This window comes from Plecotus auritus, assembly GCF_963455305.1.
Source record: "Plecotus auritus genome assembly, chromosome: 3".
Taxonomy (NCBI): domain Eukaryota; kingdom Metazoa; phylum Chordata; class Mammalia; order Chiroptera; family Vespertilionidae; genus Plecotus; species Plecotus auritus.
In genome coordinates this window covers 43,732,549-43,876,727 of record NC_137772.1, presented here as the reverse complement: position 1 = coordinate 43,876,727, position 144,179 = coordinate 43,732,549, and the positions used below count along the sequence as shown (strand labels likewise).

The 144,179-nt window shown below is 40.8% G+C and overlaps 1 protein-coding gene, 1 long non-coding RNA gene and 1 pseudogene across 3 annotated transcripts; 2 read left to right on the top strand and 1 right to left on the bottom strand.

The window, feature by feature from the left end:
• Positions 1-53,101: 53,101 nt before the first annotated feature.
• Positions 53,102-58,487, bottom strand: LOC308244915. The gene is made up of 4 exons (XR_013960185.1): positions 58,295-58,487; positions 56,285-56,368; positions 53,828-53,948; positions 53,102-53,307 (listed from the first exon to the last, which is right to left on the bottom strand). It is a non-coding gene; the product is annotated as an uncharacterized lncRNA (long non-coding RNA).
• Positions 58,023-115,285, top strand: IPO5 (importin 5). The gene is made up of 26 exons (XM_080661280.1): positions 58,023-58,348; positions 65,977-66,057; positions 69,808-70,000; positions 74,429-74,531; positions 76,738-76,834; positions 77,447-77,551; positions 78,841-78,963; positions 79,049-79,169; positions 82,807-82,894; positions 84,723-84,829; positions 88,290-88,414; positions 88,507-88,596; positions 88,681-88,854; positions 91,614-91,832; positions 93,680-93,763; positions 95,187-95,319; positions 95,405-95,526; positions 96,516-96,612; positions 97,711-97,883; positions 99,023-99,134; positions 99,224-99,279; positions 100,294-100,416; positions 101,106-101,325; positions 109,709-109,937; positions 112,083-112,224; positions 113,070-115,285. The coding sequence occupies exons 1-26, from the start codon at positions 58,259-58,261 to the stop codon at positions 113,154-113,156; spliced, it is 3,294 nt and encodes a 1,097-aa protein (XP_080517406.1). The 5' UTR covers positions 58,023-58,258; the 3' UTR covers positions 113,157-115,285.
• A 24,972-nt stretch (positions 115,286-140,257) lies between these two features.
• LOC308244030 (E3 ubiquitin-protein ligase RING2-like) lies at positions 140,258-141,230 on the top strand (annotated as a pseudogene). The gene has a single exon. The product of its transcript is annotated as an E3 ubiquitin-protein ligase RING2-like (transcript).
• Positions 141,231-144,179: the final 2,949 nt, after the last annotated feature.

The window sequence follows — 144,179 nt, the reverse complement described above, 5'->3', positions numbered from 1 at the left end:
ATCAAAGCTGAAAAGATGGACCCATTTCATCACTATTGCACCAACACTTAAACATTTTAATTTTATACAGAAATCTTTCCCAGATCACTAGCTTAAAGATCATCCTTGAACATGATCTCACTCATATGTGGAATCTAATGAATAAAATAAACTGATGAACAAAATAGATCCAGAGACACAGAAGCATGGAACAAACTACAGAATCCCAGAGGGAAGGTGGGGGTGGGGGGTTGGGGGGGTGGGAAGCAATCAACCAGAGAACTTGAATGCATATATGCATAACCCATGGACATAGACAATAGGGTTGTGAAGGCCTGGATGGGGAGTAGAAGGGGCCAATGGGGGGGGGGGGGGGGAGACATATGTAATACTTTCAACAATAAAGATTTCATTTTTTAAAAAATAATATAAAAAGGAAAAAAAAAGAAAGATCATCCTTGAAATGGTAGATGAAAATAGTCATTTCCCATGTGAAAAATAATCAGATTCTTTAAAAAAAAATTCCTTTGGGATCAAAATAATATAAAAAATAGTCAGAAAAGTTTTATATCTATTAACAAATGCATTTATCTTATTTATATACATACAACAATCATTTTGTTATAGCCCTTTCCTTAGTTCATTTCAGTAGAAAAAAATAATAGCAAAGCTCTATAAGTAATACTTTTATAACATATTTTGGATGACTTCTTAAAGGCTGTGACAGAAAAATTGTTTTAAAAATTACGTTGATGTTTTTCCAATATTAGAAAAGTTTTAAAATGCAAAGGTAGCCCGGCCAGTGTAGCTCAGTGGTTGAGCATCGACCTATGAACCAGGAAGTCACTGTTCAATTCCTGGTCAAGGCACATGCTTGGGTTGTAGGCTTGATCCCCTGAGTGGGGCATGCAGGAGGCAGCCAATCAATGATTCTCTCTCTCATCATTGATGTTTCTATCTCTCCCTCTCCCTTCCTCTCTGAAATCAATAAAAATATTTTTAAAATAATAATAATAAAATGCAAAGGAAAAAACATAATCCCAAAACAGCATGTAGTCAATTCTCCTTCCTCTTTTTATTTCCCCCTGAAGGTGTAAATGGAACTTTTATTCTTCTACAATCTCTCCCGTGTGTTTTATGATGGTATCACATTCAAATCACAGAACTAGAGCTGGGAGAAGCCTGCAACTGGCAAAAGACACCCAAAAGAAATATTTTTACAGTCACTAACATTGAGAAATGGTCACCTGAAATCATAACTAGGTGAAAACATACACACAACACACACACACACACACACACACACACACAGACATATGAATACACTTACTTAACAACATGTATACCCTAGAAAAGTGACTATGTGGTTTCTTGCCTTTTATAGGATTCAATCACTGTATTAGTTCAGATGCTTTGGGGTGTGAATTGGAGAAAACAGAACCCATATAGTCTTAAACAACAGGGAAATTAATTGACTCAACGTAATTATTGAGCTCCGAGTAATGCTTCTCAGACTACTGTGGTGAAGGACTGTTGCTGTTGTTGCATTGTGCTTGTTTTTTCCAATCCAGTTCAGATTGCTACATGGCCCTAATGCACAAGACTTGTACACAGTTGGCACCACTTTCAATTCATCCCTTTGCTGAGCAATATCCATACTGGTCTACAGCCTATTCAACACAAGTCCACGGGTCACACACTAAGATGTCCCAGCAATGTCAAATCACTATAAAATTTTCTAAACACTTACTCTCAATGTCTGTGTTTATTTCACCGCAGAATGGTAGCAAACAGTTCACCCTACGTTTTGAGCAGGCTGGTGGAGAGATAGGGTGTGCCTCAGCATGATTCTTGCTCCATCTCCCACATTCTCTAGGTTGCCCTCCTCTACGTCCCAGCTGCCTCAATGGACTGGTATGGTGATGTGTGCAATGGTTCCAGTCTATATATGACAACATCCAGAGGGAGAGAGGGTCCCTCTAAAGCTATACCAAAAAGAGCAAAGAACTCTCCAGGAGGCCTTAGCCAACTTTCCACACATCTCACTGTTCCTGAGCCTATCACAGGCAAGAAAGAATGGATTAAGCTTGGAGCAATTAGGCTCACTCTGGGAGCTGGGAGAAGGATTCCTTGGGGCATATGGGCTGCATAGCAGAAATAGTCTATTAAAAATAAAGTTGGGACCGAACAAGATGGCTGAGGAGCCCGAGGCCATGCTGCCGCTCCCTCCTTCATGTGTGGACAGCGAAGGGCCTACTATGGATGTCTCCCCAGGAACAGCCACACTGGAGCCCTCTTCCACTTTAGTCTTCCTGAGAACAGAGGAACCTGATGGCGACACCAAGAAAAAAAATTGATATCCTGCTAAAGGCCGTGGGAGACACCCTATAATGAAAACAAAGAAGTGGGCTGTAGAGAAAACCCGAACCATTCAAGGACTCATTGACTTCATCAAAAAGTTCCTTAAACTTGTGGCTTCAGAACAATTGTTTATTTATGTGAATCAGTCCTTTGCCCCTTTCCCTGACCAGGAAGTTGGAACCTCTATGAGTGTTTGGCAGTGATGGTAAACTGGGCCTACATTACTGCAAATCTCAGGCATGGGGATGAACGACAGAGAAAAAGATCTTGATAACTAAAATGAATCTTCACAAAGGACACAGCTCTGAAAAGTTTGATGCTTATGGCAAGATAATTGTGGATATGATCTCCTCAGTGTGTTATCTGCTAAGGCCCATGTTTAAGCATTTTAAAAATCCAAATAGTAGACTCACAAAAATGTGATTTGCATTAATACAGGAAAAAGATTGACATTAGAGTATACTCAGTACTACAACTATTGTTCCAGATATGCCTCCAGGATATTGAAAAGGAGATGAAGATTGTACAAAGCCTCTTTTTTGTTTGTTTGTTTAATTTATCTTTATTGTTGAAAGTATTACAGATGTCTCCTTTTTTTCCCCATTTACCGCTCCTAGGCCACACCTGCCCCAGGCCTTCACCACACTATTGTCTGTGTCCATGGGTTATACATATCCTAATATATAAGAAGACAGGGGCCGTCACGACCAGACCAATGACCAGACTGACGACCAAACAGCAGGCTGCATGGGGTGACCAGGCTGGCAGGGGGGTTAGTGAGGGATGACCAAACAACTGAACAGCAGGCTGCATGGAGCAACCAGGCCAACGGGGGGGGGGGGGGGGGGGGGTGCAAAGGGAGTTGGGGGTGACCAGGCCAGCGGGGGGGGGGGGGGGGGAGTTAGGGCTGATCAGGCAGGCAGGCAGGTGAGCAGTTAGGAGCCAGTGGTCCCAGATTGTGAGAGGGATGTCCGGCAGTTGGACATCCCTCAAGGAGTCCCAGATTGGAGAGGGTGCAGGCTGGCCTGAGGGGACCTCCTTCCAATGCACAAATTTTGTGCACCAGGCCTCTAGTATGTATATAAATTCTTTGGTTAATTTCTTCCCACCCACCCCCACCTTCCCTCTGAGATTTGACTATCTGTTCCATGCTTCTATGTCTCTGGAGCTATTTTGTTCATCAGTTTATTTTTTTCTTTAGATTCCACATATGAATGAGATCATGTGATAAAAAAATAAAAATAAAATCATGTGAGCTAGTCAGATGCCACAGAAGTGTATCCTGCAATAATTTAAAAATTAACTTCAGCCCTAGCTGGTTTGCTCAGTGGATAGAGCATTGGCCTGTGGACTGAAGGGTCCTGGGTTTAATTCCAGTCAAGGGAACATGCCCAGGGTGCAGGTTTGATCCTCAGTAGGGGGCATGCAGGAGGCAGCCGATCAATGATTCTCTGTCATCATTGATGTTTCTCTCTCTGTCTCCCGCTCCCTTTCTCTCTGAAATAAATTAATTAATTTTTTTAAAAAGAACATATCCTCAGGTAAGGATTTAAAAAAAAAACATGGTGTGGTTTAAATGTTTAAATAAATAAATTAACTTCATAATTCACCGTTCCTTAATTTCCTTCCAAAAAAGAACAGTAAGGAAAAAGAAAAATAAAAGAAAAACTTTACAGTAAAAAACCTTCATCCACATAAGTAAGGTCAGCATCAATAGTCACAAATCATATTGATTAGTAGGTACCCTTGATATGATGTGATGAAAATGGTGCATTATCTCTGTGGTCTTCTTCCCAAGACACCAGACTCCAGTATAATCATAAGGAAAATATCAGATAAATTCCAATAAAGAAGTGTTAATGTATGAAAACATTCAAACCTGTAAAGAATTTTTGTGAGCTTATTTTTTTAAATATATTTGTATTTATTTCAGGGAGGAAGGGAAAGGGAGAAAGAGATAGAAATATCAATGACGAGAGAGAATCATTGATCAGCTGCCTCCTGCACACCCTACATAGGGGATTGAGCCACAATCCAGACATATGCCCTGACTGGGAATCAAACTGTGACCTCCTAGTTCATAAGTCAACACTCAACCACTGAGCCACACTGGCTGGACTGTGCGTTTATTTGAGCCAAACTGTCAACAATTGCCAGGAAGCAGAAACTCAACATATTGGGATAATGATCCAGTAGAGAACTTCACTTTTCTACCTTATTTTACATTACAATCAAAGGAGGAGATGTAAGTGGGTTATATGAAACCCATTGGTGATAGATTAGGGAGGTGGGAGAAAGCAAAGTGAGGAAACATCTGGGATTGGATAAAAATTGAAATGCTAGACCCATATTTCTTTTACATAGGTGGGTACAGGATAGTTAACCGTCAACAGTTAACAAGATAACAAAAACCCTAACCCCATCCTGGGTTCAATTCTTGTCAAGGACATGTACTTTGGTTGTGTGCTCAATCCCCAGTAGGGGGCATGCAGGAGGCAGCTGATAGATGTTTCTCTCTCATCGATGTTTCTGGCTCTCTATCCCTCTCCCTTCCTCTCTGTAAAATCAATAAAAATATATTTTTAAAATAAAATTTAATTAAAAAAAAACACACACACAAGATAACAATAACAATGAGGAAATTTGTGGTCTCTGCCTTGGCGCCCTTGCTCACTGGTTGTGCCCCGAGGGATCTGGAAAAAGGGAAGTTACAAGTCACCCTGACATTTCACAGGTATGTTATCTTAGATGCAAAAAGACAATAGGCTCAGTAAAGATCAAAGTTGATCTTTGTCTGGGAAGATACTGGCCTAAGACATGACTACCTACTATAAACTGCTTTTTAATTAAAGGCTTTAATTTCAGACCATCCTTTGTGGTTAATTTAGGTCTCTTGAGTTTGCAAGAGCATCATGCAGGCTTTCCCTGAATTAGTCAGGTTAGCATATAATCCTTTTTTGTCCACAGAAGCATCCTACAAAATATCATTACTCAGAAAAAAAAAATCATTCCTCGTCGAAACTGTCAAGGTCATCGAAAGCAATAAAAGTCTAAGAAACTGCCACAACCAAGAGGCACCTAAGGAGACATGACAAGTAAATGGTACTGTGGTATTCTGGATGTGATCCTGGAGCAGAAAAGGATCAGTAGATAAAAAGTGGGGAAATCTGAATAAAGTACAGACTTTAGTTCATTATAATTTATCAACATTGTTCATAAATTGTAATGGATGTGCCATACAAATGTAAGATGTTAACAACAGGAGGAGATGGCCAGGAGAGAAGGGTACTTTACTGTCTGCTCAAGTTTTCTATAAATCTAAACCATTTTAAAAATAAAGTCTATTAAATTTTTAAGTGACTGCTACTAAATAAATGGCTTTAAAATAACTTTAACAGGAAGACCACAAAAGAACATATCTAAAATAGCCAATAAAGATATAAAAGATATTCAACATTGTTAGTCATCAAGGAAATGCAAATAAAACCACATGAAACATGGCTCACCCAAATAATTAAAATTTAAAAGGCTGTCGATTTCAAGTGTTGGTGAATATATGGGGAAACCAGAATTCTTCTTCTTTTTTTTTTAAATATATTTTATTGATATTTTACAGAGAGGAAGGGAGAGGGATAGAGAGCTAGAAACATAGATGAGAGAGAAACATCGATCAGCTGCCTCCTGCACACCTCCCACTGGGGATGTGCCCGCAACCAAGGTACATGCCCTTGACCGGAATCGAACCCGGGACCCTTCAGTCCGCAGGCCGACGCTCTATCCACTGAGCCAAACCGGTTTCGGTGGGGAAACCAGAATTCTTATATGCTGCTGATGGAAATATACTAATAAAATGGAAACTCCTTGTCAGTATTTATTAAGCCTGAACTTATACATTCCCCAGGATCCTGAAATTCTACTCCTAAGTGTGTGTGGTTTTGCTTTGTTTGGTGTTGGGGTGGGGGATTGGGGGTAGTATTGAATTGCTAATATGTGTATACGCAACAGAAATACAAACAGGTATACATCAAAAGCCAGGTACAAAGTGTTTGTAACCATATTATTCTATCTAAACCAACTAGAAATAACCCAAAAGTCCAACAGTAGAATATATATATATATATATATATATATATATATATATATATATATATAAGGCTAAGCAACCAACCAACTGGCTGACTGGCCAATCGGCCGGAAGGTATGACTCACACTGACCACTAGGGGGCAGAGGCTCAACAGCAGGAGCTGCCCAGCAATAGCAATAGCAACTCTCACACTTCAGGACCCCTCAGGGGATGTCGGAGAGACAGTTTCAGCCTGATCCCCTCAGGTCAGGCTGAGGGATGCGACCTGCCAGAGGGACACCACTCACTCCCCAGACACCCTTCGAGCCGTGGCGCCACCCAGCATACAGCAATGAAATAACGATATAAATAAACAAACTACTGCTACACACACAACATGGCTACATCTAATAAATGTAATGTTGAGCAAAAGAAGTCAAAGGATTTCACACTGTAAATTCAAAAGCAGGAGAAAGTAATGGATGGAGACAGAGGTCGGGGCAGTGATTAGGTTTCAGTAGTGACTGAGAGGGACTCAAAGGGGGCTTCTAGGCTGCTGATAATGTTCTGTTTCCCAATCTGAGTGGTAAGTACATGGTTTTGTTTACTTTATGAAAATTCACCAAGTTGCATACTTTGGGACACTTTTCTATTTGTTTGTTATACTTTAACTAGAGGTCCGGTGCACAGAAATCTGTACACTGAGGGGGGTCCCTCAGCCCGGCCTGATCCCTCTCACAGTCCAGGAGCCCTCAGGGGATGTCCTACTCTGCAGGAGGCAACCGGGTTAATCAGGGGAAGGCGCCGCCCCCAACACCCCACTGCTGCTGCCACTGCCGGCCACCAGCCCCCGCAGCTGCCAAGGTGTTTTCATCAACACAGACTCCAGTCCCTTCACCATGAAAAAATGACAGCTTTCTTTAGGCATTTTCAAGATGTCTCTTTCATAGGATATGACATGTCTTTCTTTTTCTTTCTTTCTTTCTTTCTTCCTTCCTTTCTTTCTTTCTTTCTTTCTTTCTTTCTTTCTTTCTTTCTTTCTTCTTTCTTTCTTCCTTCCTTTCTTTTTATTCTCACCTGAGGATATGTTTCCATTGATTTTTATTTAAGAATTTTTTTTTTTTTTTTTACAACATACCTCCATTGATTTTTAGAGAGCATGGAAGAGAGAGGGAAACACAGAGAGAAACATCAATGTGAGAGGGACACATCAATTGGTTGCCTCCTGCATGAGCCCTGACCTGGGCCCTGGCCAGGGAGGAGCCTGCCACCTAGGTACGTGCCCTTGACAGGAATCGAACCAGGACCCTGTGGTCAGCAGGCTGAGGCTCTATCCACTGAGCCAAACCGGCTAGGGCAGGATATGACATTTCTTAGCCCCTCCAACAGTGGACCTCCGTTTTTTCCTCCAGGAGTGACATGGAAAAACCCTAGATCACCTTCTTGGATTCTTATTACCCAAGTTACCAAGAACGCCGTGAGTGGTGTACTGGGAGCTTAGCCAATGAGCGGTCAGAAAAGGTGTTTCCTGTGCAGCTCATGTGCAGAGGCAGGACTTCTGCCGCGGCTGCCAGGGCCTCGCAGTCTCCCAGAAGGATGTCCAGAAGACGTCCAGTCTAATTAGCATATTACCCTTTTATTAGTATAGATAAGGAAGGTTGTCTTAAAAAATAATCTTAATAAAATGTCGATCAGTAGATGAATAAACAAAAGGTGGTATATCAATACAAAGGAATATCACTCAGCCTTTAAGAAAAAGGAAATTCTGCCCTAGCTGGTTTGGCTCAGTGGATAGAGCGTTGGCCTGCAGACTGAAGGGTCCCAGGTTCGATTTTGGTCAAGGACATGTACCTCGGTTGCAGGTTCCTCCCCAGCCCGGGACCTGGTCAGGGCTCGTGCAGTAGAAAACCAATTGATGTGTTTCTCTTCCATCAATGTTTCTCTGTCTTTCCCTCTCTCTTACCCTAAAAATCTATGGAAAAATATCCTCCAGTGAGGATTAATACAAAAAAGGGGGGAAATTCTGACACATGCTACAACATGGATAAACTTTGATGACATTATGCTAAGTAAAATAAGACAGACACAAGAGGACAAATATTGATTCCACTTATATGAGTTACTTAGCATAGTCAAATTCATAGTTAGAAAGTAAAATAGACAGTAGTAAATTAGTAGCAAGAGGGAGCCAGAAAAGGGGTGTTAGTGTTTAATAGGTACAGAGTTTCAATTTGGGAGGATGACAAAGTTCTGGAGATAGATGGTAATGATGGTTGCATAACAATATGAATGAATGTACTTAATGTCACTGAACTACACACTTAAAATGGTTAAAATGATAAATTTTATATTATGCATATTTTGCCACAATAATAGTAATTACACTGAAGTATGATATATGTCATAATTATGGTATTACTCAGCTAAATGATAGGTTGTATAACTACCAGGTGTGTGCTCTCTTCCCAAGAACTCCAATATATGTCAAACATTCATGACTTCATGACAATATAGTGTAACTCAAAGTGAAGGTTTAAGAAGTGTTGGTTAGTTAACAGGGAAACTTTCCAGAAAAGGATAAATTGAAATCCTTCTAGAAGAAAGAGAAGAACTTGACTGAGAAGAGGTGTGGGTGACATTTGATCCAATAACACTCCAGGAAGAACTAGGCACCTACCTGATTTTGGATTTGAATCTGCTTGAGTTAGATTCAGGCAGAGAATCTGGTTGGCTAACTTGCTGACTAACCTTGTGGTTGCCACCACTCTGCCCACACCTTTGTAAGAAAACTTCCCTGAACTACTCAAAATTGAGTAAGCCATCTGTGTCTTGTTGGGACCCTGACTGACACATGGAATCAAATTATAAGTAACCAAATTTGGATTTAGGCAAAAAAAATTAAAAGAAAACTACAGATAGCATAATATTTGACAATAAGCCTCAAATATCAAATATTTGGAGGGGAAAAATGTTGGCATAATTTGCAAACTCAAAAAGATAGTTGATATAGGTCAGCCTTTCACAGCAGAAAGCAGGATGGGAAAGAGTGGAAGATGAATCTGGAAGAGTAAAGGGAAACTATCCAGCATATTCCACATGAAAAACACTACAGAAAGAGGTGTGTCAATTGTGATACGTTTAGCTACAAGGAGTAGACGCAACTAATAGAAGTTTAAATAAGGGATTTATTATTTTACAGTAAATCCAGAGAAAGTCCATTTCAAAGCTAGGTAAATCTATGATTCTGATAGGAGGACTTATAATCAGATAGATAGAGCACCTGAATTAATCTGAAAAATAATCATATTATTTTAAACATTAGAACACATATACTTATGTGACTAGGGGGTTAAGTTTTTCTTAAGTTTCCTTTTCAAGGCCTGTGCAAAGCGATTGAGGAGGTGATTCATCTGTGAATCCAGCTAGCAGAACCGATAAGCTTGGTCAGACCAACCATGGAGTCAAAACATCATCTCATCGCCTGATGACTAAGGACAATAGCTGATGTCTGCAGACCTCCGGGCCTGCATGTAGCTGCATTCCTTTCCCAGCCTCACCCTAGCCCATTCCCCTTTATAATCCTGTCTGCTGCATCTTGCTATAAGACATGATTTGGCTGGCTGGACTTCTCAATAAATGCCTTATATGATTCAACCGTGCCTTCATTATTGGACACAGCGACAGGCAGCCCGAGCCCACCCAGGCGATTTCCTGGTAACAATTCCACCATGTCCCCAATGCTGTCCATCTCACTGGCATATAAACAGGTCTTATCTCTGAGCCACAAGATAGCTGTAGATATTCCTGTCATCAATGGAATTTATGGATTTTATGATGAATGTAAAAGAAAATATAACATTAAACTATGGAAAACTTTCACAGACTGCTTTAACTGTTTACCAATAGCAACCATCATGGATGAGAAAATATTTAGCCATCATGGAGGTTTATCACCAGATCTTCAATTTATGGAGCAGATTCAGCGAATTACTCAACCAACTGATGTACCATGTTTTCTTTGTGATTTTTTGTGGTCTGACCCCAATAAAGATGACTTAGACTGGGGTGAAAATGACAGAGGAGTGTACTTCACATGTAGTGCAGAAGTGGTTGCAAAATTTCTCCATAAGCATGATTTGGAATTCAGCAGTCGCCAACCTTTCAGACCTCATGGACCACCAGTTGTCCACAGACCACTGGTTGGTGACCGCTGTTTGGATCATCAACCCAACAGCATCTTGTCAAGAATAAGAGTATTTTGCCCTCATGGTTTTCTTTGTTAAAGTGAGCAAAATCTTTCCCAAATTCTCCAAATAGGGTAAACTCAGATCTCATTAGCCAGAATTCTGGCCTAAGGTATTTCTAGCAATATAATTGAGACTGTCACTTAAATTCATCATGATTTACCTCTGGGACTGGGTGAGGACCACATATTCAGGGCTCTGTCAACAAAGAAGAGGGTGGGAATTTCTTTTTTTTTTTTTTTAAGACTTTTTATTGTTTTTTTAACAATATTTTTATTGATTTCAGAGAGGAAAGGAGAGGGAGAGAGAGATAGAAACATCAATAATGAGAGAGAATCATTGATCTGTTGCCTCCTGCACACTCCCCACTGGGGATTGAGCCAGCAACCCAGAGATGTGCCCTGACAGGGAATTGAACCGTGACCTCTTGGTTCATAGGTTAATGCTCAACCACTGAGCCACTCTGTCCAGGCAAGATTTTTATTGATTTTTAGAGACAGTAGGAGAGAGAGGGGAAAACATCTATGTGAGAGTGAAACATTGATCAGCTGCCTCCCGCACATCCTCCATTGGGGATCAAGCCCAGAACCGGGGCATGTGCCCTGACTGAGAATCAAGCCGGCAACCCTTCTATGCATGGGACAATGCCCAACCGAGCCTGGGAATTTCTGGTAATATCCAACATGCCATTCTCAAGAGAGCATAATATAACACTCTTTCCTCAAAAAAAAATGGGGGGGGGGCTTTCTCATAGCTTCTCTCTTCTTCCCCCAAGTTGGAGAGATCCTCAAGGTCAAGGAAAAAAAATTTTAATCCAAGGATATGTTTATTGATTTAGAGAACAGAGCATAAGGGAGGGAGGAAGAGAAAGAGAGAGAGAGAAGAGGGAAGCATTGACCCATTGCCTCCTGTACAAACTCCTACTGGGGAATGAACCCACAATGTAGGTATGTCCTCTGACAGGGGATTGAACCCACAACCTTTGGGTGTATGGCACGACGCTCCAACCAGCTGAGCCACCCAGACAGGGCAAGGCAAAACTTTTTAGTGAGAGAAAAATTGCAATTTTCTCTTCCTCTCTGCATCCTTAACTTTAAGAAAGTGCATTTGGGCTTTTTAAATTAATCTTCTCTTTATTTTACTCATTCATTCAACAAATATATGTTAAGAACTTAGTATGTGTCCCACTTTGGGGACATAACAAAAATAAGGCAATGCCACTGAATTCTAAGAGCTCTCAAGCAATGTCAAGAAAGGGCAGTGGAAAACACTCAGAGGAGGGGTAGGACTTAGAGAGTGGGCAAAGGTGGTCAGGGGCTACTTTGCACATGGAGAGTTGGGTGAGGTGTTGGTTGTGAACAAAAGGAAACCCAGAAGACAGTTGCTTAAGATGTAATTCAGACTCCAACTTTAGAAGGGAGAATCCAAGACCTTACTTAGATATGAAAGTGGCAAGGAAGTAGGTCAAACCTTATTTAGGCAAAGTTTGTGTAGTTGACAGAAGCCCTGCCTGAGCTGTATCTTAGGAATCTGAATGGAGTGGTGGTGATTCACACAGGACACCCCCTAAAACCAAAGTGTATGTGAGGGAGTGGGGAGGGGAGGGGGAGTTATAGGACCTCCCAGGCAGAAACACCACAGGAGCAATGATGATGACGATGACAATGATAATCCGGATGGATGACTGTGGTCACTTTTATAAGGCTGCTATGTCAATGTCCCTTGATTACTCTGACAGGGCCACCTACAGGTAAACTTGGGAAAGACCTGACCCTTTTAATCTTGACACATAAACCCCCAAAAACCTGTTTGATGCTTTTGGAGCAAGATATTGTTAATATTTCGCTAAGGATTTGCAGTTGGATTTTCACCCATACCAACATGAGCACTACCATGTTTGAAATGTTCCCCCTTCAAAAGCTTGCACAACCCCACACATTAATGAGCTTTTCTATACATAGTTTCTTCCAGTGTATAATTACTGGCCTGACTTTATATTATTTTAGGATAGTGTCAGCAACTAATTGTGGTACAGTCTGAATGCTCTGAAATGAGCTCAGCTGAGTATGAGAGTATCTCAGCAAATGTAAGGCTGTGTGTGCATCATATTTAATGTCTGTGGTTTAGCAGGACACTGAATATGGCAGATTCATGGTGGAGTCCAATTCAAAGGGCAATTGACTGTGGAGTCTTCCCTGCCTCACATTTCACTTTGAACTTCCTAAACGGCTCATTCCTTAGTACCTACTTGCCTCACTCAACTACCATTAGACTTTGAATGGGTCTAAGTGTACAGTGAAGCCTCAGGTCCTGGCATTGCTGAGTCCCTATAAGTGCTGCAGGCTCGGATATAAGAGGGAGCATAGGAAGACTACTATGGCCTCTTCTTTAATTGCTATTCTTTATACACTAGGGTATAGAAGTAAAAGGTATGATGGAAGAGTTTGGGGACAGGAATGAGCATTACTGACTCAGCCACTTTCATTCACTCTATCCATTTATTTCCTTATCTTATTTTTCTTCTGTTGTCAGCAGCTTCCAGAATGGTTCCCAATATCTTCGCCTGCTGGTATTCATTCCCTTGTACAATTCCTTCCTCTTGTAAAACTTGTGACTTGCTTCTAGTGAGAAGAATATGGCAAAATTATGGGATATCACATACAAACTGATATTATAACAACCCATGTCCACCATCTTGCTTATACTCTTTCTTGCTTTCTTGGCTTGCTGATTTCAATGAAGCAAGTTGCTGTGTTGGAGAGGTCCCTATGTCAAGGAACTGAGGGCAGCCTCTAGCCAACAGCCCATAAGGAACTGAATCCTGCCAACAACAACATGAGTGAGTTTGGAAGGGAATCTTTCTCCAGTGGATCTTGAGATAACTACAGCCTCGACTAACACTTGACTTGCACCTGGTAAGAAGTCCTGAGGCAGAGAACCAGGCTATGCCTTTCCAGATTCCTGACCCACAGAATCCGTGAGACCATATGTGTGAAGTGACTAGCTGTGGGGTAATTTACTACACAGTGATTGTTAAGTAATATTCTTCCTTGGCCTGTTTGTTTGTTAATCCTCACCCAAGGATATTTTTTCCACTGATATTTTTTTAGAGAGAGTGGAAGGGAAGGAGGGAGGGAGACAGAGAGAGAAAAAGATAGAGAGAAGCAGAGAGAGAGAAGAGAGAGAGAGAGAGAGAGAGAGAGAGAGAGAGAGAGAGAGAGAGAGAGAGATGGATGTGAGAAACATCACCTGACCGACTGAGGCTGGGGATCTAACCTGTAACTCTTTGGTAGGCAGGCTGATGCTCTAACCACTGAGGCTCCTCCTTGGCCTGGGTTGTGGGTTCTATCCCTGGTAGGAGGTGTGCAGAAGGTAGCCAATCAATGTTTCGCTCTCACATCGATGTTTCTTTTTCTCCTTCTACCTTTCTTTTTCTAGAAGCAAGTCACAAATCAATTCAAAAAAAAAAAAGAATGAACTAGATCTACCTGTGTGAACATGGATATGTTTGGAAAATGTAGGGAGCAGTTATAGAGTTAAGCCTTGGACTGACCTGCTGGCAAAGCCGCAAACAAGTCCCAGCTTAGAGAGCACAGCCCTCTTAGCATAATTAAGCTTGACCTTATGACACTCCCTAGATCCTTCCTAGGTAGCTAATGGGCTGTGAGAGGTGCAGCAAGTGCTGCCAAAACAAGTGAAACTCACAAGAACATTGTAACTATGGTTACCACTACCTTGTTTACCTCTGACTATAAAATAAAGGCTCAGCTTGCCTTCTGGATCTCTTCTGTGGCCTCAGCCAAGCACAGAAGATCCACCTAGACCCAGCTTATTCTCTTTGTCTGTCTTTTCTTCATCCTTTGCCGGCCCTCCCTCAGGCTTGCCAAACCCTTGACTGTGCTGGCGTGGCACAGGAAAACAATGTTGAATAGAAAAATCAACATGTAGGTCAATATGTATGACATTATGTATATAAATTGAAAACAGTTACCCACTCACAAAATAGTATTATATACTAGAGGCCTGGTGCACCGTATTCATGCACTGGTGGAGGACATGGCCTGCAGGGATCGGCCCACCATGGGAGCACCGCTCATCCCAGTCAGCCAAGCAGGAGCAGCTGCTCATCCCGGTCAGCTGAGCGGCACTCACACTGTGGGAGCACACTGACCAGCAGGGGGCAGGTCCTGCATTGAGCGTCTGCCTCCTGCTGGTCAGGGTGCATCATAGCGACTGGTCTTTCCGCCGTTCAGTCTATTTACATATTAGCTTCTTATTATATAGGATTATTTTATTTTATAATGTCATTTATATTTTTAAATATATTATCTATATATATAAAAGGCTAATATGCAAAGTTTCCCCTCAGGAGTTTGACCGGGAGTCCAATCACTCGCTATGATGTGCACTGACCACCAGGGGGTGGTGCGGAATGAAGGAAGGCCCCGGCCGGCAGCCGGAAGGCCCCAATTGGCCCTGATTGTCAGCCAGGCCTAGGGACCCTACCCGCGCACGAATTTTATGCACCGAGCCTCTAGTTATTTATAATTCTATTAACACTGTTGTAATTAACCTAGTTATTAATAACAGGAAAAAAGTAAAGGGAAATCCAAGTAGTACAGGCATGTCATTTGTGCAACTTTGCCAGGAAGCTGCAGTTTAACACTCCCCAGGAAGCCACAGGTCTATTCCCCAAAGACAGATTGCTGGGGGAAAGGACTGAACAGGTCAGAGAATAGCTGCGTACTATAGACATAGTATCTTCTCTATGTCACCAGGAAAGTCTGGTGACATAGAGAAGGTACTAGTCTGTCAGTCACACCGGGGAACAGGTCATTGGCTGGAGGAGAAGTGGCCACTGAAAGCGAGGGAAGATTTGAGATATTTAATCCCCTACCCAAAGAAGTTTTCTCTCTTGGTCGCTCTTGTGCTCTTGGCTCTTGGCGTGTTGAGCTTGACTCCTTGCCTGCGGGATTCTCATGCTCCTGCTCACCCACACGACGGATTAATGGACTGCAACTAGCCTAATGCTAAACTGGACCCAATGCCAACATGGAAGGAAACTCTGGACGTGACTTTACCTTTAGCCCTACTAAATCCTCAACTGCACTTCTTCCAGGACTGGATTAAGGGACTTGGGACTTTGGAAATCCAAGAATGTAATTCCACACAAATACAAATCACTCATCCCCCTATTCGAGTCTCAGAAAATTCACTTTCTCAAGATATCTTAAGGACACCACTTGCACACTCAGTAAGGAAAGGGACACCCCAAGCCCCCCAGTAACACTCTAATAATATTATACTATTCTTTTTGCCTTTCTATCATGTAAGAAATAACTCAACTATTCTACAACAATTAATTGGAGCAAAAGGAAAGTAGTTTGCATATTTATGACCATATGAAATTATTTTCCCTTGAGGAGAGAACATCCGATCTCCTTTTTGGACTCAAGAAGAAGATTAAAATGTTTTTACTGCCTTTGTGCGAGTAAAATAGGCCTCTCATTATTCATGTGAGGCCTCTGTGGCTTTGGGCCATTGAAGTCTCCTGTTAACACTCTTCAGAACCTCAGAGCCAGGGTCAATATTGCTTTCATTATTTTATACGAAGAGCTCTGTTCACACAATCCTTAAGCCTACATCGAATCAATTAATTTAAAAGACACAAAATCTCTCCATCCCTGGGATGAAGTCCAAGGACTGAGATATCCTATGGGCGGAGAGTGTTTAAACCAAAATACAGATTTAAGCTTTTAATCCATTGATTTTATTCAGCTAGGAGACATAGATCAAAACAAGTCTCACCCTAGCTGGTTTGGCTCAGTAGATAGAGTGTTGGCCTGCAGACCAAAGGGTCCCTGGTTCAATTCCAGTCAAGGGCAAATATCTCAGTTGAGTTGCAGGCTCCTCTCCAGCCCAGGCCCTGGTCAGGGCATATGCAGGAAGCAACCAGTCAATGTGTTTCTCTCACATCAATATTTCTCTCTGTCTTTCCCTCTCTTTTACCCTCTCTCTAAGACAAATATCCTCAAGTGAGGATTAAAAACAACAACAGTCTCATTGGTTGTGAAAACTAGTAATAAATAAATTTAATTACATGTTTGCCACAAAGCAACCATCAGGTACATTATGCTGATGCCTAAGGGAGAGGTGTGGGGAGAAGGGAAGGGAGATCCATTTCTTCCTCCTAGGCATTTTTTAACACATATTTTTATTGGATTTCAGAGAGGGAGAGGAAGATAAAAACATCAATGATGGTGAGAATCATTGACCAGCTGTCTCCTGTACTCCCCATAATGTGGATTGAGCTCACAACCCAGGCACATTCTCCGACCAGGAATCGAACCATGACCTCCTGGTTCATAAGTCAATGCTCAACCAATGAGCCATGCCGGTTGGGCCCTCCTAGGTATTTTTGCAAAACTTAGAGTTCATTTTTGTAGAGCCTCCTGAACACTTACACAACTTCAACTTACACTGATGTTACAAAATCTGGCTTCACATCCGTTTAGCTTACCTTAGCCACATTTCTACCAGGTCTTACATGTCCCAAGGCTAAGATTTCAATCACCGGGCCTGCCCTCTATGGGCAAGTTGATCTCCATCACCCCCACACTTAAGCCCTTCCCTCTAGTCCAGTGGTCGGCAAACTGCAGCTCGCGAGCCTCAGTTTGCCGCTCTGTTGAGTAATGAGTTTGCTGACCACTGCCTTAGGGAAAAACACTTAAAAAACATTTTAATAATGTACTAATGTCTTTAACCTGAAGTCAAAAGTTCTGGGTAAGGGTAATGCCTTACGCAGTGGTAGGCAAACTCATTAGTCACAGAGCGGCAAACGGCGGTGGCTCGCGAGCCGCAGTTTGCCGACCACTGCTCTAGTCTAAGAAATAAAAAGAAAAAGTTTTCTTCCTCTTCTCTGTGGCAAATGAGATATTTACTCCTCTCCACTCAAATATGAGAAGCTTGATATTTCTCTCTTTTTCTAAATCAGGTGAGTCATCTTGAGCCTCACCAGCCCACCCCCTAAACAAGCCTGGTGATCCTGGTCAGAAGAGGATCTGGCCCACTTTTCATGGAATTATATAAGAATCCTAGTGCCAGTAGAGGGGTTCAGGACAGGCCTCTCCAAAACGTGCCACTTTGACTTGTGAATTATTTTGAGCTGAAAGCAATCAGGACCCTGCTGGCTCAGAAGAAACTTTTACCTCCCAAAGAATTTAAATTAGGAGTCCTTGCCCATAGTAAGAGTTATCACCAGAAATAACTGCTTATGACCTCACCTCATCCTTAGTTCAGAATGCCATATACCTATTTTCTCTTTCTGTCTCTGAACCTCTCATGTATGGGGCCAGCGGGGGCGGGGGGTTGGGGGGGCGTGCAGGTCTCTGACTTTCCCATGTACTAGTATGTGGGGTTCTTATGCATATGTGTATTCGGTTGTTTGGTGATTTTCTCTCGTTAGTGTCGCCTGCTGATGTGATTATTAGACCAACAGCCGAAAGAGCCTTGAAGATAGAGGAAAGCTTCTTCCTGCCTCACCCCAGAAAACCTCCTCATCTTCCATCTCTCCATTCCGTTCAGGCCGAGGGAGAGAGCTTTTGTTTCTCATGCTCTTTGGGGCTAAGGAAAAACAAAATAAACATAGATGATCAAATCACACCCAAAAGCTGAATTTTATTTTTTACATCTCTTGACTCTTTTTTTTCCAGACTTCCACACAAAATGTGATAAATTAAACAGATATAAAGTATTCAACATGTATGCATAAATGAAGCTAATTTTTAAACAAGATGTCATGTATTTTTCTGATTCTAACATGTTATATCTATCTTTCCTTTTTTCCTTCTTATGACAGCAACTCCCAGCTTTCCCAATCATCCCAGGTGTCTCCCCCAAACAAGTAAGAGTGCCCCAGTTAGGAGGCTTTCCTAGAATAGGGTAGATTGTGTAACTATTAAGGAAACCATTATCAAATGCCAGCACTTCATAGAAATGTAAGCAGTCTGTGGCATGTCTGATGGACACACTGCAGTTGAGAACTCAATTCTACTGCATTTTTGCTTCAATATGATTTCATCCTTGCCCTGCCTCTAAACTCAGCCCAAACCTGTCTCCTGCCACATTGCCCACTGCCCTCACCTGCCCCTATTTCCTGCTGGGATAGAATCCATCCCTTCTTGTCTCTCTCTAAGATGCCAATCTGACCCAGTCCCTCTGGTGGCCCCTTTCTCCCTTTAGAATAAAACTCAGGATGCAGCCCACCCCGTGAGTATGGTATGTGGTGCCTACCTCTCCCTCCCCAAAACACAAGCCCAAGCCCCAGCCAGCAAAGACCCTCCACAGTGACCTCTGCTGTCTAACAGCACCTGTCCTCCCCATGCTATGATTCTGTCTGGATTACCACTTCCTCTTCCTTCTGGCTTCCCTCTTCTCTCCCTACCCCTAGCCCTGCCTTTGCCAAGTCATGTGGTGTTGGCACAGGTGGGCTCTCAGATCAAACTGCTTGGATTTAAGCCCACCTACACCTATGTGGGACCTTGGGCAAGACACTTAATCTCTCTTTGTCTTGGTCTCCTTGCCGGTAAAATGGAGATATAATAATCTATAATAATAAAAGTGTAACATGCTAATTAGATTGGACAGCCAGACGATCTTCTGGACGAAGCCGGGGCTGCGAGGGCTGAGGGCAGCCGCCACAGCTGTGAGGGCTGAGCCCCTTGCACGGATTTCATGCATCGGGCCTCTAGTATATTAATAAAACAACTTAAGAATGACAAATCAATTATAAATAATAATCATAGCACCTAGTCATAGGATGGTGATACCCATTAAATTAGCTAGTACTAATAAGTGTTTGGAATAATGGCCCAGCACTTGGGAAAACCATACTAACAGCTCAGCTCAAGCTTGCTCCTCTCTGAGGAGTTTGCTCTCCCTCCTCCAAGCTGTCTCCAGCATCTCCTCTGTCTGTATGTGATGGTTTGCTTAGCATTAGGTAGTGGGTTCCCTGGATCAGATATTCCTTTGTCATTAGCCCTGTGCCATAGCAGCTCATATTACAGTGAAATAGCACAAATGTTGGAGTTCAACCAAACCATGGTTTCCCAGCACCAGCTGCACATTGGAATCACCTGGGGAGACTTTATTATGCTGCCTGGGCCCCAAGCCAGGCCAACTGCATCTGGATGTCAGAGGATGGGGCTCAGACTTCAGTATCGTTTAAAACCTCCACCAGGTGATAGTAACACCCAGCCAGGATTAAGAACCACTGAACTGAACCCACATTTAAATCTCAACTCCTCCACCTTCTAGCTCTAGGACCTTGGAAAAGTTATGAAAAGTCCCTGAGTCTATTACCCTGTCTGTAAGATGTAGATAAAAATGTCTGACTGCAGTAGTCACATCCAGAGTGTGTTCTTACTGTTCCCACTCTGTTCACAAAAACCAATTCACTGGTCAAGAGGCTTTGCTGCTTTTTATAGCAATTAGGCACACACTTCTGAACTAAGGGTAATCTCCCCAAATGCACTATTGCTACTCAAAGGAGAGGAGTATGGTTTGGAGAGGTAACCATAATATCCACTGGGGTAGCTGTAGGGAATAACACTAGAGTATAAGAGTTAGCCCAGATTATAGAGAACCTTAATAACAACTGAGGAATTTGAGTTTCACATAATTAATAGGGAGCGAGAAAGTAACCTGGTGGAAATTATGAGTGTAGTCTTGAGAAAAGGGCATTTATTGCATTTGATGTTCACAATTCCTAAGCCGGGTTTTGCTGCTTGTTAGCTGCATGAGTCTTGACATAGTCTTCAACTTTTGACAACTCAGAGCCACCATTCCTTATCAGTAAAGAAAGAATAATAATGAACAGTTTTAAATATATCATTATAAAAATTGTAAAATAAAAATGATATATTTTTATCATTTGTTCAACCTGCATTTATTAAGAGTTCATTAAATACCTGCAACAAAATGTAATAATATCCTATATAATAAAAAGGTAATATGCAAATTGGCCATCACACCCTCGTACAAAGATGGCCACTCCCATATGGACACAAGATGGCCACCACAAGATGGCCGGCAGGGGAGGGCAGTTGTGGGTGACCAGGACAACAGGGGAGGGCAGTTGGGGGAAACCAGGCCGACAGGGGAGGGCAGTTGGGGGCAAATGGGCCTGCAGGAGAAGGAAGGCAGTTGGGGGGGGGACCAGGCCTGCAGGGGAGGGCAGTTGGGGGCAACCAGGCCTGCAAGGGACGGCAGTTGGAGGCAACTGGGCCAGCAGGGGAGCAGTTAGGCATCAATCAGGCTGGCAGGGGAGTGGTTAGGGGGTTATCAGGCTGGCAGGTAGAAGTAGTTAGGGGCAATCAGGCAGGCAGGCAGGTGAGTGGTTGGGAGCCAGCAGTCCTGGATTGTGAGAGGGATGTCCGACTGACGGTTTAGGCTCGATCCCACAAGGATCGGGCCTAAACTGACAGTCAGACATCACCCAAGGGGTCCCAGATTGGAGAGGGTGCAGGCTAGGTTGAGGGACACCCCCCCCCCCCCAGTGCACAAATTTCATGCACTGGGCCTCTAGTAATAGTAATAAATAAAAATAAGTGGTTCTAAGAGCATGAGACCATTCAGTGAGTCACTGTTAAGCTCCTTACCATTGGCATTCTTCTCTGAAAGTAATTTCTGGCTGAGCAACTCTACTTTTACTAAGCTGAAAGCCAGCAATGCAAGTTTTCTGCATCCTTGAAAGAGGCATTTATTTATGCCTTCATTCACTCAACAAATATATTATGGGGGAGCATAAAAGGTTGTTCTATCATTACTTACTCCAGCTTCTTGCTTTCATAGTGTGCCAGACAACTTGATCCTCACTCTTATACCAGAAATTGTGCAGAGCAGCCCAGCACTCCTCCGTAGTCACTTTTATGTTCCTAGATGACGTAGAATGTCTCGTTAGGTCCATGGAAAGAAGAGAATCACATCTGCTCTTTGCTATTTTCAGAATCTCATTAGAAAAGAACATTTGAATGGCAAGCTTGTGTAGTTTTCCTTTAGGATACTATACCCTCCAAAGTTGTGATTATAATGAAAAAAAAATTAGCTATTTCTTTTCGATGCTTAAAATGTTTATTGATGGATTTTGTTATATATATATATATATATATATATATATATATATATATATATATATATACTGTGTACACTGAGTGGCCAGATTATTATGAGCTCTGAACACATAATAATCTGGCCACTCAGTGTACTTCTCTTGAGTACCTCATTTATTTGATATCAAAGATACTGTATATCGTGTACCTGATCAGTTTTCCCCTTTTCACTGGCTGATAGAAAGCTCAGGGCAAATAGGTGGTTGGTCTCCAGCAAAAGTCTAGAATACTTTTGGTACCAATTTGAGATACAAATATACTGAGTGGCCAGATTATGATGCGTTCAGAGATCACAATAATCTGGCCACTCAGAAGCCAAGTGCACAAAATTCATGCACTGAAAGGGTCCCTAGTGTCTGCCAACTGCCAGCCAGGTACTCCCTCCCTTCCCCCAGCCGGCCCTGCCCACTGGTCAAACTCCCGGACAAACTCCCGGTTGAGGGGATGATTTGCATACTACGCTTTTATTATATAAGATATATATATGTATATATGTGTGTGTGTGTGTGTGTATATATATATATGTATATGTTTTTGTGTGTGTGTGTGTGTATATATATATATGTATATATATATATATATATATATATATATATATATACACACATATATATATATAATTTTTACTGTATAAGGGATTGAAGAAAATTAGCTGAAGAGGATATAATCAAGACTTACAAATGACCAATACATATACAAAAAATTTCCAGGTCTCTTGTAATTGAGAAAATCCAAATTAATCAATAATAAAGCATCCTTTTTTACCAAGTAAAATTACAAAGATGACAAAGAATGGTAACACTGTGTGAGGCAAGTTTCAAATAAAGAAAGTATTTCTTCATATTTTTCCACTTTCAAAACTATAGCTTTTCTAGTTGAGCTATAGCATTGGTACAAACTTTTTGGAAGGCCATTTGGCAGTGGGTATCCAAGTTAAAAATATGCATCTACTTTGTCCCAGCAATTCCATTTCCAGAACTGTATAATAAGGAAATAATCAGTGATGTAAATATATTTGCATGTACAAAGTTATTCATTGCAATACTATTTATAAGTGAAAAAATTATAAACAGTCTAAATGCCCAATAATAAAGTATTATAATATGCAGTCATTGAAAAATCATATTTTAGAAGAGTATGTACTAGTAACATTGGGAAATACATATATATATATACAACATAATAAGTTAAAAATACACGCCACAGCCCTGGCTGGTGTGACTCAGTTAGTTGGGCATCGTCCTATGCACCAAAAGTTGCTGGTTGGATTCCCTATCAGGGCACATGCCTCAGTTGTGGCTTGACCCCCAAGTAGAGGGTCTGCAGGAGATAGCAGATTGAGGTTTATCTCTCTCTCTCTCTCTCTCTCTCTCTCTCTATCTATCTATCTATCTATCTCTCTCCCTCCCTCCCTCTCCCTTTCTCTCTCTAAAAAAAATCAATAAACTATTCTTTTAAAAAAATTCCAAGGCACAAAATTGTGTATAGTATGACCTTTCTACAAAATATGCATGTGTGTGAGGGAGAGAGCGTAATGGTGGGATATGTACAAAATGTAACCCTGGCTAGCTTACAGTATTACAATTAAGAAATTTTTCTTTTATTCTTCTCTCTCTCTCTCTCTCTCTCTCTCTCTCTCTCTCTCTCTCTCTCGGCATATTTTTCAACTTTTCAGCTTTGAATATTTGTTTCCTAATAATGGAAGAGCAGAAAAACTTGTTTTTTTAAACTATATTTTCATTGATTACAGAGAGGAAGAGAGAAAGAGAGATAGACCCATCAATGATGAGAAAAAATAATTGATTGGCTGACTCCTGCACGCCCCACACTGGGGATGGAGCCCACAACCCAGGCATGTGCCCTGACCAGAATTGAACCATGACCTCCTGGTTTATAGGTCGACTCCCAACCACTAGACCATACCAGCCAGGCAAAACTTTTTTTAGAAGAATCTTGTTTTTTAAGACTTTTGTCAAATTCTCCTTTATCTTAATCCAAAAGTACAAAATAAATAAAGTTTAAAATAAGACAACAACATATTATTAATTATATCTAACAGTTTATTAGAGTAAAATCCAATTCTTACTACTTCCCCCACCCTCCAGCTTGATCCTTTCAAATTTAACCTACTCTAACTAGGTATACCTAGTCTTGTCTCAAGCCTCATTTATATCCTTAAATTCGTAGTCCACATTGTCCTCAACATTATCTTCTTTTTTTAAAACATGTATTTTTTTTATTGATTTCAGAGAGGAAGGGGGTGGGAGAGATAGAAACATCAGTGACTGGCTGCCTCCTGCTCGTCCTACACTGGAGATCAAGCCAAGCCCACAACCCAGGTATATGCCCTGACAGGGAATCAAACCATGACCTCCTGGTTCATAAGTCCACGCTCAACCACTGAGCCATGCCGGCCGGGCTGTTTATCTTCTTTTAAAAATAAGTTATTTGCTTGCTCTTTAGAATGAGTGATACATGCACCTAGTACAAAAATCCAAAATGTAAGGCAGGTAGTTATGCATATTAAATATTTATATAGATATTATTTTCTTACCTTTTGATACAAATGGTAGCAAATGTATTTTTGTTACATGGATGTAGTCTTCTATTGGTTGATACTAGGTTGTTGCAATTGCATGTTTTTATATCCCCAAATTTCTGCTTCACTTAGTTTTAGATCTGTTTCTTGTATACAGCAGACAGTGGGTTTTGTGTAGTAATTGCTTTATTTTTTTGTTATTAAAAATAACCCACCTATATTTATTGACATGAGATATATTTGGTCTTAGTTCTGTCTGTCTACTTTATATTATTAACATTTTCGTTATCTTTAAAAATATTCTTATTTTATGGGTTGTGATTTCTTTACACTTTTTTTTTTATATTTTATTGATTTTTTACAGAGAGGAAAGGAGAGGGATAGAGAGTTAGAAACATCGATGAGAGAGAAACATCGATCAGCTGCCTCCTGCACACCCCCCACTGGGGACATGCCCGCAACCAAGGTACATGCCCTTGACCGGAATCGAACCTGGGACCTTTCAGTCCGCAGGCCGACGCTCTATCCACTGAGCCAAACCAGTTTCGGCTACACTTTTATTATATGTGTTTTTGGTAATTATTGGAAAATCTGGTGTTTTTATTCAATGCTCACATTCATGACTATAACTTTGCTTTTTCATTATTCTGTATTTTTCTATTCTTTTCATTTTTTAGTAGCTAACATGAACTTGAAACAAAATTCAAAAGATATAAAAGAATATACAATAAAAAAAAATGTCTCCTATCTACCCAGGTACCCATTTTCCATCCTAGAGGCAATTATTGTTAAAAATTCTTTAAAGCTATAATCCTATGCAACTTACTTAACTGTCTGTTTTTAGACAGTGACATTACTCTTGTTATGAGCAACAATAAAATTAATATATTTTTCTTACCATATCCCCACCATCACTTCATTTTTGTTAATCATGTATTTTTCTTAGTGTTTACCCTTACCTGTTAAGTATGTTTATACATCTATGCATTGACATACAAGATTTCAATGATTTTTTGTACCTCTGTCATTAAATGTTGAAATTACATCACCTCATGCCTTTTACTATCTCACTCTCCCAAATTTTGGTAGCTACATCATTTCTACATTGTCAAAGTTTATAGCTCTTATTTTTCATCTCTCAACCATTAAATGAAATCGGTTTTAGTCTTACCCCTATGTGTAGGATTCATATTCATAAGGTAGTTTTTACATTGAACTTTATTTGGCTGAAATTTGTTTTACAGTAGTTTCTTTAAGAAGAGCTCATTGGGTTTGAGGGAAGGTAGAAGAGGGCAAAGGGGGATAAATGGTGATGGAAGAGATAACTTGAGTTGGTGAACACACAATATAAAATACATATGATGTATTGTATAATTGTACACCTGAAACCTATATAATTTTATTAACCAATGTCACCCCAATAAATTAAATTTTTTAAAAAAGAAGGGCTCATTAAAGCTACAACTCCTACATTCTTTTTTTTTTTTTTTTTTTTTTTAAGGACATTTGTTAAAGCTTGGGACAGTGAAACAAGGAAGGACCTAGGATGACAGAAAGACTAGGTGGGAAATGAGCCTAGGTGAGACAGCTTTGGCTCTCTAAGAAGTCAGAGAAAAGGGGGCCTTGGGAACCGGTTCAGGGGGTTTTCCTGGGACGAACTGTTGCTGCCCATTGCTCCCTGGTTACAAGCCTCAGGGGTCCCTTAGAGTTTAGGAGATGCATGTCTGTGGGGGATAAAGGGGTGGAAAGGTGCGGGTGTGCTCCTGGGAGGGAGAGTACATCCCTGCATTCTTGATTATTCAAAAATATTTGCGGTTTGCCTTTATATTTGAAAATTATAGCTAGGTAAAAAAAAAATGTTTAGTCACACTTTCGTTCTCTGGGGCTTTGTGAACAAAGCTCCATTATCTTCTAAGATTTTTCTGTGGAATAATCAGAGCCCAACCTATCTTTTTCCTCTTATAAGTGGCTTAAAGTCCTCCCCTCCCCACCCACAAAATGCCAAGGATTCTGTTTGTTTGTTTGTTTGTTTGTTGACAGTATTACAGATGTCCTCCATTTTCCCTCCCTTTATTTCCTTCCACCCAACCCCAGCCCCACCCCAGGTCTTCATCACATTATTGTCTACTAGAGGCCCAGTGCACAAATTCGTGCACCAGTGGGTCCCTCGGCCTGGACTGTGGGATAGGGCCAAAACCGGCTCTCCGACATCCCCCAAGGGGTCCCGATTGCAAGAGGGTGCAGGCCAGGCTGAGGGACCCCACCAGTTCATGATCAGGGCCAGGGAGGGACTCGGGAGGTTGGCCAGCTGGGAGGGACTCCAGGAGGGCTCCAGGGTGTGTCTGGCCCATCTTGCTCAGTCCCGATCAGCTGGACCCCAGCAGCAAACTAACCTACCCGTCAGAGCATCTGCCCTCTGGTGGTCAGTGCACATCATAGTGAGCGATTGAGCAGCCTTACCATATCATTAGCATATTACATTTTGATTGGTTGAACGACCAACCAGACAACTGGACACTTAGAATATTAGACTTTTATTATATAGGATGTCCATGGGCTATATACATATATGCATACACGTTCTTTAGTTAATCTCCTTCTGTCCCCCCTCACCCCCCCTCCCCTCTGAGATCTGTCAGTCTGTTCCATGCATCCATGTCTCTGGACCTATTTTGTTCATTAGATTTGCTTCATCCTTGTAGACCAGTAACTTTACCAGGATGTGTACTGCTGTTGATTAGTCTATGTCAAATAAATAGGTTCTTTTAAACAGCAGATTCAAGACTTCTACTTCTAAATAAATAAATATCCTGAATGTGTTTTTTCTCCTTTTCTAGGACAACTGAACATTCAAATCTGCCTTTACTTCTTAAAATGTTTCTTAAATACATCTTTAAATATTTTTCCAGTTCCATTATTTTAATTATCTTTTTTATGTAATCAGTTATGCATATGTTAACTATCCTTTGTCTTCCATAGCTCTCAATTTCTCACTAATCCTTCTTAAATTTGCTCACTTATATTACACTAGAGGCCCGGTGCATGACATTCATGCAAGAGGAGGGGGGCCGGGGCATACCTCAGCCCAGCCTGCACCCTCTCACAGTCTGGGACCCCTCAGGGAATATCCGCCTGCTGCAGGAGCCACTGTGCTCACCAGCTGTGAGCCCGGCTTCTGGCTGAGCAGCGCTCCCATAGGAGCACACTGACAGCCAGGGGGCAGCTCCTGCGTTGAGCGTCTGCCCCCTGGTGGTCAGTGCACGTCATGGCGACCAGTTGTTCTGCTGTTCAGTCAATTTGCATATTACGCTTTTATTATATAGGATTTTATTTGCTTTTCTCAATGTTATCCATATGTTCCTTTGAGCTACTTTTAATAAGACTTTTATTTTTATAATAGTAAATATTCAGTTTCCTCTTCTTCCCTAAAGTGTGTTAGCCTATGTTGTCTATTATTTTACAAAAATGTATTTGAGCCAAACAGAGGCTACACCTGTAAGTAAGATCTCAACAGATTCAGAGACTAACAGTTTGTATTTCCTTTTAAGCATTTGAAAATGAAACCGGACCACACATGGGTCTGGGCTGCCTGTCACTACTTGAGCCAATTAAGCAGAGACAGGGTTGAATTGTGTATGAGCATTTATTCCAATACTGCTGGAAGGATTTTATGCCTATGGTAAATTTGCATCAAGAGCTATGTATCATGCCCAGTCAGCATTGCTCAGTGGTTGAGCATCAACCTATGAACCAGGAGGTCATGGTTCGATTCCCGGTCAGGGCATATGCCCAGATTGTGGGTTCCATCCCCAGTGTGGGGGGTGCAGGAGGCAGCCAATCAATGATTCTCTCTCATTATTATGTTTCTATCTCTCTCTCCCTTTTTCTTCCTCTCTGAAATCAATAAAAGCAAATACAATTTTTTTAAAGAGCTATGTATCAGTTATTTTTGGAGCCATAACAAACCATATGAAAACTGCTTAAAACAATTAGTTTGCTTTGTTATTCATGATTCTGTAGGCCAATACTTTCGATGGCTAAGCCAATCGGGTTTTCTGCTAGGGCCACTCATGTGGCTGCAATTATCTAGCAGCTCAAGTAGGGTCAAGTGGGGTAAATGTCCTCACTTATGTCTTGGCTGAGACACATGTCTCCAGTAGGCCAATTTGGGCTTTTCACACAGGGCAGCTTTCGAAAAGGGATGAGAGCTAAAGCTGTAATACTGCCTGAGTCTTAGGCCAAGCAAGTCACAAGGCCAGTTTACATTCAAGAGGGGAACAATATACTCCACTTCTTGATGGGAAAGCCAGTAAAATATTATCCCCATTTTTTTTCATGCTACCATTCATTCATTATCTTCCATCTGCCCACAGTTTTTTATTTTCCTTTCACATGCAAAATACGGTCACACCCATCCCAGAAACCTCACATGTCTCATCCATTTATGACATCATGTTCAAAATCTAAGATCTCATCATCTGTACCAGGTCCAAATGAGGCTGTCTGGGTACCTGTCCAGATTGAGAGGTGCAGTTCCTCTCAATCTGGACACCTACATAATAAAAAGGCAAGTTTTCCACCCCTTACATACCCAAAATATACTAGTAAGGCAGGATAACCACAGTAGATACTCTTATTCCACAGGAGAGGTTGGGACTGACATAGAAGTCACTGTTCCATGGCTATTGTGAAATGCAGTTGGGTTCATATTGCCCCTTCCCCCTAGACCAGAAGCAGGGAAGGTTTCTTGATTAGGGTCCATTGCTGCTCCCTGGCTAAACCAAATTAATTTCTCTAGGAGGCTCTTGGCTCTGCACCCAGGGTTCTTGGCTCAGCCTCTGAGACAACCTTTCTTTTCCATCAGAAATGGCCCATTTTGCAGCTGTGTAGTTTTCTCCATTGACCACCTACCTATACAGAGCTGGCAATGCTTTTCCCAGCAACACTCTCTTTAAAAGACTATGGATTTCCTATTAATCTGGTACAGGTCTACTCAATGGGACAAAAATTACATTTATAATTCTTTTTTGAGAAAGGTCTCTTTCTATCTTGGGTTATAAGTCAGGCAGCAGTGGGCCAGTGCTATTTTGTCTACTGAGAGAGCCTAGTTGGCACTGCCTTAAATCTTTCAATGAACTTAGGCATCTATACTAATAAAAGCCTAGGTTGTCCTCGCGCCCTCGCACGACACCCTCACATCGCCACAAGATAGCCACCCTCACATTGTCACAAGATGGCCGGCAGGGGAGGGCAGTTGGGGGCGATTGGGCCAGCAGGGGAGCAGTTAGGCGTTAATCAGGCTGGCAGGGGAGCAGTTAGGGGGCAATCAGGCTGGCAGGCAGAAGCGCTTAGGGGCAATCAGGCAGGCAGGCAAGCAGTTAGAAGCCAGCAGTTTCAGATTGTGAGAGGGATGTCTGACTGCCAGTTTAGGCCCCATCCTATAGGGGTCCCAGATTGGCCAGGCTGAGGGAAGACCCCCCCCCCATGCTCTGATGGGTGAATTTCATGCACCGAGCCTCTAGTAATGTTATAACCATACACTTAATTTGGACTGTGGCCCTTGGCCTCATTTCATTTTGAGAATCTTTTATTGGCTGTGGACACTGGGGATAATAAACAATTTTATTTTCCAGCCCAGCAAATCTTTGATCCTTTATGTTTTCTCTAACTACTGCTTGCAAATTAAACAGTTGAATTTTGACCTTATCTGTCTCTTCCTATACCTTATCATATGCATTTGGGACCAACAAACTGACACATTGAACATTTTGCGTCATGATTTCTTTAGCCAGCAGATCCAAAAGTTTATTAGTAGCATTTCCTTCCTTCCAAGTTATTATAGAAAACAGTTTTGCAAATTGTTATGCCACTGCTCAATGTTGCCCGCATTTCCTCACTGCTTTTCCAGTCTCCACTCACAGCTGGTCGGACACTAATCCAGACTTTATGAAAAGTTCTCTCATCACTATCTGCTCTTTTTCTGGGCCAGGGTTGTTTACTCAGCTGGTAATCTTGAGAGATGAGGTAATATCTCCTGGAGGACAAGGAGCAGGTTTGCTTACTTGCTTGCTCTCAAAGAGGTGGATTCCCCAAGCTCAGTGTTTCTCAGCTGTGTCTCAAACATACTGCATGGATAGCAGTCAACTGGACCACATCGCATTATCCCAATAGGACTTCGGGCAAAGAAAACTGAAGCAAATATGATGATGCTCATGCTGCTTGCTCTGCAATGAATAATAGAGTCCTTTATCTCAGCCCAGGAATCATTGCCTATTGCCAGCACTCATGAAACATTAACAAGCTCACTTATTAGCTTGCAAGTAGGGAAAAATTAAATCCCAGATCTGGCAGTCTCCATCTCCAGAAGGCAATCTCAGTGTAATTTTTAATAAAACATCAATTAAAATGAACAAAATCTGGCCATGAGCTGGAAAAAAATCTCACTTTCAAAAGATTAATGAGGGGAGGGGCCAAATTTTTTCCCCAAAATTCAAAACTATATCAGAATTCAGAAATTGAAGCAAATTCTGTTGACATTCTTATGCTCATATTACTACTGCATGTCTCCAGAGTTGGTCTGCCCTCAGATCAAGTGAAATATTGCAACATTGTTGAAAATTGTGTATTTTCTTTAAGAACATTTTATCTTTGGGACATTTATCAATCTAGCAACAGAAAAATTTCAACAATAGGCCAACTTCAATGGTTTACATAATTTCTAAACAAACAGTAATTTTTAAGTCTGTTATTCCCAAATATGTTTGTCTTGGAAAATAATATGTTAAAGGAAGAACAGGAATGTTAAGAGGTTTTCAAAAAAGGATAAATAACACTCATACAAGTAAGACAAATACTGTATGATCTCAATTATATGTAGAATCTAAAAAACTTGAATTCATAGAAACAGAGTAAATTGATGGTGCCAAGAGCTTGGGAGGTTGGGGATAAAGGGGAGATGTCAATCAAAGGCTACAAACTTCTAGTTATAAGATGAATAAGTTCTGGGGATCTAATGTGCAACTTGATGATTAAAGTTAACAATTCTGTATTGTCTACTTGAAAGTTGCTAAGAGAATAGATCTTAAGTGTTCTCACCACAAGAAAAAGATGTTAACTATGTGAAGTGATGGACATGTTAACTAACCCCATTGTGATAATCATTTCTTACTATATACATATAGCAAGTCATCACATTGCACACCTTAAACTTATGCAATGTTGTCGATTATATCTCAACTAGAGGTCCGGTGCACAAAATTTGTGCATGGGGTGGGGGGTCCCCTCAGCCCAGCCTGCATCCTCTCCAATCCAGAACCCCTCGGGGGATGTCCCTGCCGGTTTAGACCCGATCTCCAGGATCAGGCTTAAACCAGCAGTCGGACATCCCTCTCACAATCCTGAATCACTGGCTCCTAATTGTTCACCTGCCTGCCTGCCTGGTTGCCCCTAACTGCTCCCCCCCTTGCTGGCCTGATCGCCCCTTGTTGCCTCTGCATGCTGGCCTGATCACCCCTAACTGTTCCCCCTGCAGGCACGGTCACCCCTAACTGCCCCACACTGCTGGCCAGGTCACCTCCAACTGCCCTTCTCTGCCGGCCTGGTTGCACCTAACTGCCCCCCCCCCCACTGACCTGGTTGCCCCTCACTGGCCCCCTGCCAGCCTAATCACTCCCAACTGCACGCCCCCCCTCCGCTGGCCTGGTTGCCCCCAACTGCCCGCCCCCGCCTCTTACTGCCCTTCCTGCTGACCTGGTTGCTCCCAACTGCCCCCCTGCTGGCCTGGTTAGCCCTCACGGTCCCCAATCCCCCATGCAGCCTGGTCACCCCATGCAGCCTGCTGTTCAGTCATTTGGTCATCCCTCACTAAACCCCCTGCCGTCCTGGTCTTAGGCAGCTATCTTGTGAGGGTGTGAGGGTCAATTTGCATATTACCTCTTTATTATACAGGATAAAACTGGGAGTGGGGGGAATACATTCTTACAACCTCTGCCATATGCCAAGGAACTGTAAAAAGTACTTTGCTGACATTTATGGGAAGCCTTATCATGATTGTTGTTTTTTTAATGTTCTAAGAAATAGCACCTAAGTGCTATTTAGTGCCTAAGAACACAGGCTCTAGAACCAGACGGCCTGGATTCACAGCTTAGCCTGCTGGTAATTAGCTCTGAAACTGTGGTAGGCAGTTAGACATAAGCAGAGCAAGGACATGGGCCAGGTATAGAAGGTCATCTGGGTGGAAAGCCCCAGATGCCTAGCAAAAGTCTCATCCACAGGATGACCTTTCCTCCCTTAGCATATCACTGGTCATGTGGTTTGGACTCCCTGACCTTTCCTCCCTAGAGATAACATCAAGGCCTCAGTTGTGCTTCAGCTCCAGGCCTAGAAAAGCAGCAAAGGCAGATAAGCATGCCACAGTTGACCTCAGGACCAGGTGCCTTGGATAATGACTCCCTGCCCTGGTGCTGGCCAGCCAATCAGTGGAGGCCTAGACCCTGAAAGAACACACCTGGAAAGCTACTGAATATTATATTGACATCTTCCCCTGGGACCTCCCCTAAACTCTCCACCCTTAAAACCCTTAGCACAGAGGACCCAGTGCCTCTCCCTTCAGGAACCCTCAACTTCCCCTTCCTTCTCCCTTCCCCTCACCATCCCCCCAGGAGTTTTACCATTACCTTCCTCACTTCTAAGCTCCAAGGGCCCTTCCTTTACCTCTATAACTTGTTTCCTAAACTGGTAGTCGGCAAACTGGGGCTCGCGAGCCACATGCGGCTCTTTGGCCCCTTGAGTGTGGCTCTTCCACAAAATACCACGGCCTGGGTGAGTCTATTTTGAAGAAGTGGTTTTAGAAGAAGTTTAAGTTTAAAAAATTTGGCTCTCAAAAGAAATTTCAATCGTTGTACTGTTGATATTTGGCTCTGTTGACTAATGAGTTCGCCGACCACTGTCCTAAACCCTTTCCTTCTACGAATTACTTCTTCTACCTCTGTGATTTTTCAAATAAATGTTCATTTATAGTTTGAGTCTTGGCTCTGAATTCTCTGCTAGCCGGAACTCAAGTGCTAGTACTGAGGTTGCTGAACCCAGATCGGGTCTGACCCCACCAGTCTAACACTTGGTGCTATTCTCACAGCCTGCAACAAAACGAGGGGTAAGTTACTCAGCCTCTCCATGCCTTGGTTCCTCATCTGTAAAATGGGAATATTGGCTCCTGCTTCATTGGGTTGTTGTGTTATTTAAGTTAAAAGGGTTAACCCACGTAAACTGCTTATGACAGTGCTGTTTAATTTCAATGGGTAGTATCTAGGTCAAAGACAGTAGGTGAGTGAAAAGGATAAAAGAAAAAACTGTTATAAACTACAGAAAGAATGACCATGTTCAGTTCACTCTTAAAATTCCAGGAGACTGGGATGAGGAAGTAACATACCTTGAATACCTGAGTTTGTGGATAACTATAAATTGACTCCAAAAACTTTTTGTTTGTTTGTGTTAACATCTTTCTAAAATATAGGAATCTAATTTCTTTGATCTTGGACTTCTGGCCTACAGAACTGGGAGTCAATACATTTCCATTGTATCAGCTGCTCAGTCTGTGGTACTTTGTTATGGCAGCTCTAGAAAATGAATACAAGAGGCTATGCCAAATTTCCTCTTTCCTATCCTGTCCTTTTCTGATCAAAGTAAGACATAGTACCAAAGAGCTTATAATGACAAATAACAACTTCCTGCCTCATCCCTCCCCTTTCCTAATCACACCCTAAAGAGCCTTTTAAGGGACATTAATTTCCACTTCTTCAAAGCCCTTCCCAACTACCTGAAAATGAGGTGCTAGTCTCTCTTTTTTTACTCAAATTATTCTGATATGAATGTTCCTCTTTGCAGTACATGAAACTCCTAGGCCGTGCATATGCATAATAACATTTTTTCCTGTGTTTGAATGACTCCATGTCCATGTGCTTTGGAAGGGAGTCTGTTTTTTGGAAGCCTGTTTAACACAGAGGTCAGCTGAAAATAGCACAGGATTCCCACTTGGGAACACCTGGTTCCCTATCTTGCCTGCCACTGGTCAGGTTACTTCAGTGCCTTACCCTTGGTCGCTCTATTTTTAAAAAATGGGTGAAGGAAAATAATACCTTAAAATATGGAACTCAGCTCTTCCTTCCTTCTTCTTTTCTTAATTGTTGTCTTGTGAAATATGAAACAACTACAGAGCTGAGTATTAAGGATATATGCCATTCTAAAGTAACCCCTCCCTAAGTTAGACGAAAGAACATCTCCCGGTCAGTGATGTTCATTATCACTAGCCACTAAAGAAATGCAAATTAAGACCCTGGCAATCTATCAGAACAGCTCTTATTAAAAATAGTGGCAATACCAAATGCCAGCAAGGATGCAGAGAAATTGGATTCTCACACATTGTTGGTGGGAATATAAAATGGTACAGCTACTCTGGAAAACACTTTGGTAGTTTCTCATAAACCTACAATTACCATGCAAGCCAGCAATTACACTCCTAGGCATTATCATAGAGAAGTGAAGACTTATGCACACACACACACACACACAAATGTCCTTGAATAGGTGAATGGTCAAACAAACTGTGGTACATCCTAAAGTGAAATACTACTAAGCAATAAAAAGGCACAAACTATGTTTTTTTAATCCTCACCCGAAGATATTTTTTCCATTGATTTTTAGAGAGTGGAAGTGATGGGGTGGAGGGGGAGGGGAGAAAGAGAAAGATACATTGATTGGTGGCCTCCCTCACGTGCCCCAACCAGGGTCAGGGTTTGAGCTGGCAACCAAGGTACGTGCCCTTGACCGAAAATCAAACCCGAGACCCTTTGATCCATGGGCCAATGCTCTAATCACCGCTCGGACAAACAAACTATTGATACGCACAACCTGGATAGATAGATCTCAAGGGCATTATGCTTGAATAAAGCCGATCTCAAAATATCACATATTGCACAATTCCATTTATGTGAATTATTTAAATGATGAAATTATATAGGTGGAAAATAAATTTATGGTTGCCAGGGGCTTTGAAGGTAGAAGAGGATGTGGGTGGTGACTACAAATGGGTACCACAAAGGAGATCTTTGTAGTGATAGATTCATTCTGTGTGAAGTTGTAGGTGATGGATATGCCAAACTACACATGTGATAAAATGACAGAGAACTATATACATATGTGTACCAACTCAATTTTTACTATAATTATGTAAGATGTAACTATTAAGAGAAACATGGTAGCCCGGCCATCGTGTCTCAGTGGTTGAGCATCAACCCATGCACCAAGAGGTCACCAGTTCCAATCCTAAACAGGACACATGCCTGGATTGAGGGCTTGATCCCCTACAGGGGCCATGCAGGAGGCAGCCTATCGATGTTGATGTTTCTCCCTCATCAATGTTTCTAGCTCTCCCTCCCTCTCTAAAAGTTAATAAAAACATTTTTTAAAAATAGGAACATAGTAAAGGGTATTCAGCATTCCATACTATCTGTGCATTTGCTGTGAATCTATAATTACAGTATTTTGAAATAATCTTTTAAATTCTGCCCTAACTGGTTTGGCTCAGTGGATAGAGCGTCTGCCTGCAGACTGAAGGGTCCCAGGTTCAATTCTGGTCAAGGACATGTACCTTGGTTGCAGGCACGTCCCCAGAAGGGGGTGTCCAGGAGGCAGCTGATCGATATTTCTCTCTCATCGATGTTTCTAACTCTTTATCCCTTTCCCTTCCTCTCTGTAAAAAATCAATAAAATATATATTTTTAAAAAATTCTAAAGTACTCACCACCTATCCTAAGATAGGATAGTGCTTCCACTCCAGAAGCCCCCAACCCCACACACTCTTCTCTACTCATAACATCCACATTGACCTTGTGGTAGTCAATTCTTGCTTTTGCTTATATATTTGCCATTTATACATGCTTCCTTAAAAATAGAGTATATTTTTACCTAATTTATATGTTATGCAAATGGAAGCAATTATATGACATCTTTTGAATCTGGTTTTTTTCACTGAACATCAAGTTGGTAAGTTTCATCCATAATGTGTGTGGCTGTACTCCCGTGTTTCATCAAACAAATGTGCTACAATTTATTTGTCCATTTTATTGCAGATGACTTTTTAGGGTTGTTTCTAGTTTAGGGATATATGAGCAATGCTGTCATGAACATTACTGTACCCGGGAGCACATGGGCATGCATTTTTCTACAGACTATACACAGGAAAGAAACTTCTAGGTCATGGGTATATTTATTTTCAACTTTGCAAGAGAGTGGTAAACTATTTTCCAAAGGGTTGTATCACTCTTCACTTTTATCAGCTGTATGAGTTCTTGTTGCTCTTTTTGAGTACTAAAAGACAGATTTTAGGAGCAAAGTCAGCCTCAGAACTGCCTGACCCCTGTCCAGGTGAACACCTTAGTGAACCAAAGCTAGCAACCAGCACTGCTATTCGTGAGCACTTCTAGTTGCTGTGTTAAGAAAAAAGCTAGCAACCAGCACTGCTGTTCGCGAGCACTTCTAGTTGCTGTGTCCCCAGAGGGCCTCCCAGTAACAGCAAACAATGTGCCAAGTGATCCCCAGCAGGAGGAACACCTGTCAGCAGCTTCAGACTTTGCACAGCCCACTAGAACTTATCCAGGGCCCAGGACAAATGTATATGTTCCTGAATCAACAACCCTGATTTTTCAGCAAAGAACCACCTATCTCTAAGAGCTGTTATAAGGATGCAATAACACACTGAAAGCATCCAGAACAATGTCAGTCTTCATTCAATGGATGTTCATTTTCCTTCTTAGGGAGACCCATCCCTAACTCCAATTATTCAGTAATTGGCTCAGTACTGGAGTCACAAAACATCCTATGTGCTGATAATTCAGTAGCTCTCAAGAGAGAGAAAAAGAGACACCATTAACCACATTGTATGACTGTAAGTAATGTGGTTGATTCTCCTGAAAGATAACAGTTGGGCCTGGCCAATGTGGCTCAGTGGTTGAGCCTCAACCTATGAACCAGGAGGTCATGGTTTGATTCCTGGTCAGGGCACATGCCTGGGTTGCAGGCTCGATCCTCAGTGCAAGAGGCAGCTGATCAATGATTCTCTCTCATCATTGATGTTTCTATCTCTCTCCCTCTCCCTTCCTCTCTGAAATCAATAAAAATATATTTTTAAAAAGAAAAGAAAAGAAAGGGGTGACACTTGGACTTTCCACAGAATTCCCAACACAGGAATTTCCATATCATTTTGAGCAGTGGTGTGGTGCTGTCATTGGAAAAAGCAGTCTCCCTACTTTAATGATCAGTATTCATTTAGGTGTGTAAATTCTTATGTCTGTTGTTCAGTTTTCTATCTCCTTATTATGTAGTTGACCTCATGAATATCATGTGATATTATGCAATTGACCTCATAAATATCATGAGATATTTGCCCAAGATGCTTTTAATTAGTTTTATGGTTCTCGGGAATCATTAGGCCCATACAAAATATCCATCTGAATGGCAAAATTTTCACTGTCATGTTTACATTTAGCACTTTAACCTCTTCCATTACCAGGCAACAAGTAACATCAGTATTTACAGAGTAATACCAGGTACATTCATTGTTATAGGCATTGAGGCATTACAAAGGAGAAATTGTATATGGTCCCTTGACTTCTGGTTTCTGAGATCTGACCAGAAAGATAAGACAAGTTAACAGTGAAATCAGTAAAAATGTAAGGGAAGGGTCAAATGGAAATATGCTTAACAGTTTTATACTTAACATAGGCTTTACAGGGCCAAATTTGAAAGGAATCTATTTTTTAATATATTTTTATTGATTTCAGAGAGGAAGAGAGCGGGATAGAGAGATAGAAACATCAATGATGAGAGAATTATTGACCAGCTGCCTCCTGCACGCCCCTTACTGGGGATAGAGCCTGCAACCCCAGGCATGTGCCCTTGACCAGAATCAAACCTGGGACCCTTCAGTCCGCAGCCCGATGTTCTATCCACTGAGCCAAACCAGCTAGGGTTCATATTCATTTTTAAAGAGATGATGAGACCAAAGTGAAATGGCTGAAAAAGAAATTAGGTGATTTGAGTTTTCTTCTCTAAGAAAAGAAGCCTTTCAACAACAGGGTTTTTATTTTGAATTATATGTAAACCATTGTTAAAATCTTTGTGTTACAATATTTTCTTCTTTAATCATTCAATGGGAGCACTTCTTAGAGAAAGGTAGGTAGATTATATGACACCCATTTTATATCAAAGAAGATGTATACATGAGAGGTCATATGACTTCAAAATCTCACCTTGAGTCATAAAAGCAGAAATCAAGTCTCCTTGGCCTTTTGCTGTGTCCACTTCATGCTGTGTTCACTGATTTTATTTTATTTTTTAAATGTTTTTATTGATTTTAGAGAGAGGAAGGAAGAGGGAGAGAGAGATAAAACATTGATGAGAGAAACATCAATCAGCTGCCTCCTGCATGACCCCGACTGGGGAATGGCTGCCACCTCTTTTTTTTTTTTTTTTAATATATTTTATTGATATTTTACAGAGAGGAAGGGAGAGGGATAGAGAGTTAGAAACATCGATGAGAGAGAAACATCGATCAGCTGCCTCCTGCACACCCCCTACTGGGGATGTGCCCGCAACCAAGGTACATGCCCTTGACCGGAATCGAACCTGGGACCTTTCAGTCCGCAGGCCAACGCTCTATCCACTGAGCCAAACCGGTTTCGGCTGGCTGCCACCTCTTGATGCATGGATCGACACTCAACCACTGAGGCACACCAGCTGGGATTCATTCTTTTAATGTTCTTCATACATCTATAATCACTCAGTCACTGGTTCTTAACCTGCATAATTTCTGGCTTTGGTCCCTTGAGCCATGAGGACACCTCACTGCCATCATCCCTGCCCATGAGCCAAAACATCAGAACAAACTACACAGAAGTGAGGATAAAGAAGCAAGGAATGGTGTTGAAGGAAGAGCTTTCAAGGCATTTTACCAAGAAATAAAAAATATGACCCATCCAAAGGGGTTTGTACATGTCTTCTAAAACAATTTTTTTTTTTTTTTTTTTTACTTTTTGGTTTGAAAATTTTCTTTTTTTTTCAGTTTTTTTATTTCAAGAAAAATGATTTTAAATATAATAATGTTACATGCAAGAAAAATGATCTTAAATACAATAATGCTACATGCAATAAACATTAATATCTCAAGAAAAACGATTTTAAATATGATAATGTTACATGCAATAAACACCAATTATTCAAGAAAAATGATCTTACATATAATAATATTACATGCAATATACATTAATATTTCAAGAATAAAAGGATTTTAAGTATAATAATATTACCAAAACTGTACTAACACAGTATGATATCACAAAAGTTGTAGGAAATATTAAAAATTTGCAAATAACAGGATTACTTCTATTAGTTTCTAGAATATTTTCCCCCCCTCTGGCTCTATTCTTGTTCATCAGTTTATGTTGTTCATTATATTCCACAAATGAGTGAGATCATATGATATTTATCTTTCTCTGACTTACTTATTTCGCTTAGCATGATGATTTTAAAGTCTATTTTGTCAGATATGAGTATTACTACTCTAGCTTGTTTTTCTTTTCCATTTGCATGGAAAATTTTTTCCCATCCCTTCACTTTCATCCTGTGTGTGTCTTTTGTTTTGAGGTGGGTCTCTTGTAGACAGCATATAGTTGGGTCATGTTTTTGTATCCATTCAGCTACCCTACACCTTTTGATTGGAGCATTTAATCTATTTACATTTAGGGTTATTATTGAGAGGTACTTATTTATAGCCTTTTTTTAAAAATATATTTTATTGATATTTTACAGAGAGGAAGGGAGAGGGATAGAGAGTTAGAAACATCGATGAGAGAGAAACATCGATCAGCTGCCTCCTGCACACCTCCTACTGGAGATGTGCCCGCAACCAAGGTACGTGCCCTTGACCGGAATCGAACCCGGGACCCTTCAGTCCGAAGACCGACGCTCTATCCACTGAGCCAAACCGGTTTCGGCTATTTATAGCCATTTTAATTCTGTATGGCTATGTTTCTCTGTTTCTTCTTCTCAGCAATCCCTTACAGCAATCCCTTTAGCATTTCTTGTAATGCTGGCTTGGTGGTGATGAACTCATTTAGCCTTTTTTTTTTTTTTTTTTTTTGTCTGGGAAGCTCTTTATTTGACCGTCTATTTTGAATGATAGCCTTGCTGGATATAGCAATCTTGGTCTCAGATCCTTGCTTTCCATTACCTTGAGTACTTCATGCCATTGCCTTCTGGCCTGTAGAGTTTCTGATGTGAAATCAGGTGTCAGCCTTATGGGAACTCCTTTGTAGGTAACATTTTCTCTTGCTGCCTTTAAGATTCTCTCTTTGTCTTTAATTTTTGGCATTTTAATTATGATGTGTCTGGGCATGGATCTGTTTGGGTTCTTCTTGTTTGGGGTTCTCTGTGCCTCCTGAACTTGTGTGACTTTTTCCTTTACTAGGTTAGGGAAGTTTTCTACCATTATTTCTTCAAACACCTTCTCTATTCCTTTATCCCTTTCTGCCACTTCTGGCACACCTACTATTCTAATATTGTTACATTTCACATTGGCCCACAGTTCCCTTAAGATGTTCTCTTGTTTTTTTAATTGTTTTTTTCTTGTTGGTTCTCTAATTGAGTGATATTTTCAACTCTGTCTTCTAATTCACTGATTCGATCCTCAGCTTCCCCTAATCTGCTGTCTATTCCTTCCAATGTGTTCTTTATTTGTGTTATGTCATTCTTTATCTCAGACTGTTCTTTTTTCATAGTTACTATATCTTTTTTCATACTGTTGAGCATTTTTAACATCATTACTCTTGAACTCTGTTTCATATAAATTTCTTATCTCTGCTTCATTTATCTCTGCTTCTGGAGAATTTGATAGTTCTTTCATTTGGGGGTTGTTTCTTTGTTTCCTCATTTTGTCCATTTGGGTTTGTGACTAAATTTTAGGTAGGTCCTCTATACCTCTCAATCTCTAGTGTAGGACAGTGTTAAAGGCTGTTTCTGACTAATTGGATCAGGCAAAGACTCAAAGCCTCCAGAGACCACCTCTGTCTACAGACTAATAGGATTCTGACTTAAACTGCCCCCAGGCAATTGTCCTCAGGTGTGGTGAGAGTTTTTTCAACAGGGTGGGGCAGTTGCTTCTACCTTGAGGCTAATTGTTACTTTTAATCTCTTAAGTGGCCTCAGGGCAAGATGTTTTCCAATAGGGTGTGTCGACTGTCTTCCCCCAGGCAAGGCAGATGTCTATGTGGGAAAGACATCCTCCGCTGTGTGAGGGAATGACTCAGCACAGAAAACTTGGGCTGTCTGCTTTCTGAGCTCTATCCCCCAAGTCCCCTGTCCTGGGTTCTGCTCTCACAGCTCCAGTCTACTTCACCCTTCCTCTGCCAGAGCACAAGGTGGGTGGCTCCACAGGGAATTTTTGTGCATTGGCCCTTTAAGAGGGTGCCCAAACTTTCAGCTGCCACTCCCTGGCAGACAGTACTCCTCTGCTTTTCACAGCTAGATGTTATGTGGGTACCCTCCTCAGTTTGGTGCTCTCTGCTGGAGAGCCCAGCTTCGGTATTAGATCCCAGAGTTCTCAGTGGCACCTCCCCCCACCAGCCCCCCTCCACAGCTGAGATATCCCTCCAGGACTTCAGTTGCCCTTTGGTGCCTCCACCCCTCCTACCAGTCTCTATGCAGTCTCCACCTTCTGCCCTTGGGTATCAGGGTTCTCTCCTGTGAGTTTTCCATTGATTATTCAGGAAGCCTTTCCATATTTCAATCGTAATTCCGTCTTGTGTCTGGAAGCATGTCCCTGCAGCAGCCTCCTACACTGTTACCATCTGAAAATTTTCAAGACTATAGTTAGTTGAATTTGTGTCTGATCCTGTACATTGACTTGTTAGTACACATCTCAATGTAGGTATAGGTAGGAAGTATTCCAAAATGATTCCTGAGTATTCTGAAATGATTCCTCTGAAACAATTCTAAAAACCAAGAAGTTTGGTTTTAATTCATTATCTACGAAAATTAATAAATAGAATGATGGAATTCTAAGTGTAGTGAAACTAGGTCATCAAGGACTAGGACAATCTAGGCCAAACCTGCTAAGGTAATATGTCACATAAAAATTAAACTACAAAATGCCATAAACTCATTTAATAGGGAATTTTCTTTTGCTTCCATACAAATTTTTCTGTGTCTCCATGAGAGATCAGTTTCTCTTTTCAGTACTGAGTTGGAGAACAGAATTGAAATCCATAGGTAAAGAAACTACTGTTTCAAACTGAAGTTATTTGTTTCCAAACTGAGCAGCCCTCAACATCATGAAGTTTATTTTGAGTTCTCAAAGGCCAGAGCTCCCTTTCGCTTCCATGGCTTTGGGGACAGTTGGTTTAGCCCATAATATCTGAATGCCTGAATGGCCCATAGAAGTTGTCTGGCGGACGAACTGAAATGTGCCAACAGTGCAGCACTGCTCACCTGCAGCGGGTCACAATTGCAGTCAGATGTCTCCATGGTGACGTCTCTGAGCCAGGAGGCCAGAACAGTGGGCTTCATGACATGCCACCACTGGAGCGACCATAGTGCCGAGAACAGCTTTGACTACTGTAAGCCATCCCCACACCTCAAATTCAGATGAAAAAGTTTAAGAACTTAATCCACACTGAGGGATCATTGAGGGTGATTCTGGAGGAAAGTCTCTCTGTGAGATCCAGGGGGCCCTTTCAACACTATCACCTTCTGGAGTCCCAGTAGTAGTACCTAAGAAGAAGGCAAGGCCAGAAAAAAGGATTCTGAGTACTTACTAGACAGAAACCAAGAATGAAAGAATGAGAATTTCATGATTGCTCATTATTCTTGGATACTGTGTCTTAAATGGCCTGGTGACTACCTCCGTGTACTTAAGAAAGTAGCATTTTTTTTATTAGAGTTGCCCAGAAGAATATAAACTATTGTCCTAATTACCTGTGTAACCATCCTGAAACAGTAAAAATGAGTTTTTATTTCATTTAGGTGGTTCCGGGGAGAAACCTTTCCAGGACCCATGTATGGGCAGAGCTGTTTTCCCTGATCAGGATCCTTGCAGCACCCAAGTAAGACTGTAACTATCAAATGTATTTTTGTTCTGTCTCTGGCCACTGCTAATTGTGTTCTTTATTTCCTTTCTAACAGAAAGCTCTTACTATTTTCTCCTACAATTGTGATATTTACTTCTTTTTATTTAATTTTTATTTACTGATTTGCGAGAGACAGAGAGAGAGGAGATGGGGGAAAGAGCGAGAGAGAAACATTGATTTTTGTTGTTCCACTTATTTATGCATTAATTGGTTGATTCTCATATGTTCCCTGACCGGGGATCAAGCCTGCAACCGTAGCATATTGGGATGATGTTCTAATCAATTGAGCTACCCAGCCAGAGCATGTTATTTATTACCTTCTATTCACCAATTAATCAAAATCCAATCCACCAGGATATTTTACCTAAATTTCCTGTAGAAGAAAAGTACTTAAAAGCAGTCTGACACTTAGAGGCTTAAATTTCTCAAGTGTTTCAAAGTAAGTTCTGTTTAAAATGTTTGGAGAACCCATCTTAGGCCTCTATACATAATGTTCTCTCAGAGGCTGAGTACATTTTATTTTCTGTATGTATGTATGTATGTATGTTAATCCTCACCCAAAGATATTTTTCCCATTGAGTTTTAGAGACAGTGAAAAGGAGGGAGGGAGGCAGGGAGGAGAGAGAGCACTTGAGTGAGACATCGATTGATCAGTTGCCTCCCCCTCGACCAGGGCCAGGAATTGAACCTGCAACCCAGGTATGTGCCCTTGACCAGGAATCAAATCTGTGACCCTTCAGTGCTCTAATCACTGAGACACACTGGCCAGGGCTAGACCACCTTATTTAACTGCTTCTCCTAAAATGTTATCACCTAACTAAGTATAAAAAAGCCAAAATGTCATCTTACAAAGAAAATTAGATAGAGAGGACTTGTCAATGGCAATGCCTTTTTTGAAATAGATTTTTTTATTGGTTTTTAAAGAGAGAGGAAGGGAGAGAGAGAGAGAGAGAGAGAGAGAGATCAATGTGAGAGCGAAACATCGATCAGCTGCCTCCTGCAGGCCCCTAATGGGGATCAAGCCCCAACCCAGGCATTACCCTGACCAGGAATTGAACAGGCAACCTTTCAGTGCATGGGAGGATGCCCAAGCACTGAGCCACTCTGGCCAGAGTGGCGATGTCTTTATTATATAACTAGAGGCCTGGTGCACAAAATTCATGCACTTGGGGGTGTCCCTCAGCCTGGCCTGTGCCCTCTCACTGTCCAGGAGCCCTCAGGGGATGTCCAACTGATGGTTTAGGCCTGCTCTCTGTGGGGAGCGGGCCTAAGCCGTCAGTCAGACATCCTTAGCGCTGTCACAGAGGCGGGAGAGGCTCCTGCCACCACCGCTGCGCTCACCAGCAGTGAGCCCAGCTCAGGGCTTCTGGCTGAGCAGTGCTCCCCCTGTGTGAGCACACTGACCACCAGGGGGCAGCTCCTGTGTCATTCCACAATTCAGTCGATTAGCATATTACCCTTTTATTATATAAGAAGTTTAATTTAGACCTCCCTAAATTTCTGTCACTTAAGTGTGTATATATATTTTTTTCCATAATACCAGTAGTGAGAGGTTTGTGTTAGCATTCTAGTAGAGTTACACCTCTAGAACAAAGTTATGAATCCCAAAATGAAAACTACCTGAGTGGCCAACTAATTGTCAAGCTCATGCATGGTACTCTATGTGAAATAGACTCAGCTCTCTACTTCATATTCCATCTAATGCACTCGGGTACCTGGTTTCCAAAGCACACAGCAAACCAGATGATGAGAACAGCTGACAAGCAGAGACAGCTGTCATTTTATGTTGTCAGCTATAGTAAGTGGCAGCTGGCTGACAGGGAAAATGGGGGGCAGGGCGGGCGGGGGGGGCAGGAATCTTCCAAAATGCAAGCAGAGATATAAGACCTCAGGTCCCAGAGATCCAGAGCAATTTGGTTTCCGGAACAGCAGCTCTAAGTGGCCTCTGCAATCATCACTCTATTTCAACACAGTGAGATAATTGATTTAATGATGCTCAAATGTTGTAGCTGAAAAGATACCCTGGGGATCTAGTCCAACTCTCCCAATTTCCAGATGAGGAAATGGAGGCCTAGGGAAGCATTGAGAGCCCAGTTCAGGGTCAGAGTGGGTTAGCAGTGAAGCTGCGAATGGAGCCAGGACCTCCTGACCCCAATAAATGTTTTCATGACAAAATCGTTGAAGCCTTGTTGGTTAAATATGAGGATTCACTGAGATAAAGTATAGAAAGTTAGCACTCACAGAAAATGATTTCAATCTTATTAGGTTTTATTATGAATTAAAAAACCTGCTATTTAAAAAAAGATTTGAGTATTTTTAACATTAATTTTTAAATAACTTCACATTTCCACAAAATTAAGTTCCGAGAAGCAATTTATTCTCAGATGCTAAAATGTCACCTCTTCAGAAAAGTTTCCCCTGACTACCCTATTAAAAATAGTACCTCTTAGCTCTGGCCCAGTACCTCAGTTGGCTAAGCATTGTCCCCATACACACAGGTGGGGTTTCTTTCATTTTTTTTTTTTTAAATCACAGGTGGGGTTTCGATCCTCGGTCAGGGCACACAGAAGAATCAACCAATGAATGCATAAATAAATGGAACAACATCGATGTTTCTCTTTCTCTCTCTCTCCCTTCTTTCTCCCTCTCTAAAATCAATACATAAAACCATAGTACCTCTGTAACTTTATCCTTACATTGTTTTTATGCTTTGTAAGCTATCAACATACGAAGTTGGATACATATATATTTTACCCATAAAGCTTCTTTTAAAGTTAATAGCTTAAATATTATGACTTTCTTCTAGTTTTTAAATAGAAGAGTCCTCTTCTTTCCTTAGAAAAGATTTAGCCCTTATTCTCAATCTCATAACCATGAAATGATCAATTCATAAGGGCAGAGCCCCTGGAAGAGTAGGAGTCTCTGCACACGGAGTCTAACCAGCCTGATTAATAATGTAATGGGGTCCCTTTCAAATGATGGCGCTTAGCTATAAGGATGCATATTCCATTTTTAAGCTGCACTCTATCAATATTTTCTACATGTAGTTACGTTTTAAGAGAAAATATTTGGCCTGTGGTATAGCTGAATTCCTATAACGCAAGCATTTTTATAACATGGCTCCAATATTATTCTTATTTTACATAGCAGATAGAACTTAAAACACATACCTGCTTTTCCCATCCCTTTTCTGCATTCTTTAAAATATTAGGTATAGCCCAGCCAGGTGTGGCTCCGTGGATGAGCATCAATGATGTACCAGGAGGTCATGGCTCGATTCCCAGTCAGGGCACATGCCTGGGTTGTGGGCTCAGTCCCCAGCAGGGGGCATGCAGAAGGCAGCCCATCAATGATTCTCTCTCATCATTAATGTTTCTATCTCTCTCCTTCTGCCTTCCTCTCTGAAATCAATAAAAATATTTTAAAGGTAAATAAATAAAGTAATAGGTATATATAGTAGGCATTTTGCGAGTATGTTTATTAAAGCTGGGAACAGTGAAACAAGGAAGGGCGGAGGACAGAAGAAGCAAGAGGAGGGAGCCTAGGTGGGAGCGTTGGCTTACTGAGAAATTAGTCATAGTGACAGAAATGAGCTTACTGAGAAGGCAGAGAAAAGGGAGCCTTGGAGATAGGTTCAGGGGGTCAGCCGAAGGGGAGCTACGGCTGCCACCGCTCCCCTGGCCACAAGTCTCCTGGGTCCCTTAGAGTTTAAGAGATGCACGCATGTGCAGGAAGAAGAGGGGGAAGGGAAAGCAGGCATGCTCCTGGGAGAGAGGGTGCACCTAAAATAGCAGGTATATTATTTCTGATAATCAAGCACAAACTTAAGCATCAATAAAACTAATTAGATATGTCTTAGACTGAGATGGGAAGACAGCATTTGACATCTTAGTATTAGTTTGATCTAATTTCTTTGTAAAACATTCTTTGTAAATAAGAGGTGGAGAAGTGGATTAGATGGTTGAAGAAAACTTAGAGAAGCACCAAGAAAATACCACTTCTCCCGAAGTATCAAACAATAAAAGTAATCCCTTAAAATTGTTATATTGTAAATCATCGAATGAGATACAAGACGCCTTAATGAGCCAATTAATTAGGAGTCATTTATTGCTCGAGGCCCAGAGGGAGGTGTCTCTTCCAAATCTCCGAGCCCCACATTCAGGAAGTTTCCCCATATTTAAACCCTTTGAGCCTCTTTGTTTGCAGATATTACAAAGAGCTCTGTGTGAGTTATTGTTACAGACAGTTGTAACCTTGAATACATAATGAGTTTGTAAGAATATGGGAATTGTTATTGGTATTAGTCTATTTTAATCTGTCACATTGGATGGCTAGCTTGCAAAGTCAGACAGTTAAGTTTATCTTTTTCTATTATTTGAACTAAAAACAAAGTCATTTTATAGACTAAGAGACTGTCTTAAAGTGACAGAGTTTACAATGACAGAGTTCACAGTGACAGAGTTTACAGGTATAGGGACTATCTAACAATAGCAGAGAATTCAAACAGCAGTTTTATACAAGATGGAGGTTACTATGCTTCAGAATAAAGTGTTGTGTAATTTACTTTAACATTTGTGCCTACTTGGTATTCCAACTATCTTTACATTTTAGTGGACTCCTCGGTGTTAAAGAAACGCTCATCATCAGCAATCAAAAGGGAATTAGAATTTAAGGTGACATAGTGAATGTACTGCCACTAGCTCCCTCTTATGATATCTGTATTATGAATTAAAAAACTCCTCTGCTGACCTCTAAGTGTTTGGATGTCTCAAAGCTGAGTCCTTCGTCCTCTTTTCTCTTCCCCAGGTGATGTCATCTACTTCTAGAGCTTTAGATGCTATAAATATGATAAATTAAATAGGTATTTCCAACTCTGCCCTCTTCCTGAGCTCCTGGTTCTTCTGTTCAACTGCTTCCTGAACATTGCCTCTTATTTGTCTATGAGGCATCTCAAAGTTCCTATGAAGGAAACCTGACTCTTATTTTCTCCTTTCTAGACCGTACCCCAAACATTCTCATCTTAATGGATGCCACTGCTAAGCCTCAAAACCTAGGCATCCTTGCTATATCCATCTCACCCCTGACAGAGGTGGAGCCCCCACAAAGCTCATGAAGTTTAGCTGCAGGCCCTTCACTTGCACAGAACCCTTTCAAGGCACTTCATTTTGTGTTCAGTTTATTTTTCTTAGAGAGGGCCCTCAAATTATGTAAGTTTAAGGTCCCACAAAACTTGGATCTGCCTCTGCACCCTACATCCGGCTCTATTTCCAAAAGAAAAGTATCTAAATCTGACCACTTTGGACATGGTGGATGGCTATAGTCCAAGCCACTATCTTCTTTGACCTGGAGTCCTACGATGACCTCCTAATGCTCTTCCCCACTCCCTCCTACAGTGCATTTCCTATGTAGTAGCCAGAATGATCTTTTAAAGCTGATTTCCAGGTCATACCTCTTACTTAACCATCAAATGGTTTCTCATTCCACTTAGAAAATCATACAACTAAACTATCAAAATGCCTAGGTCAGTGGTCGGCAAACCGCGGCTCGCGAGCCACATGCGGCACTTTGGCCCCTTGAGTGTGGCTCTTCCACAAAATACCACGTGCGGGTGCGCACGTACAGTGCGATTGAAGGAGTACCCTAATTAAGTTAATAACAATGTACCTACCTATATTAGTTTAAGTTTAAAAAATTTGGCTCTCAAAAGAAATTTCAATCGTTATACTGCTGATACTTGGCTCTGTTGACTAATGAGTTTGCCGACCACTGCCTTAGGTGATCTGGCCACTGCTTACCCCCCAGCCCCTTCCCTCAGAGCTTACTCCCCTCTCGCTATAGTCTTTCCTTGTTGGAATACACCAGACTCATTTTTGCCTCAGGATTTTTGTACCTGTCTCCTTTTGTTTGGGGGAATTTCCCTCATTTCTTCACTTGTCTCCCCATCTTTCAAGTCTCAGCTCAAATATCACCTCCCCTCAAAAGACTATGTCCCTAAAGTAGTACCCAACTCTGCCCCAGTCATTCTTGATCTCATTTTCCTTTTCTACAGTGGTCACTATATAAAATTATCTTATCTACCCAGTTTACTTGTTCATTGCCTGATATCTTTGAAAAGATTACGAGCTCCATGGAGGTGGGAACCCAGTCTACTTGCTCACTACTGAATCACAACAGCCTGTGAGTGCCTACTGCAGAGAAGGTGCCCAATAAATATTTGCTAAAAAGAATTGTTTGTTGAATAAATACTAACAATAAAATGTGGCATGAAATATTACTACATAGAGTGGGCAGAATTGAAGAATATGAATATTATAAAATTCCTTTTGTTTCTTCCTCAAGAACTTTAGACCATTAAAAAATCTATCCTGCGCCGAAACCGGTTTGGCTCAGTGGATAGAGCGCCAGCCTGCGGACTAAAGGGTCCTGGGTTCGATTCCAGTCAAGGGCATGTACCTTGGTTGCGGGCACATCCCCAGTGGGAGGTGTGCAGGAGGCAGCTGATCGATGTTTCTCTCTCATCAATGTTTCTAACTCTCTATCCCTCTCCCTTCCTCTCTGTGAAATATCAATAAAATATATTAAAAAAAAAAATCTATCCTGCCAGGGGACGCTAATTTGAGATGTGGATTGATGTCACAATTAATATTCCACTATGTATGCCATCATAATGCATGAGGTAAAATGTGTATGTCATTGTGTCTAAACTCTAAGATACTTGCTATAAATAGCAAATAGACAGAGAGGAAAATATATAAACTAAATCATATCTGAATCTCCCCCCCCCCCCATAATGGTTTAGGAATGTTCAGAAGGTTTGAGGGTTATGAATGTTATCATCCATGTATTTTGAACTGAGTTAAGAATATTGTGAAAATAGAAAAACAGTAATTGAAATCTGGATCCATTTCCTTCAGATCTCTAAGGAAAAACATTTTTAAAAAATAATAGCTTTTTTTGAGAAATAATTCACATACCATAAAGTTCACCCTTTTATTTTTTTTTTTAATATATTTCTTTATTGATTTCAGAGAGGAAGGAAGAGGGAGAGAGAGATAGAAACATCAATGATGAGAGAGAATCATTGATTGGCTGCCTCCTGTATGTCCCCCACCGGGGATGGAGCCTGAAACCCAGGCATTTGCCCTTGGCTGGAATCTAACCTAGGACCCGTCAGTCCACAGGCTGACGCTCTATCCACTGAGCCAAACTGGCCAGGGCTCACCCTCTTATTTTTTTTAAGAGAAGTTTATTTAGGAAGTCACAGAGGTAGAAGTGAGTCATAGAAGAAATGGGCTCAGGAAAGAAGTTACAGCAAAAGAAGGGCCCCTGGAGCTTAGGTGAGGAGAGAGAGAGAGAGAGAGAGAGAGAGAGAGAGAGAGAGAGAGAGAGAGAGAGAGAGAGAGAGAGAGAGAGAGAGACTCCTTGAGAGACAAAAGAGGAAAGAGAGGTTCCAGTGTGCTTGGGGTGGAATGTCCTGGGAAAGAAGGAGGTGGGGAAAGGCTGGAGAGCTCCAAGCCACACAGTTCACCCTTTTTTAAAGTATACAGTGGAGTGTTTCATATATTCAGAGTTGTGCATTCATCACCACTATCAGATTCCAGAACATTTTTATCACCTCAAAAAGAATCTCCATATCCATTAGCAGTCACTCCTCATTCCCTCCCCTCCTCTCTTGCTCCCTCCTCCCCGCCCACCCCCCCACCCCCAATCCCCAGGCTCCTGACAACCACTATTCTACTTTCTGTCTCTATGGATTTGCTGATTCTAGACATTTCACATAAATGAAACCACTTTTTATGTCTGGTTTCTTTAACTTATCATGTTTTTAAAGTTGATCCATGTTCTAGTATGTATCAGTGCTTCATTTCTTTTTATTGCCAAATAATAGCCCATTGTATGGCCACACCACATTTTGTTTACCTGTTCATCAGTTGATGTACATTTGGCTGGTTTCCACTTTGTGGCTATTATGAATAATTTTATGAACATTCATGTACAAGTTTTTTTTTTGAGTAGACATGTTACCATTTCTCTTGAGCATATTCTCAGGAGTAGAATTGCCGCATCATATAGTAACTCTGTATAACTTTTAAAGAATTACCAAATTGTTTTCTAAATTGAATACACCATTTTATATTCCCATAGACAATGTATGAGGGTTCCAGTATGAGGGTTTCAATTTCTCCACATCCTTACCAACACTTGCTATTGTCTTTATTATAGCCATTCTAGTGGAAATGAAGTGATATTTCATTGTGGTTTTGATTTGCATGTCTGTAATGACTAATGATGTTGATCATCTTTTATTGTATTTATTAGCTATTTGTTTTCTTGTATCTTCTTTGGGGAAATGTCTATTCAAATGTTTTACCCACTTTTGAATTGGGTTGCCTCTTTATTATTGGATGTAACAGTTCTTTATATATTCTGGATAAAAGTCCCTTAAAATATATGATTTACAAATTTTTTTGTCCAGTCTATGGGTTGTCTTTTCACTTTCTTGATGAAAAGACAACCCATTAAAGCACAGAAGTTTTTAACTTTAATAAAGTTTATCTATTTTTTCCTTTTGTCTTTTGTGATTTGGTGTTACATCTAAAAAAAAAATGATTGCTTAGTCCAAGTCCATGAAGATTTGCTCTGCTACCTTCTAAGAATTTTGTAGTTTTAGCTCCTATATTTAGGTCTAGGCTCTGTTTTGAGGTTCATATATGGTGTGAAGTAGTAGTCCAGCTTCATTCTTTTGCATGTAGATATCCAGTTGTACCATAACATCTGTTGCAAAGACTGTTCCAACACTAAATGGTCTTGGCACCTGTATCCATCAGTGTTCTCCAGAGAAATAAGATCAATAGTGTATATATATATATATATATATATATATATATATATATATATAGAGAGAGAGAGAGAGAGAGAGAGAGAGAGAGAGAGAGGGATTTATTTTAAGAAATTAGCTTACATTATTGTGGAGCTGGTATGACTGAAATCTATAGGTGCAGACCAGCAAGTGAATTTCATGTAAAAGTTGATGTTGAATTCTGAAATTTGCAGAGCAAGCCAGCAGGTTTGTGTTGCAAACTTGAAGCAGAATTGCTTCTTCTCTGGAAAACTCAGTCTGCTTTCCATGAGACCCACTCCCCTGGTGGAGTTTAATCTGCTCTACTTAAAATCAACTGATTTTATTTATTTATTATTCATTCATTCATTCATTCATTCAATCCTCACCCCAAGACACTTTCTCCACTGATTCCTCAGGGAGAGTGGAAGGGAGGGCAGAGACAGAGACAGAGAGAGACAAACATTGACATGAGAGACACATGTGCCCAACCAGAACCTGGGATCAAGCCCAAAACTGGGGCATGTGCCCCTGCCTGGAATAGTACCTTCGGCCCTTCAGTCTGAGGGTCGACACTCTAACCACTCAGCAAAACCAGCCAAGGCTCAACTGATTTTAAATATTAATCACATCCATAAATCTAGTGTTTGACCCAACAACTGGTAATAGCCTCACCAAGTTGAAACATTACCCATCACAGCATTCTTGTAAAAAATCAATTGACCACAAATATAAGGTTTCCTTCTGGATTCTCTATTTAATTCCATTGATCCATATGTCTATCCTTAAGCCAGTACCACAGTGTCTTCATTATTGTAGTTTTGTAGTAAGCTTTAAAATCAAGGTGTGAGTCTTCCAACTTCTGTTGGGTTCAAGATTGTTTTGGTTATTTGTAGTCTCTTGCAATTAATGTAAATTTTAGATCAGCTTGTCCATTTCTGGGGGGAAAAAAGCAGTTGAAATTTTAACAGTTATTACCTTAATTCCTGTATGCCAACTTGGGGAGTATTGCCATCTTGATATTAAGTCTTTCAATCCATGCATATGTAATGAGTTTTCATTTGTTTAGATCTTCCTAAATTTCATAATAAAATGTCTTCCTTTGTCTCTGATAACAATTTTATCATAAAATCTATTTTGTCTGATATTATTATAACTTTTCAGGTCTCTTTTGGATACTTTTTTCATGATATATCTTTTTCCATCCTTTTTCTTTAAACCTATCTGTGTTCTAAAGAAAAATATTGAACTTAATAACTTAAATTCTTCTAAGTATATTTTTATTTCAGGTGGGTGTTAAAATGCAGCAAATAGGGTTTTTAAATTCGTTTACTACATTTAAGGGAAAATAATCAACATCAAAAAATAAAAGGTATTCTTCCTTCCCCCAACTCTTAATCAGTCCTTGATTTAAGTTATCAGTATTTATTCTACAAGATCAAATCTGGAGTCACTTACCTTCTAAAGGTTCACAAATCTGTTTAATGTCAAACCAGCAGGGAAAAGAAATTCCTCAGCAAGGAATTGCTCAGAAAGTACTGTACCATGTCTCCAAATTCCTGAGAATCAAGTCGGAAAACTGGAAGCAACAGAAAGCACTATAAGGTAGGTGATGTTCACTTTGTGACAAGTCACTTCCTAAATCTAATGAACAAAGTATGGAGGACACCTATGTACAGCTAGATGGTTATTTTATTCTCTAGTAAAGCACTGTCCAATAAAAATATAATGTGACTCACAAATGTAAATTACATATGTAATTTTAAAGTTTCTAGTAGTTATATTTTAAAAAGTAAAAAATAGGCAAAATTGTTAATATAGTTAATTATAGTTTATTAGTAAATATAATTAACATATTTTATTTAAACCAGTATATTATCATTTCTACATGTGATCAATGTTAAATTGTTATTCTTAATTTCCTACTAAGTCTTTGAAATTTAGTGTGTATTTTAATTTAAAGCACATCTGAATTCGATTGAAAAGCACACATTTCAAGCAATCAAGAGCCATAATGGCTAGTAGTTACTATATTGGACAATGCAGCTATGGCATTTAATGTTGAAAATGGCCTTAAAATGCTCTATGATGATCATATCAAACTGAAATTTTTTTCTTAACCACAATTATTATGCATTGCCATAATAAGACTTATGTAATAGGATTATAAAAACATAAGGATGCCCGGTGTGGCTCACCAGTTTAGTGTGGAACTGTGAACCAGGAGGTCATGGTTTGATTCCCAGTCATGGCACATGCCTGGGTTGTGGGCTAAATCCCCAGTGGAGGGCATGCAAGGGGCAGCCAATCAACGATTCTCTCCCATCGTTGATGTTTCTCTCTCTCTCTCCCCACTTCCTTCCTCTCTGAAATCAATAAAAAATATTTTTAAAAACTAAAAAAACACACGTAATAATCTAACAGGTAGATGTGCAAGAGGTTTCAATCTGCATTAGTAATGATAGCTAACATTTAAGCATTTACTCTGTACCAGGCACTATGCCAAGTATTTTAACGCATGATGAAAGGTACTTCTATCTCCACTTCATAGAAGAAAAACATCGATCAGTTGTACACCACACATACATACACACATGCATCGCAACCAGGGATCAAACCCATAACTTGGGTATGTGCCCTGACCAGGGTGACCCTTCTGTGCATGGGATGATACTCCAACAGAACCACACTGGCCAGGGCTGTAATAGTTCATTTATATTATCTAAACTGACCCTCATAAGTTGTGACATAGAGAGCACATGTAGTTACAACTATCAGGACAAGTAGTTGTAGTTCTTTTAGAGTCCTGGGACAACTTTAAACAAATTACAGATTGTTCATTTGGTAGAATCTTCTTTTATTTTTATTTTTTAAAATATATTTTATTGATTTTTTACAGAGAGAAAGGGAGAGGGATAGAGAGTTAGAAACATCGATGAGAGAGAAACATCGATCAGCTGCCTCCTGCACACTCCCTACTGGGTATGTGCCCGCAACCAAGGTACATGCCCTTGACCAGAATCGAACCTGGGACCCTTGAGTCTGCAGGCTGATGCTCTAGCCACTGAGCCAAACCAGTTAGGGCTAGAATCTTCTTTTATTGACATTCAGCACCCAATAAGCCAGAAATGTTAAGGTAAGGCGTTATTAAGGCAAGACCAAATTCTACCACAGTTGAGAGAAGCTTTCTCAGAGGTGTTATAAGCCTAACTTCTCCAGCCACCTCCCATGTCTAGAACACTCCCATAAACATGGAAGTCCATACAACCAAGAAGAGTAACTGGAGAAGATTCGCATGTTCTCTTTCTAAGGATTTAGGACCAGACTGTGCAGAGAATTTTAACAAACATAAAAAAATCCAAAATTACCTAGGTTTCATAAAACAGTTGAAACTTCCAGTCTTTCATTTTCCCAACCTCACCCTTTTTCACAAGGGGTTCTAAACGCTCTAAGCAAATATGCTCCAGAACTTAACAGAGGTCGTGTCAGGTCTAATAAGCTAACGGGAAAGGCATCAGGAGTCAGCCATTCACAGTTAATCAGCCCAAAGCAGTGGCAGCTAATCAGGAGTAAGCTAGACAAATTTTTTACCCTTCCATTTGATTTCCAAGTATAATGTATTGTTAGGACTTTTGTGATTAATAACACCATATCCTAACAGCCATTATTATTCCATTTCATAGGTGAGAAATTGAGGCTTAGAGACATTATGTGCTCACCCAAGTTTACATAACTACTTAGAAACTAAAGACCCAAATCCACTCATGTTCACCGTTCATTACCTTTGATCATCTATTCTTGGGAAATAAGCTCCCTATTTTGAAATCTATAGACTTATGTTGGAATTTCCATTATTTAACAATTATTGAACAAATATATGCACTCTCCAGAGTCACTGCCAATAAAAACACTTACCACAGCAGGTGTTAAAAAATAGCTGAAGATCAGGCCGTCCTCTTGAGTAAGCCTCTAGACAATTTATCTTATTTCACTGGTAACCTAGTAATTAAAAATGGTTTATAGTATGTGATTCCCAAAATCTTAGTAACGATAGGAGAGGAAAAAGCCTCCTTAGAATCCAGACTTTACCACGGCTGGCAAGACCAAAAAAAAAAAAAACCCCCCAAAAAACCCACAAAAAAACCTGTAAACCTTTCATAGAGAAGCTTATCATTGTCACAGCTAAAACTTTCTAAGGGAGTTTTCTCCACAAATCAGTTAGAATCCTTTAACGTACCTTGGCTGACAATCACAATTGCATGGGGATCCCAGGGCCTCTGCCCAGAGATCCTGGACACAGTGGCCCAGATTCTAATATACAGCCAAGGTTTTAAATTCACCAAAAGGCAAATGTTTTTGTTTTGTTTGTTTTTTTATATATATTTTTTTTCATTGATTTTAGAGAGAAAGGGAGATGGAAACATCAATGATAAGAGAGGATCATTGATTGGCTGCCTCCTTCACGCCCCCTACTGGGGATGGAGCCCACAACCCGGGCATGTGCCCTTGACCAGAATCGAACCCTGGACGCTCTTCCCTCTGCAGGCCGCCGCTCTATCCATCCACGGAGCCAAACCGGTTAGGGCAAGGCAAATGTTTTAAGTCAGCTTCCAAAGAGCAGAACTTCAGCAAAATAGTCAACAGGAAATTAAATTTCCTAAATTAAATACTATGGACTGCCAGAGGTGGAGTACTCTCTACCTCAACCAATGTGTAATCTCATTAGAAATGTGGTGTCCTTTTGAAGCAAAAATGAATTGTGTTCTTTTTTCCAGTCAACCTTAGCCCAATGCAGTGGGCAGAGTAGGAGCTCAACAGAGGTGCCCTTTGATTTCAACATTGCTCTCAGCCTTTGGCAGTTCCTGTAGTAAAGGAAGATTGGGTGTATTATCTATGCATTAGTGTGCTGCCACTTAAATAAGGTCTCTGAGCCCCCAGTACCTGTGGGGATCAATAAACACGAGAGATCAACCCTACAAACGAGTGCTGCTCAACTTCTAGCAACCAAAGAACAGGACCCCCAAACCCGGAATTCAGGGAAATGGTCACGGATCCTGGGGTGGGGAGGAGTGGAGGCGTGTGTGCTACATAGGCGTGCCAGGACGGCCGAGGGCCGGGGAGAGGCCTGGCGGGAGAGCCCAGGGCTGAGTAACCCCTCTTCCGGGCCAGCCCAGGGCGTGAGTCACGAGGAGCGCAGGCTGCGTTAAGGGGCGGCCAAGAGGGTCTCACAGATGGAAGGTCGGTGGGGGGAGAATGGATGTGGAATTTAGTGGGAAATGGGTTTCAAAGGAGCTCTCTCGCTAGGGAGTGGGGGTTTGGGACCGCAGGAGCCAAAGGTGCAGGAGCTGGGGGCGCTCCTGGGGCTGCGGGGATGGGGCCGGCCAGCCAGAGGCGCCGAAATCTCCCGCGCTCTGAGCTGGCCCCTCCTCCCCGGCCGGGCCTCGAGGCCCTCGCCGCGGCCAGCCCCGCCAGCTGGCTCTTCCAGCCTCCCCCGCGACGCCGCAAGGGCCCCAGTTAAGTTGCTAAGTCCGGACCAGCCTGACCCACTCCTAACCCAGCGGCACGCCACGCGCCGCCAGTGACGGCACCGCAGGGTGCGTGGCCAATCGGCGTGGCTCCCGAGGAGGCGGCTTCGACCCCGCCCCTCGCGCCCAGGGCCAATGAGGCGCCGACGCCGGCGACCGCGGCGGGGTGAGGGGTCGCAAGGCCCCACCCCATCCTCCCCTTTCTCCTTTGCCCCGCCCTTTCCCGCCCGGCCCAGCTAGTCCCGCGCGCACAGCTGGTGCCGGTCCCCGCGCTGGGCCCGCCCCCCGCCACTCCCGCCGGCCCGCCAGCGCGCCTCACGGCTCCTGTCTCCCCTCCCTCCTTCTCTCTCTCACGCCTAGCGCAATGGCGGCGGCCGCGGCGGAGCAGCAACAGTTCTACCTGCTCCTGGGAAACCTGCTCAGCCCCGACAATGTGGTCCGGAAACAGGCAGAGGTAAGCGAGCTCGTCGCCCAGACGCCTTGACCCAGCCGGCGCGCCGATCCTCCCCGCGACACCGCCACACCGGGCCTCGGCCGCTCAGCCGCGGCGGCGCAGGCCGGGCCGGCGGGCGGCGGCAGCTCAGCCCACGTGTGAGGCGGCGCACGGCCCCCGGCGGTGCCCGGGGCCCTCCCGACTCTTTCAGCCGCGGGGCCCGGCTCCAGTTTCCTCCCGCCGCCCCTCGCACACACGTGCGGCCGCTCCTGACATACTGCCCCCGCCCAGATGGGAAAGCCGGGCGGCGGGGAGGGATGTGGGGTGTGGGGCGGACCCCGGGGTTCCCCTCATCCCTTTCCCGCTTTCTCCTAGTGTGAACCTCCCTCGCTCTTCTCCATGGTATCCACCCTGCCCGACCTTTTTGGTCTCCCAAACCCTGGCTGCTACCTGACCCATCACCTCTGCTTCTCTGCTGCCCCCTCACTCTAAGCTACCATCTGCCCCTCTATTCCCAACCTCTGCTTTTGAAATGTATGTCTAGCCCTTTTGCCTTCTTTCCACTTATTTCCACGTAGCCCTCTTTCTCTTTCCTAGTTCCTAATATCAGAAGCTGGATTTCCCACCTCTCCCAAGGTCTTGTGAAGTTACCTTTAGGGTTTCTTTCTAAGCAGCTTCCACCTTACTTTGCTCTTCCTTCGGAGAAGTCTTTGATCTCTAGAGATTTGTGGTCTCATAACGTAAATGGGATGTCCTGGGACTCCCGTTGTTTCACTGGGCCAGTGCCATATGTTTAAGTCTTGCATTTTCATTAAATCTAACCTGAATCATTCATTTTTTTAACTACCTCGAGCTCCTGGCCTCCGAAATGTGGAGCTGTGATATAGTTTCAAAAGACAGTATTGCAAGTTCATTTACAAAGTAGCAGTAAGACACCCTTGGTTCAATATAAGACTGGTGGTATACTGTCAGTGTTGAGAGCACAATTTATTTGAGACACTTCAAGGGAAGGGCAGAAACTTTCTTTTAAGTGCATTGTCAGAAGCTATCTTCAAACTTGATTATATATGGAGTTCTTTGCTACCTTGTGATTGAAGATTTCGATGATGCAGTGAAGGATGTTCAGCCAGATCTTTTTACAGAGTAAATAAACATTGATATTACATATAGCTAATGAAATCAGGGGACAGGTCCTGTGGACTCACAAGATTTATAGTTGTCTTTAAAATCAGTGTTGTTAATAGACTTTTAATAGATTTAAGAATGCTGGTTACACTTAGTGGTTTTTAAATGTGTGTGTGTGTTTTTTAATTGATTTCAAAGAGAGAAACTTCAGTGATAACAGAGAATCGTCAATCAGTTGCCTCTTGCATACCCCCTGCTGGGGATTAAGCCTGCAACCCTGGCATGTGCCCTAACCCTGACGGCAATCTAACCTCACCCTCCTGGTTCCTAGGTCGATGCTCAACCACTGAGCGACACCAGCCAGGCCTCTTAGTGCTTTTATAACTAGCAAAGTAAATACATTGAAAGTTCAGTTCTTTAAACAACTACTTTAAGCAACTACTAACTTTATCCTGATGACTTTTTATTTATTTATTATACATTTGAATACCTGTTCAGGGTAAAATTTCAAGTGGTGCAAATAGTTTCTTCTCATTCTCTAAAGGTAACCACTTTTAAATGTCTTGTGAATCACCCCTGAAAGAGCTTTACTAGTATGTATATGTTCATTTTTGCATTAATGGGCTTTTAATACACATTATTGTGCAGCTTGAATATTTCACATTGTCACATAAGAGGTTTTGTTAAAGCAGCAATGTAGAATTCCATCCTATGGATGTATTATTTATGCAACCAGTCCTCTGTGAATGAACATTGAGATTTCCAGTGTCCTGCTCTTGAAAACAGTGCTGTACGTAGAAGTAAATGTATCCCTATCTTTTCAGACTTTGCCAGGTTTATTTGTAGAATACTTAAAAGTATTTGTCCTTAAAAGTAATATGCATTTATTAGTTGCATCAACTTGTACTCTTGTGACGATGCCTATTAAAACATTGTAATGCTTTCTGCTAACTCTAGAAGTAATTTTTCACAGAAATAAGTTCTTAATCCCAACACATAATAGAAATTTCCATGTGTTGCAAAGCAGAACAGCATTGTAATTAGTAAGCTAATTTAATTCTGCCTCTTCTTGCTTAAGTCTCTATTGTCAAGCCTAGCGGGGAATCTCTCTTCTGTAGAACAAAAATATGTGTCTGGTTCAGTTTGAATTCCAATTGGTGCCTGTTGTAAATTTTTTATCACTTCCATCACTTGGGGATAGTTAGCGGCACTCAGTAAATTTTCTCATATAGAACAATTGAAAATAAGTACTGTTATTTTCTTAGTCTCTTTATTCCTAGTGAAAACATTCAAATAATATATTTTTACTTTTTTAGTATATGTGAAATATTATAATACAGGATTTTCTTAATTTGACACAGGAAAAAGTAAGTGTTAGAGGGCCAGCTCCTTGGAACCATATAACTTAGTAATATGCTAATCTGTAATGAAAGCAAAATATTATTTGAAAAAAGAAATACCTGCACATGATGATACCCAATACTCCCTTTTTTGCGTTATAAAATGAGCCCTTTATCACAGCCTGATACAAATACAGAATTTTTTTTTAACTAAGGGCTTGGTCAGGGTTCAGGAAATACCTTTGTAATTTACTCAATCAAAATAGAAATACTTAGTTGACACATAAATATCAAACTGTTGACTAAGGTGACTTTTTTTATATTCAAATAGGAAGTTAAGTACAGTAAAAGATTCTTTGTTTGTAATTATTTAAATCATTGAAGAACTTCAAAACTTCAAAAAGTTTAAGTTTTTTTCATTGTATAAATCATTTGATAGTCTCTATATCTTCTATTTAAAAATCTTAAAGGATTTTTCTCTTTAACTTTACAAAAATGTTTACACTATTTGAAGAAATTATTTAAATGTCCTTGTTTCAAAATATAATTCACATGAATGAACAATTGAGTAAATAATTGACAGGTAATCCAGAGTTAAATATCCATGATGACTTTTTTTTGTTATTAATCCTCATCCGATGACATTTTTTCCATTGATTTTTACAGAGAGTGGAGGCGGGTGAGGGGAGAGAGAGAGAAAAACATTGATGTGAGAAGAGGTACATCGATTGGTTGCCTCTCACATGTGCCCGGGCTAGGATTGAGCTTGCCACCAAAATATGTGCCCTTGACCAGAATTGAACCCAGGATCCTTCAGTCCACCGGCCAACACTATCCCCTGAGCCAAACCAGCTAAGGCCATGATGACATTTTTATATGAAATAAATATTTTATCAATCATATACATAGATTGTATATTTTTATTAATTTTTTAAATCCTCACCTGAGGATTTTTTTAAATTGATTTTTGAGAGAGAGAGAAAGAGAAACTGATCAGTTTCCTCCCATATGTGCCCCAACTGGGTTCGAACCCATAACCTAGGTATGTACCCTGTCTGGGAATTGAACCCACAACCTTTTGGTGTGCGGGATGATGCTCCAACGAACTGAGCTACCTGGCCAGGGCTAATTAATTTTTCCCATTGACTTTATACCTCATTGATTCTAATATAGAACTTTAAATTGAAGGAGGGCAACATTGCAATATTGATTTGAATTGAAGGAGGGTAACATTGAAAACTACATCTGATTTTTGAGAAACCCAGGTGTTTACTGGGTAAAAGTTGTCTCTTTTATGTATCCATTCACAAGATAGGCCCTCTAAATATTTATGGAATGAGTGAGATAAGTATGTTAGCATTTCTCCTTTGTGGCAGGGAAGGTGGGAGGTGAAATTTCCTTATATTGTGCGATTGTGCATGTAGAACAAATGGAATTGAAATTTCATTTGCCACAACACTGGTGACATTTATTGAATTTGCCTGGGCTAGTGCTAGGAATAGTCCTAGAAGTTTTCTTTATATTTGCTTAGAAATATTCTTTATACTCTAATGTGCTAGGGTCTAGGAATACAAAGAGGAAAAGATACCATACCTGCCTTTGTGGGACTCGGCCTGTTTAGACTAAGAAAAAGTTATTATTTGTTTATTTATTTACTTAGAGGATTGGGCCTAAGCCAGCAGTCAGACATCCCTCTTGCAGTCTAGGGCTCTCACAGTCCAGGACCCCTTGCTCGCTACTTACCGCCTGCCTGCAGTGGAGGCAGGAGAGGCTCCTGCCACCACCGCTGCACTCACCAGCTGTGAGCCTGGCTTCTGGCTGAGTGGTGCTCCCCCTGTGGGAGTGCACTGACCACCAGGGGGCAGCTCCTGCATTGAGTGTCTGCCCCCTGGTGGTCAGCACGCATCATAGCGACCAGTTGTTCTGCCATTCGGTCGATTTACATATTAGCCTTTTATTATATAGGATTTTTAAATAATTTTTAAAGCCTCCCCTGAGGGCACTTTTTAAAATTTGTTTTTATTTGAGAGAGAGAGAGAGAAACATTTATGTGAGACAGAAATATCAATCAGTTGCCTCTCAAATGCACCCTGAACAGGGATCAAACCCAAAACCTGGGTACATGCCCTGACTGGGAATCAAGCCACCATATTTTGGTGTACGGGATGATGCTCCAACCAACTGAGCCACCTAACCAAGGTGAAAAAGTTACACCAGATTTTAAAGCTATTTTCTTTTTATCAAACTATTATCCTTTCTTTTCAAACTATTGTCCTGACCCATGTTTTGTAATACTATATCTGAATTGCTACAGTGGAACAGATCAAATGGGAGAAAACTCTCAGGAGTCAGATGTCACTCATGCTAAACTGTTCCTCCTTGATTTCTAATTTATAATGAAACTAGAGGCCCGGTGCACAAAATTCATGCGTGGGGGTCCCTCAGCCCAACCTGTACCCTCTCCAATCCAGGAGTTGTCAGGGGATGTCCTACTGATGGCTTAGGCCCACTCCCCGTGGTTCTCTGCTCTCTGCGGGACTTGAGAGCTTCGCCACAGCCATGGAAACAAAGTCCCCCATGCTCTGCTGTCCGCTCTCTGTCTGCTGGGCCTGGGGCTTCCCCGCCATCATCCTGCGAATGAAGCCCCCATGCCCTGCTATCTAGGCTCTGTCTGCCGGGCCTGGGGGCTTCCCCGCCACTGCCGCGCTAAGAAAGCCCCCATGCCCTGCTGTCTGCCTGGCCTCGGGGCTTCCCCACCTCTGCCCTGCAAAAGAAGCCCCCATGCCCTGCTATCCAGGCTCTGTCAGTGACAGGCCTGGACACTCCAGCAGCGGCGGAGTGGCAAGACTGGATCTGCCCCCTCTGGCGGCAGATCCAGCCTCACCGCTTGGTCCCCGCAACCCCCAGCCGGGCCGCCAGGCCCAGACACTCCAGCGGCAGGGCTGAGGGGACTGGGCATTGCCATCTTGTGGCTATGGGTGCCGCCATCTTTGCGACGGTTAATTTGCATATTACTCTTTTATTAGATAGGATAGAGTTTAATATTTGACTTAATCCTTATAAGTCTCTGTTAGAATTAGCATAGGCTAATTCACACTAATAGTCTCAATGTGGCCAAGGTTAGAGATCATCAAAATTTATAACAGGATTTCTGAGAGTGATATACTAATAAAGACTTGATTTAGCCATTGGAGATTTAATGGTTAAACATTTATAGCATCTACAGTACACCAGGGGCTCAGCCAAGGTACAAGGAATAAAAAGACATTTTTAGTGTACTGTGAGAGATTATGTATAAATGAAAAGGCTATATTGGTTTTTGAGTTGCTTTGATAAAGATTAAGTGAAAAATCTCAAAGTATATCTATTTTTGCAATCTTTTGAATATTTTTACATAAATTACATCATTTCTGGGTAAATAAATTCAAGCCATCTTCTCTCAGCTGTGACTACTTTGTGCTACAGTTTTCAGCATTGTTATGTTGTATGTGCTTGTATACTTGAGAGAAACGTGAGGTTATCAGAAGATTTTGAATTCTCCTTTCTACCAAATTTGTTCTTCTGTAGATTGAGATAATGTTTGAGAAATTTGAAAACTATGTAGTGCTGTATAAATAGAACTGGTTGTTTGGTGGAGTCATCCCCCAAGGGTGAAACCCGCAGAGCATTTAGTGCCAAGGAGATTTTGAGTGCAGTTAGCCTCAGAAGACCAAGGTCTACTTTGGGCGAGTCATTTAATTTCTAGCCTTATTTCCTTACTAGAGGCTTGGTGCACGAGATTCGTGCACTCGGGGGTCCCTCAGCCTGGCCTGCGCCCTCTCGCCTTTCAGGAGCCCTCAGGGGACATCCTTAGCGCTGCCGCAGAGGCAGGAGAGGCTCCCACCACTGCTGTGCTCGCCAGCTGTGAGCCCGGCTTCTGGCTGAGCAGCACTCCCCCTGTGGGAGCACACTGACCATCAGGGGGCAGCTCCTGCATTGAGCGTCTGCCCCCTGGTGGTCAGTGCACATCGTAGTAACTGGTCGTTCAGCTGTTTGGTCAATTTGCATGTTAGCCTTTATTATGTAGGCTAGGATATGTCAGTATCTCCAGGATGCCATGGAGCAATCACTTAATAAAAAGTGTAACGTAGATGTGGATTCAGAGACACCCTGTTTTCCCTTTTTTGTCCTTATCACTCTGTCCAGAGAAATCAGGTAAATTTTATGGGGTGGTAGCTAGTAGACAGCAGGCAAGCTCTTTGAACTTAGACTGCTACAAAATTAACATGTTATCTACATTATACCCTTGAAGTGGATAGATCAGAATGGACTATCTATACTTATTGCCAATTCTAGTCGATCAGTTTAAAGAGGTTTCTTGGGGAAAATTAATGATTTCTTTTCCATAGTAAAAGACTACTATTGTTAGAATTTTTATACGTGCACATGGATAATACTTTCACTTAATTTTGTAGACATTATATACTTAGGTCTTGTGTTTTGATCCACTCTGACCATCTGTCTTTTGGTGTCAACTTTGTTTTTATTGTTAACCAGTTTGTTCTCATTTGACATTATTAATAGAAAAGGAGAGAAGTGTCCTGAGTCTCAAAACCTACATTTCAAAATCTAATAAAGTCTTCTGGCCAAATTTCTTCTGACTGTATGTATTTTTGTGTATAATATGGTTTTAGTATAATCCTTGCTTGAAAAAAAAAGGTAGCATAAAAAATTTGAACACTTTCCCTTTCTCTGACTTGCCTCATCTGATAGTTGTAAGTAATGCTCATTTGAACCAGTTCCATATCTTCTGATCTAAAAATGTTGACAAGATAAGCAGTTTTCCATGATCTAAGGAGATAGTGAGTACTTATTTTGCAGCATGGTAGCTCAAGTCACACTTAATACCTTCATAGGCCTTGAGTTTTGTTTATCAGGGGATCAAAAGTTCGGGAAATGTGTACACGTCAAAAAAATCTAAGAGATAATGGTAGAAAGGAATTTAATAAGTAACTCCTTGAACATCTTTTTTTCCCTAACCTATCTGAAGTATATTTTATGGTACAGGAGGAAATTTTAACACCAGGCCTAGATTATATGACTTCGCATGCATGGATCTTTCCCAGCCTTCATTTCTTTTCACTGGTGTACTCATGATGTTTTCTAACTATATTCTAACCTTTCATGTTTTTCTTTTTCATGTAGGAAACCTATGAGAATATCCCAGGCCAGTCAAAGATCACATTCCTCTTACAGGCCATCAGAAATACTACAGCTGCTGAGGAGGTACTATAATATTTGAGAATATATTCTTTATTGTTGTTGTTGTTGTTGAGGAGGTACTATAATATTTGAGAATATATCTTTATTGTTGTTGTTGTTATTATTATTATTATTATTATTATTATTATTATTTCAGAGAAAAAGGGAGAGGGAGAGATGGAGACATCAATAATGAGAGAAAATCACTGATTGGCTGCCTCCTGCACGCCCGCTACTGGGGATTGAGCCTGCCAACTAGGCATGTGCCCTTGACCAGAATCTAACCTGGGACCCTTCAGTCCGCAGGTCGATGTTCTAACCACTGAGCAAAACCAGCTAGGGCGAGAATATATTCTTATAAGTTAAGTTGGGTGTTAGATGGTGGTCAAAGTGAATAGTGAGGACTACTGTTACTGTATAGACATTACCAGAACTTTGAACTTATTTGCTAGAAGCTATTTTGGAGTTAAAAACATTTTTAAGTGCTCGTATTAAAAATGACGATGATGTATCCCCCATGTCAAATGATGTGTTCCAGGATATTTAAGTTAATATTTTAAAAATAATTACATTAAAATTATTAAATACAAGTGATTTCTGTGGCTATAAAAAATTTTCTAGCTCAAGACAGTTCATTCTAAAGGAAGAAATTTAATTCAGTATTTTAATGTGTTGCTAAATGATTCTGAAAAAATACTTTTTATCTCTTTTAAAATGTTATCCTTATAGCTATCTCTAAATGGAGAGAAATATCTACTATAAAGATGTTTGGGAATAAAGGACATTTTGTAGAGTCCTTTTAAAATCATGGCTTTTAGCAAATTAACTAGTTACCAAATCAAATTTGTAGTTTCTTCCTGCTTTTCTATGAATTTATAGCTAATTTCTTTCTTCCCAAAAGTAATATCTGTGTATAACATTGAATGTGACTTGAATATCCTGTTTATTTTGGAAAAATCATTAAAATGCCCAAATCGAGAAAACGTATGTCTATTCTTTAATTCAAAATGAATGTCAAATATGAACAATAAACTTAAGTCTCTAAAAAGTTGGCTATTTTAATTCTTGAAGATAGATGCAAGTTAGCTACAAGATAATTATTTTTTCAAATTATGAGAGAAAATTTATTTGAAAAGTTACAGAGGTAGTAGAAGTGAGCCATGTGGGCTGTGTAGGCTCAGGAAACATTACAGAAACAAAAGAAGGGCCCTTGGAGCTTAGGGGCAAGAAAGGCAAAGGTTAGGACACCTAGGAAGAAGAAGAAGAAGGGGAGGGAAAAGGCCAGAGCATGCTTCCCACAGGGAGGATGCACAGCTACAAAACAAATTTTAAAACAATAAAATAAAAATTGTTGAATTTTACTTTTAAAAACCCATATTGAGCTCTGGGCAGGTGGCTCAGTTGATTGGAGCATCATCCCCTACCAGGGGTGGGCAAACTTTTTGACTCGAGGGCCACAATGGGTTCTTAAACTGGACCGGAGGGCCGGAACAAAAGCATGGATGGAGTGTTTGTGTGAACTAATATAAATTCAAAGTAAAGGAGCGGAGGGGAGAGCAAGAGAACTGGATAGAACAGCCGGATCCAGCCCACGGGCCGTAGTTTACCCACGGCTGCCCTACACCAAAAGGTTGTGGGTTTGATCCCCAGTCTGGGCATATGTGGGAGACAACTGATCTGTTTCTCTCTTACATCCATGTTTCTCCCTTCCTCTTTCTCTAAAAATCAATAGAAACAATCCTCAGGTAAAGATTTTTAAAAATACCTATATTGAATCCCATTTAAATCTTGATTTGATTTAGGAATTAGATGATTGTGAACTGGCCTCAGCATTTTTATTGTGGCTTCATTGTTTTCAGTATATGTATGAGAATAGAAATATTTTAGCCACTTTTATAGGAATTTTAACCACTTTGAATTTTTGTTGTTGTTAATCCTTATCCAAGGCTATATTTCCATTGATTTTTAGAAAGTGTGTAAGGAAGAGGGAGAGAGAGAGAAACATCCATGTGAGATAGACACATGGAATAGTTGCCTCCTGCAGCGCCCCAACCAGGGCCAGGGATTGAGCCTGCAACTGAAGTATGTGCCCTTGACAGAAATCAAACCCAGGACCCTTCAATCTGCGGGCTAACACTCTATCCAATGAGCCAAACCGGCTAGGGCTAACATATAAAGTATTTGTTTTTTTAATCATAGTCTAATGGGAGAGTGTAACAGTTTTTTTCTTTTTAAATATTTTTATTGATTTCAGAGAAGAAGGGAGAGGGGCAAAGAAATAGAAATATCAATGATGAGAGAGAATCATCGATTGGCTGCCTCCTGCACACCCCCCACTGGGGATCGAGCCTACAACCTGGGCATGTGCCCTTGACCGAAATCGAACCCAGGACCCTTCAGTCCATAGGCCGACACTCAACTGAGCCAAACCAGCCTAGGGCTACAGTACAAATTTTTTAATAAGTTTGCTATCTGTTATAAATAGTTCAGATGAAAAGATTTCTCAGTGAAAAGTAAATGGAGCACTGGTCAGTTTGGCTCAGTGGATAGAGCATCGGACTGCGGGCTAAAGGGTCCCGGGTTCGATTCCGGTCAGGGGCATGTGCCTTGGTTGCGGGTACATCCCCAGTGGGGGGTGTGCAGGAGGCAGCTGATCGATGTTTCTGACTGTCTATTCCTCTCCCTTCCTCTCTGTAAAAAAATCAATAAAATATATTTTTAAAAAAGTAAATGGAGAAAAAAATTGGCAAATTTTTTTTGTATAGCTTAACTCTTTGTTGATCATAGTCCCAAAGTAATTTGATAAAGAATAGCTGTAGCCCCAAAAAGAAAAAGAACATGTATAATTTGGTTTATGGGTTTAATAGCAAATTTTAGAATGGTGTTTGTGTCAACTTTTGATAATCTAAAGGAATATTATACAGAAAACACCAAACTTAAATAAATTCTTCAGGTTTGAAAATGGGATAAGAATATGCACATTGAGATTGATTATCATTTTTTTGGTGTTGGGAACTTAAAATGTTTGTTTGCATGAATGAAGCGTAAACATAAATAGATTTGATAGCATTTTATCTAAAGAGGTTAATGAAAAGTCAGTAATATAGCAAGATAGGCCAGGATGGGAGTATGCGATTATGTGGGAGATGCACTTTGGATACTAGAGTGAGTGCCAAATGGAGAAGTAGGAAATACAGTTTTTATTAAGATCTGTTTTTCTCCCCAAAGAGTGTATTATTAAAAATAGGAATTTTAAACAGGTTTATCACTGCTGTGATGTGTTCCTATTTGAGATGTATTATGTTCAGGTCTTTTACTCAGCTATAAACAAAAATACTTTTGGGTGGTATTTTCTTATATAGTAGGCTAATGTGATTAGAAATACTTTCATGTATTTTTTATAAAATCATTTTTATAAAATGCTTTTGGAATGAATTGTGAAAAGAGTCATGAGCCCTGGCCAGTTTTGCTCGGTGGTTAGAGCATCAGTCCCAGAAACAAAGGTTTACGGGTTCAATTCCTGGTCAAGGAGGCAACTAATCAATATGTCTCTCTCATATGGATGTTTCTCTCTTCCCCTCCTTCCTTCCATCTCTCTCTCCCAGTCCTCCCCCCTTCCACTCTTATCTTCTCTAAAAATCAATGGAAAAAATATCCTTGGGTGAGGATTAAAATAGAGTAGTGAAATACATAAATGGCAGAGGGAATCTAGTTTGTTGGAAATTTTTTGCTTTAGGAAGACACTAAGTTATTAACAATGTTATATATTTATAGGCTAGACAAATGGCTGCTGTTCTCCTAAGACGTCTTTTGTCCTCTGCATTTGATGAAGTCTACCCAACTCTTCCTTCTGATGTCCAGACTGCCATCAAGAGTGAACTACTAATGATTATTCAAATGGAAACACAGTCTAGCATGAGGAAGAAAATTTGTGATATTGCTGCAGAGTTGGCCAGAAATTTAATAGGTTTGTATGCAAATGCATTTATTATTATCTCTATATATAAAAGCCTAAGTGACTGAACAACCGAATGACCAGTCGCTATAAGGCTCACTGACCACCTGGGGACAGACGCTCAACGCAGGAGCTGCCACATGGTGGTCAATGCGCTCCCACAGCCAACCTCCCACAGTCCCTCCTGCTGGCCCCCATCAGGACTGGGCGAGACGGCTCTGATCAGCCCCAATTGCCTTCCAGGCCAAGGGACCCCACCCGTGCACGAATTCATGCACCAGTCCTCTAGTTACGTTATAAAAGAAAAAACACAGTTGGCATTGAATAATATGGGTTTGAATTGCATGGGTCCACTTATATGGGGATTTTTTTTTTTGCAATTCGCTGTTGGGAGTCTGGATACGGTGGGTTGACTGTATGCATTGTTCTACACCATCTTATGTAGTAGACTTGAGCATCCATGAATTTTGTTACCTGACGCAGGTCCTAGGATCAATCCCCAGTGGATACTGAGAGACAAATTGGGGGAGTCAAAAGTTAATTGTGATTTTCTATTGTGTTTGGGGTCGGTACCCCTAAACCGCCCCCACCACTACATTGTTCAAGGATCAAGTGTATATTCTTTTTTTCTTCTTTTTTTTTTTTAAGTGGAATCTAGAGGAAAATTCACAAGAACCTAAGTATCATTTATTCTGTTAAAAATGAGAGTGATTATGGATTCTGCATTTAGGGCCAAAATGATAGATGTTTGTGAAATGCAGTCATACCACTGGAGTTTATCATGTGGAGAATTAGTATTATAGTTTGCTTGAAAATTGTTGGTTTTGTTTGTTGGGTTTTTTTTTAATATATTTTATTGATTTTTTTACAGCGAGGAAGGGAGAGGGATAGAGAGTTAGAAACATCGATGAGAGAGAAACATTGATCAGCTGCCTCCTGCACACCCCCTACTGGGGATATGCCTACAACCAAGGTACATGCCCTTGACCGGAATCGAACCTGGGACCCTTCAGTCCGCAGGCCAATGCTCTATCCACTGAGCCAAACCGGTTAGGGGAAAATTGTTGGTTTTATTCCCGCTTAATCTGTACAGTTTTGAAAGCATAGACTGACTTATAGCTTACTTTATAGACTTGCCAATACAACAAGAAATTAGTGGAATCCAGGTGCTTTTGCTATTATATTTGTGTATTTCTAAATTATGTGCTATTATACTATTTACATGATAAAATACCCAAAAATATTTTTAAAGGATGAGATAAAAGAAAAACATCTAAAATTGCATTTTCTCAACAGTCAAGACTTTTTGGTCACTCTAAAAATATTAATAAAGTACTTGAATATTCTTTGTTATTTTTTTTGACAGATTCATAAATGTCATTTTAAACTTAATTCATTGAAGTGACATTTTCAAAGGTTGAAAGGATATCTCACTATGATAAGGGCTAAGTGGGAGAACATTGTTGGTTGTGCTAGTAAAAAAAAAAAAATAACCAATTCTTTAATCTCAACCACTAAAATCATTCAAAACCCACTGAAACAATTTTTTTTTAATCCTCACCCAAGGATATTTTTCCATTGATTTTTAGAGAGAGGGAAAGACAGAGAGAACTATCAATGTGAGAAAAACACATTAATTGGTTGCCTCCTACATGTGCCCGGGCCAGGGAGGAGCCTGCACCCAAGGTACATGCCCTTGACTGGAATTGAACCCAGGACCCTTCAGTCTGCAGGCTGATGCTCTAGCCACTGAGCCAAACCGACTAGGGCTAAAACAATATTTTTAGTATATATTTTTATTGATTTTAGAGAGAGAGGAACATACAAGTCAGTTGCCTCCCATATGTGCCCAACCGGAATCAAACCCGAAACCCTTCAGTGCATGGGACAACTCTCCAACCAACTGAGCCACACTGATCAGGATGAAACTGTTAATTTTGAATTTTTAAAAAAGCTTAGGAAATCCTATTTTAAAATTTTATTATTATTATTTTTACTTATTTTTATTATTTTTTATTAATCCTCACCCAAAGATTTTTTTCCAATTAATATTTAGAGAGATGGAAGGGACTTGGGGGGGAGGGGCATCAATAGGTTGCCTCCCATGCATGCTGTGACCAGGGCCGGGTATTGAGCCTGCATCTGGGGTACATGCCCTTGACTAGAATCGAACCTGAGACCCTTCGGTCTGAGGGTGGACACTCTAACCACTGAGCTAGGGCTTATTTTTAAATTTTTTAACTGTACAGATAAGAGTTTTTATAGGTGACATTATTTTTTAATTTAATCACTTGATAATAGAAACATTTTCAAAATGTTTCGAGGTGTTCTCTTCATAGTATTTTAAATTTTTTTCATTTATTGCCAGGCCAGTGTGGTTCAGTGGTTGAGCGTTGACCTATGGACCAGGAAGTTACCATTCGATTCCAGGTCAGGGCACATGCCTGGGTTGTAGAAGACAGCGGATCAATGATTCTCATTATTGATGTTTCTATTTCTCTCTCCCTCTCCCTTTCAAAAATCAATAAAAAAATATATTTAAAAAGTTTTTCCTTTATTAGTTTGAGAGAAAGAAATAAGTTCATTGCTCCACTTATTTATGCATTCATTGGTTGATTCTTGTATGTGCCTGACCAGTGACTGAACCTGCAACCTTGGTGTATCAGGATGACGCTCTAACCAACTGAGCTATATAGCCAGGGCCATAGATATTTTTTCTTAAGCAGCTATTTTATTACCGCTCAAAGCAACATTTTTATGTTAAAGAGATAGGTGAAGGGTATTTTTCTTAATCTTACTAAGTAGCACTCATTTCAGAAAATCAGCAAATAATGGAGGGAAATTTTTAACAAGAAAAAGTGCAATTGCAATTTCTACAACTCTTTACATTTTTTGTATGGATATAAATGGTGAGTTAACTAATGCAGTATATTTTTGTGGTTGCTCATTTTTATTACAAAGTAGCACAAAAATTTTGTATTTTAAAATCTTGTTTAAAAGTAAATACATTGATAAAATCTGATATCACTTAAAACTGGAAAGCGTGAGCACCCTGCTCTGGGTCCTGGGATTCCCACTCCTATATCATCTACAGTTTGAAAGTAGTAATTATTTTGGTTTCAATTATTTTGGTTACCATATGTTAGCTTTGCCTACTTTTTAAACTCTTTAATAGCAATAGTATATATATACAAAGATTCAACCAATCAAATAGTCACAGTGATGCCTTTTCTCCAAATCCCACTCCTTAGAAGTGACCCCTTTTAATACTTGTGCTGTGGAACCCAAATATAAACAATTGCTTTTTATGAGATTACTAGTAGCCCGGTGCACAAAATTCGTGCACGCATTGGGGGGGGCGGTGTCACTCAGCCCAGCCTGCACCCTCTCCAATCTGGGACCCCTCGGGATAACCGGCAGTCAAACATCCCTCTCACAATCAAGAACTGCTGGCTCCTAAGCGCTCGCCTGCCTGCCTAATTGCCACTAACTGCTTTTGCCTGCCAGCCTGATTGTCCCTAATTGCTCCCCTGCTGGCTTGATTGCCCCTAACCACCTCTGCCTCGGCCCGCATCCGGGACCCAGGATTCCCTCCTCCAGCCGACCACAGGCACCTGGGATCCGGGCTTCCCTCCCTCTGGTCAGCCATAAGCGCCCAGGCCGGCTGTAGCCACAGAGGATGGTGGGCAGGTGGCTTCACCTGGGCTGCAGCCACTAGTGCTGGTGCCCAGGACCGCGGGGTGGGCGGCTTCTCTGTCTCCCGGGCCACAGCCAGCCACAGGTACTGGTGCCTGGGACTGCGAGGTGGGCAGCTTCTCCATCTACCAGGCTGTAGCCAGCCATAGGTGCTGGCGCCTGGACCACAGGCGGGTGGCTTCTCCGTCTTCCCTGGGATGCAGTGTGGGCAACTTCTCCAGCTGGCTGCGGCCTGGGATCATGGGGCAGGCGCTTCTTCATCTCCTGGGCCGTACTCAGCCTCAGGCGGCGCTGGGGCCCAGTTCTCCATCTTCCCCAGGATGTGGGGTAGGCAGACATGAGGCTTCTGCTGCTGGCTGCGGCCTGGGATTACAGGGCAGGCGGCTTCTTTGTCTCCCCAGCTGCAGCCAGCCTCAGGCGCTGGTGCGGGACTTCTCTGACTCCCACAGGCCCTGAGCAGCTGGGGGGCGGGGCTGCCACCATCTTTTCAGGTTAATTTGCATACTCATTCTGATTGGCTTTTGGGTGTAGCGGAGTGATGGTAATTTGCATGTTTCTCTTTTATTAGTGTAGATTATGTCATTTTTAGTTTAAAGAACCTAATTGTGTTAGAAGTTTTTTTTAGTATAGAGCAAATGACATTTTCTACTACTATATTTTGAATGAGGCTTATAATGAAAGGATTCACCCTTAGTGATTTGAAGTTTTGACTTACACTTTATGCCTGGATTTCTTTACTTTTAGATGAGGATGGTAACAACCAATGGCCTGAAGGTTTGAAGTTCCTTTTTGACTCAGTCAGCTCTCAAAATATGGGACTGCGGGAAGCTGCCCTTCACATTTTCTGGTATATACATAGATCTAATTTTTTGAAAATGTTAATGTCATGAGTACGCAAAGCACATTTTTATTTTCTAGTGTAACAACTTTTCTTAAAAATCCTTCAAATAAGCTTTGTATTTGTGTTGGAAGTAAAATTGGGGTGGAAAAAAAACGCAAAGCTTTTTATTTCATATTATGACCTCATTTGTATGTGAGGGCTCTCTGGAGCTTTATTTTTTTTAATATATTTTTTTTATTGATTTCAGAGAGGAACGGAGAGGGAGAGATAGAAACATCAGTGATGAGAGAGAATCACTGATCGGTGGCCTCCTGCACGCCCTACATTGGGGATCCAGCCCACAACCGGGGCATGTGCCCTTAGTGGGAATCGAACCTGGTTCATAGATCAATGCTCAACCACTGAGCCATGCCCGGCCAGGCTGGAGCTTTATTTTTTTACTTTATTTTCTTATTCTGAAAACATTCGGGAACAATTTCTTCAGCTTTATTTGGAAATGGACACAGTACTAAATGTAGCTTTTAAAAAGCTGCTTTAGTAATGGCATCTTGAAGAAGAGAAAGAAAAGGCTCGTGCATCCCTTTGTTTTCTGGGTCTTCTGTGGTCAAGCTTTATAAAAATGTAATATTTTAATAAACTGCTGTGTATTTGTAAGCAGATGATCGAAGTTTAGAATGCAGTAACTACCATCATTAAGAAAAATTTTGCCCTACCATGTTATACAGTTCACTGCATTTAAAATAAAATTTGGTTTATAAATTTTAAGGATTATATACATTTTTTCAATAAAGGTATACCTTGAGCATCTGAAGAGGATAAGGGTAGATATTAACATCATTTTCTCCTTTGTCAGATGTATTTTATTTATATCAATAATCCAGAGTAGAGAATTAAGTAAAAGTATTTAGTTTGTTTACCTAGTTTAAAGTACAACAGAACTTAAACTACCCTGGATCACCAAGACTAGGAGCAGACTATGCGAGAAAGCATGGTTACGGCAGCTACCATGTGCAACTGGTTGCTCTTGTCCCATCCTGCATTTTAGGTTAGCTTCCCACTGAGACAGAGCATAAGAAGAAAGCACTGGGCTGGGATGGGTGGCTTAATCATGAACACCTGGGTCTCCCCATACTCCCAGACTAATCACCTCCACTATATTTGTTTCCATTCACCTAACCCCAAAAGAAGATTGCTTGGAGGGGTAGATATTTTTCAACCTTAAAGATTAATACATACTTTTGTGTCAGGTAGACATTTAATTAAATATTCTAGTTATCACTTTACTAAGATGAAATGTAGTTTCTTTTGTTTTTGTTTTTTATTGACTTTAGAAAGAGAAGAAAAAAGGGAGAGAAGCATTATTTGGTTTTCCACTTATTTATATATTCATTGGTTGATGCTTGTATGTGCCCTGATCGCAGGTCTAACCCGCAACCTTGGTGTAATAGGACAATACTCTAAGCCAGTGGTTCCCAACCTTTCTAATGCCACGGCCCTTTTAATACAGTTCCTCATGTTGTGGTGACCCCCAACCATAAAATTATTTTCATTGCTACTTCATAACTAAACTAATTTTGCTACTGTTAAGGAATCGTAATGTAAATATCTGTGTTTTCCAATGGTCTTAGGCTCTACAGCAGCGGTTCTCAACCTGTGGGTCGCAACCCACAACTTGAGAACCGCTAGCAGGGTCGCCTAAGACCATCGGAAAACACGGATATTTACATTACGATTCTTAGGCTCTACAGGAGCGGTTCTCCTAAGACCATTGGAAAACACATACTTACATTACAATTCATAACAGTAGCAAAATTACAGTTATGAAGTAGCAACGAAAATAATTTTATGGTTGGGGGTCACCACAACATGAGGAACTGTATTAAAGGGTCGCAGCATTAGAAAGGTTGAGAACCACTGCCTAAGCAACTAAGCCAGTGGTTGGCAAACTCATTAGTCAACAGAGCCAAGTATCAACAGTACGATTGAAATTTCTTTTGAGAGCCGAAAACCGACTTCTGCGCCTGGGCCACAAAGTTTCAATCGCACTGTACGTGCGCGCCCGCACGTGGTATTTTGTGGAAGAACCACACTCAAGGGGCCAAAGAGTCGCATGTGGCTTGTGAGCCGCAGTTTGCCAACCACTGAACTAAGCTATCCGGCTGGGACAGATGTAATGTAGTTTTTTTAAAAAACACTTTGAATCATTTTTTAGGAACTTTCCTGGAATTTTTGGGAACCAACAGCAGCACTATTTAGACGTCATCAAACGGATGTTAGTTCAGTGTATGCAAGATCAGGAACATCCAGCGGTAAATCATTTCAATTTCCTTAATATTAACACCTAATTTAAGATAACATCTCACTTGTGAAAGAATTTATGTATTTGGAGATTGTCTTTAATACTTTAAAATATAAATACTAGGCTGGCGCCATTTGGGGGCTCAACCCATCTGGTTTTCCAGATGACCTAATAAATTTATAATTCTTTACCCCCGACCCCCAAATCTATATATATAAAAGGCTAAGTGACAAACTGTATGTATCTATGTCTGACCGACCGGCCGACTGGTACATAAGACGCCCACTGGCAATTTAAAAATAAATGTTGACTCGCACAGGCACGATATATGATATATATAAAGCTCTTGCTGGTGCCAATCGCACATGTGTGTTTCGATCTGTCATTGTCGGTCATGAATTTGGTTGATACTTCTATTATAGAGAGAGGGCAAATAGCAATATTAAAATATTTCTTCTAATTAATTTCCTTTCAATGTGCACGAATCTGTGCACCAGGCCACTAGTCTATATATAAATAGTTTTATTGATATAAAGAGAAAATTTCATCCGTAGTAACAAATCTGAACTTGCATCCATTAAAAATGTCTCATGTATGATGTTTTTCACTCTCATCATTTTAGATCCGAACACTATCTGCTAGAGCTACAGCTGCATTTATACTTGCAAATGAGCATAATGTTGCTTTGTTCAAACATTTTGCAGACTTGTTACCCGGATTCTTACAGGTAAGAAAACCATTTAAAATAGGTGATAATTATATCTTCATTGGTTTCTATAGTTTTATAAATGCATATCAGAGTTACATTCATTTATTCAGTAAATATACATTGTCTACTATGTGCTGGTACTAGGTACAGGGGATACAGCAGTGAACAAAACATGCAAATCATTGATCACTTTGAACTTACATCTATCAGCTTTGATAGGTTCTCAGTCTTTTAAAATACTTAGGTTAGAGTTTCAGAGTTTTTCTATAATACAGATGATATAAGCAACTTATGCTTATTGAATATGTAATCAAATGGGTTACTTCCATTGAATTAACCAAATAACCTATGAAATTAAATGCCCGTTTTACATAAGGGAAAATTAAGGAGGAGGGTACTTTCCAACACAGTGTTGGAAAGTGGTAGAATCCTGCATGATTCAAACCCAAATAAGACTGCAGTTCTTAACCTTAACCAGAAGGTTTATAGCAGTTTGTATTATAGTTTATGGTTAATTCCCATTATTGAATGTCAAGGAATAGTTATTATGTTAAGGACACCTGCCTCATTGAGAAGGTAAAGTAAGATTGAGTAAATTGGAGCAGTTAATCTTGTTAGAACCTAAACCCATTTTTTATAACATATTTTGTAACTTCCCATATTCTGTCCTAAAATGAAATGCATAGGTAACATAACTCACATACATGCACAAGTTTTTAAAATATCAATACATGGTTCTAAGTGAATAAAAGAATTTTTTAAAAAAAGTAACATATAATAAAAATGGCATGCTTTCTACATATAAATGCTAAGGCATGACTACCACAAAAGACATAGTAGATTAGGTGATTTTTTTTTTTTTAAGGGAATCACGGTACATTTTTAAAACTATGCAAAATATTTTGTGAGTTGGGTTCCAGGTTCTGATTATTATAAGTAAGTTCATTTTGTAAGTGTTTTATATTTATGATCTTTTGAGATGCATGATAAGAAGGTCTTGTTAATTCCTTGGAAACATTTGTGTCACAAATGGAGGATATCTACTACTCCTTGTTTTTGCCCATCTTTAGTCATGACAACCAAGAAAACACCTCCTAAGAGAAATAGCAACCCTATTGCAAACTGGTTAGACAGGAGTTAGAGGAGGTAAAACTGAAATATTCTGCATGTGTCAGAGGATTTAGTAGGTATTTTTCTTTCGTTGTCATCAAACTGAAAAGAGTTTAGGTCATTGACAAAACATTAACTTTTCCATTCTATTTTAGTAGTTCATTACCAAACTTTACATTCTGTTTCATCTTTTCTAGGCTGTAAATGATTCATGCTACCAGAATGATGATTCGGTCCTAAAATCCCTTGTGGAGATTGCAGATACTGTTCCAAAGTATTTGCGTCCTCATTTGGAAGCTACTTTACAGCTAAGTCTAAAGGTAAATTAAATACTTCAGTAAATGTTGTGTTTATTATTTTCAGTGAATAAACTACTAAATATATGCAAATGTGTCTTCCTTGTAGTTGTGTGGAGACACTAGCCTCAATAATATGCAACGCCAGCTTGCTCTTGAAGTAATTGTGACCCTCTCTGAGACTGCGGCTGCTATGTTAAGAAAACATACCAATATTGTTGCGCAAACTAGTAAGTCAGATCTTTAAACGGTTTATATTAATGTAGGAAAATTGTTGAATAAATGTGCTGAGAGTTGTATAAGTTCACAGGTTTGTTAATGTCCTTTAAAATTCAGAAGTGTCTGGGGAAGTGAATCTCTGTACATACTTACATGTATGTACTCAACTTGCTGGCTTTGCTGCAGCTCTGAAACCTAACATGATAGCAGGCATGACTTGTAATACCTAGAAATCAAAAAAATTTATGGAGAAAATTGTATATGATATTGAAAGACCAAAAGAAACATTGAAAGAACTAAATATCAATTCTCCTCAAATGGATCTATAAATTCAGTATAATTTTACTCAAAATCCCAATTTATGTTGAAGAACATAGGTTCTCGAGTAAAATGTTGTTAAAGAGAATTTTGTTAAACCAAATAGAGGTCTTGCCCTATCAGCTGTGAAGATTTAGAATTTGTTGATGGTGCAGATGTAGACAAATGCATTGGGTGGAGCAAAAGGGTGTGGGAGCAGAACCACTCAGGTGGAAGGAAAACTGACTTCATCAGAAGTCTTTGGGGCGACCAGTTATTTCTATTTTTAAAAGTACCACAATCTTCAGTATTCTGTAACAAGCAATTTGGGGTTGATTAAAAACTAATGCAGACACATTTTATTTTTTTAAATATGTTTTTATTGATTTCAGAGAGGAAGGGAGAGGGAAAGAGAGAGAAAAACATCCATGATGAGAGAGAATCATCAATTGGCTGCCTCCCGCCCTCCACACACTAGGGATTGAGCCTGCAACCTGGCCATGTGCCCTGATTGGGAATCGAACCATGTGGTTCATAGGTCTACGCTCAACTACTGAGCCACGCTGGCTAAGCCATAGACACATTTTACAAGTAAAGCTTGATAGATAGTAGGGAAGGATTTTTTAAAAGACTGATTTAAAAACCATCTATGTAAAAACATTGCTAAATTTGCAAAAAGGAAAACAATTTTCTGACCATCCAAGGACACCATAAGTGAAATTAAAATATACACTACAGACTGGAGAAAATATTGCAGTGCACACAGTCAACAAAGTTTTGTTATCCAGAAATTAGACAAAAGTTAGTAACTGGAAATTCACAAAAGGGGAATCTAAAATAGCTAAAGAACACTGCTCTGTCTCAATAAAAAAGTGTAATTGTGGAATATAGTGTATTGGAAACTTTGACAATATCAAGTATTGATGAAGCATGTGGATAGGAGAAGACATTTTTACAGTTCTGGTACACTTCACACATTGTGGTGAAATAAGACAGGCCTTTTAAACTCCTTAGCAAGCTTTGAAACCACTATGGAGAGCAGTTTAGTGCTGATGAAGAAGATACTTGTAGGTACTTAAACTCACACTTGTCAAGGAGATATGTATAAGAATTTCATCAAAGTAAAATTTGTAATTGGAAACAACCAAAATGTCCATCAACAAGGTAGTGTTTATATAATGGAATTCTATGAGAAAAAAGAAAATTGCCAGAGGATACATACAGTATGACTAGGGGCCCAGTGCACAAATTCATGCACCTTGAAAGGAACTGTGAGCTGCGAGGCTGCGGTGGGCACAGGGGCGGGTCTCGGCACATCCTCCGTGCCCCCACCCTCCCGCTCTAGCCCCTGGTTCCCTCTCTGCCAACAGCCCTGCTCCCGCCCCCACAGCTCCCACGCACTCATGGCACTGGCACTGGCCCTGCTCACACCTGCTGATGGCGTGGATTGATTGGGGCCAGTGCTGTTTGTGGGTGCGAGGGTGGCTGCTGCCCCAGTCACCCCTCAGGGGCCATCGGGGCCAGCAGCCGCTGCCCACACCTACTGATGGTGCTGAGCAGTTGGGACTGGCGCTGGGCACCGGCAGCGGGTGCGAGCGGCAGCAGGTGTGAGCACTGGGCAAGACCACAGGGCATGGGAGCAAAGAATTTTCAGTAACCACTGGAGGCTCGCCCTGATGACAGTGACTGGTGCCCCACCTTGGTCTGGCACCCCCACTCACCTGCGCCACCATCCCACTGCAGCCAACTCCCGCCATGTTCCGCGCTCTTCCGCCTGCTGCTAACACCCGCCATGTTCCATGCGCGCCCCTGGATGGTCAGCACACATCATGGTGACCAGTTGTTCAGTTGTTCTGCCATTCAGTCTATTTGCATATTAGAGTTTTATATATATAGATACCATCTATCTAATAATAAATAGGCAAATTGTCCGGGACGCCATCACAGCAACAGTAACTACCAGCAAGCTGACTGGGGCGACCAGGCCGGCAGAGGGGTTAGTGAGGGACGACCAGACAACTCAACAGCAGGCTGCTTGGGGAAACCAGGCCAGCGGGGGGGAGAGGGGGGTTTGGGGATGACCAGGCCAGCAAAGGGGGGAGTTAGGGGTGATCAGGCCGGCAGGCAGAGGCCGTTAGTAGTGATCAGGCTGGCTGGGGGTGGGGGCGGTCAGGGGTGATCTGGCAGGCAGGCAGGTGAGCAGTTAGGAGCCAGCGGACCCAGACTGTGAGAGGGATGTCTTGGATTGGAGAGGGTGCAGGCTGGGCTGAGGGAACCTGCCCCCTGTGCACAAATTTCGTGCACTGAGCCTCTAGTCCTATATAATCCTTTATGATAAAAGCCTAATATGCTAAGTGTCCGGGTCAGCCGTTCAATCAAAGCGAAATATGCCAATGATGTGCTAAGGCTGCTCAACCACTCGCTATGACATGCACTAACCACCAGGGGCCATACAGTTGACGGGTCAACCAGTCGCTATGATGTGCACTGACTGCCAGGGAGCAGATGCTCCAAACTGTAGGTTAGCTTAATGCTGGGGACACATCCTGGAGCCCTCCCGCAGTCCTTCCCCAGCTGGCCAACCTCCCGTATCTCTCCCTGGCCCTGATTGTGCACAGGGTGGGGGGCGGGGGGGTGTCCCTCGGCCTGGCCTGCGCCCTCTCACTATCTGGGATCCCTCGGGGATGTCAGAGAGCCAGTTTCGGCCCGATCCCACAGGGGGAGCCCTGCTCAGCCAGAAGCCGGGCTCATGGCTGGCATGCACAGCAGCAGTGGCAGGAGCCTCTCCCACCTCCGCACCAGTGCTAAGGATGTCCAACTTGGGCCTGGGGAGTAGGCCTAAGCCATCAGTTAGACATCCCTCAAGGGCTCCCAGATTGCAAGAGGGTGCAGGTCGGGCTGAGGGAATCCTCCCCCCACCCCCCGCCCTCTAGTGAATTATATATAAAGTACAATCTTGAAATAGTGCTCTTTTGTATGTAAATACAGAGGCCTATAGTTCAAGTGTAAAAACAGTTTGGGAATGGAAACATTTGATTTTTTATTATGGAGCTCACTTCTGGTGAGGAAGGGAGAGAATACAGTAGGATTTGTGAAGTTTGACTTTAATTCTTAATGTACTTCTTAATAAGATGTAAAGTAAATGTGGCCCCCAATAAAACAACAAAACCCACAAATAGTTAAAATTAAAAACAGGTGTTGGGCGCACAGGCAAATAATTTTTTTTGTTTCACTCTCTTAGAGGCAAAGTAAATCTTTCATTTTTTACTTAGTGAGATTCTTGTTTGTAAATGATGATATTGACAAAATAAAAATAGCCATGTTCTTCAGGTATGAAATTATTTCCTTTAGTTCCTCAGATGTTAGCAATGATGGTTGATCTAGAAGAGGATGAGGACTGGGCAAATGCGGATGAGCTAGAAGATGATGATTTTGACAGGTAATCAATCATACACAACAAATACTGTATAAAGGTTCCTCTTTGACAGGATAGAGCAACATGAGAGACAATGAGAGCTTTAGTTTTATGAGGCCCCTACCTTCCTCCCACTGTATTCCATAATTTGAAGTTAAACTTTTAAGTTTGGAATATGGGACACTTAGGCTTCTTGTTGTATGCATTTCTGCATCCAATTTTGTAAATATTTTAAAGTAGCTATCTTTTCTACCCCAATCTAACTTGAGGCTAGAGAGGAGACGGTGGTGAAATCTGTACACTAGGTGACATAACACTGGAATTGCTATTTTACTTGTGACTTAGGAGTCCCCCATGAATATAGATTCCTATGGAAAAGTCAACCAAAATCTACATTCACTATCCCAATAGTGATGATGGCCCCTTGCATGTACATGAAACAGCACTTCAGAGATCTGTTAATTTGATTCTTTCAGTAGTCTTAAAGGTATATTATAGATACAGAATGGAGAGAAAAGGTTAAGTGATTTGCTCAATATTGCATAGCCAGTTAGTAAACTAGGCTTTAATACCATTTCTCTTAGTCTTCCCAGGGTATCATACTATCTCTGTTTCTTAAAAAGAACGGAAATTATTCCCAGAAAGGCTAGCAGTCAGTATAAGCTACTATAACAATACTAGAAATGAAAGACATTTGACTTATAGAATATATGGTGGCTTCTGAGGCTAACTCCCATTATTAAAAATGACTGAGTTCTGACTTAAAATACTGTGTTGGAGTGTATGGAAGTAGTCCTTCACTGGAAATAACCTAACAGGGCTGAAGAAAAGATAGGACTCAGATCTGGTTTCCATTCCCTAGTTCAGTTACTCTAATGTGCTGCTACCTGGCCTGGAATTTGCCCTGCCAAAGGCCCTTGAATTTATATGGTTTATGAAGCTGTTTTTTCTGGACTAGGTGAATAAGGTTTTCTTATCTGTGAGTAAATGGTCATGTATTTATTTCCAAGATCAGTTTAAGTCTAAGAACCTGTTCTAAAGATAATTTGTAGCCTTTTCTTTGTACACATGTGGAGGCCAAAGTAGGTTTATAGTTGTGAGTATCCAAAACAGTTTATTCTTTATTACTATTTATTAATTACTGTATTGTTTTCCATACAAACAACTGTAAAGCTACTTTTGCCCACCCCTGTATGTCTTATCTTCAGAACAGTTAAAGATTATGCACATGACAAACTCACTGCTGATCTTAAGAGTTTTAAGACAGTGCAAAGGCTTTTATGCCTGGTTTTCTTCAGTTTTCAGTGAAAACACTGGAATGGAGTTTCACTTACACATAATTTTTGGCAATGCAATTTACACCCCTTTAAAGGTAAATAAGTTCACAGTGAGGAGAAAATCATATACAGTCTCAGCCCCCTTTCAGTTTTCTATGTTCTGTTCACTGGTCATTTTGAAGGATATATGTCCAGGAAATGAGAAACACAAGGTTCTCCTAAATGCTCTGCACACACTTCTACATCTTGAAAGTATCAGAAGCTAATACTTGTTAGCCAGTGTGGGGTGTGTGCATGTAAAGAGAGAGAAAGGGGAAAGAAAGCCTTGAGAAATAAAATTTGGGCATAGGACTTATTAAACTACAGTGAATCATGATAAGTTTATTTGCCTCCCTCCCCTTTTTTAACTCTAGGGTTTTTAACTCACAATTTACTATATACATTCAGAAGGCTTCTTGACTTCTTCTTTTTCAATCCTAGTTTAATAACAATCCATGTTTAGAAATATGTCTGTATAGTGTACTATTCTTGTGTATTTTGAATATGTTGAGTACATTACATGCTGTTTTGTGCAGCAATGCAGTTGCTGGTGAGAGTGCTTTGGACCGAATGGCTTGTGGACTTGGTGGAAAGCTCGTTTTGCCTATGATCAAGGAACACATTATGCAGATGCTTCAAAATCGTAAGCTCTCTTTCAAATGCTAGAATAATGGAAAATTGCTTTCTAAATCAGAAACTCTTAACAAATGCTTAGACTTTGTCTAAAAATTAATCTTTGCCTTTTTATATTCTGTGTTTAACCTGATTTTTACATTATGTTGATAAAATTCTATTTAGTTGTCTTTGGGGCCATGCAGTTGTAAGCCAAAGAATATTTTTTCCTCACTATTAAAAATAACCCCAGTCTCCTCAGTATTGGCCTAAGTCTATAGGAAAAAAATATAAATTCTAAGGAAAATTTACAGTTTTCTCTTTAGCCAGAAACATCTAGATTTAAATTTATCTAAGATGATATTATTTTACTATTTATGAAACATTTGATTCAAAATTTTATGAGACATTTGATTTATATAATTTTCATTCAATAGCTTTTATTTAAAAAAAGTATCTAGTATTTCCAAATAAATATTTGGTCATATCAATACCAAACATTGTCTACATGTTTTTTGTGGGGGTGTTTTTGTTTTTTTAATTACAAAGTAAATGTGTTTGAATTTTTTTTTTTAATTTAAATACAGAAATGTATAACTAAAAGTCCCTTACCTTAGATTCAGAGGTGGCCACTGTTAAAAAGTCTTTGAGAGTGTTTTATTTGCCTCTCTTCCTCACCTCTTTTCCGTTTTTTGTTTGTTTGTTTTTTCTCTTTCTTTATCTATGCATATTGGCAGGGGGCAGTTTTGGAATGTGACCATACCATACAGACTTACCGTGCTTACCTTAAGCTTTTGCCACACAGTACGGTATATCACCACACAATAGCCTCCCTTATTTGTTTAACAGCACATAGCATTCCACACTTCCCCACTGAATGTTAATAATTTTTGTTGATTAAAATAATGGTACTGCATACCATTGTACAGAAATAAATCCTAGTTTGCTTGTATGAATATTTCATATATAGAGTATATTATAGGAGACAAATTTGAGGGGCAAACCATTGATTCAGGATCTTAAAGTAAAAACAGTAACAATACCAGCCTCAAATGAAATTGAATTATTAAGAACTCTAGCTAGCCCTTAGACTATTTACCTCGCTCCTTCTTATTCTGTAAGATTCTTATTTATCCTGAAAGGCATTGCTCAAAACCATGATCCCTTTTTAATGATGTGGTTTTACATTTGGGTCTTAAATAATAATTTTTCTTTTTTTTTAATCCCTTGAATTTTTTGTGTTTGGGGGTGGGGTGGTTTTGGGTTAATCCTCACCCGAGGATACTTTTCCATTGATCTTGTAGAGAGAGGGAAAGACAGAAACATGGATGTGAGAGAAACACATTGATTGGTTGCCACCTGCACACGCCCCAACCAGGGCCAGGCCAGGGAGGAACCTGCAACCAAGATACATGTCCTTGACCGGAATGGAACCTGGGACCCTTTGGTCCACAGGCCCAATGCTCTGTCCATTGAGCCAAACCAGCCAGGGTAATCCCCTGCATTTTTTTTTTTTTAGGGTTTTTCACAAAAGGATAGGGACAGATAGCATCACAGATTGCTCAACCTCTAATTGCTGCTAGAAAGAATCTAGCTTTTTCATTTTAAGATGAAAGTAAAGCCCAGAGACATTTTGCACAAGGCCAGCCAGCTAACTGTTTTTCCATTGATTCACACTTTTTGGATTGTTTCGTTGTGGGTGTGGTTTTGTGATTTGCAGTTCAAGAATTTGACTTTTAAAGTCCTGCTACAACTTACTAGCTAGTAAAGAAGGCTTTACTTGTATGGCAATGGACACATGAAGATTTGTTACTGCTGAATGTATGACTTAGAGCAAATCTTTTTTTTCTTGTTTATAAAACTGGAAAATGATGCTTGCCCTACACCCAGGATTACGGTTAGAATCCAAAGCTGTATTTAATTTATGTGAAAAGTGCAAATGGTATGTATTTCTTAGTAACATACACTCCACTTTATTTTTCAAAAGTTTTGTCGTCTTTGCTTTAAATAATGAACTGCAAAATTTTTTAAATCTTAAAATTCAGAGGAGAAAAACCATTTCCAAATCCCCATACCATGCCATCCCATTGCTCAGCATTCTTTCAGACACTGCACATAGAGAATGTATGTGTCATATCTCTGAATCAAATATAGATATCTTTCTATATCAGTAAGTATTTATTGCATTTCTTTTTTAATTTTAATTAGTAAGTACAGTATGCACAGATTAGTATAAGATATTGATATATTGGTTTCCTAGGATGATTATTCCTCAGTTGACTCATTTTTGGTTTACTGGTATATTGAGTAATTAAACACATTAAAAACATACAAATTTATAAGTGATAAAGTTTTAATACTTAACATCAATATTAGCAATTTTTCAGAAAATTTTTACAGTAGAATTAGTTACAACAGAGTTCATCTTTACATAGGTTTCAGGCTCCCCAAAGTGAAAAATGTAGTATGAAATATTTTAGGATTTTTCTACAATGTGGTTTAACCCTTATGCCAGCAGTTCTTAAACTTTCTCTTCTCAAGATGCCTTCACACTCTTAAAAATTACTGAGATTTCCAGAGTGCTTTTCTTTACGTGTGTTATATCAATTTGAATTAGAAATTAAAACAAATATTAAAAATCTTTATTTAAAAATAAGAAACACATTATACATCACCAGAAATAACATTTTTGTGAAGAATGACTCCTCTAAAGCAAAAAAAAAAAAATTAAAAGAATGTCTTTGCTATTTTTTAAATATTTTTAGATGCCTTAGCTGAATTCATGTGGAAAACTACAATAATTAATTAATAATACAAGTATAAACTGTTATGCATATTCACAACTGTAAACCTACTTTTGCCCTACCTTCTATCTATGTCTATCTTGCTTTGTTCTTGAAGGAATTTTAGACATAAGAGTCAGGGAAATTACGTATTAGAATAGGATGTGAAGTCTAGTAAAAAAATAAACATTGCTTAGTGAATATTCTGTTAATAAAAAAGCAAATACACATTATTATATTAGAATACAAATAAGACTCATCCATATTCATTTACCATATTACTAAATAAAAGTTCTTTAAAAGCAGCACGTTTTTCTCTTTGGGTTTTTTTTTTTTTTTTCCTTTTGGAAATCAACAAATCTGTATTCAGTAAGTAGCAGTGTGTGACAGAAGATCCAGGCATTTATTGCTTATAATAAAATATCAGAGGAAAAGTCTCTTATTTTAAGTAGTTTATAAATATTGATAAGCTCTTTGCTTCTATTTTGCCTTTTAACCTTTGGCATGCAAATGCTTGTGTGACATAACCACTATTACAATGAAATAATACAGTCAGGTACTTTTTCTATCCATTTTTTAAATTAATAAATATATAAAAATATTTCATTACTCTTTTTCAGAGTAAGGAGAACTTTTAATACTTCAGCTAGAATGACATATTTGTAGTGTCTCATTGCTGTTCTTTTATTTGCAATTTTTTCTCTGTAGCTGACTGGAAATATCGACATGCAGGATTAATGGCTTTATCTGCCATTGGGGAAGGATGCCACCAGCAAATGGAAGGAATTCTAAACGAGATAGTAAATTTTGTTTTGCTTTTTCTTCAGGATCCTGTAAGTACCAATAACTGTTTGATTCATAATTATTACTGTAGTTTCAAATGGAAAATAGAAAGCCTTTACTAATACCAAGGAGTATATTCCAGCATCCAAGAGTGAGATATGCAGCCTGTAATGCAGTTGGACAGATGGCTACAGATTTTGCACCTGGTTTCCAAAAGAAATTCCATGAGAAGGTAAGCAACAAATCCTCAAACGCTCAAACTCTAAGAAGAGGGGTAGCATTTCAAAACGTATGCTTACGTGATTTCCTTTCACAGGTGATTGCAGCTCTACTACAGACCATGGAAGACCAAGGCAATCAACGGGTGCAGGCCCATGCCGCTGCCGCTCTCATTAACTTTACGGAGGACTGTCCCAAGTCACTGCTTATTCCATATTTGGATAATTTGGTGAAACATCTACATTCCATCATGGTACTTAAACTTCAGGAGGTAAATTTTAAGATCTTTAACCCCCCCTATTTAGATGTTAATTTAGATTAATTTGATGGGAACAGGGGGACTTTTTAACATGGCTATCAAGAATAGAAAGTTAGGTCCGGCCAGTGTGCTAAGTGGTTGGGCATTGACCCAGGAACCAAGAGGTCACCGGTTCAATTCCTTGTCAGGGCACATGCCTAGATTGCAAGCTCAATTCCCAGTTAGGGGGAGTGCAGGAGGCAGTCGATGGATGGTGTTTCTCTTTTATTGATGTTTCTATCTCTCTGTCCCTCTTTCTTCCCCTCTCTAAAAATGAACTTAAAAACATTTTTGTAAAGTTATTTAAAAAAAAAAATAGAAAGTTAGAAGGACATTATAGGCCTGACCAGAAAATGATCCAGTTTTAGAACTAGTTAAGATAAGCCCTAAAGGTTAGGTAAAATCAGTATATGAATTGTCTTGAAAACAAGGCAGAGTTATTTTTTAACTCTAATTTAGGTAAATTTGGAAGAACCAATTTATGTTTTTAATTGCTCTAAGGAATCATGGTAATATGATTTTAGGAAATTAACAAAGTAGCATTGTGGGACTAAAAAGGGAGATGATTTAAGGCAAGAGCATCATGATTATTTTTCAGGGAGCTTGGATGGTAATAGTGGAAATTGGGGGGAAAAGGTGACTAAAAGACATTTCTCGAGAAGCACGCACAGTTTCTTTCTGCCAGTTTGAATTTCAAAAGATGAAAGAGAAGGACATAAAAAATGTTGATCTCCTAAACCAGGTCACAGAAATAGACATGTGGAAAACAATTTTTTTTTTCTTTAAGTATGTTGTTTTTAAAATAAGACCTGGCCATTCAAAAAGAAGATGGTTTTAGTTATAGGTTAAGTAAGAGGGGCAGCCTACAAACAGTTGAACGGTGTTAGTACAGCAGTGTGTGGGAGGAAAGATGCAAATAAGAGAAGCAAAGATTGGCCTAGCCAATTTGGGTCAGTGGATAGAGCATCAGCCTGCGGACTGAAGGGTCCCGGGTTCAATTCCAGTCAAGGGCACTTACCTTGATTGCAGGTTCCGAGGCCCTGGTCAGGGAGCAGGCAAGAGGCAACCAATGATGTTTCTCTCTGTCTCTCCCTCTTCCTTCCACTCTCTCTAAAAATCAATGGAAAAATATCCTCGGGTGAGAATTAACAAAAAGAGAGAGAAGCAAAGATTGAGTCTCAGTTTTTAAGTATAGTTAAAATAAATTGCTACTATAAAAATGAAATAAATAAAAAGGACATAAAAGCCTTTTTTACTATTATATTTAACAGATATACAGTTAGTCAGATTGCTGTAAAATTTTAACACTCAATTCCTGTACTTTAATATGAATTAGTAACAGACAAGTTCACAAACCACACTCTGCATAGCACTGGTCTAAAGAAGAACAGGAGGATACAGGCTGAAGAACAAGATAAGCAAAAAAAAAAAAAAAAAACAAACAAACAACAACTCATAGCCACAAACAACAGTATAGTGATTACCAGAGGGAAAAGGGGGGATAAATGGTGAAGGAAGGAGACTAGACTTGGGGTGGTAAATACACAATAAAATATACAAATGATGTATTAGAGAATTGTATACCTGAACTTTATTAACCAATGTCACCCCAATAAATTTAATATTTAAAAGAGATAAAATGTCTCAGAAGGCAAAGAAATCAATTTGCAACAAAAGGGATGTACTATATGATACATCTATATGATAGCAGAGTAGGAACATGAGTGTATCTGAAGACAAAGATGTAGATCCAGGTTGAAGGCAGATTGGTTGGCTGATTAAGTCAGGAATAGATGAATCAAATGTGATTTTAGGCTGAAGTGTGAAGAGCAAGAGCATCTGTTTATTTCCCTCCCCTTCCTGCAGAGGGGCAATGTGTAAGATACAGACTGAAGGAAGTAGTTGCTAAGATAGGATGGAGAGAAGGATAAATTATGTGAGCAAGAGTTTTATGAAAAGAGGGTAACTAAGGAAAAAGGACATTCCTTCTTAAACATTAAATAGGGAGCAGTTACTGAGATACAGAAGAAGGAGGGAATAAACCTCTTAAACTTGTGCTGGAACCCAATACAAGTGAGGAACTCCCTGCGAGTGTGGTTGTAGTAGATGGGGAGAAGAAAATCTGGGTGTAGTTACGAAGGCAAGTATTCATGTGAATCCACAAGGAAGTATAATATTACCAGGTGACGGCATAAGCCCAGCTACAAATACCCAGTTAGTATTAATTACTGTGTGTGTCAGAGAATACTGTCGATCTCTGGTTCAGGAGAAAGGATGATCATCACATCGAACACAGAAGTGAGTGAAAAAGAGGGCACCAGTAGCATCATAAGTGTATCTTCTCAAAAGAATACAATTAGAAGATAACAGAATAGAACAAAAAGGGAATTTCCTCCTTGACATAGTAGGATAGCACAAAATACATAGTAAGTGGGAATAAATGAAGAAAAATGAATAAGGAGGATAGGCATTTGATGGCAAATTTGTGCTCGACTGCTGTGCTGTGAGATAACGCAGAAACGAGTAAGGAGGCCTATAGTAACTGAAGAGAGAGAGATCCCACATAAATAGTTCAACAGGGATTCTTAAATTTGCTCTAAAACCTATTACCTTCACTCTGGCTGCTGAAGAGTGGTTTCATCTTGCTATTTCAGAAAAGCATTTGGAAACTTGGAGTATTTCTTCCAATTTCTCATTTACGTAATGTATTTTGTATGTCTTCCTTCTCCTAGTTGATTCAGAAAGGCACCAAGCTAGTTTTGGAACAAGTTGTGACATCTATCGCATCAGTTGCAGATACTGCAGAGGAAAAGTTTGTCCCCTACTATGACTTATTTATGCCATCACTAAAGCACATTGTTGAGAACGCAGTTCAAAAGGAACTTAGACTTCTCAGAGGAAAAACTATTGAATGCATCAGTCTCATTGGTCTGGCTGTTGGGAAGGAAAAAGTAAGTGATTTACAGTATGTTGAATTTACTATAATTTGTCTATGGAGGCATTGAGGGTGCAAGAGGGTTTTTTCCTTCTGATAAGTGGTTTTCTGTGTGCTTTTTTTTCTCCCATCAGCTTACCCTCACATTCCCATTTTATATATAAACTAGAGACCTGGTGCACGAAATTCGTGCACGGAGGGCAGGGTGGGGTGGGTCCCCTCAGCCCAGCCTGCACCTTCTCTAATCCAGGACCCATTGGGGGATGTCCCGGGGATCAGGCCTAAACCGGCAGTCAGACATCCCTCTCACAATCCAGGACCACTGGCTCTTAATCACTCGCCTGCCTGCCTGGTCGCCCCCAACTTCACCACCCCCAACCCCACCGGCCTGGTCGCCCCTACCCAGCCCCCACCCCCCTTGCCAGCCTGATTGCCCCTCACTGCCCCCCTCCACCACCCCCTGCCCCCACCCCCTCTTCTGGCCAGGTCGCTCCCAACTGCCCCGCTCCCCCTGCTGGCCTGGTCTCCCCAACTGCCCCCCTCTGCTGGCCTGGTTGCCCCTAACTGGCCCCCACCCACCCCACCCCCCGCTGCCAGCCTGGTTGCCCCACGTAGCCTGCTGTTCAATCGTTTGGTTGTCCCTCACTAATCCCCCTGGCAGCCTGGTCATAGGCAGCCACCTTGTGAGGGTGTGAGGGTTAATTTGCTATTACCTCTTTATTATACAGGATAAATTGTTGCCTTCATATTTTCATTGTTAATATTAAGGTTTTTAATTCAAGTTATACTCTTGAGACCTCCCCCTTTCTTACCACATGTACAGTCTATCTCTTGGGAGCATGTGGAATTCAGGATCCATGTTTAGTTTCACTCATTTAAACATTTGCTTGGAAACATTCCAGTTGCTTTCCTGTTCACTTAAAAAACATCAGGTGGCCCTAGCTGGTTTGGCTCTGTGGATAGAGCATCAGCCTGCATACTGAAGGGTACCAGTTGATTCCAATCAAGGGCACATGACTGGGTGGCAGGCTCAATCCCCAGTAGAGGGCATGCAGGAGGCAGCCAATTGGTGATTCTCTCATCATTATGTTTCTATCTCCCTTCCTCTCTGAAATCAATAAAAAAAATTTTTTTTTTTTAAATCGGGTGTCCTAAGAGAGAAATCTTTATATATATAGCTTTTCAGAATATAATTACCAAGGAGCATTGGCCATTGTGTTTTTTTTTCCCAGCCAACAACTCAGAGTTGTCAAAACTAATCCAAAAGAAATTCTTCTGTCATTCACCCCTCATGTTCTGATTCTCAGAACTACCAACATAGAACCCCTCACTGTGGTCTCTAAAACCAGCATTAGTATTAACTTACCTTATAAATTGTTTTCTGTGGGATACCGAGAATCTAACCAGTAAAACATTTTTATGTTACATATTTGTATATCTGGCTTTCAAGTATTTTTGAATCACTGCCTGTTTATACAATAGAGATTGCCAGAACCACAGTTAAATGAAAATCATATAGGTTTATGGAGCAATCCAAAATTTTCTTTCTGGATTTGGATTATCATTTTACTGCTGGAAATGCATAAGCCATAGACCAAAATTTGATGCCATTAGAAATAATTTTTATACTGCAATTCACTTTGACTTTAGCAGAATATATTTTTCTAGAAAGAACACTAAGTCTTGCAATATGGTGAAAATTTTTCAACATAATACTTTTTATCTGAGGGGTTATGACCAATATGGGAAATGTAATAGATCTTTTAGGCAAGTTTTGTTATTACACAAGAAACATTAAGTACCTCTCTGATTTGATATACAAGAGTCATATTGGTGTTGTTTTTCTTAAATATTTTTTTCTAGTTCATGCAAGATGCATCGGATGTGATGCAGCTATTGTTGAAGACCCAGACAGACTTCAGTGATATGGAAGATGATGATCCTCAGGTAAAGCAGCCTCAATATGTTCCATCCTAATCCATTTAGGAGTTTCAGCTAGTTGCAAGGTTAAATGTACTTTAAAAAAAAAAAAAAAAAAATGGAATAATAGGTTTCCTAAGCAATATCAACCACACATTTCAGAACCATTCTTCACTGGTTTGGTTTCAACTTCTCATAAGTATTCATAATGCCTAACATAAAATAGGCACTTAAATAGTTTTAATTGAATTTTTACTTTTTCTCAGTTTGCTGTAGCTGCTCCGTCTCGACTCTCAATGTTTTGATGCTCTTGAGGATCTGTCCTAGGCCCTCTTTTCTCCTCATTCCCCTCAAGCAGTGTCATTCACAATCATGGCCTCGGTTCTGCTTGTGGCTTCCAGATCTTTCTCTGAATTTGGGCTTCATTTATCCAAACACTTACGAGGCATCTCTATTTGGATGTCTCCTAGTCCTTTGAATGCCACATAAATTCCCCTCCCCTGTCAAAAGAAAAGAAATGCAGAAACCTAACTATCTTAGAACATGCCATGCTCTCTTCTCTCTGCCTGTGAATACTAGTAAACAAACATTTCTTTAACTTAGAAAGAATCCTCCCCCACTCAACCTGGCTAACTCCTGCTTATATTTCACATCCAGTACCAGTTTCAATGGTGGGTACTTATGACACTGTTGTAATAATTGTAATTGTTCATCCTAATCTTAATTGTATTTAGAATGCCTAACATAACACAGGCACTCAATAAATAGTTGGATTAAATTTTGGCTTTACACAGCCACACTATAATTATTTCCCTTACACTCAAAATTGTGTTTTTGTTTTGTTTTTCTAAATTAGGAGTGGGAAGCAAGGTATGTGAGATAGATATATAGATAGATATAGGGGAGTAAAAAATCCCTTTCTGGGTTACAGAGCCTAGATTCCCTATAGGTAAGTAAGTCTATGTAAACACAGTAGTAGAAGAGGTGTCAAATAGACCAGCCACTTACACAGGAAATTACAACACCTACGAGAAAGGGATGTTTTGTTTCTTGGGTGTTAATGTTTAATGGATGGAACACTAGGCAGTAGGGATACAAAGTCAAATAAAATGTGTCTGCCTTCAAAAGAAATTAGTGCCTAGGATTTTAAGTAGGTTTTATTTATATGACTCAGGTGATAGTAGAGAAAACTATGTTGCTTCTTGAACGTAGGAAAAATAGATATGATCCTGGTCTTTCTGTATTGCTTCACTTGCTGTGACTATATTCCAGTGTAGAGGTTCCCAGTGATTTTGTTATTATTTCTGAACATTTTAAGTTTATGACCTTAGAAAATGCTTAAAAGCCATGAATGTAAAATAAAACATTATTTCTATGAAATAGGAAATTACTTGCTTTATGTCTTATTTACCTATTGTTTTTAAAATTTAATTTTTCACTTTCCCCCCAGATCTCTTACATGATCTCAGCATGGGCCAGAATGTGCAAAATCCTTGGAAAAGAATTTCAGCAATACCTTCCAGTGGTTATGGGGCCTTTAATGAAGACAGCTTCAATTAAGCCTGAAGTAGCCCTTTTAGATAGTAAGTGTCTTCAAGAAGACAGGAATTGTAAAATTTCTCTTTGTTACTAATTTTAATATGAATTTGTTTTTTTTCTCTGTAATAGCCCAAGACATGGAGAATATGAGTGATGATGATGGTTGGGAGTTTGTGAACCTTGGAGACCAGCAAAGTTTTGGTATTAAAACTGCAGGACTGGAAGAAAAATCAACTGCTTGTCAGATGCTGGTAAGTGATAATGTTTAAACATTATTTAACAACTTCTCATAAAAACTGCATATATATATGATAGCAATGCTTTTAATAGATGCTAAGAATACTATTTTGAAGAGCAAGAATATATTCTTTGAAAAATGTAGAAACCTTTTGACCCAACATTTCTACTTCTGGATTCTCATCCTGAAGAAATCATGTGGATACAACTTTTCATCATCAGTGCTTTTTCTAATAACAACAAAAAAATAGCCTGAATGCCTGTTATTAGGAAGGTGATTGATAATTACAATACTTTGGAGTATTACAAAGCCATGGAACGCAAGGATTTTTGTGTTTTGTGCTTAGTGTATAAGTAGGTAGCCAGGAATATTTTTTGAATGAACAGAAATGTACTCATGATGTTAAAAATAAAACTGGTATCTTTTCAGTTGTATAAACAAACATGGTAGCAAAATTAAAATGTTCACAATGATTATCTTGTGGTATTATAGAGTGTGTGTTTAATCTTTGGGTTTTTCTTTTTTCTTTTTTTCTTTATGAGCATGTTATAGACAGTGAGGTTTAATGTATTTCACTATTAAAATGAATTTTTACAAAATAACATGGGCCTGTTGCTACAGATTTACAAAATAAGTGATATGCTACGATTAAGTTTTTGGGTTTATATCTTTAAATTGTTTTTTTTTCTTAAGTGATATATTTTGTTGGGAGTATTTTCATTATAAGAGTGCTGAAACTTGATAAATTTACACGAGAAGTTAAAAAAAGGAGTATTCCCGACTTTGAATGACAATATACTGTATATACAATAATCATTCCATGGCGCTTTCCATTTTACCTTTTTATGTTACGAGACTAATTAATTTGATAGTCATGCATGCATTAAATGTAATTCTAGTCAGGACACAACATTCTCTGGTCCTTAGAGTCTGCTGTTTGTGAATAAAAATACCTGTAAACTAATGTGGATCTTGATTTCTTTTCTAATACTTTGGTTTCAGGTTTGCTATGCTAAGGAGTTAAAGGAAGGCTTTGTGGAATATACCGAACAGGTTGTCAAACTGATGGTCCCTTTACTGAAATTTTATTTCCATGATGATATCCTACAATATTTGAATGCAAAACATGTCTAGATTTAGTTAAATTGTAGCTTGTGCAGGTATTATTAAACTTTGTGTTAACTGAAGGGTACATCATCATTATTGTTTGTGTTTGTACTAACTGTACTTTCAGGTTATAAACTTGGTTCTTTGTTTCACTTGTGCCAAAAACACGAAAAACATTACCTACCCTCTAGTTGGCAGTTTTCTATGGCCCACTGAAGGATTTTAAGGATTGGTATTTTATTATTAGCAAATGTTTACATTGTATATAATTGTTACTTCTCCTAAATGTCTTTTTGTAATGTTAAAAAAGTAAGACCTTTCATAATAAGTTAGAAACCCCACTAATTCTTAACTTACTACAGCACAGAATCCTACATTTCAAATGAAGATAGCACCTTTGGGGAGAAACATCTCTTGGTAAATCTGCATATTAAATGTTTCACTCCTCAACTTGATGATAATAATTAATATGTATAGGTGCATTTTTGTTACGCCTTTACGCACACACAGAATTTCATAGATGGGTATAAAAAGGGGCAACTAAACAGAGTGATAGAGCCCAGGTCCCAATGTAGATCTGTCTGCCTCTGGAGTCCTTGGTTGTGGTTCCTCATGTACTATTCTGTGTAGTGTCCTTTACAGAAGAGGCTTTTGCCCAGCAGACACTTCCCATGATGCAAAAGGACAAAACATTGTTTTTAAGAGAAAGTCTTGAGACCTCATTTTACAAATGGTGTTAGATAGGGAGAGGCAACTTAATCATTGAAAATTGAAAAGGCTAGTACAGGAAGAGACCCCAAGGGTCCCACTGGTCTTTTCACAGTCATTTTTTATGTTTTTGGTTTACATTGGAAGTTCATTCTTGCTATATTGTAGGTGACAGAAAAGACAGGAGGTATGCCTTATGAGCAGGGAGACTTCTATTTTTATGCACATGTCATATTTAACACAAGCTCTTGGATGGCAGTCTTAGATAAATAGAAGTTGCCTAGCACTCCAGTTAACTCAGTGAGCACTTAAACATTAAAGTAAGCAAAAATGATAGAACAGGCTTTTGAGGACAGTGATTACATTTCCTTAACAATAAAACGTGTTCGAGTGGCAGCAGCAGAATCCATGCCTCTACTCCTGGAATGTGCAAGAGTTCGAGGTCCTGAGTATCTCACACAGATGTGGCATTTTATGTGTGATGCTCTAATCAAGGCTATTGGTACAGAACCAGATTCAGATGTCCTCTCAGAAATAATGCATTCTTTTGCAAAGGTAAATATTTTTCTCTTAAAAATATGTATTAAGGTTGGGTATTCATTTATTAGTCTTGCTAAATATGTTGGGGGATTTTATTGATTTCAAAGGGGAAGGGAGGGAGATAATAGAAACATCAATGATGAGAGTAGAATTTATTGGCTGCCTCCTGCACACCCCTTACTGGGAATCAAGCCCACAACTCAGACATGTGCCATGACCAGAATCTAACCGCAACCTCCTGGTTCATAGGTTGACACTTAACCACTGAACCACACCAGCTGGGCTATAACAAAATTTTTTTAAGTCAAAACCGTTCATTTCTTTTAATGTTTTATTGTCATTTTGTATTGTGTGTTTTTGTTTGCTTTTGTTTTTTTAGGAGTAGCTCCTCTGGTATTCCAGGCTTGAGTATCATCTCCAACTCCCATATAGTTTCTGTCCTAGTCTCCCATATTCCTCTTTTTTCCTCCCTGTTGCTTTCTCTCTCCTTTGTGCTGTTTTTATATCGTCAGTTGGTTTGTTCCAGAAGTCGCTTTTTCTTTTCCTCCCAGTTCTTTTCTCAAGAATTAACTTGCCCTTTGTTTGTCTCATTCACTTTCCCATATTCTTGGTTACCACTATAGCACACAGCTCCATAACTTGCTCCATAGTTTGGTTTAAAAGTTCTTCAGCATCTTTATTTGTCCCCATTTACACTCCTGCAGTTTAAAATTTATTTTATTTTTCCAAAGAAGGCCAGATTTTTCTGTAACATCCTTGTCTGCCCATATTATTCCCACTGCCTATAATGCCCTTTCATGACAGACTTACCTTTTCTCCACTGCTGTCTTTTAAAGAGTATATGTATAATTGAGCTCCTAGAAGCGAGTTGGTCTGTTCCATCTTTGAACCCTCAGCAACTAGCATAATGCCTGGCACTTAAGATATGCCAAGGACAAGTTTTAAAAATATATATTTTTTAAAAAAATTTTAAATACTGGCAGGTTAACAAAAAAAAACACCACACAAGCGTATCTACTCACTTAGTAGTTTCCAGGGTACTGAATTATGTTAATTTTTCTCAGATTCTCTGTGATTCTTAATGAAGTTTAACTTTTGACTCTTAAAAACACATAAATCTCATGGGTTGCTTTCTTTGCTCAACCTCATTTTAGTGCATTGAAGTAATGGGAGATGGATGCCTTAATAATGAACACTTTGAAGAATTGGGAGGTATACTGAAAGCTAAACTCGAAGAACATTTTAAAAATCAAGAATTGCGGCAAGGTAAGTTTTTTATGCTTCTATTTTTTTAATGTAATACCTTAACCATTTTGATGACCATTTAAAAAGACATTTATTTGGGTGTGTTTTAGTTAAAAGACAAGATGAAGACTATGATGAGCAGGTGGAAGAGTCACTACAAGATGAGGTAAAATGTTAAGAAATTAATTTACATAACCATTTGCATCTGGAAGATTTTTAAATGCTTAAGTCTAATTCATCTGACTTGTCATTCTGATGTAATTATCAGTAATCTTTAGCAGAAGACTGACATATTTCATTCATATGTGTAGAGAATAAGTAATTTGAAATTAGCTGATTTCTTTTTTGAATGCTGTGTGTGCATTTTGTTGCAATACTTCATACATAAAAGTACTTTGGAGTTCATCTAGTATTCTCTTTTAAATACTCTTTATCACAACCGTTTGTATTTGGTGATGCTTTCACTATGTTAAAGATACTTGAATTCAATTCAGATGATAAATGACTGCCTAAAGCCACACACTGTTGAAGACCTAGGGCTTAAGGCCAGATTTTTTTTGTAACATCAGCTGTCTTTCTAATGGACCACAGAATAATGCAGATTTCCTTCTGGTAAATAATGTACATGCACTGGTTAATAGAATTCTTCTTCACCTTGTGACTCAGTTCTCTCCTCATCAAACCACTTGACACCATCAAACATATTTCAGCTGTGTATTTCAAATCCAGAATATGTGGCATGTTGCCATCCTGGAGGACCAGGTCTTCCCAGTTCTCTGCAGGGTGCTCACATGCTGCTGCACAAAAGTCGATGAGATGTTATAAGTAACTGACCCACCATCCCACTCCAAAATTAGAAACATTCTTGGAAAAAAAAACTAAAGTAAAAACAACTTTGTTTCAGAACTTTGAAATTTTGGATAATTTTTCAGTCACATATATTTTACTGTGTACCAAGAAAAATCTGCAGTGAGTGCAGTACAATACTTGCCAAACATTTATCTTTCCATAGATAAGTAAGAGGCATGACACCCAATCATTGAGGTAACCTCAGATTCTTGCTATGCTTTTAAGAAAGTGATAAGAAATTTAATTTTTATGTTTCTTAGATTTTAAAAAATGAATGTTATTGTTAATAGTGGGGATACTTTTTAATACATATGAGTGTGTTTTGTTTTAGGATGATAATGATGTTTATATTCTGACCAAAGTGTCAGACATTTTACACTCAATATTCAGTAGCTACAAGGAAAAGGTGTTACCATGGTTTGAACAGCTGCTTCCATTAATTGTCAACCTAATTGTAAGTATTGCCTCTCCTTGACAGTTATTTTAGATAGTTGATTTGGAATTCTTTCATTGCAGCATTTGGGAACTTTTACTTTGAAATTAAAATGGGTCTTAGAAATCACAGTTTTTCACTTTGCATCTTTAATTTTTATCAAAATTATTGCATTCCCCTGGATATTTTCTCCCTCAGTGTGTACTTTAAGTTTGCTAATCGGTCTTTCCATAGTTCAATTAAATTGTAATCTAAAAGATATACATAAGATTTTAAATTTCAGATTATCTATGCCTTACTAAATTAATAAATGAAAAACAGAATGATTACATTTTTTGCAATGGACCCTACAGAATTCAGTTATGACAACCAGTAATCAGATTCTGGGTGATAGCCTCATATATTTCGTTTTTTTAAATATAAGGTAAACGTACGTACATTGTTGCCACTGTCAGTTCTTCCTGGTATATGGTAGTGTCACATTGTGGAATTCCGTAACAAATTACACAAGGCTTTTAAACCTTTACTTATTTAAATCCATATAGTACTTTGAGGATTTTTATTCTCAAGAAGTGATTGTTGCTTTTGTTTTTCCTTGCCTGTATCAGGAATATTTGTGGAAGCCAATAGTCCATAGTGACTATTTATGTATTTATTTATATTTGTATGTACTTCAATATTCAAAGCTTAAAAGAGTATCTCTTTTGTAGTGTCCACATAGACCATGGCCAGACAGACAATGGGGATTATGCATCTTTGACGATGTTATAGAACACTGTAGTCCTGCCTCATTTAAATATGCAGAATATTTCTTAAGGCCAATGCTCCAATATGTATGTGACAGCAGCCCAGAAGTCAGGCAAGCAGCTGCATATGGCCTGGGAGTCATGGCACAGTATGGTGGAGATAACTATCGTCCTTTTTGTACAGGTACTGATGTTTATTTGGTTACATGCATGTCCTTCCAGGCATCCCTTTTGTTTTTACCTCATGCTCCCTCTCTTTCCCTTTTTCAAAAATTTCATCTGTGGCCCTTAAGAATTTACAGCCTTTATTCTCATAGAAATGGAAATGAAATGTGAATGGAATCAGAGCCTCTCCACCTGGACTTTATTTTGGGTTTGGGGAATATATCACAGCCCTAACATGGGACTTTTAAAAACGTTTTTATTAAATTTATTGGGGTCACATTGGTTAATAGCATCATACAGATTTCAAGTGTACTTTATTTTTTTTCCTTTTTATTAATCCTCACCTGAGGATTCCAATGATTTTTTTAGGGAGAGTGGGAGAGAATGGAAAAGACAGAAACATCTATGTAAGAGAAACACATCAATTGGTTGCCTCCTGCACGAGCCCTGACCAGGGCCCAGGCTGGGGAGGACCCTGCAACCAAGGTATGTGCCCTTGACTGGAATTGAACCCAGGACCCTTTGGTCCGCAGGCCGACACGCCTATCCACTAAGCCAGTCGTCGGCAAACTGCGGCTCGCGAGCCACATGCGGCTCTTTGGCCCCTTCAGTTTTTAGCAAAGGCCAGCTTAGGAGTACCCTAATTAAGTTAATAACAATGTACTTACCTATATAGTTTAAGCTTAAAAAATTTGGCTCTCAAAAGAAATTTCAATTGTTGTACTGTTGATATTTGGCTCTGTTGACTGATGAGTTTGCCGACCTCTGCACTAAGCCAAACCAGGGCAAGTGTATATTTCTATGATACAAGATCTGTATATTGCACTGTGTGCCCATTACCCAAAGTCAAATAATCTTTCTAGACCCCCTTCAACCTTCACCCCCCCCCCCACACACACACACACACACACACACACCATCCTTTTCCCTTTGGCAACCACCACACTGCTGTTTTTGTCTATGCATTTCAGTTTTATATCCCACATTTGAAGTCATATGGTTCTTAGCTTTTTCTGATTTATTTAATTTAGCATAATATCCTTAAAGTCCATCCATGTTGTCACAAATGGCAAGTATTTCATCTTTTCTTATGGCCTAGTAGTATTCCATTATGTATATACTAGAGGCCCAGTGCACGACAATGGGAGTCCCCTCAGCCTGGCCTGCACCCTTTAGCAGTCAGGGAGCCCTTGGGGAATGTCAGACTGATGGTTTAGGCCCATGGGCCTAAGGCTCAGTCATACATCCCTAGTGCTGCCACGGAGGCAGGAGAGGCTCCCACCACCGCCTCCGCGCTTACCAGCCATCAGCCCGGCTTGAGGCTGAGGTGGCACTCCCCCTGTGGGAGCACACTGACCACCAGGGGCTAGTTCCTGTGTTGACATCTGCCCCTTGGTGGTCAGTGCGTGTCATAGCGACCAGTCATTCCACTGTTCGGTCAATTTGCATATTTCCCTTTTATTATATAGGACTAGAGGCCCGGTGCACTAATTAGTGCATGGGTGGGGTCCAGCCAGCCCACCCTGATGGGGGCCATCGGGGCCAGGCCAGCAGTGGCAAGGGGAGGCAGGAGGTTAGCTGGCCAGCCGGGGGGGGGGGGAGAGGCCACAGGAGGTTGGGTGGGCCACCAATTGGGGCCCTTGATTGGCCCGGCCGCCGCAGTGCGCGTCATAGTGACTGGTTGTTCCAGCCGCCTAGCTTTTATATCCATAAATGTACCACATCTTTATACAATCCTCTATCACAGGACACTTTGGTGGCTCCATGTCTTAGCCACCATGCATAAAGCTTCAATGAACATAGGGGTGCATATATCTTCGCAAATACACGTTTCAAGTTTTTCTGGTGTATGCCCAGGAGAGTGATTGCGAGGTCATATGTAACTCTATTCTTAATATTTTTAGGAATCCCCAGACTGTTTTCCATAGTGACTGTATCCGTCTACATTCCCACCAGCAGTGAATGAGGGTTCCCTTTTCTCCATAACCTCTCCAACACTTGTTATTGCTTGTCTTACTGATATTAGCCATTCTAACAGGTGTGGTATTGTAGTATCTCATTGTAGTTTTGATTTGCATTTTCCTAATTGCTAGTGAGGTTAAACATCTTTTCATATTATCTGTGGGCCATTTATATGTCTTTTTGGGGGGAGGTGTCTGTTTGGGTCCTCTGCCCATTTTTTAATTGGGTTGTTTGGTATTGAGTTTTATGAGTTCTATATATATTTTGGATATTAAACCTTTTTCAGAGCTATTGTTTGAAAATATCATATCCCATTTGGTCTGCTTCCTCTTTGTTTTGTTGTCTGTTTCTTCTGCTGTGCAGAATTAGTTTAATATAGTCCCATTCATTTATTTTTGTCTTTACTTCCCTTGCCTTTGGGGTCAAATTCATAAAATGTTCTCACAGCCAAAGTCCATAAGTTTAGTACCTATGTTTTCTTCTGTGTGACTTATTGTTTTAGATCTTATGATCAGGTCTTTGATCCATTTTTAATTAATGTTTGTACATGGTGACAAACTAATCTCATTTCAGTCTTTTGCATGTGGCTTTCCAATTTTCCCAGCACCATTATGTATTTCTGGCTCCTTTTTCAAAAATTATCTGCCCATTTGCATTGATCTGTGTGTCTGTTTTTCTGCCAGTATCATGCTGTTTTGATTATCATAGCTCTGTAGTGTAATTTGGAGTCTGGTAATGTGATACCTCCGGTTTTGTTGTTTTTTCTCAGGATTGCTTTGGCTATTCAGAGTCTTTTGTGTTGTGGTTCCATGCAAATCTGATGGGGTTTTTGTTGTTGGATTTCTTTAAAAAATTACATTGGGATTTTGATGGGTATTGCATTAAATCTGTATGTTGCTGTGGTTAATATGGCCATTTTAATTTTTTTGATTCTTCCAATCCATGAACATAGAATATTGTTCCATTTTGTTGTGTCTTTTTCAATCTCTTTTAATAATGCTTTGTAATTTTCAGTAGATAGGTCTTCCACATTCTTTGTTAAGTTTATTCCTAGGTATTTTATTCTTTTGGTCACAATTGCAAAAGGAATTTCTTTTTCTGTTTACTTTTCTGAAGTCTCATTGTTAGTATACTGGAAGGCGATGGATTTTTGCACATTGATTTTGTATCCTATCACTTGACTGTATTTGTTTATTGTTTCAAATAGTTTTTTGGTGGAGTCTTTAGGGATTTCTAAATACAGAATCATGTCATCTGTAAGAAGTGACAGTTCCTTCCCTGTTTGGATGCCTTTTATTTCTCTTGCCTTTATTACTCTGGCTAGTACTATGTTGAATAAGAGTGGGCATCCTTGTAATGTTCCTAATGTTAGGTTATTTCAGATTTCTGTTGTTTCTTGAGATAAGCCCATCCTATATAATAAAAGCCTAATATGCAAATCAACTGAATGGCAGAACGACTGGTCGCTATGACACGCACTGACTACCACGGGGCAGACGCTCAATGCAGGAGCTGCCCCCACCCCACAGGCCATAGGCCAGCCAAGGCAGGTGCCAGCGGGGACCCCCCTGATCGCCCTACAGAGGGAGGCGACTGGCGGGAGGCAGGACCAGCAAGTGCACAGTGCCAGGCAGGCCAAGGTGGGTGCCAGCGGGGGCCCTCTGATTACCCTGCCAGTTGCTCCACACATCGGCCCTGATCGCTGGCCAAGCCTAGGGACCCTACCCGTGCACCAATTTTGTGCACCAGGCTCTGGTAATGATATAAACTTCTCTCTTATTACTGCTTTCGCTGCATCCCAGAAGTTTTGTTATATCAGATTGAAATTCTCATTTGTCTCTATATATCTTTGGATCTCATCTTTTATTTTTTTGACCCAGTCATTTTGTAGTAGTATGTTGGTTTCTTTACTTCCATTTTGTAGTTGATTTCTAATTTCAAGGCATTGTGGTCAGAAAATATACTTGGTATAATTTCAATGTTCTTGAATTTGTTGAGTCTAGTTTTATGACCCAACATATGGTCTATCCTTGAGAATGTTCCATGTGCACTGGAGAAGAATGGTATAATCTGGTGTTCTGGGATGAAGAGGTCTGTAAATTTCAAGTATGTCCATTTGGTCTATTTGTCATTTAAAGGCCAGTATTTCTTTATCGATTTTCTGTTTGGATGATCTATGTAGCACTGTCGATAGAGTATTAAGGTCCCCAACTATGATTGTGTTTTGATCTTTCTCCCTTTTCCTGTTAGTAGCTGCTTTATGTATTTCAGTGCTTCCTGATATTTTTCAAGAAGAGTTAAGTCTTCTTGATGTAGTGTCCCCTTTATCATTATAAAATGTCCATTATTGTCTCTTGTTACCTTGAAATCTATTTTGTTAGATGTAAGTATGGCTATGCCTGTTCTTTTTGTTGTTGTTGTTTTTCTCACCCAAGAATATTTTTTCACTTATTTTTGGAGAGAGTAGAAGGGAGGGGGAGATAGAAACATCAATGTGAGAGAGACACATTGATTGGTTGATTCCCACATGAGCCCCTACCAGTGCCAGGGATCAAGCCTGCAAACATGGTACGTGCCCTTTACTGGAATCAAACCCGGGACCCTTCAGTCTGATGATCAAAGCTCTATCCACTGAGACAGACTGGCTAGAGCTGCACCTGTTTTTCTGTGGATGTTTGCTTGAAGAATCATCTTTTTTTTTTTTTAACGATGTTATATTTTTATTGATTTTAGAGAGAGAGAGAGAAACATCAATGAGATGGGAGAAACAGCAATCAGCTGCCATCTGCACACCCCCTACTGGGGATCAAGCCTGCAAATCAGAGCATGTGCCCTGACTGGCAGTCAAACCAGGGCATCTTATTGCATGGGACAACACTCAATCCACTGAGCCACACTGGCCAGGTTTCACCCTTTGAGTTTATTTTTGCCTTTGCAGCTTAGATAAGTCTTTTGAAAGCAGCATATGGTTGGGTTTTTTCTTTTCATCCAATCTGCTACACTCTGCCTTTTTATTGGTGAAGTCAGTACCTTTACTTTTAGGGTAATTATTGATGTATGAGGATTTCCTATAGCCATTTTATTCTTTATTTTCTGGTATCTCTGTGACTCCATGTGTTCTTTTCCTTTGTGTTTCTGTCTGTTGTTTTTGTTTGTAGGTATTTTATACTTTTCTCTGTTTCCTTTTTTTAAGCTATGTGTCTGTTTTGGAGGTTGTGTGTGGTTACCATTAGGTTTATGAAAAAGTTGCATATATACAGCAGTATATATGCATCTGATCTCCATCCTCCTTTGCCAGTTCAGACCTTTACCCCCTCCCCTTTTATGTTTTTGTTGTCACAAATTATCCCTGTTTATGCTATAAGTTGATCTTACTCATACATAGTGTTGTGACCTTATGCTCTTTGTTTCAGGTGGAATAACTCCCTTGAGTATTTCCTGCAATGGAAGTTTTCTGGTGATAAATTCCCTCAGCGTCTGTATGTCTGGAAAAGTCTTTATTTCTCCTTCATATTTAAAAGATAACTCTACTGGATATATTATCCTATATAATAAAAGGGTAATATGCAAATTGACCCTAACAGCAGAACGACCGGTCGCTATGACGTGCACTGACCACCAGGGGGCAGACACTCAATACAGGAGCTGGCCCCTGGTGATTAGTGCACTCCCACAGTGGGAGCTCCGCTCAGCCACAAGCCGGGATGACAGCTGCAAGCACAGCAGTGGTCGCGGGATCCTGTCCCGCCTCCTCAGCAACGCTAAGGATGTCTGACTACAGCTTTGGCCTGCTCCCCCGCGGGGTGTGGGCCTAAGCCATCAGTTGGACATCCCCTGAGAGCTGCCAGAGAGATGTCTGACTGCCAGCTTAGGCCCATTCCCCCAGGGAGTGGGCCTAAGCCGGCAGGTGGGCATCCCCCGAGGGGTTCCGGACTGCAAGAGATGCAGACCGGGCTGAGGGACCTCCTGAGTGCACGAATTTTCATGCACTGGGCCTCTAGTTGTAGTATGTTAACCTTGGCTGGTATTTTCTCTTTCAGTCATTTGAATATTTGGTTCCACTCTCTTCTGGCTTGTAGAGTTTCTGCTGAGAAGTCTGATGATACCCTGATGAGTTTCCTTTGTAGGTCACTTCCTTTTCACTGGCTGCTTTTAGAATTTTTTCTTTGTTATTAATTTTTGACAGTTTTAATAAAATATGCCTTGTAGAGAGCTTCTTTGGATTGAGGTAACTAGGAGTTGTATTTGTTTCTTGGATTCAAGGATCTAGTTCTTTACATAGGTTTGGGAAGTTCTCATCCACTCTTTGTTTGAATAGGCTCTTTGATCCTTTCTCCCTCTCTTCTTCTGATATGCCTATTATTCTTATATACTGGAGGCACGGTACACGAAATTCGTGCACTGGAGGGGGGTGTCCCTCAGCCCGGATTGTGAGAGGGCGCAGGCCAGGCCAAGGGACCCACTGGTGCACGATCAGGGCCGGGGAGGGTTCCAGGGCGTGTCCAGCTCATCTCGCTCAGTCCCGATCGGCCAGATCCCAGCAGCAAGCTAATCTACCAGTCAGAGCGTCTACCCCCTGATGGTCAGTGCATGTCATAGTGAGCAGTTGAGCAGCCTTAGCTTATCATTAGCATATTACACTTTGATTGATTGAGTGGACGACTGGACACTTAGCATATTAGCCTTTATTATATAGGATTATTTTTTCTGATGGAGTCAGTTTTTGTAGTGCTCTTCCTTTTTTTTTTTTTTTTTTTAAATATATTTTTATTGATTTCAGAGAGGGAGAGGGAGATAGAAACATCAATTGATGAGAGAGCATCATTGAGCAGCTGCCTGCTGCATACCCCACACTGGGATTGTACCCACAACCTGGGCATGTGCTCTGACTGGGAATCAAACCATGATATCCTGGTTTTTAGGTTGACAGTCACTGAGCCACACCAGCCAGGCTCTCCTTCCTTCCTTTCCTCCCTCCCTCCCTCCCTCCCTCCCTCTCTCCCTCCCTCCCTCCCTCCCTCCCTGTTCAGGTCTCTCTTTTCTTCCCTCTGCATCATTTCTAGAAAGATTCCTACTTTGACATCACTAATTTTTCTCTCCATCTGGTCTGCTCTGTTTCCTATGCTCAGTAGTTTACTCCTAATCTCCATACTTGAATGCTCATTTCCAGGATTTTTTTAAAGTTTCAGTCTCTTTAGTAAAGTATGTAATGTTAACTAATTTTTTTTCTGATTGCATTGAATTGCCTGTCACTATTTTCTTGTATTTTATCACATATTTCCATGTGTTCCAGTTTGCTTTCTGGGGATTTTTATTTTATTTCTGAGCTTACTCACTACCATGGTTATTCATAGTATTTGCTGGTCTCTTCTTTCTAGGCATCTATGTATTACTGGCCTTTCTCCAGCAGCTTTCTCGCAAGAGGTCTTCTACTATTTTCTAGTAGGTTGTGCTGAATCACAAGATTTTTACCTCTGTGAAATCCTATAGCTGAGCTCCACAGCTGTTGTACAGCCGTGCTCCTTGGGGGTGTGGTTGTTTTTTGTTTTTGTTTCTTGCCTCTTGGTAATGGTGATTCCAGACCTGCTTACAGAGGGAAAAGGGAGCCAGCTATTCTGCTGCAATAGCTCTCTGTTTGCAGATAATATGCTCCACCTAAGACCATGGTGATGGGAGGCAAGTTTTGGGAGTCCAAGGGGTATGGCAGGGCTCTGCGGATCCGTTCCTTTGTCTGAAATATCTATTTCTCAATAGCAGACAGCAGCGGCAAAACCCCTGTACTGTGTCCTTGCTGCAGTCTCAGCTAGCTCAGCCACTGTTCTCACTGCTCATGGAGTGCCCGCTGAGACTCTGTTCCTCCCAACCAAAGGAAGTGCCTGCTACCACCATCTTCCTCCCATTTCTAGGATGAGCTTTTCTTCCTTCTCACCTCCCCATTCCCATTTGCCCACCATTGGATGCTTCAATGCACAGGTCTCAGGCATGCCTCTATATTGAGCAGAGAAACCTTTATTGAGTTATAGTTGATCAACTTGCTAAAGTTTCGGCGGGGAGGCCAAGAGAACCTTTCACGCTGCCATTCCTCTGACATCACTTTTAGGACTTTTTAAACATACTGGAGGTCCCTGTGCATTTAACATGAATACAGCTGGGCAACTTTTAAAAACTTAAGAACCCTAAGGTGACCAGGAGAGTAGTAAACTTTGGGGGACTACTAACTTCTTGGGGTCTCTTAAGTTAACAGAATGCTAATGTTCCTGATCCTGTCGGGGTGATCCCCCTTTCATTACTATGTCTGTAGCCAAGATAACAAAACATTCCTTACACTTGAACATTTCTTCATTATAACCAATAACTGGACCAAAGATAAAAGAAATATTTATGTTCATTTGCAAGAAAAGGTGAGGTTTTAACTGGCCTTTTTCAAATGCTTATTTTAGAAGCACTTCCACTGCTGGTAAGAGTTATTCAATCTGTTGATTCCAAGACCAAAGAAAATGTTAATGCTACAGAGAACTGCATCTCAGCAGTAGGGAAAATTATGAAGTTCAAACCTGACTGTGTGAACGTTGAAGAAGTCCTGCCGCACTGGTTGTCTTGGCTTCCACTACATGAAGATAAAGAAGAAGCTGTTCAGACTTTCAGTTATCTGTGCGATCTGATTGAAAGGTAAGAAAAGGGACAGATAGACCTCATTTCTTTCCCTTTCACATAAAACAGTGCTTCTTGTGCACAGCCCTCAGGTCTGTAGGTTTGTAATAACGCTTGCTGTCAAAATCACTAGTGCCCCAGTGCACAAATTCATGCACATTGAAAGGAAGTTAATTAGAAGGTGGCCGATGGGGCGGGACTGGGCCGGACATACCCTGGAACCAACCTCCCATGGTCCCTCCCCATCCGGCCACAGCTGGGGTGGTGCCACGGCTCTAAGGGTGTCTGCAGAGTGAGCAGGGTCCCTCTGGCAGGTGGGGTCCCTTGGCCTGGCCTGTGGGGATCGGGCTGAAACCAGCTCTCCAACATCCCCAAGGGGTCCTGGATTGCAAGAGGACGGTTCTCGGATGACACACCCTGGAATCGGGCTCCCTCCTCCTCTCTGGTTCCAGAGTGCGTCACCCGAGAACCGCCGCTACCAAGTCACCACAGCTCGGCAGCTCCTGCATTGAGCGTCTGCCCCCTGGTGGTCAGTGCACATCATACCTACTGGACAGTCGGACAATCACTTAGCCTTTTATATATATAGATATTAACAAAGTATATTACAGTTAAGATGGCCTCATAATCTGATTTGGGTTATTCTTTATGGAATTAATTTCAACAGATGAGGCATTATAGAATGTTGATGTTTTAAGGTTTTCTTCTAAAGTTTTCTCCCACCCTATCTATCTATTTACTTGGCTTTAGATTTTTTAAAAAATTTCCTTTTTATTGCAGTATAATTGACGTAATATAATTTATTAGTAGAATGAGATTGAGGTACATTGTTAATACCATTATTTTGAAATTCAGGTGTTTTTGTTTTGGATTCAAGAATCCGTGATATGGGCAAGTATACCAGACTGGCAATCAAGATCTGGCCCTGGGTCTTGGCATTATTAATATTATTTTGTGCCTATGAGTAAATATAAGAGTTACAACAACCTGGAGGCTACAGAAGCTATTAAATCAAAGGCGTGTTCTCTGGTGGTCTCTTTTCTAAGTCCAAGTTCTCCTGAATATTAGTCAGATCTGGGCTCTGTCGCTATTACTGCTGTAACAGCCCTCCTGGAGACCACACACTCCTTACCTACGTCTGCCTCTGAATTGACCAGTTCTCCACCATGCTATTTGATCATCTTCTTTGGAAATGACTACTACTCGGGAATTCTAGTTCGGTTCACTGTTGTATTTCTTTGCAGTAAACCTGCCTGCAGTTTATATCCTGGCTTATTCTCGAAATGCCTATCTAGCATTTGAACTTTTAAATTTAGTTTAGAAACCATTTTGTCGTACGTAAATGAAATTTGTGTTAAAAAGCTGTTATTCTTGCCCTGGCTGGTTTGGCTCAGTGGATAGAGTGCCAACCTGCAGACCAAAGGGTGTCTCGGGTTTTATTCCAGTCAAGGGTGTGTACCTCAGTTTCTGGGCTCAATCTCTGGAGGCAACCAATTGATGTGTGTCTCTCACATGGATGTTTCTTTCTCTGTGTCTCTCCCCCTCCCTTCCACTCTCTCTGAATATCAATGGGAAAAATACCCTTGGGTGAGGATTAACAAAAAAAAAGAACATGTACTTCCCAGCCCTGGCCGGGTAGCTTGATTGACTGGAGCATTATTCTGATGTGCTATGGTGTGACTGTGATCACTGGTCAGGGCACATACAGTAATCAACCAATGAATGCATAAATGAATGAAACAACAAATCAGGGTTTCTCTTTCACACTCTCCCCTCTCTCTAAAATTAATAAAAATTAATTTAAGAAAAAAAGCTGTTATTCTTGTTAATACCTTGTTTTTTGGGTGTTATGTTTTTGTTTTTTTTAATGTCACATTTTTAAAGTACTTAGAGCAGTCTATTTTTGGCCCTTAAAACAGCCCTGAGAGATGAGCCAGTATTTCCTTCTAATTTACCTGGAAAGAAACTGAAGCGCTAATAAGTAAAATTAGTTGGCTTTTCTCCTACTGAATTTTAAAAGGTAATTGATTTTAGTGAATGCATAATCATTCTGTAAAAAAACAGCTAAATTCATTATTGGAGGGAAGTTATATTCAAATATGAGCACTTGAGTGATTTCTCCTTGTAATTTTTATTTATAATGATTTTCTTCTCTTTTGTCAGTAATCATCCAATTGTTCTTGGCCCAAACAATACCAATCTGCCCAAAATATTCAGCATAATTGCAGAAGGAGAAATGCATGAGGCAATTAAACATGAAGATCCTTGTGCCAAACGTCTGGCTAATGTAGTTCGCCAAGTACAGGTAAGCTGATTTGATTAAATTGGGGAAGGGGGGAAAGTTGTTTGGGTTTTTGGGGTAGGGGTTCATGTTCTCTATTATAAGAAGCAAATCTAATGAATTAAGGAAATTTTATTTTTATATTCTCCTGACTCCAAGCCTCAGATAGATTATACACATATATGTTTTCATTATATATTACAACTAAAACATGTCTTACATTTGAAACATTTTGAACCTTTCGGTTGGTGCTTAGTACTTACTCGTTATATATAAACTAGAGGCCCGGTGCATGAAATTCGTGCACGGGAGTGGGGTCCCTCAGCCCGGCCTGCACCCTGTCTGATCCGGGACCCCTCGGGGGATGTCCGACTGCCCTCTCACAGACAGACAACCCTCTCACAATCCAGGACCGCTGGCTCCTAACCACTCACCTGCCTGCCTGATCACCCCTAACCCCTCTGCCTGATCGCCCCTAACCGCTTCTGCCTGCTGGCCTGATCACCCCTAACCGCCCTCTCCTGCTGGCCTGATTGCCCCTAACCACCTCTGCCTCGGCCCCCGCCACCGTGGCTTTGTCCGGAAGGATGACCGGAAAATGCCCGGTCGACCAGGTCATTCATGTGTGTAGGTCACCTACCTAGCATAGCTTTCTCCATGCAAAAATGAAGAAAATTTACTGTGAGTGTAATGAACTTTAAAGAAATGAACCGATTTCTTGCTTTTTCAATGATATTCATCTAACTAATCTATTTGTATAGAAAGTACATTGTCATTATTGCCATCCACCAGATGGTGATTATTAAAATATTTCTGAATGATCATTGATTGCACTTGATCTAAATCTGTGAAAATGGTTTTTTCCCTAGACTTCTGGAGGATTGTGGACTGAATGCATAGCACACCTCAGTCCTGAGCATCAGGCGGCCATACAGGAGCTCCTGAATTCTGCTTGAAGGACCTTAAGATCACCACCAGAAAACTGACTCCGAATAAACGTTTACCCTTTTGTTTAGGTTTCTTTGTTTTGTTTTTGAGCAAAAGAGAGCAGTAGAGTTGTGTGTAGGCCATTCTTCTGCAAAGCCACAACAGCAGGAAGAGAAGCACTGGGTTTCAGAATGGTGTTCAGATGGCTTTCTATCATACCACTGAAGAAGTCCCCGTAAGCCCTACAGTAGCACTGAAGAATATTTTTCTAATGGTATAGCCCACCCATCTGAAGGTGAAAGGGAAATTAAATTCATTTCCTCATTAGACATAAGGAAATTTAAGACCATCAGCTTTAAGATCCATTATTCAGCATAGATGTGTATTAAAACAATTTGCTATACACCTAGTGTTAATTCTATTGAGTGTGAGTCTTTTGTAGGGTAGAAAGAAGGCTACCCAGCATACCAGTAGATCCAAAAATTGAGGGAAAAGCTGAAGACAAAAACAAGCACGAAGATGTCATGTTTCATGTCACCGGGTTCTTTTTCCCAAAAGGCTGATGTGGTGACTCAGTTCCAAAAGCTTTTCAGCTTCCAGCCCTTGAATGTGAAGTGTCGTTGGCATGTCTGGCAGTAGTCTCTCGTTCACTCCTCAATAAACAACATTGAAATACAAAGAAGTTTGTGTAAAAATTCCATACGGTCTGGCTTTGATTCATTTGTTTTGATTATAAGAATAATCTAATATTTTTTTAAAGTAGTATCTATGGCTCTGAATGTTTATTTTTTCCCCTTATATTTTCTTTGTGCCATTCAAACTTGAAAACATTTAGTTTTTCCAACTTCCACTTTAATTTAAGCTAAGTTATGCTACATCTACTCTGTTCACAATTAGTGATTTTTTTAAAAAACTAGGATTGTTCCGGTTAGATAAAAGATTTGGCTTAGTGTTTTCATTGCAAATTGTAATTGCTATAGAGCCACACACAACTTTTAAACTTAATTTTATGAGAAATATGACAAATTATTTTCTGATAAATTCAATAAAATGTGTGAATGTTTTTTCCTTTATGTATTAACCTCACAGCAGTAAATGACTTGTTGTTTCTTTAGTTTTTCTAAAGGATCTTAATAGATTTCTGTTGAAACATCAGTGTTAACATTTTTATAGTTTGTACTAAATTTAACCGTGATATATAAATGCATTTTATGCTTAGATCAGAATTAAAATTAAAGGTTTTTTTCTTTAAATGATTTGCATTACTTTATTAAAACTAAATCTGAAATGGAATAGAAAATACAGCAGATTATATTAAGATGGTTCACTTGGTAGCAGATACCTTTCAAATATATTTTCAGTTTTCAGCACACTATTAGCCCAGAAGCTTCTGTGTCTGGCAGAATAACATGTTGAATGACTTCACCATCACAGTCATTGCTTTTAGTATGTACCTATTTGACATTTATAATGTGTGTGGAGTAATATTTGGAGCTACTTTATACCCCATACTAGAGGCCTGGTGCACAGCATTTGTGCACTGGGGTGATCCCTCAGCCCAGCCTGCACCCTCTCGCAGTCTAGGATCCCTCGGGGAGCAGGCCTAACCCGGCAGGCAGACATCCCCCAAGCAGTCCTTAGCACTGCCGTGGAGATGGGAGAGGCTCCTGCCACTGCCACTGCACTCACCAGCCGTGAGCCCGGCTTCTGGCTGAGTCGCATGCTCCCTGTGGGAGCACACTGACGACCAAGGGGCAGCTCCTGCGTTGAGCATCTGCCCCCTGGTGGTTAGTGTGTGTCATAGCAGTTGGTCGTTTGGTCAATTTGCATATGAGGGTTTTATTTTATAGAATTATTTTATGTTTAAAAACTTTAATTTTATTGAATTTATTGGGGTGACAGTTAATAAAAATATATACGTTTCAGATGTACAAGTCTATATAATGCATCATATTGTATTGTGTGTTCACTACCCAAGCTAAGTCTCCTTCCATTACCATTTATCCCCCCCTATACCCTCATCACCCCCACCCCCTCTTTCCCTGTGGTAATCACCATGCTGTTGTCTGTCTATACACCCTGTATTCTTGCTGGAGTAAATGTGTGAAGACAACCCCTTTCTGCTTTCTTACATAGAATAGAGTTTAAAAAGCCAATCAACTGGAGCAATTTGGGTGTGTGTTTTTTTTAATTATTGCTACACTTACTAGTAAAACATGGTAGAAATGGGGCATGCCTGCCTAAGTTCAGATGGAAGTATGATCTGAAGATGGCTACATTGTTTTGGAGAGTCTAGTGTTTGCAAAGTGCTTGTGGTTAAGAACCTCTTAGCAGCTAGTTTAAATATTAATGGAAACTCAGAAGATGGACCACTAAACAGGGTATGAGGATTAAATGGGCATAAGTCAATTGCAGACTGAAAATCCTTGATAGAAAAATTGGAGCCAAGCTGGCGTGGCTCGGTGGTTGAGAGTCAACCTATGAACTAGGAAGTCATGGTTCGATTCCTGGTCAGGGCATATGCCTGGGTTGTAGGCTCCATTCCTGGTGTGGGGTGTGCAGGAAGCAGCCAATCTGTGATTCTCATTATTGATGTTTCTATCCCACTCTGAAATCAATAAAAATACATTTAAAGAAAGAAAAACAATTGGAGATGAATCAAGTTATTCAGGGAAGGTTGGTATTTAAGTTATTGGGACAAAAGCCTGCAATCTGGGGCTCAAAAGTAATTGAAATGTGTTATCCCAGTATTTATCTGGGGGAACTTAATACCTCATTTTGTCTACACAAGATGAAAATTTTATTTTACCTTTTGTGCCAAATTTAGTGGCTTTGCATGTCAGCCAGGAATGATACATATATGAACCTGAGCTATTTATGGAGAGGAAAAGACACGTGGCTCTTACATTTTCTGGGTATTTTGTAACAGAATTTAAGTAAATTCCATGCACAAATGTTAGAAATTTTTAGCATAACTCACTAGGTGTGTTTTAATGCTGTACATTTGAAAAATAAAATCAAAATTAATTTGACAGTGTTGTAATAGGAGGCAACTTTTTTTTATAATTCTGGAGTTTAAGAATAAATGGGGGATAGTGCCTATTTACAGTGTTGTTGTAGGCATGTTTTATGATTAACTCTTGAATGATTGCTTCTTTAGAATTAAAGCAATTTGAAAGGCTAAGGAGCTAGCTAAATGTTTTGTGTGTTTTTTAAATATAGATTTGATTTCAGAGAGTGAGAGAAACATCAATGGTGAGAATCACTGATCAGCTGCCTCCTGCATGACCCCTACTGAGGATTGAGCTCGCAACCCAGGCTTGTACGTTGACTGGAAGTCGAACTGTAACCTGGTTCATAAGTCAGCACTCAGTCACAGCCACTCTGGCCGGGCCGGCGCTAGCTAAATGTATTACTTAAATCAGAACTGCTTCATTCTACCTGTGAGCATTGCATCAGATGATCTGGTTCTTGCCTTGTTCCATAGAAATCACTGCCTAAAACAAGTAATAGCTAAAACCTGCCATCTTTCATTTTCTCAGCCCTGAAAGTATGAGTTATCACTATTTTTTTTAGAAGAAAGTTTTTTTATCTGCAAGAAAACCAAAAGCAATGCAATATTGTTTGTAGGTTTAAAAAAACAAAAATGGTTTTAAAATTCCAGTTGAGGCAGCAGAGTAGAATTGTGAAGCATTCCTTGATAATTCTGGATCTTTCCCTGTTACCTCTTGATTGATTTAGACATTTTTGTCCTCTTGACTAACCTTCATAATCTAATGGAAATCAAGCCTAGTGCCATTTGCTATTTAGAAATTAGTTCCCCTACTTCCCTGTAAGTTTTGTGACAGATGGGTAGAAAATGTAAGTTTTGAATCACAGCCTGACAATGTTCCCGGTTTTAAGGTGCATCTTGAAAGATTATGGTGTTGAATGGTTACAACTAGGAATCAATAAAGTCACTAAAGGACTAAATAGTAAATATTTTTAATATAGATATTTCAGGCCTGAGGTCTCTGTCAAAACTACTTCACTGCTGGGATAGGAACCAAGATGGCGGCATAGGTAAACACCTGAACTTGCTGTCTCACACAACCACATCAAAACTACAACTAAAAGAAAAAACAGATATCATCCAGAACCACGGGAAGGCTGGCTGAATGGAAATTCTACAACAAGAAGGAAAGAGAAAAGCACATCTAGACTGGTAGAAGGTGCAGAGCTGTGGAAGAGCGAAGGTACAGAGGCGCGTGCGGAAATGGGCAACTGGATATACTGTGGTCTTTTTCAATCGGGAGGGAGATACAAACTCCCGACTGCTCTGAACTCCAGTTCCGGGCGAGACTCTAGGGACCCAGACCCATCTGGGAAGAAACTGGACTGTCTGGCATCAGGCTGGAACACGAGGGCAGCTTTCTCTCAGAGGTGGTCGCAGCGTTCATTGTTCCTGCACAGGGCCGCGGGACACAGACCCAGGGACCTATCCAGGGCAGGGCCAACAGGCAGCCATTGCTGTTTGCACCACCCCGTGACTCCTTGAGACCACGGCCCACCCAATTTACAACCACACCCAAGCTGTGCACAGAAGCATTTGCATATGAATGGCCTGGCCTTTTACAATCTAACCTAACAAAATGCAGCTGAGTCAAAGAACCCCAGAGCTTCCAAAAGAAGGCCTAAGGCTCGTCAGCAGCCTGCATTGCTTCACAGCTGTGCCTCATCTGGGCACCTCTAAACCCCAAACTAAGAGGAGGAATCTGCAGATGTCTCTGTAGCTCCTGCTGGGTGGCCTCAGGCAGTGGTTGACTTTGCACCTCCTTGGAGATCCAAGAACCAGTGCACCCAGTGGTCAAAGTGAGACCACACCAGATTACAACTCTTCAGATTCATGAGACACACTCAGGGGGCAGACTCAGTGAGCACCAAAGCCCCACTGAAGCAAGTCCTGCCCCATAAGGGTGTTTCCAGCACAGCAGTTCTCTTATTGTAGACACAACTGGTCCTCACAGCCAATTGGTCTGGGTCAATTCCTCCCAGTGATACCAACAGCAATCAAGGCTTAACTACAACAAGACTGTGCACACAAACCACAAAGGGGTGCACCAAGAGCATCCATCTCAGGTGACTGGGGAGGCTGAGCCACTGGGCCCTATAGGACACCTAGCACACAAAGCCACTCTGTCAACACAGGAAAGAAGCCAAAATGCGGAGACAAAGAAACATGTCACAAATGAAAGAAATGGAGGAAAGCAAACTACTGGATATAGAGTTCAAAACCATAGTTATAAGGTTACTCAAGAATCTTCTAGAAACCTCCAAGAAATTTAGTGAGACCCTCAAGGATATGAAAAAGGACCAATTAGAAATTAAGAGTACACTGACTGAAATAAAGGATAATATACAGAGATCAAACAAGCAGACCAGAGGATCCCAAGAATCAAGTCAAAGATTTGATATACGAAGAAGCAAAAAAACAACCAACTGGAAAAACAAAAAGAATCCAAAAATATGAAGATAGTGTAAGGAGCCTCTGGGACAACTTCAAGCGTACCAACATCCGAATTATGGGGGTGCCAGAAGAAGAGAGAGAGCAAGATACTGAAAACCTATTTAAAGAAATAATGACAGAAAACTTCCCCTACCTGGTGAAAGAAATAGACTTACAAGTCCAGGAAGTGCAGAGAACCCCAAACAAGAGGAATCCAAAGAGGACCACACCAAGACACATAATTAACATGCGAAGGGCAAAAGACAAAGAGAGAATCTTAAAAGCAGCAAGAGAAAAACAGTTACCTACAAGAGAGTACCCATACGACTGTCAGCTGATTTCTCAACAGAAACTATGCAGGCCAGACGGGAGTGGCAAGAAATATTCCAAGTGATGAATAGCAAGAACCTACAACCAAGATTACTCTCCCCAGCAAAGCTATCATTTAGAATTGAAGATCAGATAAAGAGCTTCACAGATAAGAAAAAGCTAAAGGAGTTCATCACCACCAAACCAGTATTATATGAAATGCTGAAGGGTATTCTTAAAGAAGAGGAAGAAGAAGAAAAAGGTAGATAAAAATTATGAACAACGAAGTGACAACAAATACGTATCTATCAACAAGTGAATCTAAAAATCAAGTGAATAAAAAATAGGATGAACAGAATAAGCTGGTGAATATAATAGAATCAGGGGCATAGAAAGGGAGTGGACTGACAATTCTCAGGGGGGATTGGGTGTGGGGGTGCAGGAAGAGACTGGACAAAAATCGAACACCTGTGGACGAGAACAATGGTGTGTGGGAACTGGGTGGAGGGGAGCTATGTGGAGAAAAAAGAGGAACAACTGTAATAATCTGAACAATAAAGACTTATTAAAAAAAAAAAAACTACTTTGCTGCTATCCTAGCACAATGCTAAACAAATGGGTGTAGCTATGTCTCATTAAACTCCAAAAACAGGCCATGGTTTGCTTGATAACCTGATTAAAAACCATTGACTGAGTTCAAAAATTTCACTGTACATGTATTGACACTTTGGACAGATTCACCTGTTCCTTAGTTCCCTTCTCTGTAAAAAGGAATAATAGTATTCACATAGCCCTAATTGCTTTTTTTCCCCATTTCTAGCAAACCACCAGAGACAATAGGTCCACTCCTGGTCATTGAAAAACCCTCTCTGGGTAAGACTTTCTATCCAGCCTTGCCAAGCAGTTGGGATTGTCCTGGGCTGTGTGACAGATGGCCTAGAATGAGGCATTTGGGACCAGTGGGTAACAGGAGGGAATATTGCTATTAAGTCACAATTCAGTTGACAGTGAAGAAGAATGTGCCAAGTTATGGGTAGCCCATTTAGAAACTTGGCCCCAGCCCCTAAAGGCAGTTACCCTCTTGTTTACCTGGAAACCTCCTAGGGGGGCAGGTAGCCTTAGTTTATGTCTGTCCCAGCTGCACAGGCTGCTGCTTAACCACTTAAATTTTGGCTCCCATATTTTCTCTCACACATCTCCTCTTGGCCTCAGCTGACACCTTTCATGTAGTTTTAAACATTTGGCCATCGAAATAAAGCCCCCTTTGGACAGAAGATAATGAAAGAACATGTAGAGGGTTATGACCTTGTTGCATTTTGATTTTTAAAATATTTAAAGTTTATTATTAAAGGGTCAGAAAAGATAGTTCTATTTTCAGAAAAATAAACTCCCATCAATGTTTTCAGTGCTCTTGAGTTAGGTCTCATAGAAAAAGTTACTACTGTAAATGATCACTAAGCTCATATTGTAGCTGGTTTTCAGGAAGAAAGTAAAGTTATAAAATAGCAACACAAATGTGGAGACTTCATAATGGATTGAAGTAATAAGTAATGGTTTCTCTAGAGAACAATGAGTAGCCTGGATAGTGAAGGATTCTGAGGAGGAACAGAGGTTGTATTTGAAAACACTAATTTCTGATTCACAATAGGGATCACTTCTTTCTCCCCTCCTGCAAAAGAAACTCTAGGTCTCTGTCACCAGAGATACTGAGTCAGAGACTCTGTGCTGGCCTTCAGGGATCCCCTCACCCCAAAGTGAAGTGCTTCCCTAAACTGCCCAATGTCAATGCAATGAGCATCTCCAAAAAGTCATCCAAGGCCTGCAACGCTGGAGGGATGCCAGCAGCGCCTGTTCCCTCCTGGCATTTGACACCAATCACCATCCCTTACAGCCCCAACCCCCTTCCTACCTGATGAGACCCTGGACCCACAGACTTTCTGCTGTTTTGAAAACTGTTGCCTCAACTCGCAGGTAAGGGACTGCTTTTCTTTGTCTCTGCTTCTGCTTTATTGTGCTAGGGGGGAGAGTTTGCTTCACACCTGGACCTGTTTTCATTGCAGACACCCTATTTTGGCCTTTATCTGAGCTCTTGAGAGTGGATTACATTATTTCTAAGCAGTGACTTTTGGATGTTCCAAAGGCCTCCTCTGACTGGTATGTGGTAGAGAGTACTGGTGACAGCTCAATTAAATAATTTAATCAGAGTGCTGGGGTGGGGGGCCTGGAGGGGCAGGGAAGGAGGACATGAGTGGTAGGTGTTACTGTGGCAGCTCATCCAGGCCCTGGGGACCAATCCATGTTGATGTTTCTCTCTCATCAGTATTTCTATCCCCCGCTCCCTTCCTATCTCTCTAAAATCAATTTTTTAAAAACTTACCATCTTGCCCTAGCCGGTTTGGCTCAGTGGATAGAGAGTAGGCCTGTGGACTGAGAGGTCCCAGGTTCAATTCCAGTCAAGGGAACATGCCCAGGTTGTGAACTCAATCCCTAGTAGGGGGGGCGTGCAGGAGGCAGCTAATCAATGATTCTCACTCATCACTATTTCTATCTCTTTTTCCCCTCTCACTTCCGCTCTGAAATCAATAAAAAAATATTTTTTTAAAAACTTACCATCTTAACCATAAGGTCATAGTTTGGTAGTGTGAAGTAGTACATTCACATTGTTGTGCAGCAACATCTAAGCATGGGGTACTTGGATTAGAGCTGCCTTCCACACTGGAGTTTTCAACTCTATCTTCAGGGCCGACATGGAGCAGGTGCTCGATAAATTGATTGAGTGGAAGGGAGAGTGGAAAATAGAAGACTGAATTTAAAAAAATGAATAAATGCATGTTCTTTTCATACGGAGAGAAGCATATATTAGAAAAAGCATAGAATTTGAAGTCCGACCCATGTGGATTTGAACTGCATATGTATTCTTTACTAAGTATGTCCATTGGAAAATGTACTTGGCATTGTGGTTTTTCTACCTCGGTGGAAAATGGGAAATGCCTACTTTGCAGGGTTGCTCTGAGAATTCAGTGAGGTCAGGAATGCGAAGGCCTGGGAAACAAGCTGTCCCAAAGACAGCTTATGCCTTATGGAACCACAGCGAGCCTGCTTCCAATTCTGTTTACAAATAGCTTACAAGACCTGCAAGTTGACACTCAACAATGTCTAGTAAATTATTTTATTGTTACTAATTTATGCTGTGGATATCTTAAAGTCTAAGAACATTAGACAGCTAAAAAAGGTTTTGCTCTTTTACCTTAAAATATATGTGAAAAGTCATTTTAATTATACATTTTAAAGATTCATCATCCCTGAGTTTTGCTAATCCTATATAATAAAAAGCTAATATGCAAATAGACCGAATGGCAGAACAACTGGAACAACCGAACAATTGAACAGCCAGTCGCTATGATGAGTGCTGACCACCGGTGGGCGTTGGCCACAGCAGGATGGTAGGGCAGGTGAGCAGGGGTGCCAGACCAAGGCGGGGCACCAGTCACTGTCATCGGGGCAAGTCACTGGTGTTTACTGAACATTCTTTGCTCCCATGCGCCACGGTCCCGCCCAGCACTCGCACCTGCTGCCAGTGCCCGATGCCAGTCCCGATCACTCAGTGCCATCACCAGGTGCAAGCGGTGGCTGCCGGCCCCAATCGCCCCTGAGGGCTTCTCCACCTCCCCCTGCTCCTGAGGGGTAATCAGGGCAGCAGCCACCGCTCTCACCCGTTGACAGCGCCGGCCCTGCTCGCACCTGCTGCTGGCGTGGACCCCAATCGCTCCACGCCATCAGCGGGTGCGAGCAGGGCTGGGTCCATCAGCGCATGGGAGCAGAGGTGGCGGGAGTAGGGCTACTGGCAGACAGGGGAACAGGGGTGTGGTGGGAGGGGCCAGGCAGGGCACAGAGAATGGGCCAAGACCTGCCCCTGTGCCTACTGCAGCCTCGCAGCCCACAGTTCCTTTCAAGGTGCATGAATTCGTGCACTGGGCCCCTAGTAGGAGTAATAGCCACCCCACAAAATGAGTATGTGGAAGATAATATTATGATTTTTTACTAATTGAGGCTACCAGACGTTTGCATTATGAGCACCTTGTGTGTGGTTTTTATGCTTATTTGGGGGTGGTATTTTCGGTTATTTAAAATGTTGTCTCTGGAGAAAAGTGTGAGAACCTTGAGGGGGCAGCAAAGGAACATCACAGCTTAAAAAGTTAAAAGGACAGTGGCTGAGCTTCATCATTTAGGGGACTAACTTATACTGAAACTGTTTCTAAAGATTATACCAGTTATTTAGAAATACCTCAACACTGAGGCCTTCCCTCCGGTCGTCAGGTGTATAATGTGGCTGCCATTTCCTGGTGCTGGTCAGAATTATACTTTTATCCTCCCATGGTCAACTTTCAGAGCATAAATAGGCAAGAAATGCAAGTTATAATGAACAATTAGAGCCTGTGGGGTAAAAAGATAGAAAATGATTCCCAAGTGGAATGATTCTCTCCTGGGTTAATTATTAATGTGTTTGCATTTTCTTTACTGACATGCTTCTATTGTTGGGACAAATAATCTAATTAACAACATAAATATAGTAAGTAAGGCTTGAGGCCTGAGCTATTGTTTATGTAAAATGACTTTGAAAATTTTTCACTTTGGAGGATTTTCTTAAAAGCCCATCCTTTCTATACACAGCAAAGGAAACCATCAACAAAATGAAAAGACAGCCTACTGAATGGAAGAAGATATTCACCAATGATACATTTAATAAGAGGTAATATCCAAAATGTATAAAGAACTCATAAAACTCAACACACACAAAAAATAAACAATCCAATTTAAAAATGGGCAGAGGACCTTTATAGATATTTCTCCAAAGAGGACGTACAGATGGCCAATAGACATATGAAAAGATGTTCAATGTCACTAATCAGCAGAAAAATACAAACAGCAAGTGTTGGCAAAAATGTGGAGAAAAGGAAACCTTTGTGTACTCTTGGTAGGAATGTAGCCACTGTGGAAAACAGTATGGAGGTTCCTCAAAAAATTAAAAATTGCCCTACCTGGTTTGGCTCAGTGGATAGAGCATCAACCTGCAGACTGAAGAGTCCCAGGTTCGATTCCGGTCAAGGGCACATGCCTGGGTTGTGGGCTGGATCCCTGGTGGGGGGTATGCAGGAGGCAGCCTATAGATGATTTTTCTCTCATCACTGGTATTTCTATCTCTCTCTCCCTCTCCCTTCCTCTCTCAAATCAATAAAAATCTATTTTTTAAAAAATTAAAAATGGGACTGCCTTGTGACCCAGCAATTCCACTTTATGGGTATATATATGAAGAAACCCAAACCACTAATATGAAAGAACATATGTACCCGCTATGTTCATTGCAGCGTTACTTACAATAGCCAATATATGGATGCAACCCAGGTGCTCATCAATAAATGAGTGGATAAAGAAGATGTGGAACATATATATGATGGAATATTACTCAGCTATAAAATAAAAAAAAGAATGAAATTTACCATTGGGACAGCACAAATGGACCTAGAGGGTATTATGCTAAGTGAAGTAAGTCAGTCAGAGAAAGACTTATACCATATGATTTCACTTATATGTGGAATCTAAAGAACAAAATAAATAAAATTGAAACAGACTTATAAATGCAGAGAATAGACTGATGGTTGCCAGAAGGCTTAGGGGACTGGGTGAAAAGAGTGAAGGGATTAAGAAGTACAAATTGGTGGTTACAAAATAGCCACAGGGATGTAAAGTGCAGCATTGGGAATATAGTGAGTAATCCTATCTAATAAAAGGGTAATATGCAAATTGACCATCACTCCAACAAGATGGCCACTCTCATGTGGTCAAAGATGGCCGCCCCATGTGGACACAAGATGACCACCACAAGATGGCAGCAGGAGAGGGCAGTTGGGAGGGACAAGGCCTACAAAGAAGGGCAGTTGGGGGCAACTAGGCCTGCAGGGGAGGGCAGTTGTGGGGGACCCAGGCCTGCAGCGGAGGGCAGTTAGGGGCAACCAGGCCTGCAGGGGAGGGCAGTTGGGGGCGACCAGGCCTCCAGGGGAGGACGGTTGCAGGCAACCAGGCCAGCAGGGGAGGGTGGTTAGGGGTAACCAGGCCGGCAGGGGAAGGCAGTTAGGTGTCGATCAGGCTGGCAGGAGAGTGGTTAGGGGCAATCAGGCAGGCAGGCAGGCAAGCAGTTGGGAGCCAGCAGTGCTGAATTGTGAGAGGGATGTCCCAGATTGAAGAGGGTGCAGGCTGGGCTGAGGGACACACACACCACCCACCCCACCCCTGTGCACGAATTTCATGCACCAGGCCTCTAGTATTGTAATAACTATGTATGATGCCAGGTTATAGGGGGGAGGGGGAGTACTTTGTAAGGTATTTTATTTTCTAACCTTAATGCTGTACACCTGAAACTAATACAAAATAATATTGAATGTAAATTATAATTTAAAAATATTTATATTTTTAAAATATTTTCTGTACATCCAGTGCCTAATAATTATGACCTTCAATAAATGTGGGAAAGAATTCATTGCTATTTTATATCTAGCATTATTTTGAAAGCAATGTTTAGATTCCAAGTAAGCAAATGACTAAGAAGAATGTGGAGAAACCATGAGAGTTATGTGATCAAAATAATAACATAGTAAGATTAAGAGAATAAGTGAGGATAAATATTAGAAAATATGAAAAACAACTTGTTACCCTAAAATACAGGTTAAGCTATCTCTATGTACTTACATTTCTGAAAGGAAATATGTGTACCATATGGTGAATACTTTTTACATCGTTATAAATTTTGCATATGCCTGTGAAGAAAATGATAGCCTTTATATATAATACAAAGACATAATTTGGGCATAACACTGGATTTTTAAATGGTCTTAATCCTCCCACACTAAGCAGTCAACATGAACACTCAATTTCTTAATTTCTGTGTATGATATGGCTAATGATGTAGAACATGTATCTCTTGCTTGGTGAAATATTTGGTTATATCTTTGACCTATTTTACAACTGGATTGTTGCTAATCTGTTTGGGGTTTTTTTGCTGTCATGTTTGGAAAGTTCATTACATATTATAGGTATAAGATCTTTGTCAGATAAATGAGTTGCTAATATTGTTCCCAGTCTATAGCTTATCTTTTCATCCTCATAAGAGTGTCTTTTGCAGCACAAAATAGGACAGGATCTGTATGCTGAAAATCACATGTTGATGAAATAAATCAGGTAATATCTAAATAAATAGATATACTGGACTTATGGATTGGAAGACTCAATATAGTGAAATGTCAATTTTCTCCAAATTGGTATGTAGAGTCAACACAGGTCCTATCAAAATCTCAGCAAGTTTTTTTGTAGATATAGACAATCTGATTAAAAAATGTACAATCTAATTCTAAAATGTTGGGTTCCTATCCCTTGCAGTGGAATGGCAAACTAGAATAGCCAAAACAATTTTGACAAAGAAGAATTAAGTGGAAGAAAATACTCTGCCTGATGTTAAGACTTACTATCTATCTATAGAACCAAGACAGCTGGTATTGGAAGAGGAACAGACACATAGATTAATGGAAGAAAAAAGAGAGCCCAGAAATAGATCAGTGCAAAAATTCATTCAAAAATGGATATGAATTTAAATGCAAAATGTAAAACTATAACCCTTGTCAAAGAAAACATAGGAAAAACTCTTTAGGATTAGGGCTAGGCAAAGGGTTCTTAGACATGACATCAAAAGCATAAACCATAGAAAAAATTATAATAAATTGGATGTCATCAAAATATTTGTGTTCATCTCTTTTTGATGAACCATTCTTCCTCGAACCTCCCTCTCTAGGTAAGGGAGCTGCCATTTTCTTACATGATCCCATCTCTATGGTTAGAAGGGATGGGACACCTGAGCCAAGCCAGGCCAACTGCCATACCTAGTTATCTGGTCATGAGAATTGGTGGAGCATGAACACATGATGCAAGCCGGCCAATCAGAATACCCATGGGCTTTTTCTACTTGTGCCCTGGAGAAAGCGAGTCCCCTTTTTTCTCTAAATATAGGATGAAGAGTAGGAGCCCAAGAGGCTACATGAGACAGCAGGTGTGCAATGGAAAAACATGCAAAGGAACTATGCCAAGGAGAGCAGAGTCACTGATCAGTTTTACATGTTCTTACTTCGAGGTGCTAGCCCTGGCTGATCCCATCCCTTCCCCAGAGCCCAAGGGAGGAGTATCCCACACATGTGTAACCCATGCACAGTACACTGTTTGGGAATCTCTGCCATAGCCAGCAGGTCCCCCTTCTTTCTATCGCTGTTTGGGTTGGGTGCCTATTGCTTTCAATGAAAGGAATTCTGACTACTTCAGTTTGTGGACTCAGGACTATTTGATTGGAAAGGCTGTGTTTTTTACACCATGAGACACACTGCCTAGAGCACGGGATGCCCTCAGCTTGATGAAGTATCCTAGAGAAACTTTTTCCTTGTCTTGGAAATTCACTGTTTTGGGGAGGATCATCATCTATACATCTAACTTGGTTTCTTTTTTAAAAAAATAGATTTTATTGATTTTTTACAGAGAGGAAGGGAGAGGGATAGAGAGTTAGAAACATCGATGAGAGAGAAACATTGATCAGCTGCCTCCTGCACACCTCTCGGGGCTGTGCCCACAACCAAGGTACATGCCCTTGACCGGAATCGAACCTGGGACCCTTCAGTCCGCAGGCTGATGCTCTATACACTGAGCCAAACAGGTTAGGACCGTCTAACTTGGTTTCCACTACCTTTTCAACTACAATGGATGCTCCTGTCGGTAAAGACTAGAAATTTAGCTAACTATTGCTGATTATCTACATATGCCAGTGAGCATGCTTTCTCATGTTTTTTCATATAATGCTCAAGTATTTCATGATGTCATAATTTCTGTATTTCCCAACGAGGACACTGAGGTATGTAAGGAATTGGTCCAAGGCCAAAGGTAATTTTCTTTTTTTTAAATTTAATAAATCTTTATTGTTCAGATTATTACAATTGTTTCTCCTTTTTTCCCCCATATCTCCCCTCCACCCATTTCCCACCCCACCTTCTGCCCTTACCTCCACCCCACTGTCCTCATCCATAGGTGTATGATTTTTGTCCAGTCTCTTCATGAACCCCCCATACCCCTTTCCCCCTGAGAATTATCAGTCCACTCCCTTTCTATGCCCCTGATTCTATTATATTCACCAGATTATTCTGTCCCTCAGGTTTTTAATTCACTTGATTTTTAGGTTCACTTGTTGATAGATATGTATTTGTTGTTCATAATTTTTATCTTTACTTTTTTCTTCTTCCTCTTCTTTAAGAATACCTTTCAGCATTTCATATAATACTGGTTTGGTGGTGATGAACTCCTTTAGCTTTTTCTTATCTGTGAAGCTCTTTATCTGCCCTTCAATTCTGAATGATAGCTTTGCTGGGTAGAGTAATCTTGGTTGTAGGTTCTTGCTATTCATCACATTGAAAATTTCTTGCCACTCCCGTCTGGCCTGCATAGTTTCTGTTGAAAAGTCAGCTGACAGTCGTATGGGTGCTCCCTTGTAGGTAACTAACTGTTTTTCTCTTGCTGCTTTTAATATTCTCTCTTTGTCTTTTGCTCTTGGCATTTTAATTATGATGTGTCTTGGTGTGGTCCTCTTTGGATTCCTTTTGTTTGGGGTTCTGTGTGCTTCCTGGACTTGTAAGTCTATTTCTTTCACCAGGTGGGGGAAGTTTTCGGTCATTATTTCTTCAAATAGGTTTTCAGTATCTTGCTCTCTCTCTTCTTCTGGCACCCCCATAATTCTGATGTTGGTACACTTGAAGTTGTCCCAGAGTCTTCTTACATTATCTTCAACTTTTTGGATTTTTTTTTTTTGCTTTTTGCTTTTTCGGTTGAGTGTTTTTTGCTTCTTTGTAATTCAATTCTTTGACTTGATTTTTGTGTTCCTCTTGTCTGTTTTTGGGTCTCTGTATAATATTTTTTATTTCAGTCAGTGTATATTTAATTTCTAGTTGGTCCTTTTTCATATCTTCGAGGGTCTCGTTATATTTATCGGCCTTTTCTAGGATATTCTTAAAAAGCCTTATAACCGTGGTTTTGAATTCTATATCCAGTCGTTTGTTTTCCTCCATTTCTTTCGTTTGTGATCTGATTCTTTGACGCCGCATTTTGATTGCTTCCCTGAGTTGGTAAGGTAGATTTGTGTGCTAGGTTTCCAATATGGCCCAGTGGGTCTGCCTCCCCAGTTAACCTGAGGTGGACACTCTTGGTGCACCCCTTTGTGGACTGTGTGTACAGCCTTGTTGTAATTAAGTCTTTATTGTTGTTGGTATCGCTGGGAAGAATTGACCTCCAGGCCAGTTGGCTGTAAGGATCAGCTGTGTCTATGCTGGGAGAAGTTCGGTGCTGGAGACAGCCTTATAGGATTAGACTTGCCAAATTGCAATAGCCTCTGTGCTCAGCTTGGATGGGGTGGAGTCTCAGTCTTGGCTTCCTGTCAGCCTTGCCCTTGCGCGCACGTGCGTGCCTTCAGACCTCTGCCTTCCCGGCTCCCGAGTCTCCGCCCGAGAGTCCAGACTCCCCCCACAAGAGCGTGGGTCCCCAGGGGCTCGCCTGGAACTGGGGTTCATTGCAGTCAGAACTGGGGCTCAGTGCATTCAGGAGCCTCTGACTCCCTTCCACTAGGGAAAGCCTGTGGCAACCTCCGCAGCCTTTGTGCGCACTGGCGCTCGCGCACTTTCAGTCCTCCGCCTTCCCCGGCTCCAGAGTCTCCGCCCGAGAGTCCAGACTCCCCCTGTAAGAGTGTGGGTCCCCAGGGGCTCGCCCGGAACTGGGGTTCAGTGCAGTCAGAACTGGGGTTCAGTGCAGTCGGGGGCTTCCTTCCCCTTCAGCCAGAGAAAGTCAGCCAGGCTCTCAGCCGCCCTTCCTCTCTGCGCGCACAAAGACCCTTTGCCGTACCTCCAATTCTCTGTGAGCTTTTCTTTCCTTCTAGTTGTAGAATTTTCACTCAGCCAGCTTTCCTGTGGTTCTGGATGGTGTCCGTTCTGTCTTTTAGTTGTAGTTTTGAAATTTTTGTGCGAGGCAGCAGTTTAGGTGTTTACCTATGCCGCCATCTTGGTTTTCCTCAGTCTACTTTTTTCTTCTTCCTCTTCTTAAAGAATACCTTTCAGCATTTCATATAATACTGGTTTGGTGGTGGTGAACTCCTTTAGCTTTTTCTTATCTGTGAAGCTCTTTATCTGACCTTCCATTCTGAATAATAGCTTTGCTGGGTAGAGTAGTCTTGGTTGTAGGTTCTTGCTATTCATCACTTTGAATATTTCTTGCCACTCCCATCTGGCCTGCATAGTTTCTGTTGAGAAATCAGCTGACAATCGTATGGGTGCTCCCTTGCAGGTAATTAACTATTTTTCTCTTGCTGCTTTTAATATTCTCTCTTTGTCTTTTGCCCTTGGAATTTTAATTATGATGTGTCTTGGTGTGGTCCTCTTTGATTCCTTTTGTTTGGGGTTCTGTGTGCTTCCTAAACTTGTAAGTCTATTTCTTTCACCAGGTGGGGGAAGTTTTCTGTCATTATTTCTTCCAATAGGTTTTCAGTATCTTGCTCTCTCTCTTCTTCTGGCACCCCCATAATTCTGATGTTGGTACCCTTGAAGTTGTCCCAAAGGCTTCTTACACTATCTTCAACTTTTTGGATTCTTTTTTCTTTTTTTTTTTTTTTTGCTTTTCCGGTTGAGTGTTTTTTGCTTCTTTGTATTTCAAATCTTTGACTTGATTCTTGCGTTCCTCTACTCTGCTGTTGGGTCTCTGTATAATATTTTTTTATTTCAGTCAGTGTATGTTTAATTTCTAGTTGGTCCTTTTTCATATCTTCGATGGTCTCGTTATATTTATTGGCCTTTTCTAGAATATTCTTGAAGAGCCTTATAACCGTGGTTTTGAATTCTATATCCAGTCGTTTGTTTTCCTCCATTTCTTTCATTTGTGATCTGTTTCTTCGTCTCCCCATTTTTCACTGCTTCCCTGAGTTGGTAGAGTAGCTTTGTGTGCTAGGTTTCCTATATGGCCCAGTGGGTCTGCCTCCCCAGTTAACCTGAGGTGGACACTCTTGGGGCACCCCTTTGTGGACTGTGTGTACAGCCGTTGTAGTTAAGTCTTGATTATTGTTGGTATCACTGGGAGGAATTGACCTGCAGGCCCTTTGGCTGTAAGGATCAGCTGTGTCTACGCTGGGAGAAGTTCGGTGCTGGAGACAGCCTTATAGGATTAGCCTTGCCAGATTGCAAAAGCCTCTGTGCTCAGCTTGGAAGGGGTGGAGTCTCAGTGCGGGACAGACAGTCTTGGCTTCCCGTCGACCCTGCCCTTGTGCGCAAGTCTCCAGACCTCTGCCTTCCGCGGTTCCCGAGTTTCCGCCTTACAGTCCAGATTTCCCCCGTAAGAGCATGGGTCCCCAGGGGCTTGCCCGGAACTGCGGTTCAGTGCAGTCGGAACTGGGGTTCAGTGCTGTCAGGAGCTTCCCACTCCCTTCCGCTAGGGATAGCCTGTGGTAACCTCCGCAGTCAGTCTTTGTGCACACTCGTGCCTCCAGACCCTTGCCGCCGCGGCTCCCCTGAGTCTCCGAGTCTCCATGTGCCTTTCTCTCTACCTGACAGTCCAAACTCCCCCTGTATGAGCCTGGGTCCACAGGGTTTCACCCGGAACTGAGGTTCAGTGCAGTCGGAACTGGGGTTCAGTGCAGTCGGGGGCTTCTTTCCCCCTCCCGCCAGAGAAAGCCAGCCAGGCACTCCGCTGTCCTTCCTCTCTGCACGCGCATGTCTACGTACCTCAGCTCTTTGCAGCTCCTTCCCCGTGAGATTTCCTCTTTCCTTCTAGTTGTAGAATTTCCACTCAGCCAGCTTTCCTGGGGTTCTGGATGTTGTCCGTTCTATCTTTTAGTTGTAGTTTTGAAATTGTTGTGCGGGCAGCAGTTTAGGTGCTTACCTATGCCGCCATCTTGGTTTCTCCCTGTGCTCATCCCAAGGTAATTTTCATCCCACCGACACTCCTATGTTCCCTGTCAGCACTGCCCTTGAGGAGCTCCAAGTGCCTTTTATTTTTTTAATGAAAAAAAAATCCTATTGTAACATTCATATTACTGGTGGGAATGCAAAATGGTTCTACCACTGTGGAAACAGTTTGCTGGTTCCTCAAAAATTAAACATAGACCCAGTCTCCAGAACTGTGAGAAATAAATTTCTGTTGTTTATAAACAAAAGATAAAAAAAATTAAACATAGAATTACAATATGACCCAGAAATTCCACTCCTGGGCATGTACCCAAAAGAATTGAAAGCAAGGTACTCAAACAAATACAAGTACATGGATGGTCATAGAAACATCCCAACTGTCCCTCAATGGATATACCAATTTGGTATACCTATACAACGGAATATTACTTAGCCATGATAAGGAATGAAGTATTGATACATGCTACAATATGGATGAACCTCAAAAACATGCTAAGTGAAATGAAAGAACTCAGACACAAAAGTTCACATGCTGTATGATTCCATTTATAGGAAATATCTAGAATAGGTAAATCCATAGAGACAAAATGTAGAATGGTGGTTTTCAGGGGTTCCAGGGAGAGGAGGAATATCCAGATTTTTATTTTTGAATGATGGAAATATTTGGGAAATAGGTAGAAGTATGGTTGCATAGTATTGTCGATGCACTAAATACCACCAAAATTTTCTCTTTATTTTTATATTATGTGAACTTTACCTGAATAAAAATTTTAAAATTCTCATGAACACATACATATCATTGCACTGAAATGTATGAAATGTATAAAGTCGTTGTATACTATGATGGTTAATTTTATGTATCTACTTGAGTGGGCTAAGGGATGCCCAGACAGTTAGTAAAACATTACTTCTGGGTGTTTCTGTGAGGGTGTTTCTGGAAAAGATTAGAATTTTAATCCATAGGCTGAGTAAAAAAGATTGCCCTCAGCAATTAGGGTGGGCATCATCCAATTTCCTGAGGGCCTGAATAGAATGAAAAAGCAAAGGAAGACAATTTGCTTCCTGCTTGAGCTGGGACACCCATCTTCTCCTTCCCTGAGACATTGGTGCTCCTGGTTCTGAGCCTTAGGACTCGGACTGAATTCTACCACCAGCTTTTCTGGTTCTCCAGTTCATAGATGGTAGATTGTGGCTTTAGCCTCCATAATGCCGTGTCTTTCTTGTGTGTATGTGTGTGTGTGTGTGTGTGTTCTCCCTAGAGAACCATTTTAGTTTGGCTTCTCTTCTTTTCTCTCCTCCCTGTATATTCATATCATGTCTTCCCCAGAGAAACTCATGTTAACACTGTGTTTCCCTATAAATATATGTCATTTATGCATAGACATATACAAGGGTTTTTAGTTGTCTTATAAAATGGGATCATACTATACATGCCTTCTAGATCTTGCTTTTTTTTTTTTCACCAGAAATTCCTACTGAAATAGATCCAAGTACTGATATAACTCTAATTTGTTTATTTTTAATGACTGTGTATTGGTCTTCTAGCAAAAACTGAAAGAAGACCCTAGTTCAGTCTACAATGTTTGCTATATGTTATTTTCTTCTCCCTTCTCATTTCCTTAAAAGTCCTCTAATTCTGTCCATCTATTGATAATCTAAGATCAGTGAGTCAGGTACTTATAAATTGTTTTTCCAATTGTGCCGATGGACATAACCATATTATTTCACCCAGGCCGTCTTGGGACCAGTGACGTGCATTTTTAAGAAGGCCAAGGTCGAGGAGCAGTTTGTAACTGTTAGGAGCAAAGTTAACTTGTCCACATTGGTACTGAACCCAAAGCCTAGGCCTCATTACTGCCATGCGTGAACCATGGAGACAGCAGTGACGAAGATAATTAGCTGTGTAGACAGATTCTCTTCCCATGAGTCCTTAATGTCCTGAACAATCTTTTGAAGCAAATAAAACAAGCTCAGATTGTTTTTCTGCATTAAAATGGAATCGTTTTTCTCAGCTTCCTCCAAAATAAGATTTCTTAAAATATTTTTTTTATTGATTGCAGAGAGGAAGGGAGAGGGATAAAGATATAGAAACATCAATGATGCAAGAGAATCATTGATTAGTTGCCTTCTGCATGCTCCACACTGGGGATCAAGCCCACAACCAGGCATGTGCCCTGACCAGGAATAGAACCATGACCTCTTGGTTCATAAATCAACATGACCGCTGGGCCACACTGGCCAGGCCAAAATAAGATTTAATAATAAGAGTTAGTAGTTTCAGAGGTTAATTGCACAGGTGAAAAAAGGGAAGAAATATCTCTTATTTTGTTCATCCAACTTGCTGACATCTGAAGCTATTTTCAATTGTTGTTTGTAGGCAAGGGAGAAGGCACTTAAATTTATGGAGCGTATCCAGCATAGCAGGTTGCCAATGCAATGTTCTTCCTAATGTTCTTCGTCCCAGGAAAGTGCCAGCCATTGTTATTGCTCTGCAGAATGAATGAGTGGTCTTCACTAATGAAGATTAAGCCATGGGCTGGGTAAGTTTGTAATCCTTGAGGGTGAGATAAAAATGAGAGATGGTGCTAGGCTGAGACTTGCAAGGTCACAGTGGCCTCAGATATTCCCACACGCCTCTCCTAGTAGATGCAAAACATGATCTTGCTGTTTATCAAAGGAAGGAAAGCAACTACAATTTTATAGCAGGGACATTCCAGATTTGGTGCACTTGAAAGCATTACAATGCAAGTGGGACTCTCTAAGAAAAAGAATACACAAATATATTACTTTTGCACATTTTACAAAAATTGATGGCCATTGCTAAGGGCCTCAGAAGGAGCTTATACTAATAAGGAAACCTGAAGCTTATACCTCATTTGCTCCAGTAAATCCATCCCTGCTTTTGAGGACCTACTATGTGCTAGAAATTTTCACATGTATTCTCTCATGTAACCTTCCCAACAATTTCATGAGGTTGGTGTTCTTACATCCTTGCTTTCAGCATAGTAAGAAAAGTAACCACTTTTTTATTGTTTATATCTTTTTGTATTATTTGAATTTTCTATATATTACATATTTTTTTTATCATAAACAACAGTGAAGTCATTTTCATTTTGGAAAAATATGAGAAAGAGGAGAAACCAAGATGGCAGCATAGGTAAACACCTAAACTGCTGCCTTGCACAACAATATCAAAACTACAACTAAAAGACAAAACGGACACCATCCAGAACCACAGGAAAGCTGGCTAAGTGGAAATTTTACAACTAAAAGGAAAGAGGAAAGCACATTGAGACTCAGAGGAGCTGCAAAAGGCTGAGGTACGGAGACACGCAAGTGCATGGAGAGGACGGGCAGCTAAGTGCACAGGCGGCTGAGTGCGCAGCTGGCTTTCTAAAGTGGGAGGGAGACGGAAGCTCCCGACTGTGCTGAACTCCAGTTCCAGGCGAGTTTCTGGGAACCCAGATTCATTCGGGGAGAAACTGAACTGTCAGGAAAAGAGAAAGCACACTGAGACTCAGGGGAGCTGCGGAGGCAGAGGTCCAGAGGCACGCGCGTGCAGAGAGGACTGACTGCTGAGTGCACAGGCGGCTGAGTGCGCGGCTGGCTTTCTAAAGTGGGAGGGAGATGGAAGCTCCCGACTGCACTGAACTCCAGTTCCGGGTGAGTTTTTGGGAAACCAGACTCATTCAGGGAGAAACTGGACTGTCTAGCAGCGGGCGAAACTCGAGGGCGGCTTTCTCTCAGAGGTGCTTACAGCAATTACCGAGGGACACTGAGACCCAGGGGCCTCATAAGGCAGGGCTGACGGGAAGCCAAGGCTGTCTGCTCCAACCTGAGACTCCGCCCCATCCAAGCTGAGCACAGAGGCTTTTGCAATTTTGCAAGTCTTGTCTCATAAGGCTGTCTCCAGCACAGAAGTTCTCTCGGTGTAGACACAGCTGATCCTCACAGCCAATTGGCCTGGAGGTCAATTCCTCCTAGTGATACCAACAACAATTAAGACTTAACTACAACAAGGCTGTACACACAGTACACAAAGGGGTGCACCAAGAGTGTCCACCTCAGGTAACTGGGAGGCTGAACCACTGGGCCATATAGGACACTACCACACAAAGCTACTCTACCAACTCAGGGAAGCAGCGAAAATGTGGAGACAAAGAAACAGATCACAAACGAAAGAAATGGAGGAAAGCAAACCACTGGATATAGAGTTCAAAAACAAAGTTATAAGGTTTTTCAAGAATTTCCTAGAAAAGGCTGATAAATTTAGTGAGACCCTCGAGGATATGAAAAAGGACCAACTAAAAATTAACATACACTGACTGAAATAAAAAATATTAGACAGAGACCTAACAGCAGACTAGAGGAATTCAAGAATCAAGTCAAAGATTTGAAATACAAAGAAGCAAAAGACACTCAACTGGAAAAGCAAAAAGAAAAAAGAAACCAAAAATATGAATATAGTGTAAGGAGCCTCTGGGACAACTTCAAGGGTACCAGCGTCAGAATTATGGGGGTGCCAGAAGAAGAGAGAGAGCAAGATACTGAAAACCTATTTGAAGAAATAATGACTAAAAACTTCCCCCACTTGGTGAAAGAAATAGACTTACAAGTCCAGGAAGCGCACAGAACCCCAAACAAAAGGAATCCAAAGAGGACCACACCAAGACACATCATAGTTAAAATGCCAAGAGCAAAAGACAAAGAAAGAATATTAAAAGCTGCAAGAGAGCCGAAACCGGTTTGGCTCATTGGATAGAGCGTCGGCCTACGGACTGAAAGGTCCCAGGTTCGATTCCGGTCAAGGGCATGTACCTTGGTTGCGGGCACATCCCCAGTAGGGGGTGTGCAGGAGGCAGCTGATCGATGTTTCTAACTCTCTATCCCTCTTCCTTCCTCTCTGTAAAAAATCAATAAAATATATTAAAAATAAATAAATAAATAAATAAATAAATAAATAAAATAAAAGCTGCAAGAGAAAAACAGTTAATTACCTACAAGGGAGTACCCATATGATTGTCAGGTGATTTCTCAACAGAAACTATGCAGGCCAGATGGGAGTTGCAAGAAATATTCAAAATGATGAATAGCAAGAACCTACAACCAAGATTACTCTACCCAGCAAAGCTATCATTCAGAATTGAAGGTCAGATAAAGAGCTTCACAGACAAGAAAAAGCTAAAGGAGTTCATCACCACCAAACCAGTATTATATGAAATGCTGAAAGGTATTCTTTAAGAAGAGGAAGAAGTAAAAGGTAAAGAGAAAAATTATGAACAACAAATACATATCTATCAACAAGTGAACCTAAAAATCAAGTGAATAAAAAATCTGATGAACAGAATAAACTGGTGAATATAATAGAATCAGGGGCATAGAAAGGGAGTGGACTGACAATTCTTAGGGGGAAAGGTGTGTGGGGGGTGTGGGAAGTGACTGGACAAAAATTGTACACCTATGGATGAGGACAGTGGGGGGGGGCAGGTAAGGGCAGAGGGTGGGGTGGGAACCGGGTGGAGGGGAGCTATGGGGGGAAAAAGAGGAACAATTCTAATAATCTGAACAATAAAGATTTGTTAAATTAAAAAAAAGAGAAAAATATGAGAAAGAAGGAAATATAACCACAGGTTTGTGTAGGTTTTAATGCCATTTTACCATCATGTGGCTGAAAGCCTGGCACACAGTAGGTCCTCAGTAATATTTGTCATCTATTTAAACAGATCAATCCTGCTTAAAAGGCTACATTCTTTACATATCTAAGTTCTCTGTAAAGGGCTCAATGCCAGGCTAAGGGAATGGAAAGACCACCTTATGGATAATGAGTCTATATCAAGCAAAGCCTACAATTCCAGAAAAATCAGTATGGCTCTTTGATCCCAAATTATCAACATCCTCTCCTTCACTATTATCATCTCTGCAAAAATAAGCTGTGTCCTTATGTCTGTTGAGACTTGATATTTTGTTAATAAGAGGTAACATTATTTTATCTCATAACTAGGGGCCCGGTGCATGACGATTCCTGCACGGGGGGGGGGGGGGGGGGGTGGGTCCCTCAGCCCGACCTGCATCCTCTCCAGTCTGGGAGCCCTCAGGGGAGCCCTCTCCAATCCGGGAGTTTCTGTCTGTCTTTGCAGTCATATGAGCTAATTGTCTGAGACCCCAACCCAGTTTGGTTTGTTGCTCACAGAATAATAGAGGCATTTTTTTTTCTTTGCTTTATTGGTGGAGATTTCCTGGAAGTTTTAGAATATCTTCCCTTTAATTTTTCCTAGACACTCTGATTTTACTTGTGTCTCTCACCTTTGCTTTCCCTCCATACCCCACTGCAACAGTAACTTGCTCCAGGCTCACTTTGCTCTAGAGCAGGAGTGGGCAAACTTTTTGACTCGAGGGCCACAATGGGTTCTTAAACTGGACCGGAGGGCTGGAACAAAAGTATGGATGGAGTGTTTGTGTGAACTAATATAAATTCAAAGTAAAGGAGCGGAGGGGAGAGCAAGAGAACCCTTCGATCTTTCAGCTCCGCAGGCCGGATAGAACAGCCGAACGGGCCAGATCCGGCCCGCGGGCCGTAGTTTGCCCACGGCTGCTCTAGAGTCTAGGAGATCCGTCTGCCACCAGAACTACTATTCCCAGAATTTCTGGTGCTCCATGCACTCTTGGTTTCCCCTTCCTGCTCTGTCTCTGTCCCACGCCTCCTGCTCTGCCAAGTCCTCCAAGCCACCAGCTCTCCCTCTCTACTCTCCATCTGGTGGCTTGGGGAACCAAGTTCCCCAAGCAGCTCCACTCTCCGCTTGATCTCCCGCTCTGCTCTCTGCCCAGCACCTGTGTATGCAAATTAACTCGCCATATTTGTTGGGTTAATTTGCATACTCACTCCTGATTGGCTAGTGAGCGTAGCAGAGGTACAGTCAATTTACATGTTTCTCTTTTATTATAAAGGATTGGAATTAAGGTTTTACCATTCTTCTGGGATTTTAACATGAATCCCTCCCTCTTACTGCAGCTGATTCTTAAGAACCATTTGTGGAGAAGTTGGTGTTCTGAGGGTGCAGTAGGCTCTCAGAGAACTGACTTCTGGGCAAAAGTAGGCACCACCTCCACTAGAATCAATAAAATCTGATGGTGCCATGCCGAGGAAAGATGTAATAAGTTCCGGGGAGGGAGTCCCTATGTGCACCACAGGGACTGGGCTTGTTTTCCCTAGTTCTTGATGGCAAGGCTCAGGCCAGTGGGTGAAAGCTGTAAAAGCCCAGGTGGGGTCTATCAAAGGAAAAGGTTACCAGTAAATAGAATGGGTCCACAGAGGAACGCGTACTGTATGGAGAACTGAGCTTTTCATCACCATTAATGTTCAACCTAAGGCTGACGAAGTGATATTATAGGGGCTTGAACAAGGCATTCACATTTTAAGGCTCTCAGTTTTAAGAATTAATTATTAATTCTGTGGAGCTGAGAATGTGGGCTAGCTAGAAGAGTATTTACACACTACATTCTTCATTCTGCAAAATATTTTGGTTGTCCTGTCACATAACGCATATGTTCTTACCAATACAAAGATCATCATTTTTCTCCTAGAAGCTTTTACATTTGTCATGGGGAAGGCTTTATTTAGGGTAGCCTAGAAAATAATACACTTCATTTTCTTTCTTTCTTTTTTTAAAATATATTTTTTATTGTTTTCAGAGATAGGAAAGGAGTGGGAGGGAGAGATAGAAACATCAGTGATGAAGAGAGAACCATTGATTGGTTGCCTCCTGCATATACCCCCACTGGGGATCGAGCCTGCATCCCAGGCATGTGCCCTGACCAGAATCGAACTGTGACCTCCTGGTTCATAGGTCGATACTCAACCACTGAGCCATGCTGGCCAGGCTACACTTCATTTTCAATTTGTAAATACAAGAGGGAGTTTAGAGAAGCTATCTGCTTGAATGTATTTTGTTTGTATCGTCTTACTCCTACACAGAAGACTAGTTTTATAGATAACCAAAGATAAATTAGAAAATCTAGGTAAGAGGGAGGCTGCTGGGGGTGGGGTCAGGTGGCCAGAAAGGGGCTGCAGCTGGGGGACCTCCAGGCCAGCACTGGCTGAGGTCATGCACCCAGCAGGTCCCTGTCCCACGGTTCCACCCCCTCCTTGCTCTGCTTGCTCCTTCCTTCCCCACCCCACTCCCCGCTGTCTGTCATGAATATTGAGCATCCCCTGTTGTATTTCCTGAGCTCCACTGCCAAAGGTGGGAGTGTTGGGGTGTTTGTATCTGAGTCTGGCTCCAGTGCTGCCAGCCGAGTCCTCCGCTGGGCGGGAGCCGCAATGTCTCAGGCTGTGCCGAAGAATGGAACTAAACCATTAAGCAAAACATGGGAACTCGGTTTATATGAATTACAGGGAACACCTCAGGAAGCAATAACGGATGGCTTGGAAATTGTGGAATTCACCTGGAAGTCTACGCAGTGAATTAATGTCCCAGTTTGTTGGGATATGTTGAAGAACACCCTGACTACAAAGGAGTGTTTACGTCATTTCTGCCAGACTGCATTATCACTGCCCTCAGCAGTGGCAACAAAGAATGTCTTACGTGTCGGAAAAAGCAAGTTTCCAAAAGATCACTAAGGCTCTAACTTCGATGCCCTAATCATCAGAATTTATCCAGGATGAGTGTGAAGCTCCTCAAGAGAGAGTATGAACCAGGAGAAACAAGCACAACAGAGAGCAAGCGCTGGGTCACAGCATCAAGGAAGGACTGAAGTACAGGCCATGAACAGACGACAGGGAGCCAGGAAGCGACAGATTGAAGGCGGTAGCGGGGCCGAAGATAATGGCGACAGTTCTCACTGTAGCAACGCGTCCACACACAGCCAGCAGGAAGCAGGACCCAGGAACAAATGGACCAGAACACCAGATTCTGGGCTTGAGTTTGATAACAGTGCAACAGTGGCAACTGATCCAGTCATGGATGGTGCTGGGGAAATGGAGTTAGTATTTAGGCCTCATCCCACACTTCCGGGAAAAGATGACAGTGCACAGACAAGGTACATAAAGACTTCAGGTAATGCCACTGTTGATCATTTTCCAAGTATCTGGCTGTGAGGTTAGCTTTAGAACTTCAAAGCAGAGAAGAACGAAACCAGGCGAACCTTGGTACAGCCAGTGAGAAGCACCATACCATCTGCACTGCCATAGCCGGTGGGCGTTCCCTGTGTTAAATGGCCCTTTTTCTTTGGAATGCTGGAAAGTGAACAAACCCAGGGAACTTTTTATGTGCCCACGAAGGAGCTTTTACTAAAGCCATTTCAGAGAATGCACTGTTTTTATAGCCTTTTTTTATTATTAAAAATGTATCATTACTTTTGTGGACAGAATCTTGGATACGTTAGTCAGTTTTCTGTCTGAGCCAGACTTATTTACTCTATTAGAATCTTTTCCCCTTAATTTAAGATTTCCTTTTTGGAAGGGATGACAATTATTCAGAACTTTTTATTTCCTTTTAAAAAATATATCTAAGTTGTATGTCTTGACAAAGAATGGTTCCATTTGGAGCACCCTTTGATCCAGGAATTTTCCGTATAGTTGGCCATCTTTTCCCCTCCCCTCAATAGTTTAGGGCTTACAAAGTGTTAAATATCTGTTTTGAATTTTTTTTCTTGGAATCTTTTATATTAAATAGGGGCCCAGTGCACAAATTTGTGCACCTTAAAAGGAACTGTGGGCCTCAAGGCTGCGGTGGGCACAGCTGCGGGTCTTGGCCCATCCTCCACACCCCTGCCTGGCCCCTCCCGCCACAGGCCCCGGTTCCCTTTCTGCCAGCAGCCCCGCTCCTGCTGCCACCACCACTCCCATGCTCTGACAGGGTCGGCCCCACTCGAACCTGCTGACGGCATGGAGCAATTGGGGCCGGCGCCAGCAGTGGGTGCGAGCGGCGGCTGCCAGCCCTGATCACCTCTCAGGAGCAGGGGGAGGTGGAGAAGCCCTGAGGGGCAATCAGGGCTGGCAGCTGCCACTCACACCTGCTGACAGTGCCAAGAGATCAGGGCTGGCACCGGACGCCAGCAGCAGGTGCAAGTGGGGCCGGTGCCAGCAGCAGGTGTGGGTGCTAGCAGCAGATGTGAGCACCTGGCAGGACCGCAGTGTGTGGGAGCAAAGAATTTTCAGTAACCACCAGAGGCTCACCCCAATGACAACAACTGACGCCCCGCCTTGGTCTGGCACCCCCGTTCACCTGCTCCACCATCCCACCGTGGCTCTGCCAGCTGCTGCCAATACCCACCATGTTCCACACGTGACCCCTGGTGGTCAGCGCACATCATAGCGACTGGTTGTTCAGTTGTTCAGTTGTTTGGTTGTTCTGCCACTCAGTCTATTTGCATATTAGGGTTTTATATATATAGATGGGTGTTTCTATATAAGCTGTAGTATCTTCGTAAAGACCAAGGCTCAAATTTACTATGCTTAAGAATTCTCATAGGATTACTGTTTTCATGGTATTTTCTCCCATGATATCTCCATTTTTTTAATAATAAAAAAAAAAGGTTCTTTATGAACTTACTGTTCGTTGTCACGCAATGTTATTTTTTTTTACCCCCTCTAATTTTGGAATTTCTGATTTGGGGAAACGGAATCACACAAAAATCTCAAGTTCTAGAAGAACTTGGTTCATTTACAGATTTTACTGAAGAAAACAATATTATATTGGTGAGAGGAAGACCTATTTCTTTAAACTTTTAACCCACCTTTCTGTTGAACTCCCTTGAAGCCCCTTCATGGAGACCTTCATTCCCCCTCCTCAGCGGTGCTCACTGTCTGAACTTCTCACACTGCGTTTTCTTTTGTCTGTTTTGTGTTTATGCGAATGGAATAATAGCATATGGATGCTTTGTGCCTAGCTTTATCTTCTTCGCTTCACATTATGTTTGTGAAATCCACCTATGTGGTTGTATGTGAGAGTAATTCATTCTTTTTATTGTCATATAGTATTCTATTGAATAAATGTACCAAAATGTGTTTATCTCTTAAACTGTTCATGAACATTTAGGTTCTTTATTAAGAACAATGCAGCATTATTCACAGTAGCTACGAGGTGGAAATAACCCAGGTGCCCATTAGGGAATGAATGGATAAATGAAATATGGTTTATACAGACAATGGAATATTTTTCATTTTTTACAAGGAAGGAAATTATAACACCAGCTACAACATGAATAAACATTGAAAACATTATGTTAAGTGAAAAAAACAGTCACAAAAGAATAAATACTGTATGATTCTACGTATATGAGGTGCCAAAGTAGTAAAATTCATAAAGATAGAACAGAGAATGATGGTTGCAGGGGCTGGGGATAGAGAGGAATGGGGAGTTATTGTTTAATGATTACACAGTTTTAGTTTAGGAAGAAAAGACAATTCTAGAAATGAATGGTCATGATGGTTGTACAATGGTATAAATGTACTAAATGCCGCTAAACAGATTTTGTTATGTATATTTTGCCACAATATAAAAGGAATGAAAAAGAACAATGCTGCATTGCACATTCCTTTTTTAGCTTTATTCCCCCATTCTCCCAGCTTTATTGAGATGTAATTGACATATAACATTGTGTAAATTTAAGATGTGCAACATGATGATTTGATATCTATACTAATAAATGGGTAATATGCTAATTAGATTGGGTCGACCGGACATCTTCCGGTCATTCAGTCCTCCTTCCAGACAAAGCCACGGTTGCGGGATCTGAGGCAGAGGCGGTTAGGGGCAATCAGGCCAGCAGGCAGGGGGGTTAGGGGTGATCAGGCAGGCAGGCAGAGTGGTTAGAGGTGATCAGGTGGACAGGCAGGCAGGTGAGCGGTTAGGAGCCAGCAGTCCCGGATGGCAAGAGGGATGTCCCAGATTGGAGAGGGTACAGGCTGGGCTGAGGGACCCCTCCCCAACCCCCCCATGCATGCATTTCATGCACCGGGCCTCTAGTATGTATATATTTCAAATTATTACCACAGTAAGGTTACTTAACACCTCCACACCCACCTCCTCACACAATTACAATCCGTTTGGTATGTGGTAAGACCATTTAAGATCTACTCTCTTAGCAGCTTTTAAGTATGCAGTACAGTATTGTTAACTATAGGCACCATGCTGTACTTACATCCCCAGGACTTATTCATCTTATAACTGGAAGTTGTGCTCTTTGACCAATATCTCCTCATTACCATCCTGCTTTCCCCCAGACCCAGCAACCACAAT

Coding starts and splice junctions, on each gene's coding strand:
- IPO5 (XM_080661280.1), top strand. CDS start 58,259: ATGGCGGCGGCCGCGGCGGAGCAGCAACAGTTCTACCTGCTCCTGGGA. Junction 95,320..95,404: donor TGAAGTAGCCCTTTTAGATA/GTAAGTGTCTTC, acceptor TCTCTGTAATAG/CCCAAGACATGGAGAATATG. Junction 100,417..101,105: donor CATTAATTGTCAACCTAATT/GTAAGTATTGCC, acceptor TCTCTTTTGTAG/TGTCCACATAGACCATGGCC.